This window comes from Hemiscyllium ocellatum, chromosome 2, assembly GCF_020745735.1.
Source record: "Hemiscyllium ocellatum isolate sHemOce1 chromosome 2, sHemOce1.pat.X.cur, whole genome shotgun sequence".
Classification (NCBI taxonomy): Eukaryota; Metazoa; Chordata; class Chondrichthyes; order Orectolobiformes; family Hemiscylliidae; genus Hemiscyllium; species Hemiscyllium ocellatum.
Window position 1 is genome coordinate 98,007,189 of NC_083402.1, and position 144,179 is coordinate 98,151,367.

The following is a 144,179-nucleotide window of genomic DNA, read 5'->3' on the forward strand; positions in this document are numbered from 1 at the left end:
ACAGATCGTCACCCAAAACTGGAATTGAACCCAGGTCCCCGACACTGTAAGGCAGCAGTGCTAACTACTGAACTCCATGCCATCCCAAGTTATACAAATGGAGTTTAAAAAAACTGCAGAAAGCTACAATAATAACGGGACTTGGGTTACTTACGTACAAAACTAGTACACAGCTGCAGCAGGTAGTCAGGAAGACTAATTGAATGCTGGACCTTATTTGAAAGGGATCATACAAGTAGGAAGTCTTATTGCTACCATACAGAGTGCTGGTCAGACCACACCTGGAACTGTGAGCAGTTTTGGTCCCCTTACCTAAAGAAACATATTATTTCATTGGATGCAGTTTACAGAACCATACAGTAAGAAGAGACCCTTTGGCCCATCAAGTTTACATCAACAAAACTATAGTATAACTGACTCTAACCCTATGTACCTGCACTACACTCATTGCCTTGAAAGTTATGATACAGCAAGTACTTATCCAAGTACCTTTTAAAGGTTGTGAGGTTTCCTGCCTCAACTACTCTCCCAGGCATTCCAGACTCCCGCTGATTGAGTGGAAAAGTTTTTCCTCAAGTCCCTTCTAAATCTTCTCCTTTTCACTTTAAAATTATGCCTCCTACGTATTGATCCTTTGACTGAGGGGAACAGCTGCTTTATGTTGATACTGTTCATACCTGTCATAACCTTATACACAACTATTAGGTCCAAAGAAAACATCACAAATTTATCCAGCCTCACATCATAGCTGAAATGCTCCATTCCAGGCATCATCATGGTGAATTTCCTTTGTATCTCATCCACTGCAATCACATCCTTTTATTAGTGGGGTGTCCAGCATTGTAGTTAAGAAAATTTCTGTTACAGCTCTGACATGACCTCCCTACTCTTATAATCTATGATTTGGCAAGTGTCATGTTTGTCTTCTTAACTACATTGTTAACATATCCAGTTACCTTCAAGGATCTGTGATCATTCCAAAATCTCTCTGCTCCTCTGAGCTTTGTAGTACTCTTGTAGTATTCATTGAGTACTCTTTTGTCTTGCTCCTTCTTCCAAAGCCTCACATTTATCAGGGTTCAATCCCATCTGCTGCTTATCTGCCGATTTGACCAATGCATTTATATCCCCTTGTCAATTCCTCCTCACTGTCAATTACCCACCCAAGTTTACTTATCATGCCCCCTACATTCTGATCTACACCATTTATGAACATCCCAAACAATAAGGTAGTGCATTGATCAAACAAACAGCCTTCTACCCCCACTGTTTGTCCTACGTCATGAAGCCAATTTTGGATTCTACTTGTCAGGTTACTCTAGATCCCATGAGCTTTTATCTTCTTCATCAGTTTCCATGTGATATCTTGTTGAAGGCCTTGCTGAACTAATACATGAAATCCATATAAACCGCCTTACCCTCACTCAAAAACTTGGTCACCACCTTAAAAATTACAATCATATTTTTTAGGCATGACCTCCCTTGAACAAAGCCATCTGACTATCCCTGATCAAACCTTGTTTCTCTAAATGAAGATTAATTTTCTCCTTCACTATTTTCCCTACCACTGACTTTTACTCAATGGTCTTCACAGATTGTTTACTGGGATGATCTCAGAATGGAAAAATTCTCATAACTTGTCTGGGGCTGCATGGTGCATTGCTTAGTGCTGCTGCCTCACAGTGCCAGGGACCCCAGGCTTGATTCTACTGTTGAATGACTGTCTGTGTGGAGTTTGCAAATTCTTCCCATGTCTGCGCGGGCTTCTTTTGGGTGTTGGAGTTTCTCCCACAGATGAAAGATGTACAGTTTAGTGGATTAGCCATGCTAAATTGCCCTATAGTGTCCAGGGAAGTATAGACTTGGTGAGTTAGCCATGGAAAATGCACGTTTCTCGGGGAGGAGGATGGATTTGGGTAGGATGCTCTTTGGAGGGTTGGACTCAACGAGCCAAATTGTTTGCAATTCCACATTGCAGGAATTCTATGTAGGGCTGAACAGTTTGAGACTCAATTCATTGGAATTTTTAAGAATAAGAGGTGATCGCAATTAAAAATATAGGATTCGGAAGGGGTTAGACAGAGTAAATGCTAAATGTTTCCTCTCATGGACAATCTAGGGCCAGAGGGCACAGATTCAGAATAAAGGGGTGTCAATTTCAGCCTGAGATGAAAATGAATTTCTACTGTCAGAGGAACTTCTTGCCACAGTGAGGTGAGATAAATAGATTCTTGATCAGCAGCGGAATCAAGGGTTATGGAGAAAACACAAAAAAGTGGATGTGTAGAATGCCAAATCAGCAATAATCCTAATTGACAGAATAGGCTCGAGGGGCCAACTCCTGTTCCTGTTTCTTGTGGTCTTATGATTCTAAATTCCATCTAGATTTACAAGTGCTGGAATTCCACATCAGTATCATAGATCATAGAATCATAGAATCCTTATAGTGTGGAAACAGGCTCTTTGACCCAACAAGTCCACATTGATCATCTGAAGAGTAACCCACCCAGACATTCCCCTACATTTACCCCTGACTAATGCATCACTGAACACTATGGGCAATTTAGCATGGCCAATCCACCTAACCTGCACATCTTTGGATTGTGGGAGAAAAGCCCACAACCTGGAGGAAGCCCACACAGACACAGGGAGAATGTACAAACTCCACTCAGATAATCGCCTGAGGCTGAAATTGAACCCGGGTCCCTGGTGCTGTGAGACAGCGGGCTAACCACTGAGCCAGCATGCCACCCTAAAGTAAATGTGATGGAAGGAGATCAACTGATATTTTTAAAAAGACAAACTTGACGTATCCAGTTCACTTACTCCAAAACTGACATTCAAAATCCTGACTGACCGATCCAAAACTGGAAAGTCAATGTAGTGTTAAATTGAATACAGACAAATGTTGATCAGTACCATCACTTTACCACTTTACTCACTCACTTTACCACTTACACTGGTGGCAACAGTGTGTATAATCTACAGATGCACTGTAGGAGCTTGGCAATGTTCACTGAAGGATACCTTCCAAACGTAGAACTTTTACCAAAAGGAAAAAACAAGAGCATGAGTTACATCGTAACACCTTCACATGCAAATTCTTCTCCAAGCCAAACACCATACTAACTGTTCCTTCAATTCAATGCTTAATCGCAGTTTAGTACATACACCAAAAGGCAGCTCAAAGATCTGATTGTGGCCTTAATTCACCTTTAATTCCTGCCAAGCCTCACTCATTACTTCCAATTTCTTTATAGATAAAAAAAAACTGCCTAAATCAGCATCTGGCAACATGATGGCTCAGTGGTTAGCTTTGCTGCCTCACAATGTGCAGAGTTTGAACATTCTTCCCGTGTCTTCATGGGTTTCCTCCGAACACTCTGGTTTCCTTCCTCAAACCAAAGATATGCAGGTTAAGTGGATTGGCCATGCTAAATTGCCCATAGTGTCCAGGAATCTGTAAATTAGATGGATTAGCCATGGGAAATGCAGGGTTACAGGGATAGGCTAGGGTGGTCAGTCTGTGTGGAATGCTCTTCTGTGAGCTATTGTGGACATGTTGGGCTGAATGGCCTGCTTCCACACGGTAGGGATTCTTTGACTGGTCATGCTGTAAAGTAGGGTGCGGAAAAGTTCAAGCAAGCAATTGTGATAGGGAATTCTCTAGTCAGGAGCACAGACAGTCATTTCTGCAGCCGAGCAAGACCCCTGATGCCGAGATCACAACCTTCTTGGAGCAGAGATTGTTACACACATTGGTATTAATGACATAGGTCTAAAAAGGGATATGGTCCTGCAGAGTGAACATATAAAGTTCAGCAGGGGGTTAAAAAGCCGGACAACAAGGATAGTAATGAGAATAGGAGGATGGGATAGATGAATGCATGGCTGGGAAGCTGGTGCAGGCAGGTGGGATTCAGATTTTTAGATCATCGGAACTAAATTATCCCAAGAGGAGTGGATTGCATCCGAACTGGAAAGGATCCAATATCCATTTGGGGAAATTTGCTAGCGTTACTCAGAAATGTTTAAACTAGTCTGGCAGTGAGGAGGGACCTGAAAGAGTAGTGAGACAAAACAGAAAGTTGAGACTGGCCCAGAAGTTAAAGAGAGCAAGTTAAATAGAACAAAGCAGACAAGCGCACAACAGGGAACAAGGGAAAATGTTTAATTAAACTGCATTTACGTCATTGGAATAGGCCTGACAGATAAAGCAAAGCATTGGGAAATTGAGGAGTAATAATGTCGGGAGATCACAGATCCCTGTAAGAATAATAGGATTGTAATAGTAGGGGATTTTAACTTTCCAACCATAGACTGGAACTGCCATTGTATGAATGGCTTGTTTGAGGAGGAATTTGCTAAGTGTGTTCAAGAAACTTTTCTCAATGAATATGAAAATAACCCTACTAGGGAAGGGGCAAAACCCACATCCATTTAGAAAATAAGGCAGGGTAGGTGACTGCAGGAGTATTTTGGGACCAGTGACCATAATTCTATCAGTTTTAAAATAGTTATGTGTCGGAGAAATTACCCAATTGAACAGAGACCACACAAGTGCGGATCATGTGATATTGACAACCTGTTTACTACAAGCAATATCATTGGAAGAGAAGTTGAGTCTGACACAGAATTGGCAGTCTGCACAGGTAACGAAAGGTTCTCTTCTTCCAGCAGTGGGCACAGGCAGTTTTATAGGGGTACTGTAATGTGGTGTGAATTACAGAGCAATCAAGAGTAAAACATAATCAGTAGGAGGACAATCAGCCATCCACTAGTAGCAATCACTTTGTGACTGAGTTAGGAGATTCCAATCCTCTGTGAGAGTAGATGCTAATGTCTCTCATCCTGGTATCAATGGGTTTCCATTGATGTTAGTCCATAAGCGAGGTATCTTTGTGCCTTTCAGTCTGAGCACCCTTTGTAGAGTTCCAGTATGTGGTTCCACTCCAACCTCAAATTCACCTGGACCATCTCAGACTCCTCCCTCCCTTTCCTAGACCTTTCCATTTCTATCTCGGGCGACCGAATCAACACGGACATCTACTATAAACCGACTGACTCCCACAGCTACCTAGACTACACCTCCTCCCACCCTGCCCCCTGTAAAAACTCCATCCCATATTCCCAATTCCTTCGTCTCCGCCGCATCTGCTCCCAGGAGGACCAGTTCCAATACCGTACAGCCCAGATGGCCTCCTTCTTCAAGGACTGCAGATTCCCCCCAGACGTGATCGTCGATGCCCTCCACCGCATCTCCTCCACTTCCCGCTCCTCCGCCCTTGAGCCCCGCCCCTCCAACTGCCACCAGGACAGAACCCCACTGGTTCTCACCTACCACCCCACCAACCTCCATATACAGCGTATCATCCGCCATCATTTCCGCCATCTCCAAACGGATCCCACCACCAGGGATATATTCCCCCCCGCCTCCCCGATCAGCGTTCCGAAAAGACCACTCCCTCCATGACTCCCTCATCAGGTCCACACCCCCCACCAACCCAACCTCCACTCCCAGCACCTTCCCCTGCAACCGCAAGAAATGCAAAACTTGGGCCCACACCTCCTCCCTTACTTCTCTCCAAGGCTCCAAGGGATCCTTCCATATCCGCCACAAATTCACCTGCACCTCCACACACATCTTCTATTCCATCCGCTGCACCCAATGTGGCCTCCTCTATATTGGGGAGACAGGCCGCCTACTTGCGGAACGTTTCAGAGAACACCTCTGAGACACCCGGACCAACCAACCCAACCACCCGTGGCTCAACACTTTAACTCCCGCTCCCACTCCACCAAGGACATGCAGGTCCTTGGACTCCTCCATCATCAGACCATAACAACATGACGGTTGGAGGAAGAGCGCCTCATCTTCCGCCTGGGAACCCTCCAACCACAAGGGATGAACTCAGATTTCTCCAGTTTCCTCATTTCCCCTCCCCCCACCTTGTCTCAGTCAAATCCCTCGAACTCAGCACCGCCTTCCTAAACTGCAATCTTCTTCCTGACCTCTCCGCCCCCACCCCACTCCGGCCTATGACCCTCACCTTGACCTCCTTCCACCTATCACATCTCCATCGCCCCTCCCCTAAGTGCCCCCTCCCTACCTTTTATCTTAGTCTGCTGGACACACTTTCCTCATTCCTGATGAAGGGCTTATGCCCAAAATGTCGAATTTCCCATTCCTTGGATGCTGCCTGACCTGCTGCGCTTTTCCAGCAACACATTTTCAGCAACAAAATTTGGACCCAACCAGGGCAACCACTACCTACAACAAATCTGAAGCCTCCAGCAACAGACCTCCCTCCCGATCCTCCACTCCATGCTTGCAGCCATGTGCCACTACCTACATTCTCTGCAATTAGACCTACCCCAGCTCAGGACAATACTCTCACAGACTTGCAAAGGACCTCTACTGTTCTTCATCCACAGAAGAATCCATACACTAAACAAACAGTTCTTTCTAGCCATAAAGACAGTAAGTACCAAAAACTTTCATGTACTTACCCCCACACTCCGGATTCCTCAACCGTTCCAGAATCTTCCATCGGTCTCCGAAATCACTTGGATGCCATTAACCATGCAGCCGCTACAGCGCCTGCAGCAGCAACCGCCACCGCGAACCATGACGTCACTTCCGCCCCCACCGACCTTGCAGCCTCCGCGATCACCGGCCAGACAACCGCCTCCACGATCGCCAGGAAGACCATCGCCGACAGATTCAAGGCCACCGCGGGATCCACGGCTGTCGGGAACACCGTTTCTGCCATCGCCACAGCCACTTCCGCCCCCAGTGACATATCACTAATCTGCACAACCACCACGCCGCATGCGTCTCTGCCCCCACCATGCCTAAATCTGCCCCCACGACCATCTCTGTCACCATGCCTAACCCCGCCCCCAGCCGATCTCTGCCCCGCCCGCAAGCCTAACCCTGCCCCCACGTCGATATCCATCCCCGCCCCCATGCCCAACCCCACCCCCACTCCCAGCTCCAGCCCCACACCAAGTCCTAGCTCCCAGCCCTGCCGTGTTTTCACCACCCCTCCAGACCTCCCCCTTTGTGAGGATGAAAGATCAGTCCTCAGCAGAGGCCTCACCTTCATCCCCCACGCTCTCGGATTAACGAGTTCAACACGCGGCAAGACATCGAACAATTTTTCCCCTGCCTTCGCCTCTGCGCCTACTCCTTCAACCAGGATTCTCACCCACCCTCTGACGACCCCTTCTTCCGCCTCCAACACACCCCATCTACCTGGAGAAACTGTGCTGGCCTCTTACCTGCCCTCGATCTCTTCATAGCCAACTGCCGCCGCGACATTAACCGCCTCAACCTCTCCACCCCTCTCACCCACTCCAACATCTCACCCTCGGAACGTGCAGCTCTCCACTCCCTCCGTTCCAACCCCAACCTCACTATCAAACCGGCAGGCAAGGGAGGTGTGGTAGTAGTTTGGCGCACCGACCTTTACACCACTGAGGCTAAACACCAACTCACGGACTCCTCCTCCTACTGCCTCTTTGACCATGACCCCACCTCCCACCACCAAACGATCATCTCCCAGACCATCCATAACCTCTTCACCTCAGGGGTCTCCCATCCACCGCCTCCAACCTCAAAGTGCCACAACCCCGCACCGCCCGTTTCTACCTCATGCCCAAAATCCACAAACCTGACTGCCCCGGCTGACCCATTGTCTCAGCCTGCTCCTGCCCCACAGAACTCATCTCTGCATTACTTGACACGGTCCTGTCCCCCTTAGTCCAATAACTCCCCACCTACGTTCGAGACACCACCCACGCCCTCCTCCTCCTCCATGATTTTCGCTTCCCCAGTCCCCAACGTCTTATCTTCACCATGGGCATCCAGTCCCTGTACACCTCCATCCCCCATCACGAAGGACTCAAAGCCCTCTGCTTTTTCCTTTCCCGCCATACCAACCAGTACCCTTCCACTGACACCCTCCTTCAACTGACTGAACTGGTCCTCACCCTGAACAACTTCTCTTTCCAATCCTCCCACTTCCTCCAAACTAAAGGAGTTGCTATGGGCACCCGCTGGACCCCAGCTATGCCTGCCTCTTCGTAGGATATGTGGAACAGTCCATCTTCCGCAGCTACACTGGCACCACCTCCCACTTTTTCCTCCACTACATCGATGACTGTATCGGCGCTGCCTCGTGCTCCCATGAGGAGGTTGAACAGTTCATCCACTTTACCAACACCTTCCACCCCGATCTCAAATTTACCTGGACCGTCTCAGACTCCTCCCTCCCCTTCCTGGACTTTTCCATTTCTATCTCGGGCGACCGAATCAACACGGACATTTATTACAAACTGACCGACTCCCACAGCTACCTAGACTACACCGCCTCCCATCCTGCCCCCTGTAAAAACACGATCCCCTACTCCCAATTCCTTCGTCTCCGCCACATCTGCTCCCAGGAGGACCAGTTCCAATACCGTACAACCCAAATGGCCTCCTTCTTCAAAGACCGCAATTTCCCCCCAGACGTGATCGACGATGCCCTCCACCGCATCTCCTCCACTTCCCGCTCCTCCGCCCTTGAGCCCCGTCCCTCCAATCGCCACCAGGACAGAACCCCACTAGTCCTCACCTACCACCCCACCCACCTCCACATACATCGTATCATCCGTTGTCATTTCTGCCACCTCCAAATGGACCCCACCACCAGAGATATATTTCCCTCCCCTCCCCTATCAGCGTTCCGAAAAGACCACTCCCTCCGTGACTCCCTCTTCAGGGTCCACACCCTCCACCAACCCAAACTCCACTCCCGGCACCTTCCCCTGCACCCGCAAGAAATGCAAAACTTGCACCCACACCTCCCCCCTTACTTCCCTCCAAGGCCCCAAGGGATCCTTCCATATCCACCACAAATTCACCTGCACCTCCACACACATCAGTTACTGTATCCGCTGCACCCGATGTGGCCTCCTCTATATTGGGGAGACAGGCCTCCTACTAGTGGAACATTTCAGGGAACACCTCTGGGACACCTGGACCAACCAACCCAATCACCCCGTGGCTCAACACTTCAACTCCCCCTACCACTCTGCCAAGGACATGCAGGTCCCTGGACTCCTCCATCGCCAGACTATAGCAACACGACGGCTGCAGGAAGAGCACCTCATCTTCCCCCTAGGAACCCTCCAACCACAAAGGATGAACCTAAATTTCTCCAGTTTCCTCATTTCCCCTCCCTCCACCTTGTTCAGTCTAATCCCTCAAACTCAGCACCACCTTCCTAACCTGCAATCTTCTTCCTGACCTCTCCGCCCCCACCCCCACTCCGGCCTATCACCCTCACCTTGACCTCCTTCCACCTATCACATTTCCAACGCCCCTCCCCAAGTCCCTCCTCCCTACCTTTTATCTTAGCCTGCTGGACACACTTTCCTCATTCCTGAAGAAGGCTCATGCCCGAAACGTCGACTCTCCTGCTCCTTGGATACTGCCTGACCTGCTGCGCTTTTCCAGCAACACATTTTCAGCTAAAGGGTTAAGGTGTCTAGTAAGGTTTTCCAAAATACTGCTGAAATGTTGGTCCTTGTCCATCGTGATACTCCACAATCTTTTCTGAATTTTGCTTACATGCAATTTTCCTTTTCCACTATATTAGTCTTCCATAATCCTGTCACATTGCAAATAGTTATTCAAAGGATTCAAAGTATATGATTGGAGGTGAGAAATAGGTGACTTGTTGCTATATATTACAGACTAGTTGAAATTGTAGGTGTTGAGCAACTGAGCAGTGTAGTGATAGATAAGGGAGTATTGATGAAAAAGCTGGCAGCGCACCAGATAGAGAAGCCGACAGGCCCACCTTGGGATACATTCCAATTGCTAAGAGGTGAGGGAGCAAATTGCAGAACAATTGACAAAATTTTCAAGGCATCTCTGAACACAAGACTAGTCCCAAGGAATGAGGATTGAAAATACGACAGCATATTTTAAGAAAGGGGCAAAGGATAATCTGCAAAACTACACGCCTGTCAGTGTGACATCAATAGTGGGAAAACTAATGGAAAGCATAATATGGAAGAAGGCAAGATAAAAACACTTAAAGAAAAATAAGTTAATACAATTGTTAACATGGCTTTGTCAAGGGCAGGTCAGGTCTGACAAATCTGATTTGAGTTTTTTGGCAAGGTGACAAAGGTAGTGGACGAGGATAACACTGTGGACTTTCAGAAAGCATTTGCTCGGTGTTACATGACAGATTGTTGAGTAAATTCGAAATGTTTGGGATTGATGGTCTTTGGCAACATAGATTAGAAGTTGGCTAAAAGTTAGGAAATAGAAATTATATATAAATAGGCACTAATTAGTTTGGAGACAAGTTGAAAGTTGTCCCAGGGATAAATTTTGGGACCTTTGCATTTTTTGATTTCTATAAACAAATTCAAGGATGGGTGTTGCAGTTAATACTAAACTCAGGAGAACAGTGAATTGTGAGGATGACAGTGAGCAACTTCGAAGGAACATTGACAAGATGACAAAGTTCTTGAATAGAAATGTGAAGTAATGCATTTTGATAGATGAAACACAGTGAGACAATACAGTTGCAATGGTACAAACGTGAGGGGAGTAAAAGAGCAGAGAGACCTCAAGGTTCACGTGCATTCTTCTCTGAACATGCTGAGGCAAGTTGAAACATTGTTAAGGTGGCTTCTTGGTTTATAAATAGAGGCATTCTGTAGAAAAAAAAGGAAGTGATGCGACAGTTCTACAAATCATGAGTCAGAGCATACTTGGAGTATTGTGATCATTTCTGGACATCTTACTGAAAGAAGGATGTTAAAGCCATGGAGAGAGTGCAAAAGAGATTTACTAGAATGATATCAGGAATGAGGGATACAAGAAAAGGTTAGAGAAATTTGGCATATTCTTCTTAGAGCAGAGAAGATTAAGTGGTGACCTTATGAGGTGTTCACAATTATGAACTATTTTGACAGTGTAAAGAAGGATATTTTGTTTCCACTAGTTGGTGTGTTAGTAACTAGGAGTCGCAATTTCAATATTGCCAGCAAGAGAACTCGATATCAGATCGGGAGAAACTTTCTCCCAGAAGGTTTCAGAATTTCAGAGGTTTCAGAATTTGGAGTGTCCTGCCAAGGAAAATGGTGAAGGCAGATTTCATAGGAGGTTTCACAAGAGGGCTGGATGTATTTTGGTGAAAGTGATGAATTTAAAGTGGCTTTGGTAGACTGCTCGGCACCTCTCCCCTAAAACCTCTCTTCAAAAAAACCAGGATAAGATAATTGTTTAAAGCCATAATATTGTCACACTTAGCAACTAAAAAACTGAACCATCAATATACAAAGATGGCTTAAGTTTAGAAAGTTTTAGTCTTACACTATGAGTACACAATACATATACATTACATTGATTCTAAGCATGCAAACGTTCACGACTACAGTTTATTTCAGTCCATTTATTCCTGCCATTGAAGGCTTTCTTCATCAAAGTCATGGCAAAGCGTTGGCTAAAACATTCTGTCATCCTGCCACCCGTATAATTTTCAAATTTAATAGTGGCAATAATAAGCTACATCAAAACAGTCTGGAATTTTTGTCCTTAAATGTCTTCAAAAACTGTTATGATCAGTGTATACAATTGTCTCAGGCTCATTCCTGTCAAGGTAAATGTCGAAATGTTGCAACACCAACCACAAACTCAAGGTTTCCTTCTTCTTGCAAGATTACAGCCTCATTCCTGATGAAGGGCTTATGCTTGAAACATCGATTCTCCTGCTCCTCGGATGCTGCCTGACCTGCTGTGCTTTCCAGTACCACACTCTCTACCCTTACAAGAGTACAACACTGACACCCACATCACTCACCTTGAACGGCTTTGTATAATTAGGCATTATATTTGGCACCACATCGTGGGCTGAAGGGCCCATTCCAGTGCTGTACAGTTCTATGTTCAATTAAGTGTGGCTAACATTGGGGCAATGGTTAATGCAGCTTTCAGGCTGTCAAGTGCCTTATGACAGTCCACTGCAATTTTCTACAATTCTTTAATAAGTCAGTCAATGGAGCAATCACACTGCTAAAATTTGGTACAAAACATCTGGTAAAATCACTCCAATCCCAGGAATTATAGTACCTCCTTGTCGGTAGTATGGGAAACTCACTAATAATCTTTGTTTTCACATCCTGTGGGAAAGTTGCTTGTCCTATATTCTCAATACAGTCTTCCAAATGTGGAATACAATATAGATCAGATATTTTGTAACTACACTGACTTTGAAAAGGTCCATACATAATCATTGGGTACAATCTAATTTTGGCACCATTATTTGGGCGAGCTCCATTTGCTGCAACTAACTTCAGTTATGTCATCTTTGAGCATGCATTCAATCTCTTGTTGAACCTGTGCCAGCTTTAGAGGGTTAGGTCTACAAGGATGTTGTTTAATTGGAATTTTATTTCCTATATCTACACCATGCATAATTATATTACAACATCTCAAGTTATTCTGAAATATCTCCCCATGTGATTATAATAACTCTTTCAGGTCATTTCGATTTTTCCTCTGGAAGGTTACTCAGTAATTTATCCCAATTTTTGTGAACTACCCTATTGTCCAATTTAACTTGGGAAATGTCCAATTCTGAATCATCTGAACTTGGTTCTTCACACTGTATTGCAACCAGTAATACCTTTTTTTGCTTTCCTTTCCAATCAAAATATCTTTGAGCACATTCACATGACACACTCTATGAGATTTCTTTCTATCTGGCATTCTTATCAAATAATTCACCTCACTCAATTTCCTTCAGATTTGATAAGGCCCATTAAATCTTACTTTTAAAGGTTTACCTACCACTGAAACGAACACTTTATCTCTGTCAGTAAAATTGTGAATTTTTAACTTGGTCTGTTTCCTGTTTCATCATGTACTGTGTTACTTATAAATGCTTTCTAGTCAACTCACTCACTCTATTTCATCTTTTCCTAACATTTGACACACAGTCCAACTGCATGGTTTCTGATAAAAGCAAATTATGACAAACGGTCAGTAAGACTCAAAATGTCAGCTCTTTTCTCTCCTTACAGATGCTGCCAGACCTGCTGAGATTTTCCAGCATTTTCTCTTTTGGTTATGTGGTTCTGACACACTAAATTCTCCTTAATTAATTTCAGGGGTCCTCTCACCTCATACCTAAAAGTGAATTTAAACAGACTTAATTTGCTAGATTCATTTGGTGCATCCCTAATTGCAAAAAAGTACAAATGGAATGCCTTTATGCCAATCCTCTAAATAGTCTTGACTATAAACCTGCTACATGATATTTAAAGTTTAATGCCACCGATCTAATGCTCCCTTTGACTCTGGGTGGTAAGCAGTGGATTTGAATCATTTTATTCCTAAGCTATCTAAAATTTTTGAATAGTCTTAGACATAGAACATAGAACATAGAACAGTACAGCACAGAACAGGCCCTTCAGCCCATGATGTTGTGCCGACCATTGATTCTCATGTATGCACCCTCAAATTTCTGTGACCATATGCATGTCCAATAGTCTCTTAAATGTCCCCAGTGACTTTGCTTCTGCAACTGCTGCTGGCAACGCATTCCATGCTCTCACAACTCTCTGTGTAAAGAACCCGCCTCTGACATCCCCTCTATACTTTCCTCCAACCAGCTTAAAACTATGATCCCTCGTGTTAGCCATTTCTGCCCTGGAAAATAGTCTCTGGCTTTCAACTCTATCTATGCCTCTCATTATCTTGTATACCTCAATTAGGTCCCCTCTTCCCCTCCTTTTCTCTAATGAAAAAAGTCCGAGCTCAGTCAACCTCTCTTCATAAGATAAGCCCTCCAGTCCAGGCAGCATCTTCTGAACCCTCTCCAAAGCATCCACATCTTTCCTATAATAGGGCAACCAGAACAGGAGAGCAGTATTCCAATGTTTTATAGAGCTGCAACAAAATCTCACGACTCTTAAACTCAATCCCCCTGTTAATGAAAGCCAAAACACCATATGCTTTCTTAACAACCCTGTCCACTTGGGTGGCCATTTTAAGGGATCTATGTACCTGCACACCAAGATCCTCTGTTCCTCCACACGGCCAAGAATCCTATCCTTAATCCTGTACTCAGCTTTCAAATTCGACCTTCCAAAATGCATCACCTTGCATTTATCCAGGTTCAACTCCACCTGCCATCTCTCAGCCCATGTCTGCATCCTGTCAATGTCCTGGTGCAGCCTACAACAGCCAACGACACTTCTAATCTTTGTGTCATCTGCAAACTTGCTGACTCATCCTTCAATCCCCTCATCCAAGTTGTTAATAAAAATTACAAATAGTAGAGATCCAAGGACAGAGCCCTGTGGAACACCACTCACCACTGACTTCCAGGTAGAATATTTTCCTTCTACTACCACAAGCTGTCTTCTGTTGGCCAGCCAATTCTGTATCCAGACAGCTAAGTTCCCCTGTATCCCATTCCTCCTGACCTTTTGAATTAGCCTACTATGGGGAACCTTATCAAATGCCTTGCTAAAGTCCATATACACCTCATCCACAGTTCGACCCTCATCAACTCTTCTAGTCACATCCTCAAAGAACTCGATAAGGTTTGTGAGGCATGACCTGCCCTTCACAAAACCGTGTTGACTGCATTTAATCAAGCCATATTGTTCAAAATGGTCATAAATCCTATACTTCAGAATCCTTTCTAACACCTTGCAGACGACAGACATGAGACTTACTGGTCTGTAATTGCCAGGGATTTCCCTATTTTCTTTCTTGAAGAGAGGAATTACATTTGCCTCTCTCCAGTCCTCAGGTATGACTCCAGTGGAGAGCGAGGATGCAAAGATCTTTGTAAGTGGCAAAGCAATTGTATTTCTCGTTTCCCAAAGCAGCCAAGGACAAACCTGGTCCAGGCCTAGTGACTTGTCAATCTTAATGTTTGACAAAATTTTCAGCACATCAGCTTCCTCTATCTCTATCCATTCCAGCATGCACACCTGCTTTTAAAAGGTTTCATTCACTACAGAGTTTGTTTCTTTCATAAAGACGGAAGCAAAAAAACTCATTTAGGGCTTCACTGACCTCTTCAGACTCCACACTCAAGGTCCTTATGCTATCCCTGATCGGCCCTACTCTTTCTTTGACCATCCTCTTATTCCTCACGTAAGTGTAAAATGCCTTTGTGTTCTCCCTAATCCGTTCTGCCAAGTCTTTCTGGCTCTCCTCAGATCATTTTTGAGCTCCTTCCTCACCTGCCTGTAATCCTCTTGAGCTGAGCTTGACCCTAGCTTTCTCCACCTTATGTAAGCTACCTTCTTCCTTTGATGTAAAATTTGGCTCTTGATCTAATTATATCTCTGTGGGTTGTCTATATCCTGTATAAATTTTGAGTAACTCTTCTACAATTCTTATGGCCATGATACTACGTAAAGGAATACCCTCTGGAAATCTAATAGACATGTCCATCATGGTCAACAAATACTTTTATTTTTATGTAGGGCTCCTTTGCAATAATTATGACCCTTGTAAAAATTTCCTCAAATATGGGAATAGGTATTAAGAGAGAGGCCCTTTCTGATACAGGTATTCAGCATGTGAAATGGATTACAAAGAATGGTACAGCACAGAAATAGGTCCTTTGGCCTATCAAGGATGTGGTGAGCACATGGTGCCTTTCTAAACTAAAAAGAGAGCAAGCATGCAGCCCTAGAGTGGTGCTGGAAAAGCACAACAGGTCAGGCAGCATCCAAAGAGCAGGAAAATCGATGTTTCCAGCAAAAGGAATGAATGAAGGCAGGGAGCCTCTGGGATGGAGAGATAATTGGAAGGGGAGTGGGGTTGGGGAGAAGGTAGCCAATTGTACAATAGGTGGATGGAGGTGGCAATGAAGATGATAGGTCAGAGAGGAGTGTGGAGCGGATAGGTGGGAAGGAAGATTGGCAAGTAGGACAGGTCATGAGGATGGCTGAGCTGACAGGTTGGAACTGGAGTAAGGTGGGGGGGTGAATGAGGAAACTGGTGAAGTCCACATTGATGCCCTGGTGTTGAAGTGTTCCGAGGCGGAAGATGAGGCATTCTTCCTCCTAGTGTCCGGTGGTGAGGGAGTGCCTGTGGAGGAGGCCCAGGACCTGCATGTCCTCGGCAGAGTGGGAGGGGGAGTTGAAATGTTGGGCCACGGGGTGGTGAGGTTGATTGGTGCAGGTACCCCGGAGATGTTCCCTAAAGCGCTCTGTGAGAAGGCATCCAGTCTCCCCAATGGATCAGGAGCAACAGGTCCAATAAATGACATTGATGAAAGTGCAGGTGAAACTTTGATAGATGCGGAAGGCTCCTTTGGGGCCTTGGATGGATGTGAGAGGGGAGGTGTGGGTGCAGGTTTTGCAATTCCTGCAGTGGCAGGGGAAGATGTCAGGAGGGGAGAGTGGGTTGTTGGAGGGGCATAGACCTGACCAGTAGTCACGGAGGGAATGGTCTTTGCGGAAAGCCAAAATGGGGGGGAGGGAAGTATATCCCTGGTGGTGGGGTCTGTTTGGAGGTGGCGGAAATGTCAGTGGATGATGCGGTTTATGCGAAGCTTGGTGGGGTGGAAGGTGACGACCAAGGGGTTCTGTCCTTGTTACGGTTGGAGGGGTGGGGTTTGAGGGGCGGAGATGCGGAAAATGGATGAGATGTGTAGGAGGGCATCTTCAACCACGTGGGAAGGGAAATTGCGGTCTTTAAAGAAGGAAGCCATCTGGTGTGTTCTGTGGTGGAACTGGTCCTCTTGGGAGCAGATATGGTGGAGGTGGAGGAATTGTGAATATGGGATAGCATTTTTGCAGGAGGTAGGGTGGGAAAAGGTCTAATCCAGGTAGCTGTGGGAGTTGGTGGGCTTGTAAAAAATGTCAGTGTCAAGTTGGTTGTCATTGATGGAGATGGAGAGGTCCAAGAAGAGGAGGTAGGTGTCAGAGGTGGTACGGGTGAATTTAAGGCCAGGGTGGAATGTAGTGCCGATGCAGTCATCAATGTAGCAGAGGAAGAGGTGGGAGTTGTGCCGGTGTAACTATGGAAGATGGACTGTTCTACATAGCCGACAAAGAGACAGGCATGGCTGGGGCCCATGCGGTTGCCCATGGATACCCCTTTCATCTGGAGGAAGTGGGAGGATTCAAAGGAAAAATTGTTAAGAGTGTGGACCAGTTCAGCCAAACAAATGAGAGTGTTGGTGGAAGGGTACTGTTGGGGACATTGGGAGAAGAAGAAACGGAGGACTTGGAGGCCCAGCCCAGGCGGATGGAGGTGTAGAGGGATTGGATGTCTATGGTGAAAATGAAGCGTTGGGGGCCAGGGAAACAGAAGTCTTGGAGAAGGTGGAGGGCATGAGTGGTGTCTTGAACGTATGTGGGGAGTTCCTGGACTAGGGGGATAGGACAGTATCGAGGTAGGTGAAGGTGAGTTCGGTGGAGCAGGAGACAATGGGATGGCCAGGTTGGTCAGGCTTGTGGATCTTGGGAAGGAGGTAGAACTGTGCGGTCCGGGATCGAGTGGGTCGTAGAAGGAGGTGTCTTCAAGTTGGCATCTGGCTTCAGCGGTGTAGAGGTCAGTGCGCCAATTTACCTCTGCACCTCCTTTATCCCATTGGTTTGATGGTGAGGTTGGGATTGCAGCAGAGGGAGTGTAGGGGTGCACATTGTGAGGGTGAGAGGTTGGATGGGGGGGGGGGGTTTAGAGATGATTAATGTCTTGGCGGTATTTGGAAATGAAAAAATTGAGGGCAGTCCAGCATGGGGTGTCCAGGTGGTTGCAATGTGATGGAGGTATGTGAAGGGATCCTCGGAAGGTGGGCGGGAATCTTGATTAAAAAAGTAAGCTCAGAGACGGAGGCGGCAGAAGAAGTGTTCAATGTCACAATGCGTATTAAATTCATTGATGCGTGGACAATGGGGAATAAAGGTAAGGCCTTTGCCAAGGACGGATCATACGGCCTCAGTGAGGGGGAGGTCTGAGGAGATGGTGAAAACTCGACAGGGCTGGGAGCTAGGACCTGGTGTAGGTGTGGAGCTGGGAATGGGGGCGGAACCTGTAACTGGAGTGGGCGTGGTGGGGCGAATGGGGGTGGAGTTATGAGCAGGGATGATGTTCCCCTCAGGGTCTGGGGGTGGGAATGGTGACAGTGGGATCTGTTGGGGGGGAGGGGAGGGTGTCAGCAGTATGTAGGTGAGTGGCATTGGGGGCAGAAGTGATGGCAAACACGGCAATGGGGGGGCGGAAGTCATTGAACACGTGATGTCAGCAATGACATGAGGGGCGAAGTGATGTCACGTGTGGAGCATGTGAAATCGTGAGAGGCGGAAGCGGCCATAATGGGGATGGAAGTGACATCATCGATTACCCTGGGGATGGTAGCTGTACCAGCCACATGGCTAATGGCGGCCCAATTGTTCCGGAGGCCGGGGAAACCTTCTGGAATGTTTGAGGAGTGCTGGTTATGGAGGTGGGTATATAAAAGTTTGTTGGACTTACATTTTTTTAATGTTTGAGATGGTGTTGAAATACTGTTTGTTGAAAACATGAATTTTTCTTAGGATATAGTACAGAAGGGGTCCTTTGCAATTCTGAAAGAGTGTAGCCCTCAGTTGAGGCATAGCTGACTGTAGAGAGGTTAGGTGCCGGCACATTGATGCAAGTGTGAAATGGACAATCCTGAAGTAAAACCGTTGCTGGTGGTTTTGAGTCTGTAGTCTGCACTGGTTGTCCTGTTTGGATCCAAACTGTGCTGGTTTGAATGTAGTCCAGAGACCATATGGGATCAGTTGGTTTCGGAGGCAAGCACTAAGGAAGTAGATGTGGCTGTTGTAGCGAGTCTGTTTCAGGACATGGTTGAAGAGCTTCAGGGCAGAGGAGATGACCTGGGGGTTGCACTGGGAGAGAGAGACTCACTGAGATTCATGTGGAGAGAGGAGGAGAACTTCTTCAAGATAGACATCCTTGCAAGAGGATTCGCAGTAAGGTTAAAATCAACTAGGCAAAAGTGAGAACTGCACATGCTAGAAATCAGAGTCTAGATTAGAGTGGTGCTGGAAAAGCACAGCAGGTCAGGCAGCATCCAAGGAGCAGTAAAATCGACGTTTCGGGCAAAAGCCACCAATTAACCCCACCACCCCAAGGCCCAACATTTCAACTCCCCCTCTAACTCTGCCGAGGACGTGCGGGTCCTGGACCTCCTCCACCACCACTCCCTCACCACACGACGCTTCGAGGAAGCACGCCTCATCTTCCACCTCAGAACACTTCAACCCCAGGGCTTCACCAGTTTCCTCATTTCCCCTCTCCCCAACTTACCCCAGTTCCAACCTGCTAGCTCAGCACCATCCTCATGACCTGTCCTACCTGCCAATCGTCCTTCCCACCTATCCGTTCCACCCTCCTCTCTAACCTTTATCCCCACCTCCATCCACCTCTTGGCTTCTCCCCAGCCCCACCCCCCTTCCATTTATCTCTCCATCCTTGAGGCTCCTGCCTTCATTCCTGATGAAGGGCTTTTGCTGGAAACGTCGATTTTCCTGCTCCTTGGATGCTGCCTGACCTGCTGTGCTTTTCCAGCACCATTCTAATCTACAACTTAGGGCTGCATTGCTTGCTCTCTTAGCACCAACCTACATGCTCACAGTATCCTTGCCTTGCCACTTAATGTAGCCATGCAACTGAACAGCTTGTCTGGCTCAGCAATTGTCAGTCTAGGGTTGAATATTTTGCTGTACAGCTGTGTATTACATCAACCTTACACCTGTTCAATGTGCCAGCAGCTTACATAGAAAACACATTACATGTACAGCATATAGGCAGCTAAATATCCATATCTTCAGGATGAAATTCTCACTGAAGCTCCATACAGGCAACTATCGATTGGGGTTCCAACACAGTAAGTCAAAGGCACCTTGCCATATATGTCCAGGGGACTGGCCACATCAGGCATCAGGTCAGAGGGATTTTCATCAGTGGCCTATGCCTCAGCAATCCAGGGTATTTTTCATGCTTTGGACACTTTGACCACTTTCTATGCAATCTCATCTTCGTGAGGCAAACAACACAATTTTATCCTCAAAGTAAAGATACAAAAGCAGCCATATGGCTGATTATTATCTGAAACATTGCTCTTTTGTGATAAAACCTCCAAATCATACATTAATTACTCTACTAATTGTGACGTTAAATCTTTGTCTCAATCCTTATGTAATTTACTATTGGCTACCAGACTAGGATCAGGTACTTCCCATGTACTTAAATTGGCCAGGCTGTGTGGTCAGCTCTGATGAACTTTATGAATGTTCGTCTTGTATATGATTGAGTTCTCAATGAGGCAATGTCTGCCAGGTGTCCCTTCTTATCCCTCCCTGCTGCATTTTCCCAGAATGTTCTCTGATTCTCAGCCAGTAAATAGTTCATGTTAATTTCATGGCCATCAATGAAATCCACAATGTCAAATAAAAGACATTGGGGCTACATTTGGCATCTATCTATTTCATCTTCATTTATAGAGTCATGGAGTTATGGAATACGGAAACTACCCCTTCAGTCTAACCAGTCTATGCTGACCATAATCACAAACTAAAGTAGATTAGATTAGACTTACAGTGTGGAAACAGGCCCTTCGGCCCAACAAGTCCACACCGACCCGCCGAAGCGCAACCCACCCATACCCCTACATTTACCCCTTACCTAACACTACGGGCAATTTAGCATGGCCAATTCACCTGACCCGCACATCTTTGGACTGTGGGAGGAAACCGGAGCACCCGGAGGAAACCCACGCAGACACGGGGAGAACGTGCAAACTCCACACAGTCAGTCGCCTGAGTCGGGAATTGAACCCGGGTCTACAGGCGCTGTGAGGCAGCAGTGCTAACCACTGTGCCACCGTGCCGCCCAGTCCCACCTACATGTGCTTAGTCATCTCACTCCAAACATTTGTTATTCATGTACCTACCTAAACATCTTTTACATGTTGTAGCTGTACCTGCACACACCACTTCCTCTGGACCTTCATTCCTTCATTCCACACATAAACTACTCTCTATGTAAAAGTATTGGCTTTCATATCTTTTTAAAATCTTTCTCCTCTCACCTTAAACATATGTCCCCTAGTTTTGAAATTCCCCACTCTAGGGAAAAGATGCCTGCCATTCACCTTATCTCTACCCCTCATTATTTTATAAACCTCAACAAGGTCACCTCTCAACCTCTTCCGCTCCAGTGAAAAATATCCCAGCCTATCCAACTTCTCCTTATAATTCAAACCCTCCATTCTGGCAACATTCCTGGTAAATCTCTTCCGAATCCTCTCCAGCTTAGTAATATCTTTCCTACAACAGGGCAACCAGAACTGAACACCAGAAGAGGCCTCTTGTGAAAAAACAATTTGCTTTATTATTAAAACTAAACCTGCAGCATTGTGCATTTCTGTTTCAGTTCTGAGTTTTGTAGAAGTTATATCGAACTCAGAATATCAACGCTGTTTGTCTCTCCACAGATGCTGCCAGACCTGCTGAATTTCTCCAGAACTTTCTGTTTCAGATTTTCATTAGATACCTTCTTTTTAGTTTTAAATACTTTATTTGTCCATTATGAGGAGAGCAGGATCGCTGCCCCATCCTCCTCACCCAATTAACATTACAGCCATTGGAACAGGAATACTAACCCTGATACAACAGCAGACACCAGTATTTTTAGGCTACCCAACTTCCATTTCCACTTAGGAAATTCAGCCTGAAGTGTTTTCTGTCGCAATTCCATAGTTTCATAACTGCTTGGCATGGTTTAGATTAGATTAAATTCCCTACAGTGTGGAAACAATAAGGGAAGAGTACTAAACTGGGTCAAGGCCAATTATATCAAAATTCAGCAGGAGCTGGGAAATGTAGATTGGGAGCGGCTATTTGAAAGCAAGTCCTCATTTGATATGTGGGAGGCTTTCAAGGGTAGGTTGAAGGTTGTGCAGGATAGGCACATTCCTTTGAAAACAAGGGATAGAAAAGGCAAGATTCGTGAACTGTGGATGACAGGAAAAATTGTGCAACTAGCCAAGAGGAAAAGGGAACTGTACATAAGGTCCAGGCAGCTCAGAACAGAACAGGCCTTGGAAAAACATTGGGAGAGTAGGACCAATCTTAAACGAGGAATTAAGCAGGCTAAAAAAAAAGTCATGAAATAACTTTAGCGAGTAGAATTAAAGAGAATCCCAAGGCTTTTATTCATATATAAGAAGCAGGAGAGTAATTAGAGAAAGGGTTGGTTCACTAAAAGATAAGGAAGGTTGTGTGTTGAACTTGAGAAAATGGGTGAGATGCTCAATGATTACTTTGCATCAGTGCTCACTGAGGAGAGGAACATGTTGAGATTAGAGATAGAAGTTTGTTTACTCTAGATCACGTTGACATAATGAGGGAAGATGTGTTGAGTAGTCGAAAGGATATTATAGTGAACAAATTCCCAGGACCGGATTGAATCTATCCCAGGTTGTTGAGGGAGGTGAGAGAGGAAATAGCTGGGGCCATGTCAGATATCTTTGTAGCATCTTTAAACACAGGTGAAATGTCGGAGGACTGGAGGGTTGCTCATTTTGTCCCCCTGTACAAGAAAGGTAGTAGGAATATTCCAGGTAACTACTGACCAGTGAACCTGACATCAGTAGTGGGAAAATTGCTGGAGAAGGCACTGGAGGATAAAACATATTTACATTTGGAAAAGAACGGGCTTATCAGTGATAGGCAACATGATTTTGTGGTGGGGAGATCATGCCTTACCAACTCATAATTCTTTGAGGAAGTGACCAAGTTGATAGATGAAGGAAGGGCTGTTGATATCATATACATGGACTTTAGTAAGGCATTTGATAAGGGTTCCCCATGGTAACCTAATGGAGAAAGTGAAGTCACATGGTGTGCAGGGTGTTCTAGCTAGGTGAATAAAGAACTTTGTTGAGCAACAGAAGACAAAGAGTAGTAGTTGAAGGGAGTTTCTCAAAATGGAGAAAGGTGACCAGTGGTGTTCCACAGGGATCAGTACTGGGGCCACTGTTGTTTGTGCTACATAAGTGATCTGGAAGAGGGCATTGTCGGTCTGATCAGTAAGTTTGCAGATGACAAAAAGATTGGTGGAGTAGCAGAAGGCATGGGGGACTGTCAAAGAGTACAGGTGAATATAGATAGACTGGAGAGTTGGGAAGAGAAGTGGCGGATAGAGTTCAATCCAGGCTAATGTGAGGGGATGCATTTTGAAAGGTTTAATTCTAGAGCGAACTATACTGTAAATGAAAGAGCCTTGGGAGAAGTTGATGAGCAGAGAAATCTGGGAGTTCAGGTCCATTGTACCCTGAAGGTGGCTGCACAGGTGGAAAGAGTGGTCAAGAAGGCATATGGTATGCTTGCATTCAGCGGACGGAGTATTGATTATAAGAGCTGGCAGGTCATGTTAAAATTGTACAAGACTTTGGTTCGGCTGCATTTAGAATACTGTGTGCAGTTCTGGTTGTCACATTAGCAAAAGGATGTGGACACTTTGGGGAGGATGCAGAGAAGTTTTATGAGGATGTTGCCTGGTATGGAAGGTGCTAGCTATGAAGAGAGGGTGAGTAGGTTAGGATTGTTATCATTAGAAAAAAAGGAGATTGAGGGGGGGACCTGATTGAGGTCTACAAAATGAGGAAAGGTTTAGACAGGGTGGATAGAGATGAGTTTTTTTCCCAGAGTGAGGGATTCAATAACGAGAGGTCATGCATTCAAGGTGAGAGGAGAAAGTTTCAGGGAGATACACGCGCAAAGTACTTTACATAGAGTGTGGCAGATGCCTGGAACGAGTTGCAAGCAGAGGTAGTAGAGGGAGGCATAGTAGATTTATTTAAGGTGCATCTGGACAGATGCCTGAATAGGAGGGGAGCAGAGGGATACAAATGCTTAGGAATTGGGCGATGGGTTTAGACAGTTGATTTGGATCAGCTCAGGATTGGAGGGCCAAAGGGCCTGTAAATTTTCTTGGTTCTTGACCCTCCATAGAGTAATCCAACCTGACCCTTTACCCTCTGACTAATGCACCTAACACTATGGGACACACACACAGAATGTGTCAACTCCAGTCACCTGATGCCGGAATTGAACCTGGGTCCTTGGTGCTGGGAGGCAGCAGTGCTAACCACTGTACCGCCCTAATGTATCAACTGAATCTCCCTGTGTACAAAGTGCCAAAAAAGATGTTTTGATGAGTAGTATGTTAAGCATTGCATGATGAGCTAACAGAGATCAGTCTTTGCAGACCACTTCCTTGGCACAGCAGCCAGGAGTAGCTGAAATGTGGGGACATAGTTATCAGGGATTAATAAATAAGGAGAAAGTGAGGACTGCAGATGCTGGAGACCAGAGTCGAAAAGTGTGGTACCGGAAAAGTGCAGCAGGCCAGGCAGCATCCGAGGGGCAGGAGAATCGATGTTTTGGGAATCTTCATGAAAGAGGCTGGTGTGCCGAGTGGGCTGAGATAAAAGGTTGGGGTTGTGGGGGGGGGCGCTGAGAATACGATAGGTGGAAGGAGGTTAAGGTGAGGGTGATAGGCCGGAGAGGGGGTGGGGGCGGAGAGGTCAGGATGAAGATTGCAGGTCAAGAGAGCAGTGCTGAATCCGGGGATTGGGACTGAGATAAGGTAGGGGAGGGGAAATGAGGAAGCTGGAGAAATCTACATTCATCCTGTATGGTTGGAGATGTCCTAGGTGGAAGATCAGGCGCTCTTCCTCCAGGCGTCATGTGGCCAGGGTCTGGGGATGGAGGAGGCCAAGGACCTGCATGTCCTTGGCGGAGTGGGAGGGGGAGTTAAAGTGTTCAACTACGGGGCGGTTAGGTTGGTTGGTGTGGGTGTCCCAGAGGTGTTCCCTGAAATGCTCTGTAAGTAGGCGGCCTGTCTCCCCAATGTAGAGGAGACCACATCGGGTGCAGCGGATACAGTAAATGATGTGTGTGGAGGTGCAGGTGAATTTGCGACGGATATGGAAGGATCCATTGGGGCCTTGGAGGAAGGTGAGGGGGGGGAGGTGTGGGCACAAGTTTTGCACTTCTTGCGGTTGCAGGGAAGGTGCCGGGAGTGGAGGTTGGGTTGGTCGGGGGTGTGGGCCTGATGAGGGAGTGGTCCCTCCGGAACATTGATAGGGGTGGGGAGGGAAATATATCCCTGGTGGTGGGGTCTGTTTGGAGGTGGCAAAATGACTGAGGATGATACAATGTATCCGGAGGTTGGTGGGGTGGAAGGTGAGGACCAGTGTGGTTCTGTCCTGGTGGCGATTGGAGGGGCGGGGTTCAAGGGTGGAGGTGCGGGAAGTGTAAGTGATGTGGTGGAAAGTGTCGTCGACCACGTTAGAGGAGAAATTGCGGTCTTTGAAGAAAGAGGCAATTTGGGCTGTTCGGTAGTGGAATTGATCCTCCTGGGAGCAGATGCGGCGGAGGCGAAGGAATTGGGAATATGGGATGGTGCTTTTACAGAGGTCAGGGTGGGATGAAGTGTAATCTAGGTACCTGTGGGAGTCAGTCAGTTTGTAGTAAATGTCTGTGTTGAAATGTTCGCCCGAGATAGAAATGGAGAGGTCTAGGAAGGAGAAGGAGGAGTCTGAGACACTCCAGGTAAATTTGAGGTTGGGGTGGAAGGTTTTAGTAAAGTGGATGAACTGTTCAACCTCCTCATGGGAGCACGAGGTAGCGCCAATACAATCTTCGATGTAGCGGAGGAAAACATGGGGGGTGTCACCAATGTAGCTGCGGAAGATGGACTGTTCCACATATCCGACGAAGAGGCAGGCATAGCTAGGCCCATGCGGGTGCCCATGGCTACTCCTTTGGTTTGGAGGAAATGGGAGGATTGGAAGGAGAAGTTGTTAAGAGTGAGGACCAGTTCAGCCAGTAGAAGGAGGATGTCAGTGGAAGGGTACTGGTTGGGTCGGCAGGAGAGGAAGAAGCGGAGGGCTTGGAGGCCTTCATAATGGCAGATGGAAGTGTATAGGGACTGGATGTCCATCATGAAGAAAAGGCGTTAGGGGCTGGGGAAGCGAAAATCATGAAGGAGGTGGAGGGCGTGGGTGGTGGCCTGATGTAGGTGGGGAGTTCTTGGACTAAGGGGGACAGGACAGTGTTGAGGTATGCAGAGATGAGTTTGGTGGGGCAGGAGCAGGCTGAGACAATGGGCCAGCCAAGGCAGTCGGGTTTGTGGATTTTGGGCAGGAGGTAGAAATGGGTGGTGCGGGGTTGTCGGACTATGAGGTTGGAGGCGGTGGATGGGAGAACCCCTGAGGTGCTGAAGTCATGGATGGTCTAGGAGATGATGGTTTGGTGGTGGGAGGTGGGGTTATGGTCAAGGGGGCAGTAGGAGAAGGTGTCCACGAGTTGGCATCTAGCTTCAGCAGTGTAAAGATCAGTGCGTCAAACTACCACTGCACCTCCCTTGTCTGCCAGTTTGAATAAATAAGGACACACAATGTGGAAAGCACAGTGCACAAGAAAATATTAAAAGAGAAAGACATATCAGTTGAAAGTATTTGAAAACTGTGTACCTAAAAGCATGGAGTATTCAGAATATAGTTGATGAGCTGAGGCACAAATAGAGGCAAATGGCTACAACTTGGGGAGAATGATTGAATTGTGGTTATGGGAAGATCATCACTGGGAGTTAAATGTCCAAGAGTATTCAATATTCTGAAAGGATGGAAAAGAAGCAATGGAAGCTTTGGTATTAAGGATGACATGATAGCTGTATTTAGTAATGATTTTGGCACTAGAGAGCAAAATGTTGAATCAGTCTGGATGGAATTCCAAAGCAAGGGAAGAAACCCCTTGGTAGGAGTAAGTTACAGGACCCCAAACAGTACTTCAATAGTAGGACATGGTAAAAAGTAGAAAATAAAGAGAACGTGTGACAAGGGCACCAAGGTAATTATAGGTGATTTGAATATGGAAGAAAATGAATACTGCAGATGCTAGAAATCAGAGTTGAAGAGTGTGGTGCCGGAAAAGCACAGCCATCAGGCAACAAACAAGGAGCAGGGGAATTGACATTTCGGGGATAAGCGCTTCATCAGGATTTGAATATGTATATTGACTGAAGTAATTGGTTGATCATGTGTATAAAAAGGAAAAGAGTAGCGAACGTAAATGTTGACCCTTTAGAGGATGAAAATGGCAAGGCAAGAATGGGAAACTCAGAAATGGCAGAGGCACTAAACCCATATTTTGTCTCGGTTTTCACAGTGGAAAATAATAATTTCTTCCCAAAAACTGCAGCTCCTAAAGATGACCTTGGTGAAATTACCATAACTAGGGACAGCATATTAAGTAAATATATAAAATTAAAGAAGTTAAGTCCTGATGGTAGCATCCAAGGGTATTAAAGGAGGTGGCAGCAGAGGTAATGGATACATTAGTTTAAATATTCCAAAATTCCCTGGATTCTGAAAAGATAGCAGTGGATTTGAAACATGCTATTATTCATTATTCAATAACATCATTATTCAAAAAAGAAGGTAGGCCAAAAATGGGAAACTCCAGAACAGCTTGTTTGATCTCTGTAGTGGGGAAATTGTTGGAGTCAATCATAAAAGAGGAGATATCTGAACACTTGGAAAATTAAGGCTTAATACACCAGCATGTTTTCAAAAGAGGCAAGTGGTGTTTGACAAGTTAGCTAGAGTTCTTTGAGGATATAACCAGCAAGGTGGTTAATGGGGATCCATTGCAAATTGTATATCTAAACTTCCAGAAGTCAGTTGATAACATGCCAATTTTTTTTAAAAAATGATTAAGAAGGTTAGATCCCAAGGGGTTAAAGGTAAAGTATTGTTTTGGATAAATGATTGGCTGATTGACAGAAAGCGGAGGGTCAGAATTCTTTGGGTGGCAAACTGTAATTAGTGAGGTGCCACAGAGTTCGGCTGTTTAACCTCAACTAGTTACAATGTATATAAATAATTTGCAGTAGGGACAAAGTGTAATGTTGCAACATTTGTGGATGAGTCTAAAATTGATAGGAAATGACGAGGAGAAAAAGAGCTTATAGATGGATTTTGATTGGCTAGGGAACTAGAAAAATTCCTCCAGTTTTTCTAGAAGAAACTGTCAGAATCTGGCAGTTTAATCTGGGTAAGTGCGAAGTTGTTCATTTTGGCTGCAAGATAAAAAGGGCAAATTATTATTTAAATGGGAAACAGTTTCAAAATATGTCAGTGCAAAAGGATCTGAGTGTCTTTGTACATGAATGGCAGAAAGTGGGTATGCAGAAGCAGTATATAAGAAAGACAAATGAAATCCTTACATTATTGCAGGACTGAATTACTCAAGTTAGAAAGTGTTGTTACAATTATGCAAGGTATTGGTGAGACCACACCTGGAGTACTGTGTCCAGTTTTGGTCTCCTTACATGAGGAAGGATCTGGTGGGCACTGGAGGCAGTTCAGAGGAGGTTCACCAAGTTGAGACAAGGAGTGGTTGCATAGCTAAGTCTTGTCCTTGCTAGTTGGAAGAATGAGAGGGGATCTGATTGATATCATTGGAAAATATCTAACGTGCTTAAGGTGATTGTTAACATGGATGTTGAATAGATGTTCCCCCTTGTGGGACAGTCTTGAACCTGAGATCACAGATATAGAGTGAGATGTAGATTCAAAACCGAGACAAAGAAAAACTGCTGAGGGTTGTGAATCTGTGGAACTCACTGCCCCAGAATGCAGTGGAGGCAGAATCAGTCAAATGATTCAAATAAAAAAATAGATGTTTCTGATGAAAAGCAGGATAAAGAGCTATGGGGAGTGGTGCTGAGACCGGGAAAAGATCAGCCATATCATTTTCTAGCCAGAGTGCACTTCCAAATATTAATGTAATACATGAGTGAATCTTTAATTTCAGATAATAAGATTTGCTCATCTTAAATGTTTGTTGGTGTGAATTGTGCTCTGAAAAAAAAAGAAACAACTTTGGAATGGTAATTCCCTCTACTAAAGTCTGAGAAAACTGATGTCACGGAGTTTGAAGATGATGAAATCTAAGAAAGAAGGTTGACCCTCCCTTTCTTCTGAAAAATAATATGACACACGGCCCTTATCTTGGTCCAGGAAGAAGAGGAGGGTTGTTGATGTAATTAAATCAATGAGCAGGGTGCACAATATGGAGTATTTATATATTCAATAAATATGTACATAATTTGTGTTGAACAATAGGCGTGTTAGCACATTCTGCTTGAAGTGGATGGATACTGTTTTGTTTCACAGCATGGTGGTTCAGTGATTAGCATTGCTGCTTCACAGCGCCAGGGCCTGGGTTTGATTCCAGCCTTGGGTGACTGTGGAGTTTGCACATTCTCCGTGTCTGCATGGGTTTCTTCCGAGTGTTCCGGTTTCCTCCCACAATCCAAAGATGTGTGGATCAGGTGAATTGACCATGCTAACTTGACCATAGTGCACTAGTCAGAGGGAAATGGGTGAGGCCGGGTTACCTTTGGAGGGTTGGTGTGGACTTGTTGGGCCAAATGTAGGAAATCTAACCTAAAATGGCAGACCTCCCAATTTGAATTTCTGAATTTTTCTGTGGACTTCCAGCATTGCAGTTCTACGAACCAAATGTTGATGTTGGGACTGATGATGAAACGGACTTCTCAGTATTGCAAAAAATCAAAACACCTCAGAAAGGTATCTACTAACAGATGGCAGCTAGGGCTGTTATCTTTCAACACATGGCAGATAACCTTGAGAATGGAATTGATAATATTTCCCCAACTGCTTTAAGGAATCACAATGAGATGCTACTGGTATTTATTAAGAGGAATTAGGACTTCATATCACATAACAAAAATGGTAGATGAAGCAATCACACATTAAGTACTTTCAAAGCAGTCACAAAAACACTTGGTTTTTCCTTAAATCTTAAATTCTCTATGTAGTGAGACAAATTTGTAGCATTACCCTGAAGCTGGAAAGGGTGAGCAGCAGAGTAGGTCCCTTCGGGACAGTTAAGGAAGAGATCAATAAATCCCTTTCCCCCAATGAAGTTAAAGAAACCGTCTGTAAAAATTGCAATGTATTCACAGTGTTCCCAAACAAGTTACAATGAGAGCATTCTGTACATTTGATTGATACCAGCACTGAAACAGGGAGTAATCCTAAAGTATTATAAGTTCAAAACTTTGAAATCTTATTTCATGAAAAGTTTAAAAAAGTGTTTGTTTTCAAACTTCTGTTGAAAAGATGCTGTGAAAGAAAGAATAATTTAGCTTGTTCTCAAAACATACCTTTTTGAACTTCGAATTTGGAATGAGAAATGTTTTTGCATACTTGTTTCTTTTTGAAGGTGATCTTGAAGGAAAGGTTTAGAAAATGGTTTAAGACATTGGAGATTTAGAATGTCAGCTTTAAGATTATCAAGATTTTCTTTTCAACAGGTTTTGAACTGAGTACATAAAAGTATGACATGATATCCATAGGCTGGGGCAGTTTTCTCTGGAGCATCGGAGGCTAAAGGGTGACCTTATAGAGGTTTATAAGATCATGAGGGGCATGGATAGGATAAATAGACAAGATCTTTTCCCTGGGAACCAGGAGTCCAGAACAAGTGTACATAGATTTAGGCTGAGAAGAGAAAGATATAAATGGGACCGAACGAGCAACGTTTTCACGCAAAGGGTGGTGCACGTATGGAACGAGCTGTCAGTGGAAGTAGTGGAGGCTGGTACAATGACAACATTTAAAATACATCTGGATGGGTATATGAATAGGAAGGGTTTAGAGGGATATGGGCCAAGTGCTGGCGAATGGGACTAGATTAATTTAGGATATCTGGGTTGGACCAAAAGGTCTGTTTCCGTGCTGCATATCACTATGACTCTATGTTAAAAGGCAGAGTTGTCTTGAAGGGCTGAATTGCCTACTCTTGCAACTAATTCTAATGTTCTATTGTTAATTACATAGTAAATTTAATATACAAAACATAATATTAAATACTTTTATCATTGCTATACTGCAGTGAAAATTGTGAAAAAAAAGTTACATACATTTAATACTATTTATTTCAAGGTTCTCAGTTCAGTTGTACAGAATATCCTTTATTTGAACATATATATTCAAAGGAATGTGTCTTGTTTTCATATATATCTGTTGGTGGGAAAGGGAGAAGTGATTGTTGTCAGTGGGAGGGTGTATTTGGAGGAGAAGCTGTTATGGAAGGGGAAGGTGCTACCTTTTCCCTTGATATTGGTAGTCCTTTCTTTTGAACATCTGTATGGCTCAGTCACGCATCATTAGGGAAATTCAGGTTTAAAAGTTTCTGAATTTAACCTTCAGATGACTTCTAGCTTGCCTATTTTAGGTCTTGCCATGGAGTTTCCATATTCATTTTTTAAGGAGTTTTGGAACATGTTAGTGTAATCAGAAATCATTTTCTGACTTGTTGAGACAAATGGCATGTTTCCATACTGTAGTGAATCTAATCTGATGAAGGGCTTATGCTCGAAACGTCGAATTCCCTATTCCTGAGATGCTGCCTGGCCTGCTGTGCTTTGACCAGCAACACATTTTCAGCTGTGATCTCCAGCATCTGCAGACCTCATTTTTTACTCTAATCTAAAAGAACCCCAGTCTGAGAAAAAAAAATCTTGCACTATGAGATTCTACTGGTATTTATTAGGAGGAGTTGGGACTTTATATCACATAACAAAAAATGGTAGATGAAGCAATTGCACATTAAGTATTTTCAAAGCTGTCACAAAATTAGTGGGCAGCACGGTGGCACAGTGGTTAGCACTGTTGCCTCACAGCGCCTGAGACCCGGGTTCAATTCCCGCCTCAGGCGACAGACGGTGTGGAGTTTGCACGTTCTCGTCTGCGTGGGTTTCCTCCGGGTGCTCCGGTTTCCTCCCACAGTCCAAAGATGTGCGGGTCAGGTGAATTGGCTATGCTAAATTGCCCGTAGTGTTAGGTAAGGGGTAAATGTAGGGGTAAGGGTGGGTTGCGCTTCGGCGGATCGGTGTGGACTTGTTGGGCCGAAGGGCCTGTTTCCACGCTGTAAGTAATCTAAAAAACACTTGGTTTTTCCTTAAATCTGCCTTTCAATGAATTGTAACCAGAAGGTTAGATAGGGTGGACAGGGAGAGCCTTCTTCCAAGTATGGGTACGACAAACACGAGGGGACACAACTTTAAAGTGAGGGGAGATAGATGTCAGAGGTAGTTTCTTTACTCAGAGAGTAGTAAGGGTATGGAATGCTTTGCCTGCAACGGTAATAGATTCGCCAAATTTAAGTCGTCATTGGACAGGCATATGGACATACATGGAATAGTGTAGGTGGGATGGGCTTCAGATTAGTATGACAGGGCAGTGCAACATCGAGGGCCGAAGGGCCTGTACTGCGCTGTAATGTTCTATGTTAATTTATGCCATTGTCTTTTGTTAATTCAGAAACAGTGGTGAGTAGAAAAATATTGTTTTGAATACAGACTTTTCATGTCAGGTTTCTATTTTGGAAATTTCTGTTTACTCCTTCCCATTTTTAGTTTAAAATCAACATCGATTTGATTGGTAAATACTTGCATAATGAATAAATATTCAACAATATTTACAGGAAGAAGGTCACACGGTCAGCAAATAATAGCACAGAAATACCCCTTCAGCTCATTATGCCTACACTCATCATCAATCACCTATCTACTCTAAACCGACTTCTCTGCACTTGCTCTGTAGCATTGAATGATTTAAAGTGCCCTAGTATACAAATACTTAAAGTACTTAAAATGTTGTGACAGTTCCCAGCTCTTCCAATGTTTCAGACAGTGAGCTTCAGAAACCCAAAACCCACTGTGTTAAAGAACCTTTCAAGTTTCACATATATCTTTTTTAACCACTAGCCCTTTTGCCTTGATCAATAGAAAAGTGAATCAACGTAGAGGTGGTTCACTAGGATGTTGCCGGAGATGGAGAAACTGAGCCATAAAGACAGACTAGATAGGCTTGGATAGTTTTCTATGGAGCAGAGAGGATTGAGTGGGGTCATGATCAAGATCTGTAAGATTATAAGGGGGATGGACATGGTGAATAGAGAGCAGTTGTTCCCCTTGGTTGAGGGGCCAATCAAGAGAAGGCATAGTTTTAGGGTAAGGGGCAGGAGATTCAGAGGGGATTTGGGAAAACAAAACACTCCTGAAACTAATATGCACTGTCCAGGAAGGTAGTGGAGGCTGGAAACCTTACAACCCTCAAAAGATATTTGGATGAGTACTTCAAATATTGTAAAGCACATTTTACTGGTAGTTATATTGGTGCAGATTTGATAGGCTGAAAGGCCTTTTCTGTGCTATATGAATCAGGTCCTTCTCGTTCCTTCCCAGGATCCAAGTACACATTTAGAACTCTTTTGTCTTGTGAGTCTTACCAAAATACATCATCTCATATTTATCAGGAAAAATAACTGATCAAACCAAGATACTTTTCTGAATAGATCATTACTGTATATTACAAACAGCATAGACACAGGCTTCCAGTTAAGAGTGCAGTGACAGCATTTGACATCAAGTCCACAATTGACCAAGTGTGGCACCAAGATCCACCTCCAATACTGCAATGAACATGAACTGGATCAGGGAAAATCTTTCTACCGGTTAGTCATACCTAGCACATTGAAAGATGTGTTTGAGCTCAGTCAGCTTAGCTCCAGGACAACTTTGTAAAAGTTCCTCAGGGTAGTGCACTAAGCTGAACCATCTTTAGGTGTTCCATCACTGGGGCAGCACAGTGACTCAAAGGTTAGCACTGTTGCCTCACAGCGCCAGGGATCTGGGTTCAATTCCCACCTCGGCAATTGTCTGTGTGGAGTTTGCACATTCTCCCTTGTCTATGTGGGTTTCTTCTGGGTGCTCTGGTTTCCTCCTACAGTTCAAAGATATGCAGGCCAGGTGAATTGGCCATGCTAAACTGCCCATAGTGTGAGGTGCATTAGTCAGGATCAGTGTAGCGTAGGGGACTGGGTCTGGATGGGATACCGTTTGGAGGGTTGGTGTGGACTTGTTAGGCTGAAGCGATGTTTCCATACTGTAGGGAATCTAATTTAATCAATGGCCAAGATAAAATGAAAAGTGGGAATACTTGTTGGTAATAATGTTCAGTACAATTTGTGGCTCCACAGATACTGAACTAGTCCATGTCCAAATACAAGACGACCTAGACAAGTGGCAAGGAAATTATCATTATATCAATTACAGATCAATGCAAGATATTTATTATGATTCTCTTTACAAATGCACTCACAAGCGCTCTATGTATACTATATCGCATTTCCATTCACTCATTCATACAATCGTGTTTTCATAGTACATTTTAGTCTTACAAGATCAACTAAATTAAACATCCATTCCAGCCGATTACTGTATCTTTCTGTCTTTCAATCTTTCAATTCTTATCAGCCTCATGCTGCAGAAGCGTTTCGACCTGCTTCAGTATCAGAGGTTACCACTGAATAAAAGCTAATACTTGTTAATACTCAGAACAATTATTCACGTGAAACTATGGAAAGATTATAATATTAATTTGCCATTAGAAATCATCTCTCGAGACCTGAATAGGTCGCAGAAATCAAAGAGTTTCCTCCCCTAGCTAATGAAGGCCTCTGGCCCAAAAAGTTGATTTTCCTGCTCCTCGGATGCTGCCTGACCTGCTATGCTTTTCTAGCATCACACCCTCAACTCTGATCTACAGCATCTACAGACCTCACTGTCCCTACAGTCTGCTTCTTTTTTTCTCTTTGAAATTTCCTTATACACTATTTCTATAACACTGCATTCCCTATTTCTAACTTTTATTTAGGACTACCATCTTGTGCTAACATAGAGGTTTATACTTTTTAAATACACCTTAAATAGGTCTGCTACTCCCTTTAAGAAACTTACTATCAAAACAGTGTTTCTGTGAAATTACACCAAGGAATGTGTAAGAACTGTTGAAACCAGCAATAGTTGAATATCCTCTATACTTTTATTTAGAACATGTATAATTTCTCAATTATTTACATCATGATAGCAACTAACATTGCTAACTTCAAAGATAAAAGGACTGACACCTCTTAATTATGCAAAATTAGAATGGACCGATATTCTAATCCCATCCCAGGAGAAACAGCAAGTGCTGAAACCATCTCATGCTTCCCCAGGACAGATGTTGCACAAGCCTGTGTACATTAGACATAACAACGTGACACCATGTTCCGAAAATTTTACTGTATGTAAGAAATGCTTATAAAAGAGGCTACTATAAAACTGTACTTTGGATTCCATTGCCATCCCAAACTGTGGATGCTCAATAAGGAGGCTATTTTAACAGTTACTAATCACGTTCAATATTGAACACGATCCTATATCAATATGAGAAAAACTAAACATTGTTCCTTAATATTCAATGAAATTATCATCACTGAATCCCCACTGTCAACATCTCATGGTTTACCATACTCCAGTTCAGTTCTGGTCAATCTATAGGAATACTGTGGTTACAAGAGCAGGTCAGAGGGTAGGAATCCTGCAGCCAATGATGCAGGACCTGATTTCCCAACCATGTTTACCATCTGCAAGCACATGTCAGAAGTGTATTGAAATGAATACTCCCCACTTGCCTGGATGAGGAGACCAGTTTATGGGCGGCTCGATGGTACAGTGGTTAGCACTGTTGCTTCACAGTGCCAGAGACCCGGGTTCAATTCCCGCCTCAGGCAACTGACTGTGTGGAGTTTGCATGTTCTCCCCGTGTCTGCGTGGGTTTCCTCCGGGTACTCCGGTTTCCTCCCACAGTCCAAAGATGTGCGGGTCAGGTGAATTGGTAAATTTCCAAATTGCCCGTAGTGTTAGGTAAGGGGTAAATGGGTGGGTGGTGGGTCAGTGTGGACTTGTTGGGCCGAAGGGCCTGTTTCCATACTGTAAGTAATCTAGTCAGGGACAGTCAGCATAGTTCTGTTAAGGGAAGATCATACCGTACAAGGTATTTGAGGAAGTTACGAGCGGAATCCATGAGGATAGTACAGTGGATGTTGTATATGTGGATTTTATTAAGACATTTGACAAGGTCCACTTGGCAGGTCAAAAAAGTAAAAGCCCATGAGATAAGAGTAATGTGTCGAATTGGATCAAAAGTTGGCTTTGAAACATGAAACAAAGGGAATTGGTTGATGGCTGCTCTTACAAATGAAACATTGCTTCAAGTGATGTTCTGTAGGGCTTGGTTTGGACTCTGCTTGTTTCATACATTAGTAATTTGAGAAATTTGCAAACAACACAACACAATTATCTTCCGTTATCATTTTTCCAAATATATGTTTGTGAAATTCATAATATTCATTATATTTTATGAAAACATGTATTTCAAAACAAATAAAGTCATGTAAGGTGAACTGAAACACAACTACAATCAAATGAATCATTTCCAGGTAAGAATGAGAGCACAGAACAAGGTAAATTGATCTTGTGCATTTTGTTTCTTGATATACAGCAGTGCCATCTGGTGTTGAAAATTAACAGTAACTGATAGTTGAATTTAGTTCCTAAGCAATGTGACTTTTAAATATTAGTACGTTCAATTGCCAAAAGGTGCTCTCTAAGCTATACCATGACAATTTCACTGACTGCCAAAAACAAAACTACATAATATGGGCTGTTTGCCCTTTTTTAGATTAGATTAGATTACTTACAGTGTGGAAACAGGCCCTTCGGCCCAACAAGTCCACACCGACCCGCTGAAGCGCAACCCACCCATACCCGTACATATACCCCTTACCTAACACTACGGGCAATTTAGCATGGCCAATTCACCTGACCCGCACATCTTTGGACTGTGGGAGGAAACCAGAGCACCCGGAGGAAACCCACGCAGGCACGGGGAGAACGTGCAAACTCCACACAGTCAGTCGCCTGAGGCGGGAATTGAACCCAGGTCCCTGGCGCTGTGAGGCAGCAGTGCTAACCACTGTGCCACCGTGCCGCCCAAACTTTTCTTCAAAGTTAACATGAATCATTGCTCTAAAATTGCACATTCAGGCAGCAGTATAATAAGGCACGTGCAAGGTAATATATATTTAATATCGCACCATTTTGGCTAACAAAAACAGAAATCATTGGAGAAACTCAGCAGGTTGGGCATCATCTGGAGAGAGAAAGCAAAGAGTCCCTTATAGTTCAAGTTATCTGCCACTTGTAAGCATCAAGAATGGATTAACAAAACTAACAAGAGGGTAAACTTCTCTTCTGCAAATTTACCTGAATGATAATTCATCATCATCTAAACATAATGTCAAATGAAAGGTTATAAGGGTGGTTCTATAGCAGATCAGAGCGATAGTCAAACATCTCCACATCATGAAAACAGACCCGCTTGTCCAACTCGTCCATACTGATGAAAAATCTGTAGTTAATCTAGTCCCATCTGACAGCAGTTGTGCCATATCTCTCTAATTCCTTCCCATTCATGTACCCATCCAAATCCATGGTGTCTCTGTGGTTAGCACTACTGTCTCACAGCACCAAAGACCCAGGTTTGATTCGAGCCTTGGGTGACTGTGTGGAGTTCACACATTTTCCTTGTGTTTGTGTGAGTTCCTCCAAGTGCTCCAGTTTCCCCCCCACTATCCAAAGATGTGCAGGTTAGGTGATTTGGCCATGCTAAATTCTCATAGTGTTCAGGGATATGTAGGTTAGGTGCCTTATTCATGGGAAATATAGGGTTATAAGGGAATGGTCCTGGGTGGGATACTGTTCGGAGGGTCCATGTGGATTTGTTGGGCCAACTGGCCTGTTTCCACACTGTAGAGATTCAATGGTAAATGGTATTAGACCTGCCTCCACCAATTCCTCTGGCAATTCAATCCATACAGGCAGCACCCTCTGTGTGAAAACGTTGCCCTTTAGATCCAATTTTTAAATATTTCCCCTCTCATATAAATTTATTCCCTCTAATATTGGACTTTCCTACAATTGGGAAAAAGACCTTTGGCTGTTCACCCTATGTCATTGATGAGGCAGATGAAGATAGTTGAGCGCGGAACACTATCCTGAGGAACTCCTGTTGCTGGAATGACTGACATCTAACAACTATAACCATCTTACTTGCAAGGTATGGCTCTAACCAACAGAATGTTTGTCCCCTGATACCCACAGAGTTTTGCTAGGGTGCCTTCATACCACATTCAGTTCAATGCAGCCTTGATATCAAGGGCTCACTTCTGGAATTCAACCCTTTTGTTCATGTTTCAACAAAGGCTGTTTTTTTTTAAACACGTCAGAATAACAGAAAAGCCAACAAAATTAAAGGCAGAGGAAAAATATTACTCAGCCACCTACAAATCAAGTATTTGACTCTCAATTCAGGTCTTCCTTGTTCTTCTGTAATGATATATCAACATATCAATTACTCGTTTAGTTTACTGTGATCACTTTTTGAAAAAGCTCAGCATTTGGATAAATTTACACTGTTCATTCCCTCAATAACCCATCAATCCAGTCATGTTTCAATATTGTTTATTTATATATTTCTGGCAGCATTTCAAGTTAGGCAAACATTGGAAACAATAGATAATCTCAAACAGATAAATGGAACCACATCTCAGAGATTTTGAGCTCTTGAAGGTAATCATGTGGCAAAAGCTCTGCAGAGGAAAAGATTAGTATCAGTTATTGGGGGAATGCCTACGACTGCTCAAGTGTAACACAATTATTTTGGACAGCATGATTATATGGATGTAAGTTTGCTCGCTGAGCTGGAAGGAAAACGAACCTTCCAGCTCAGCGAGCGAACTTACATCCAGAACCTCAACCTGAGCTACAAATCTTCTCAAAACTTGCTAGCATGATTATATCAATGGTTAAATCATGTATTTTAAGATAACACCTTCAAAAGCAAGTCTTTCGACGAAAGCATAATTTAACAAAGTCATACCTTATTTTTGAAGCTTCGACGTGTCAGTAAATTATCTTCAATTCTGTTATTAAGCCCATTTTTGAACCTATTTACACAACTTATCATGGGAATAAACAGTAACAGTATATTACGCTTGAACACCCTATTATTCTTACAGAAGAAAACATCTTCAAATTACTTTTAAAACATCGAAATAAATGACACCCTCTGAACTCTAATGAATGCAAATATTTTCAATTGGTTTGTAAGGCCATAACCTATTACTTCTAAAACTATACTTAGATTTTCACTGATTGAATTTCAGAAAGCCCTCAAGCAACATGGAGGTTATTTTAACTTGTTTACATTTGCCAGTTTGTGTCTTATTTTTCAACTGAATGCTGGAACAAAATTAGATATCCTCAGTTTGTATTGGGACACTCACTATTTCAAATGCTTAATGATGACTTGGAAATTTGCTTCATACATTCAACCTTGTTGTACATGATGCCAAAATTGGAGACAGCACAAATATTCAAGAAAATTGCAGATTCAGAAAGAAGTAGATCTTTCAAGTATTTGGGACAAATAATTGGCAGTTAAAAATATAATGACGACAGATGGAAAATAAGTAGCACCTGGGCAGGGAATTAAATGTGTAAAAGCTGTACTAAATGGAACAGTAATGATCTCAAGAGAAATTTAGGAGTTACGTAAAATAAATATATAAAAATATAGTCAGCACTGTTTTGCTGTGGTAAAAAACATACAAATAATCTATTTGTAGAGCAGAGCTTAAGTCAGTGAACTATTAAAGAACAAAGAAAATTTACAGCCCAGGAACAGGCCCTTCAGCCCTCCAAGCTTAAGCTGATCCACATTTACTGTCTAAACCTGTCGGTCAATTCCTAACCTATTGCTGCACAATGCAATGAATAGGTCCCATCTCAAGTCCGTTGTGCAATTCTTAGCAGCCAATAGACAGGATGTGCTGTACATCTCTATGACTCTATGTTGTTCAGGGAAGAAAGTAATTAGAACAATTCATGAAATCAGGAATTCATGCTATTTTAAAAGGTTGAAGAAGTTGGTTACAAGGCAGGGAGAGTTAAAGTATCAGCAAGATTACTAAAGAAAAAGATCATACCAATACGAATAACCATTGGTAACTTTTATGTAAGTAATCATGCATTGCAACATTTAATTCTTAGCAGAACAGCTTTAAGATATAAGCAACATACAGTTGAGAAACAAGAGAAAACTTCCCAATATAAGACAGACAAATGAATGGATAAAAAATTGAAAAGAAAAGCTACCAGAAAAGACCGATTTATTTTACAATAAGGTATTTGTATGAACATGGATTATAACTGCCACAATTTAAAAAAGTTGAAACTTCATTTAAACAAAAAAGTTGCTTTAGATTTGGTTAGTAAATCACCAGAACCATATGGTTAGATTAGCAAGGTACTTTATACACATGCTTGGATAAAAGCAGTTCCAATTGTGTAGTCCTATACAATTGTATAGGCACTCTATGAATAGTGCCTTCAGCTTCAAGCTGAAATCAGTCTCTAAAATAAAAATCAAATGTGAAGAGCTGATTTTGGAAGAAAAAATATATTATGATCAATGAACCTTCAAAGTCTTTCTGGATCAAAAAGGATGAGCTTCAGATTATCAATAATATTAAGCCAATCATTCTTGGAATCATAAACAGAAGGTGGACTCAACTCTCATCAGCATTCTTTAATAGCTTACACAAATACAAAGCTAAGGCTTACATACAGACAATTCCTCTTGTTAATACAAAAAACAGATATGAACCCAGCTCAATTTGCTATGAATATCAGTGTCATTGTGTAATTTTACATAAACATAAACACATAAACTTTCTGCACTAGATCTAACAGTCTGATAGAGGATGCAGCAGAGGGAATCAGAAAAAAAAGATTCTGTTACTTGTCATGATTTTATATTTGCCACTGCCACAGCAAACACAAGACCTACAGATCAAGAATAAACAGCAGTACATTAAAAATTATGTAGAGTAACTGAAGTCCTATATTTGGAATACATGTTGGAGGCAGGTTTAATTGTTGACTTCTAAAAAAAAACTAAATGATTATCCGAAGAGAAAACAAAATTGTAGCAGCAGAGGGAAAAGAAATATGTAAATGGGACTAACTGAGTTACTATTGAAGAGCCCGGGCAAGAAGAGTATGCCGAATGACCACCAAACCAATACTGTGATTTCACCTACTGATATTTTTCTTGCATCATGTCTGTTGTAGATTAATTGAAAGAGACCAATACTGATCTGTTGACAAGCTCGTATTCACCATATTTGCAATAGATGGTAGAAGACAAAGTAATTATGTTTTCTAATTATCTTTCTGCGTTTAATTTGTTAGGTAAGTTTTCTACAAGTGGGCTCCAGGACTACCACAACATCTACATGGGACAGCTCAGACCTTTTGAGTTAAAGGAAGCAAGAGCAAGGATTATTTCAGATGTCAGCATGTTAGTGGGATTATCATCCTTGACATCGATCAATCATCAGGTCCTGATGAAACGTATCACAGGCTATTAAAAGAAGCCAAGGAGGAAATAACAGAAAGTCTGACCATCATTTTACAATACTCACTTGATGTAACTTTGATGCTCGAGGTTTAGAGGACTGCTAGTGTTTTTTGTTTCAAAGGGGCAACAGAAAAACTGAATAATTACAGGCCAAACAATATAACTCAGGAATGGACACATTATTAGTTTCTGAGAGACAGAAAAAAGCATTACTTACAAAGGCATTACTTACTTATTAATTAGCATGAATTTGTTAAGAGGAAATTGTCTCTGACTAACTGGGTTATATTTTTGAGGACATAACAAGGAGGATTAATGAGGGTTGTGTAATGTTGGAATTACATGGACTTTGGAATGCTTGTGACAAAATTCTATTTACAGACAGACTGAAATGAACCCACAGGATCCAGGGGAATTTAGCAAGCTGGATATAAAACTGACTCAGTGATAGGAAACAAACGATGATTGTTTGGTAGATTTTGTAACAAGAAGGTTGTTTCAAAGGGGTTCTGCAGGGACCAATTCAAAGTCCTCTCCTTTTTATGGAATGGAGTAATAATTTGGACATAAATATACGAGCAGTGACTGAAATGTATGCAATAGAAAAATTGGCTGTGTGGTAGATAGCTTGAACATTGCAGTAATATATTAATAGACTGGTCAGGTAGGCAGATCACTGACAAATGCAATTCGATGTGGGCAAGTGTAATTTAATCCTTTCGGGGAAGTCAAACATGGCAAAGGATTACACAACCAATGCAAGAATATCAAGAGATGTTTCAGGCACAAAACATTCATCGGGACTGAGGCTGGGATTTCCTGATGAAGGGCTTTTGCCAAAACATTGATTTTCCTGTTTCTCTGATACTGCCTGACCTGCTGTGCTTTTCCAGCACCACATTCTTGACTCTGCTCTACAGTATCTGCAGTACTCACTTTTGCCACTTTGGAGTTAATGCCCACAGACTCCTCAAGGATCAAAGCAGTAAATATTGTACGATCACCTGCCACAATGCTAAAAGTAGAGAATCTGGTTTGCCAAAGAACCTGTGATCAACTTGCAGTTGTGTGACTTTAGATTTACATCCAAAATTGCCCTTGGACAACACAAATGCATTATACGTATGGAGCTGTAAAAAGGGCAGCCTTGAAATCAAATTATAAACGTGGGCAAATAGAGCAATCAATCTTCTTCTGGAATTCAGAGATTCAGTACTTGCTACGCAATTAATAAACAAATTATGGGGGCATCCTTACTACCAAGGTTGTTAAACAGATCTCTGATAAACAAAAAGTAACACAGCATACACACGTTGAGACTCCAAACAGAACTTCAAAAAACCTTTTCGATATGCTCCTGAAATTGAGTCACCCGATAAAACAAATATGCCCAAGGAAATGCCTTCGCATATAATGAGGGTTATTAAATGCCTGACCAGCATCTCAAAACACTGGATGACGGACTAAGAACGTATGAATGTGCAAGACAAGTCTCAAACTAGATGACTCATCATTCATCTAGTGAAGAGCATCATTGGCCTGATAATGACTGAACTTTTTGCTTCCAGATAGGTTAAAAAATATCTGGAGGTTAAGTATAGAGTAACTAGTCAGGTTAAAAGCACATCAGTAATGTGAAGAAAGATGGCCCAGAGAAACACATTTAGGATCACTTTATTTAAATAAAACAAATAGTTCATCACATAGATCATAGGTGGACCAGTCACATCATCTTGCCCTTACTTTTCAAAATTTTCAAATAAAACTATCCACACCTAACAATAAAATGAATGAAAGTAAGTTCATTAGATATACAGAACACACGGAAAACAGAAGGAGGAAATACTGCCTTGGCCATTCAATGGGATTGATGGAAATGGTTATGCAGGCCTGGCTGGTATACACCCAGAGGATGTCCTGTACATCCACCTTCTCATCATCTTTTTGTTAAAAATCTAGTATAATTCTGGATGCACTTAAAAGCAGATGAACTGCTCCTCTGTTGTCCTGTAATAGAAACAGAGAACTCATTATGCCATGAGATTCAAATCCCATCTGTCATTATTATCAGGCACTCGATGAGTGTTGTGATTCTACAATTTGGACATCCCTCCTGTGTTGCAGCAGAGACAACTCTGATGCCATTGAGAGATGGCAAAGCCTAAACGTCCTCAGAGAAAGAACACTTCACCTTGGGGGTAACGTAGTGGAGAGTCGCAAAATTATAACACCACAGACTCACCATGCATGGGTTTCTTCACTCCCACATGTAATAGTGGTAATAAATATATGGCATGGAGGGAATGAAAATTTGATAACTGGCTTCACTTCGCATGTATTCTCATTAGAGGGATCTGTGCAGAGGTATCTTGGAGTCCATGTACATAGATCCCTGAAAGTTGCCATCCAGGTGGATAGTGCTGTTAATAAGGCATACAGTGGCTTAGGTTTCATTCGTAGAGGGATTGAGTTCTGGAACCGCAATATCATGCTACAACTATACAAAACGCTGGTGCGGCCACACTTGGAATATTGTGTACAGTTCTGGCCCTCATATTTCGGGTAGGATGTGGAAGTATTGTAAAAGGGGCAAAGGAGATTTACCAGGATGTTTCCAGGTCTGGAAGGAAAGTCTTATGAGGAAAGGTTGAGAGACTCATTGGCAAGAAGGCTAAGAGGGGATTTGATAGAGACACACAAGATGATTGGAGGATTAGATAGGACAGGCAGTGAAAGTCTTTTTCCTAAGATGGTGACATTAGTGTGTAAGAGGGGGCATAACTACAAATTGAGGGTGATAGATTGAAGACAGATATCAGAGGCAGGTTCTTTATGCAGAGAGTGGTAAGGGCGTGGAATGCCCTACCTACTAATGTAGTCAACTCAGCTACACTAGGGAGATTTAACCAATCCTTAGATAAGCACATGGATGGTTTTGGGATAGTGTAGGGGGACGAGCTGAGAATAGTTCACAGGTCGGTGCAACATCGTAGGCCGAAGGGCCTGTTCTTCGCTGTATTGTTCTGTGTTCTAAACAAGATATATAATTCCTGTATTACCTGTCTGTAACATTAAGTCACCTCAATTGCTTAATAGTTTAATACTACACTTTAATCTATATTCAACCAGGTCAATCTTGACAATTAAATCCTGCCACATATGCGAGACATTAGGATTCTTTGCATATATCCAAATACTATCCATTTGTGAAAAGTTCTAAGATAAAACGTGATAAGATCTTGTATTTCTCACAGGTATTTGTGTCCAAATTCCAATGGACATCTTATATAGATAGAACAGAGGCTAATTGCCCAAGATGGTTTTCCAGGGAAATCTGTCAGCAGAATTAAAAAAGACCCAAATGTTTCAGTAACTGAATGCACAATTATTATTTGGATAACAATATACAAATGGGTAAGGTGAATTTAGAAGAAAGTAAAATTGAACATTTAGATGAAAAATAAAAGACTTGACCAGATGCTGTGAACCAAGTCACGTTGGATTTTTTTCTGGAAGCCAGAGGCAAATGATTCGAAGAAAAATAAGTGTAATGAACTTTTTAACATTAAAAGATACAAGTCATTCATCAAATAGATGTCCAGACTCATAAAAGCACACACACTGGAAATACTACGGATCTTCAGAGACAGGTAGAGTCCTAACCAATCCGATATGAACTGGAAATAACCTGCACAAGGCCTTACCACAGGATGTGTCTTTACCCGAAGACAGGTAATTTGATATACATATCTTAAATATATATGAAAAACAAGGTGTGGAGTTTGTCGGCAGTCATTGTATCTTTTAAAGCAATCCTTAAGTAATTCAACCAGAACAGGACTCGTGATTACATTAGCCAATAACATTAGCAGAAGATATGAGTTGATCCATAATAAAAACTGAAAGAACTGCAGATGCTGGATATCAGAACCAAAAATAGAAATGGCTGGAAAAGTTCAGCAGGTCTGGCAGCATCTATGGAGAGAAATCAAGAGTTAATGTCTCAGGTCCAGTAATCCTTTCTGAAACATTGACTCTGATTTCTTTCCATGGATTCTGCCAGGCCTGCTGAGCTTTTCCAGCCATTTCTGTTTTTGTGAGTGGACTTGTACTTGGTTGTTGGCAGTCCTGTCTTCTACTTCCCATCTGCTTGGTTAGTGAACAGAGGTTTTCACCTTGTTGATGAGCAATGTAAACTCTGAGAAAAGGCACTCACTTGAGTTTGTCAAAATAGTAAAGCAGGTCAACATGGTGTTTGAGAAGGCATGTGCATTACTTTTATAACTTTTGGCATAGAATATCAGAGCATGGAGATTATGTTGGAACTATATATCATTAGGTAGGTCAAAGCTTGAGTACTGTGTACAGTTTGGTCAACTTATTACAAAAAGGACATCATTACACTAGACAGTATGTAGGGGAATTTTATAGGAAATTGCATTTTCCTGTCCTGGCAACAATGAGGAAAGATTGGGTTTATTTTGGCCTGAGAATAGAAGGGGCTGAAAAGTGATTTGACTGCGGTGTTGGGACCCTGAATAGACCGGATGAGACATTTTTACTGTAGTAGCCAGTACCTTAGTCAGTGAGTAGTATGCATTTACTTTAAACGACTCGGAGATAAAGAAAAACATTTTCACCCAAAGAGTGGGAAGGATCTGGAACTCTCAACCTGAAAGGGTAATAGATGCAGAAACTCTCCACTCATCAGCATCTTAGCCTGCAGAGCTAAAAATCAAATGCCGCTAATTAGGTTGGATGGCTCATTTCTTGGTCGGCACAGACACTATGGACAAAGTGGCCTTCTTCTCTGCCATAAACTACAATTCTATTTTATATTCTTGTATAACTACCAAATTACTGTACAGTTGTAGTTGGAAATTGTTATGTAATGTAATATAGTAAAACAATCTTATACTACTCAAAGTATTTTGCATCATTCTAAATAATCTGATGAAAAGCTGTAAATTTGAAATGTTAACCATTTTTCTCTGCTTAGCCTCAAGTGCAACCATCATTTTGTTTTTAATCTACGTTGTTACATAGCTTTTCCACCATATAAAAAAAATTAGATCCAATATTACTAGAAGACTACTTTCATTACTATTGTTACTCCAAAATACAACCATAATTTGAATCCAATCAGAAATATTTCCTACATTATGTATCTTTCGTTGTGGGATGATGATTGACAGGCATGTTATCCAGAAGAATCTCTTTTCTGGGTCTAATAGCTGTGGAGAAAAAGAAAAAGACTAGTTATTTGGATCAGCATCTTAGAAGTATGGAAACTGATGACTACTGAGGTGTTAATTGCATTTCTGCAGATTTTTGTAAGGGAGGCGGAAAATTTTGTATTCCATAAGTAAAAGCTCATCTAATATGGAGGACAGTTAGGACAACCATCACTCAAATTCTGAATGGAATGATTTCTCATTTCTGTCTGCGTTCTATTTTTGCTGAATAAATAATTATGTTGTCAGAATAAATTATATTTACTTTTTTTTAGCTATGGGCCTTATAAAGGATTATTATGTCGAAACAAAAAACAGGAGAAGGCCATTCAACTTTCAAACCATCTGTGTCATTCAATATATGATCATGAATGAATACAATCATCGAATAAAATAGAATCCCGACAGCATGGAAACAGGCCATTCGGTCCCACAAGTCCACATCAACCATGCGAAGAGTAACCCACCCAGACCCATTCCCCTACATTTCCCCTGACTACTTCACCTAACCTACACATCCCTGAACACCATGGGCAATTTGGCATGGCCAATTTATCTAACCCACACATCTTTGGATTGTGGGAGGAAGTCGGAGCTCCCGGAAGAAACCCACAGAGACACAGGAAGAATGTGCAAACTCCACACAGACTGTCTTCTGAGGATGGGATTCAACCTGAGTATCTGGCACTATGAGGCAGCAGTGCTGACCACTCAGCCACTGTGCTGCTGATCATATAACTCCTGGTCCTACTTTCTCTCAAGACTCTTTGAGCCGTCTGCCTAAAGCCTTCTACTAAACGTTCAAAGTTTGGGCCTCAATTGCTATTGCTCAATTTCACATTTCTATGTAAGGAATGGTGAGATATCCCCAAATCAGGATGGTGAGTGGCCGGAGAGGATCTTGCAAATAGTGTTCCCATGAATCCATTGCTCTTGTCCTTGTAGTTAAAATGGTCAACCGTTTGGAAGGTGGTATCTAAGAAACTGTGGTCAATTTCTGCAGTATATCTTGCAAATGGTACACACTGATGCAACTGAGCATTAGTGGCACCAATCAAGTGGGCTGCTTTATCCTGGATAGTGTCAAGTTTCTTGAGTGCTGATGAAGCTGCATTCATCCAAGCACCCCTGATGTCTGTCCTGTAGATGGTGGACCAGATTTGGAGACTCAGGAGGTGATTTGTTCACTGCACGATTCCTAGCCTTTGTACTTATATGGTCAGTCCAGTTCAATTTCTGATTAATAGTTGTATTGGCAGTGCAGGATTCAGTGATGGCAAAGTCATTGATGATCAAGGGACAATGGTTAGACTGTCTCTTATTGGTGATGGTCATAGCCTGGCATTTGTGTGGCGTGAATATTACTTGCCACTTTTCATCCCAAGACTGGGCATTGTCCAGGTCTTGCTGCATTTAGACATGGACCGCTTTAGTATCTGAGAAGTCATGAAAGGCCTTGAAAATTGAATAATCATCAGCAAATATCCCCACTTCTAACCTTGTGATGGAGGAAAAGCTATTAAAGAAACTGAAGATGGTAGGGCCTGCGGAACTCCTGCTGAGATTCCTAGAACAAAGATGACTGTCCTCCAAGCAACGACAATCATCTTCCTACCTGCCAGTTACGATTCCAACTATCAAAAATTTGTCGATCTGATTGCTGTGAATTACTGACTGGAGAAAAAGGTTATAAAAAATGCCTGTAGAGTTATGACCATTAAAAATGACCATTGTACAAGAACTATATTCGTTTCAATGATACTTATTTTTGGTTTGGAATACAAGCACTCAACATTGACCAAGCTAACGCTAATACTTAAGATTAACTAACTCATTGCTAGGCAATCTTAGAATTCCTACAGTGTGGACACAGGCCCTTCAGCCTAAGTTGGGACGGCACAGTGATTCAGTGGTTAGCACTGCTGCCTCACAGCACCAGGGTTCGATTCCTATCTGTCTGTGTGGAGTTTGCACATTCTCCCTGTGTCTGCATGGGTTTCCCCCCACAATACAAAGATGTGCAGGTCAGGTGAATTGGCCATGCTAAATTACCCACAGTGTTAGGTGCATTAGTCAGGGGTAAATATAGGGTAGGGGAATGGGTTCACGTGGGTTTCTTTTTGGAGGGGCGGTGTCAATTTATTGGGCCGAAGGGCCTGTTTCCACACTGTAGAGAATCTAATCTAATTTAATCTAATCTAAACTCCACACCGACCTTCCCATTCTTGAATACCATGGGCAATTTAGCTTGGCCAATTCACCTAACCTGCACATCACTGGATTGAGTTGCTCTGGACACAGCTTTTATACATCGTAAACTACATACCATAGATACTAGAGATGGGATGCACTTTTGAGGCCTTATAAAGCCTCAGGTCACAATCAGCGTAATCTGAGCAATTTTGGGCCCATACCTCAGGAAGGATATATTGGCCCTGGAGCAGGTCCAGAGGAGGTTTACAATAATGATCCCAGGAATGAAAGTCTTAACATATGGGGAATGTTTGAGGACTATACTCGATGGAGTTTAGAAATATGGGGGGGGGGGGTGGAGGATTCTGACTGATTGAAATTTTCAGAATACAGAAAGACCTGGACAGAGTGGATGTTGGGAAGATGTTTCCATTGGCAGGAGAAACAAGAACCTAAGGGCACAGCCTTAGAGTAAAAGGGAAGACCTTTAAGAATGGATATAAGGAGAAACATCTTTAGCCAGAATGGTGAATCTGTGGAATGCATTGCCACAGATGGCTGTGGAGCCCAGGTCATCGAGTACATTTAAGACTGAGATAGATAGATTCTTGATTGCCAAGGGGATTTCCAGGACCTAGCTCTTCATTTCAATTGTACGTTCCCGGCCTCTCCTCTTTTTATTCCACTTTTATACAGATTTACGAAACGCGAACAGAAAAATGCATTTGGTGAGTCTGATGTGACTTAATCTTCTGGGACTCATATGGATGAACTTCAAGATTAATTCCCAGAGTTCAATACCCCATTCGCAAAGGAATTTGTCCTGCTCATTCTAAAACAAAGTTTGATCAATAAAGAATTGATGCATACACACAAAGCACAGGTTGTTCCACACACCAACTTTTTTTTTCTTTATTCATTCATGGAATGAGGGCATTGCTAGCCAAGCAGCATCTGTTGCCCACCCCAATTACCCAGAAGGCAGCCAACTGCCAACCACACTGCCACGGGTCCAGAGCCACATGTAGGCCAGACCACATAAGGATAGCAGCTTCCCTCCCCAAAAGACACCAGTGAACCAGATAGGATCCTCTGACAATGAATTCCCTTAATTTCAGATATCACTGTATAGACGCCAAGTGTATCCGGAATAAGGTGGATGAGTTTGCAGTATGGATAGGTACCTGGGACTTTGATATTGTGGCCATTTCTGAGACATGGGTAGAGCAAGGTCAGCACTGAATGTTGGAGGTTCCAGGGTTTAGAACTTTCATTAAGATAAAAGGGGAGAGGTGTGGTTTTGTTAGACAAGGATGGTATAAGGTGGCTAAAAACTTCTGATGAGGACTCATCTACTGAAGTCATATGGTGTGGACTGAGGTTAGAAACAGGAGAGGAGAGGTCACGCTGCCAGGAGTTTTGTATAGGCCTCTGCAAAGTTCCAAGGATGTGGAGGAGAGGATTGGCAAGAGTGAAAGGAACAGGGTGGTCATTATACCCCTATAATGACTCCCCACTTTAACTTCCCCAACATTGACTGGAAATGTGATAACTCTACTACGTTGGATGGATCACGTTTTGTCCAATGTGTGCAGGAGGGTTTCCTGACACAATATGTCGAAGAGTGGACAAGAAGGAAGGCCACACTGGATCTGATATTTGGTAATGAACCAGGCCAGATGTTTGATTTAGTTATAGGTGAGCACTCTAGAGAGAGTGACCATAATTTAGTTACGTTTAGTTTAGCGATGGAAAGGGATAGGTACATGCCACAGGGCAAGAGTTACAGATGGGAGAAGGGCAATTGTAATGTGATTATGCAAGACTTAAAAGGCATAGAATGGGGCAGCAAAATGCAGGGGATCGGACCATTGAAATGTAGCATTGGTTTAAGGAACAAATATTGTGTGTACTTGATAGGTATGTCCCTGTCAGCAGGCAGGAAGTGATAAAGTAAGGGAACTGTGGTTTACCAAAGAAATTGTATCTCTTGTTAAGTGGAAGAGAGAGGTTTTTGTAATGTTGAGGTGAGATGGTTCAGATGAGGCAATGGAGAGTTACAGAATAGCTCTCTTGAAAGACAGGAAGGATTTCAAGAGAGTTAAGAGGAGGAAGTAGAGGGCTCGAGTAAACTTTAGCAGGTAGAATAAAGGAGAACCCTAAAGCTTTCTATAGATATGTGAGGAATAAACGGATACTAGGGTAGGAACAGGGCCTGTCAAAGACAGAAGTGGGAAGTTACGTGTGGACCCTGTGAAGATTGGAGAGGGGCTAAACTAATATTTGTCATTTGTTTTCACTCGGGAAAAGGAGAATATTGTAGAGGAGAAGACTGAGATACAGGCTATTACATAGAACATAGAACATAGAAGGATACAGCGCAGTACAGGCCCTTCGGCCCTCGATGTTGCGCCGACCGAGTCCTACCTAACCTATACTAGCCCAATAACTTCCAAATGCCTATCCAATGCCCGCTTAAATGAACATAAAGAAGGAGAGTTCACCACTGATACGGGCAGGGCATTCCATGAACTCACAACCCGCTGTGTGAAGAATCTACCCCTAACATCTGTCCTATACCTACCACCCCTTAATTTAAAGCTATGTCCCCTAGTAACACCTGACTCCATTAGCGGTAAAAGGTTCTTAGTATCTACCCTATCTAAACCCCTAATCATCTTATACACTTCTATCAGATCTCCCCTAAACCTTCTCTTCTCCAATGAGAACAGCCCCAAGTGCCTCAGCCTTTCCTCATAAGATTTTCCTACCATTCCAGGCAACATCCTGGTAAACCTCCTCTGCACTCGTTCTAAAGCTTCCACATCCTTCCTATAGTATGGCGACCAAAACTGCACACAATACTCCAGATGAGGCCTCACCAGAGTCTTATACAACTGCAACATGACCTCAGGACTCCGGAACTCAATTCCTCTGCCAATAAAGCCCAGTACACCATATGCCTTCCTCACAGCACTATTTACCTGGGTGGCAACTTTCAGAGATCTGTGTACATAGACACCAAGATCCCTCTGCTCATCCACACTACTAAGTAGCCTACCATTAGCCCAGTAATCCATCATCTTGTTATTCTTACCAAAGTGAACGACTTCGCACTTAGCTACATTGAATTCCATTTGCCACATTTCCATCCAGCTCTGCAACTTATCTATATCCCGCTGTAACCTACCACTTCCTTCCTCACTATCCACAACTCCACCGACTTTTGTGTCATCCGCAAACTTGCTTACCCAGCTTTCAAGTCCTTCCTCTAGATCATTTATAAAGATAACAAAAAGCAATGGTCCCAAAACAGATCCTTGTGGTACACCGCTAGTAACTGCGCTCCAAGATGAACATAATCCATCAACTACTACCCTCTGTCTCCTTCCAGCCAGCCAATTCCTAATCCAAACCTCTAATGTATCCTCAATGCCATACCTCCGAAGTTTTAGCATTAGCCTACCATGGGGAACCTTATCGAACGCCTTACTAAAATCCATATACACAACATCTACTGCTTTACCCTCATCCACTTCCATAGTCACCTTCTCAAAGAACTCAATAAGGTTTGTGAGGCATGACCTGCCCTTCACAAAACCATGCTGGCTATCCCTGATCACGTTATTCCTACCCAGATGTTCATAAATCTTATCCCTTACCATTCTCTCTAAGACTTTGCCCACCACTGAAGTCAGACTCACTGGCCTATAGTTACTAGGGCTATCCCTACTCCCTTTCTTGAACAATGGGACCACATTCGCTATCCTCCAGTCCTCTGGTACTATTCCCGTTGACAATGACATATTAGACTTGAAAGGATTGAGGCTAGTACGGAGGAGGCGTTATCAATTCTAGAAGGAGTGAAAGTAGTTAAGTCCCCTGGGCTGGATGGGATTTTTCTGACAATTTTCTGGGAAGCAAGAGAGGAGATGGCCGAGCCTTTGGCCATGATCTTTGAGTTGTCATTGTCTACAGGTTTAGCACCAGAGAACTAGAGGATTGTAAATGTTGTGCCCTAGTTCAAGAGGAGCAGTAGAGAGGACCCAAGTAATTAAAGAGCAATGAACCTTACATCTGTTGTAGGAAACGTTTTGGAAAGGATTATGAGATAGGATTTATAATCATCTAGCAAGCAACAATTTGATTGGAAATAGTCAACATGGATTCGTCAAGGGAAGGTCGTATCTCACAAACCTCTGAGTTTTTTGAGAAGGTGACCAAGCTTGTGGATGAGCGTAGGGCAGTTGACGTGGTGTACATGGACTACAGTAAAGCCTTTGATAAGGTTCCACATGGTAGGCTGTTGGAGAAAATGCAGAGGCATGGGGTTGAAGGTGATTTAACAGTTTGGATTAGAAACTGACTTTCTGTAAGAAGTCAACGAGTGGTGGTTGATGGAAAATACTCAGCCTGGAGTCTGGTTACTAGTAGTGTGCCACAAAAATCTGTTTTGGGACCATTACTGTTTGTCATTTTTGTAAAACGACTTGGACGCAGGCATAGGTGAATGGATTAGTAAGTTTGCAGATGATACTAAAGTCGGTGGAGTGGTGGACTGTGTAGAAGAATGTTGCAGGTTGCAGGTAGACTTCAATAAACTGTAGAATTGGGCTGAAAGGTTGCAATGGAGTTCAACACAGATAAATGTGAGGTGATTCACTTTGGGAAGAATAACAGGAAGGCAGAATACTGGATCAATGGAAAGATTCTTGGTAGTGCGGAAGTGCATAGGGACCTTGGTGTCCATATACATGGATCCCTAAAAGTTGCCACCCAGGGTGATAGTGCTGTTAAGAAGGCATACTGTGTGTTAGAGGAATTGAGTTTTGGAGCTGTGATGTCATGCTACAACTGTACAAAATGCTAGTGCGGCTTCACTTGGAGTATTGTGTGCAGTTCTGGACGCCACATTACAGGAAGGATGTGGAAGCATTAGAAAAGGTGCAGAAGAGATTTACCAGGATGTTGCCTGGTCTGGAGTGAAGGTCTTATGAGGCAAGGCTGAGGGACATGGATCTGTTCTCATTGGAGAGAAGAAGGCTAAGAGGGGATTTAATAGAGACATACATGATGACCAGAGGATTAGATAGGATGGACAGTGAGAGTCTTTTTCCTAGGATGATGACACAAGCTTGTATGAGGGGTGATAGATTTAAGACAGATGTCAGAGGCAGGTTCTTTATTCAGTTAATGGTAAGGGCGTGGAATGCCCTGCCTGCCAATGTAGTTAACTCAGCCACATTAGGGGCATTTAAACAGCCCTTGGATAACCATATGGATGATGATGGGATAGTGTAGGGTGATGGGCTTAGATTAGTTCACAGGTCAGCACAACATAGAAGCCAAAGGGCCTGTTCTGTGCTGTATTGTTTTATGTTCTATATCCATTGAATTCAAACTCCACCACCCACCACCCGCCATGGTGGAACTCAAACCCGGATCCCTGGGACGCCACCGGATCTCTGGATCAACAGGGTAGCAATAATACTACTAGGCCATGCCCTCCCCTAATCTAAGAAGGAATATTTATTGTGCATCAATTACTTGCTTCAACTTACCCCATGAATAAATATTAAAAATCTAATTTGTTTGGGGCAGCATATCAACTCAGTGGTCAGCACTGCTGCCTCACAGCGCCAGGTACCCGGGTTCGATTCCAGCCTCGGGTGACTGTGTGTGTGGAGTTTGCACATTCTCCCCGTGTCTGCATGGGTTTCCTCCAGGTGCTCCGGTTTCCTCCCACAATGCAAAGATGTGCAGGTTAGGTGAAGTAGCCATGCTAAATTGCCCATAGCATTCAGGGACCCTAAATGTAGAATACTAAGATCCAACAGTCATATACTATTGTAGTAGCATGAGATTCAGAAGTAATTAGCAAAATCACATCAACTTCTTCTAGATGAAGAATGACTGTCTTATGTTTTGCAGTACTTAGATTTCCCTGGACTTCCAAGTACAATTTAGGCTTAGGGCTTGACTGCAAATCAAATGACTAAATTCCTAAAATGGACTGTAAGGCAATTATAATACCTCCCGATGCACAAAAACAGACCCTTGCTCTAAGGAAGGGTCACCAGACCCGAAACGTTAACTCTGATTTTTCTTCACAGATGCTGCCACTGACCTACTGAGTTTTTCCAGTAACTTCTGTTTTTGTTTTGATTTACAGCATAGACAGCCTTTTCGTTTTCAAATAAATATTGACATGTTGTTGTAGCACAGAGAGTAGGAATCCTGCAGTGACTAAATCACTATGGACTCTGCAAAGTCTATCTACCAATTACATGGCAGAAGTTTGGAGTCTGCTGGTATACTCCCCATATGCCTGGATGAGTGTAGCTCCAGCAAAACAAGGAAATTGAAACCATCCAGCTTGATTCACACCACATCCACACATGTTCACTTTTTTCGTCACTGATGCACAGTAACAATAGCGGCTCCTTAAACAGTACCTTCCAAACCCACAATCCTGACCACCTGGAAGGACAGAGGCAGCAGACCTTTGCAAGCATCCCTTGCAAGTTCCACTCCAAGCCTTTTATTATCTTGACTTGGAAATTATCTTAAATACCTTCAGGATTTTTGGTTCAAAATTATGGTGCTCCCACTCCACGACATGGTGTGCCTATCTAAACATGGATTGCAGCAATTCAGAAAGACAACTCATTTCCGCCTTAAAGGGCAATTACTATGGGTAATAAGTGCTAGCATAGCCAGTAAAGCCTACATCACCTGAATTAATTTTTAAAGCTGTGCAAATACGGATGGCGATAAAAAAAAGAAAAACACAAGGCCTGAACTGGAGAGCAGCAACATGGTTAGCACATGGTTAGTGATTAGCACTGCTGCCTCACAGCGCCAAGGACCTGGATTCAATTCCAGCCTCGGGCAAATGTCTGTGTGGAGTTCGCACATTCACCCTGTGCCTCCGTGTCAAGAGGTAACGCAGAAAAATCAGAGAAAAATCATAGAATACTTACAGAATGGAAAGCGACCATGCAGCCCCTCTTTAGAACATACCAGCCAGTGGTGGTCCCACACCTTATTCCTGTAACCCCACCTGTCATGACTAGTTCATCCCCTGGACACTATGGCGAATCCACCTAACCTGCACATCTTTGGACTACGGGAGGAAACTGGAATATCCGGAGGAAACCCAAGCAGACACAGGGAGAATTTGCAAAGTCCACACCAATTCTATTTCCCAGGGCAGAAATAATTAACACGAGAGGCCATAGTTTTAAGCTGGTTGGAGGAAAGTACAGGGGGGTTGTCAGAGGCGAGTTCTTAACACAGAGAGTTGAGAGAGCATGGAATGCGTTGCCAGCAGCAGTTGTGGAAGCGAGGTAATTGGGGACATTTAAGAGACTATTGGACATGCATATGGTCACAGAAATTTGAGGGTGCATACATGAGGATAGTGGTCGACACAACATCGTGGGCGGAAGGGCCTGTTCTGTGCTGTACTGTTCTATGTTCTAATTCCAGCCTGAGGCTGGAACTAAACTCAGGTCCTTATCCTGTGATGCAGCGGTGCTAATCACTAAGCCGATATCTTGAAAATTTTGTAGAATTTTGATAGAGTTCCCTTCTGCTTGTCATGAGGAACATAACTAGAACCCATAACGGCAGTCATCAAGAAATCATAAGAAATTTTGTTACTCTAAGTTGCGACATTTAAAAAATATTTGGACATGAATAGGAAACAAATTTGGGTGGGCGGCATGGTGGCACAGTGGTTAGCACTGCTGCCTCACAGCGCCTGTAGACCCGGGTTCAATTCCCGACTCAGGCGACTGACTGTGTGGAGTTTGCACGTTCTCCCCGTGTCTGCGTGGGTTTCCTCCGGGTGCTCCGGTTTCCTCCCACAGTCACAAAGATGTGCGGGTCAGGTGAATTGGCCAAGCTAAATTGCCCGTAGTGTTAGGTAAGGGGTAAATGTAGGGGTATGGGTGGGTTGCGCTTCGGCGGGTCGGTGTGGACTTGTTGGGCCGAAGGGCCTGTTTCCACACTGTAAGTCTAATCTAATCTAATCTAATTCAGAGGGATTTGGGTCAAATGCAGGTAAATGGAACTATTTTATTCTGGGAAACCTGGTTGGCATGAACGAGTTGGATCAAAGGGCCTATTTCCCTGTTGTATGACTTTATAATGCATATGCTTTCCTTTATTGGTTAGAGTGTTGCGACTTCACAGAACATTGGTTAGGCCACTGTTGGAATATTGCATGCACTTCTGGTCTCCTTCCTATTGGAAAGATGTTGTGAAACTTGAAAGGGTTCAGAAAAGATTTACAAGGATGTTGCCAGGTTTGGAAGATTTGAGCTATGTGGAAGTGATAAGTTGGAAATAGATATAGTGACCATATAGAAAATGGAGCTCAGAAATGTTAACTAAAATGGCCCCGGCATATTGGCTGTATTTCCCGGCATCCTAAGCGACAGGCTAAGCGAAACTAATTGCTAACATAGACCATATAGAAAATGGAGCTCAGAAATGTTAACTAAAATGGCCCCGGCATATTGGCTGTATTTCCCGGCAGCCTAAGCGACAGGCTAAGCGAAACTAATTGCTAACATAGCAATTTGTAAGAAGCCAGCCTAGCGGTAAACAATCCTCCCCACAGGTCCAAGGATGAGATAGCACATAGCACCAGATCAAAGGGCAACCATCAGAGGAATACTGGTGCCTCATTGTTTTAGAGCTGTACTAATGAATACATGTTTAGTTTAGAGCAATTTTTGATATCTGAATGTTACCTTGAAAAGCAGAGTAAGAATAATGAGGGCTATGTCAGACTTTAGAGATAGTGTTAAAAGCTTAACCAGATGGCTGTTGGTATCTGTGTGTGTTAGATTTAGAGCACCTTTGATGTGTAAGCTTCCAATTAAGTATGCTTTGATTAATACACTGTGCGATAGCTTAATGATATGGGACTCTGTATTGCGTGAGAAGTTATGTATAAATGTAACAACTTTCCCCATCGAGAGTGAGAGAATCCACTCTTTAGTACCCGACGTGGTCTAAGGTGGCTTTTCTCCCAAGCCTTGTTCGTATATTCGTATATTGACAGTCTTGAATAAAAACAGTGCTGTTGAAATGTGTTAATCAAGTGGTGGTTCTCTGTTCTTGGACAGGCGTTCACAAGAAGCCCAGGAGCTCAAGGCTGAGCTTCCACAGAGGCTTGTACAATTACAACATTTAAAAGGCATTTGATTGGGTATATGAAGAGGAAGGGTTTGGAGGGATATGGGTTGAGAGCTGACAGGTGGGACTAGGTTGGGTTGGGATATCTGGTCGGCATGGACAAGTTGGACCGAAGGGTCTGTTTCCCTGTACATCACTGAGTGATCTAAACAAATAGTATATCGGGTTTCCTCACTTAAAATTGGAATTGCACTGCTGAAAATCATGATGATAATGAAAAGACTAAGTGAAACATATTTCCCGATAAAAATCCATGTTAAAACCACAGTTAGATTATTCTGCAAGAGGAAATACTACCTCATTTGCATTAAATGGCTAAATTCCAACACTGATCAATAAAATACCTTAAAATAAATTTTAACAAGGAAAACGTAGCATTTAATATCTCCTGGAGATTCCTCAGGGTGAAACCAGAGAAACCCCTGCCTAGGATCTGCATGGATGATGGTGGTGGTTAGGCTAAAGATCACGTAAAGTACTGCAGTTAACAATAGTAATAAAACCCTCATGAATACTTCCTGTCCTAGTTAGCAAAGTAAGAGCGAAATGATGCAACAAGGATTTTGAGGATTGCAATGGCAGATTTACATGAGAAAATAAAATGGGAGAAAGCTAAATGGAACATCAGCTGGAAGCAAGTCGATGAACAGTGGGCAGAAATTTAAGACTGCAAGAAAAAAAATGAAGGAGATATTGGGGAAACTCAAAAAACAGTTACAACGCAACATTGCACCTAATCATCGGTGGATACGGAAGTTAAATTAACTTTTTAAAAAGAAGAGTAAGATGAATGAATACCTCCATTAGAGATAAAAACCGAAAAGACAGCAGATGCTGTAAATCAGAGACAAACAGAAATTGCTGGATAAGTTCAGCATCTCAGAGAGAAATCACAGTTAACATTTCGCGTTGAGTGACCCTTCTTCAATGCCAGCAATTTCTGTTTTTACCTTCTTGAGTTGCCATGTCACAATGATTCAAATAGTTGTTGATCCCAGTTTGCAAAATTCTAAGCTTCTATATAGTTATTCTTGGATTATTATCAAGTGTAGGACAGGATCAAATGTGAAACTGATTTAAATACTTCATACAAAAACGCAAACTTAAAAATCACACAACACCACGGGTAGCACGGTGGCACAGTGGTTAGCACTACTGCCTCACAGCGCCAGGGACCTGGGTTCAATTCCCGCCTCAGGCAACTGACTGTGTGGAGTTTGCACGTCCTCCCCGTGTCTGCGTGGGTTTCCTCCCACAGTCCAAAGATGTGCGGGTCAGGTGAATTGGCCATGCTAAATTGCCCGTAGTGTTAGGTAAGGGGTATATGTAGGGGTATGGGTGGATTGCGCTTCGGCGGGTCGGTGTGGACTTGTTGGGCCGAAGGGTCTGTTTCCACACTGTAAGTAATCTAAAAAAAAACCAGGTTATAGTCCAACAGGTTTAATTGGAAGCACAACCACCTGATGAAGGAGCCGCACTCCAAAGGTTTGTGTGCTTCCAATTAAACCTGTTAGACTATAACCTGGTGTTGTGTGATTTTTAATTTTGTACACCCCAGTCCAACACCAGCATCTCCAAATCATTACAAAAATACAATAATTGGAAATCTCCAAATTAATCTCAATTTCAGCATTGTTACAAAAAATGCAATTCTTGTTGTGGTTTACAACATATCCTTTTGATTAGGACTTTTGTACTTAAAGGACCTTACTTACATATTCTATCATGGTCTTTATGAAGCCCCTGTATTACAGTTTTTCGAAGAATAATTTCAACGTCTGTACCAAATTTAAGTAACTGCAAAGAAAATAAAACATTTAATATGGAGACAATTACTAAATAAATTCTTGATATACTTCATCAAACTAACAATATACTGGATTTAACAGAAACAGATTTCTGATCAATTATATAGAGAGAGAGTGAGTTATATTACTTAGGAAATCACTGGAATCTACTCAGTGCATACTTAAGTATTCTAACTCGGAACAACTCCATTCACCTACTTTCTCTACATTTGCTCATCTATTCTGACTCCGGATGAAACATGACTCCATTTTAAAGTTCTCATGCTTATTTTTAAAACTAAGCTACAGCCATATCCCTTGCTATTTCTGCAATCTCCTCTAGTCATACATCCCCCCTCCCACTCCACCAAGGACATTCAGGTCCTCGGCCTTCTTCATTGCTAAACCCTACCCACCCGATGCCTGGAGGAAGAACATCTTAGGCCCCTGCAACCACATGGGATTAATGAGGATTTCACCAGTTTCCTCATTTCCCCTCCCTCCACTTTATCCCAGTCCTTAGCCTCCAACTTGGAACCACCCCCCTTGACGCATCCATTTTCCTTCCCATCTATCCACTCCAGCCTCCTCTCCGTTCTATCAGATTCATCTCCTTATTGCATTCTCAGCAACCTTCCCTCAGCCCCACCCCCCTCCTATTTATCTCTCAGCTACTCCCCCCACCAGCTTCATTTGATGAAGAGCTTATGCCCAAAACATCTCATGCTCCTCAGATGTTGCCTGACCTGCTGTGCTTTTCCAGCATCACACTCTCAACTCTGATCTGCAGTCCCTACTTTCTTTTTGTCTTATATCCACCCAAGATCTCTACGTTCCTCTAACTCAGGCCTCTTGAATATTCTGCTTTTAGTTGCTCCACCACTGGTAGCTGTATCTTAAGCTGTGACATCTGAAGCTCTGAATTCCGTTTCTAAATATGTCCATTTCTCTAACCGTTTTTCAAATGCGCCTTAAAACCTAACACTTTAACCAAAAATTTTTTTCCAAACATTTAGAGTCAAACAGCACACAGAACAAAAGCTTCAGTCCAACTCAGCAAGCCAACTAAGTTTCCCAAACTAAACTAGTGTCATTTGTTTGCATTCTGCACATATCCCTCAACCTTTCCTATCCACGTACCTGCCCAAGTGCCTTTTAAATGCTGTATCTACCATTTCATTCCACTTACGAACCACCCTCTCTTAAAAGGTTGCCAATCAAATTCCTTTCAGAGCTTTGTTTTCGCACCTTTAAATTATGCCCTCTAGGTTTGAACTCTCCATCCCTAAGGAAAAGACATTTGTTATTCACCTTATCATGCTCCCCATGATGTTATAAACCTTTATAATGGTCTCCCCTCAACCTCCTATGCTCCAGAGAAAGATGTCCCATCCACTTCTTATAACTGAAACTCTCTGTTTCCAACAACATTCTGGTAAATCTTTTCTGAACCCTCTCCAATTTAATAATATCCTTCCTATAGCAGGGCAACCAGAACTGCACACAGTACACCAGAAAAGATCTCACCAACATCCTGTGTACAACCTCAATATCCCAGCTCCTATATTCAATGCTCTGAGCAATGAAGGCAAGCATGCTAAACATCTACTTAACCACCCTGTCGACGTGGGATGCTAAATTCAAAGACTCTCTTCTAAAACACTCCCCAGGGCCCCACTTAATTGTACAAGACCTGCCCTTGTTTGCTTTCTAAAATGCAAAAGGGAAGGCTAGAAAATGGGAAGCCTTCAAAAATGAGATAACAAGAGTCCAGAAACAATATATTCCTGTTAGGGTGAAAGGAAAAGCTGGTAAGCGTAGAGAATGCTGGATGACTAGAGACATTGACGTTTTGGTTAAGAAAAAGAAGGAAGCATATGTCAGGTATAGACAGGAGAGATCAAGTGAATCCTTAGAAGTATATAAAGGCAGTAGGAGTACACTTAAGAGGGAATATGGAGGGTAAAAAGAGGACATGAGATAGCTTTAGGGTTTTTATAAATACATTAAGGTCAAAAGGGTAACTCGGGAGAGAATAGGGCCTCTCAAACATCAGCAAGCCAGCCTATGTGTGGAGCTGCAGGAGATGGGAGAGGTACTAACTGAGTATTTTGCATCAGGTTTGCAGTGGAGAAGGATGTGGAAGATATAGAATATGGGGAAATAGATAGTGACATCTTGAAAAATGTCCATATTACAAGGTGGTGGTGCTAGATGTCTTGCAATGCATTAAAGTGGATCAATCCCCAGGACCTGATCGAGAACTAGAGGCATAGATTTAGGGTGAGAGAGGAAAGATATAAGAGAGACCTAAGGGGCAACTTTTTCACGCAGAGGGTGGTACATGTATGGAATGAGCTGGCAGAGGAAGTGGTAGAGGCTAGTTCAATTGCTACATTTAAAAGGTATCTGGATAGGTATATGAATAGGAAGGGTTTGGAGGGATATGGGCCGGGTGCTGGCAGGTGGGACTAGATTGGATTAGGATATCTGGTCGGTGTGGACAAGTTGGACCGAAGAGTCTGTTTCAGTGCTGTACATCTCTATGACTCTAAGTGTACCCGAGAACTCTGTGAGAAGCTAGGAAGTTGATTGCTGGGCACCTTGCTGAGATATTTGTGTCATCAATAGTTACAGGTGAAGTGCCAGAACTAGTATTTAATAATTACTAGTTATTAAATAGTTTGATAACTATTTAAGAAAGGTAGTAAGGAAAAGGCAGGGAACTATAGATTGGTGAGCCTGACATCGGTGTTGAACAAGTTGTTGGAGGAAATCCTAAGGACAGGATTTGCATGTATTTAGAAAGGCAAGGACTGATTAGGGATAGTCAGCATGGCTTTGTTCATGATAGATTATGTTTCACAAACTTGACTGACATTTTGAAGAAGTGACAAAGAGGATTTATATGGACAGAGCAGTAATGTGATCTGTATGGACTTCAGTAAGGCGTTCGACAAGGTTCCTCATGGGAGACTGGTTAACAAGTTTAAAGCTCATGGAATACATGGAGAACTGACCATTTGGATATAAAAGGCCTGTGACCGGTGGTGTACCACAAGGATCGGTGCTGGGTCCACTGCTTTTCATCATTTATATAAATGATTTGTATGTGAACATAGGAAGTATAGTCAGTAAGCTTGCAGATGACACCAAAATTGGAGATATAATGGACAGCAAAAACAGTTACCTTAGAGTAAAATGGGCTCTTAATCAGATGGTCAATGGGCTGAGGAGTGGCAGATGGAGTTTAATTTAGGTAAATGCAAGATGCTGAATTTTGGGAAAGCAAATCTTAGCAGGTCTTATACACTTAATGGTATGTTGCCGGGAGTGTTCCTGAACAGAAATCTTGGAGTGCAGGTTCATAGCTCCTTGAAAGAAGAGTCACACGTAGATAGAATAGTGAAGGCGGCATTTGGTATGCTTTCCTTTATTGGTCAGGGCATTGAGTATAGGAGTGAAGAGCTCATGTAGCGGCTATACAGGACATTGGTTAGGCTGCTTTTGGAATAGTGTGTGCAATTCTGGTCTCCTTCCTATTGGAAGGATGTTGTAAAACTTGAAAGGGTTCAGAAAATATTTGCAAGAATGTTGCCAGGGTTAGAGGATTTGAGCTAAAGGAAAAGATGGAATAGGATGGGGCTGTTTTCCTTGGAGCCTGACAGGAGACCATATAGAGGTTTATAAAATCATGAGGGGCATGAATAGGATAAATAGACAAGGCATTTTCCCTGGATTTGGGGAATCCAGAATTCGAAAGGATAGGTTCAGGGTTAGAGGGGAAAGACATAAAAGGGACTTGAGGGGTAACTTTTTCAAGCAAAGGTTGGTGTGTGTATGGCATGAGCTGCCAGAGGAAGTGGTGGAGGCTGGAACAATAACAGCATTTAAAAAACACCTGGATAGGTATATGAATAGGAAGGGTTTAAAAGGGGCATGGACCAAGTGCTGGCAAACTAGGTCAGGATATTTGGGTGGCGTAGACCAGTTGGTCTGTTTCCGTGCTGTATATCTCTATGACCCACATTTGTCCAAATTAAACTCTGTCTGCCACTCCTCAGCTCATTGGCCCAATTGATCAAGATTTCTTTGTAAATGTACATAACCTTCTTTACTGCCTAACTTACCATCAATCTTGGTGTCATCCACAAACTTAGTGACTATACTTCCTCAATTCTCATATTTTATTTATCGTGTTCTTGTGAAGTTTTATCACATTAGAAATGCAAGCTCTTGTTACGTAATTTTGTTGAGAGAAAGACGAGACTAGCAGTTTAACAGTCTGGCATTTAGATGTTTCAGGCAGTATAGGATTGTAGAAGTTGGGGAGTAGCTTTACTGGTTAGGTAGAATATCACATGTTCTGAGGGAAGAGCTCATCCAGCGAGGCCATATGGGTGGGGCTCAGGAATAGGAGAAGTGCAATCATTTTGATGTGATTGTACTACAGGTGTCCCAACAGCCAATGGGTGATAGAGGAACAGATATATGGACAGATTACAGGAAGAAATGTGAAAACAACAGGGTTGTATCCAGGATAGTTCTTTGAAACACTTGTATATACTCCAACTAGAGAAAGGGCCATACTAGACTTAGTATTGGGCATTCAGCTGGCCAGGTAATCGAATTTTCAGTGGGGGAGCATTTCGGGAATAGTGACCAAAATTAAGTAAATTTTAAGTTATTGATGGATAAGATTAGTCCTCAGGTGATAGCACTAAAGGCTAACCACCAAAGGTAGGCAGGAACAGGGGCAGTTATTGGAGGGTAAATCCACATCTGACATGTAGGAATCTTTTAAAGACCAGTTGATTAAAGTTCAGGACTATCACATTATTGTGAAAATGAGGATAAACATGGCAAAATTCAGGAACCTGAGATGATAAGAGAAATTGAGAGCTTAATCAACAAGAAAAAGGAGGCATACATAAGGTTTAGGAAACTGAAGACAGAACACAAACACAGTTGCAAAGAACTTAAGTAAGCAATTAAAAAGGCTAAAACGTAGGATGAAATACCTCTGGCAAATAGGATTGAGGATAATCCCAAACAAAAGTAGCAAGAGGATAGCTATAGAAAGAAGAGATCCACTCAATGACGGAGGAAGGGAGTGAGATCTTCAATGAATACTTTACAACAAAGGTGAAAGACATGGTGGATGGTGAGTTTCAGGAGGGACATGTTTACATTCTATGGCATGCTAATATTTAAAATACAGAAATTACTGGAAAAGCTCAGCAGGTCTGGCAGCATCCGCCAAGAGAAATCAGTTAACATTTCAGGCCCAGTGAGCATTCAGTTCTCAGGAAGGTCACTGGACCTGAAGTGTTAACTCCGATTCCTCTTCACAGATGTTGCCAGACCTTTGAGCATTTTCAGCAATTTCTGTTTTTGTTTCTAATCTACAGTTCTTTCAGTTTTTTAAATATTAAAAAAAGATGTTGGGGCATTTTGAAAAGCAGTAAGGTCGACACGTTCCCAGGACCAGAATGCTGAGGGACGGAGATGAGGAAATTGCTGGGGCCTTGCATGAAATCTTTGTATCCACTTTAATCACGGAAGAGACTGAATAAGAGCCAATGTTGTTCCTTTGTTTAAGGAGGACTGAAAGGATAATCTGGGACAATACCAGTGGTAAGGAAATTATTGGAAAAGTTTTTCAAGAACAGGATTTATTCACATTTGAAAAAACATTGATTTATTACCAATAGACAGCAGGACTTCAAGCAGGGATAACAAACTTGATTGAGTTTTTCGAGGAAGTGACAAAGGTAATTAATGAGGGCAGGACAGTAGACATGGAGTTTAACATACAAAAGAGCAATTTTTATTGGTGTAAATAATCACAACTGACATTGTGTTAACACTGTATCAACATCTTTTCACCAAGCCCTCTACATGCCCTCCCCGCAACCCCCCCCCCACCCAACCATAGCATAAATCCTGCTCTATCCACACTTCACTTCAACTCTAACAAAGTGTCATCTAGATTCAAAATGCTAGCTTGCTGTCTCTCCATGGATGCTGCCTGATTTCAGCATCTGCAGTAATTTGTTCCTGTCACTGTGTTAGTTTTGCTGCCAATACCAATGACAGAACTTGATCATAAATCTCCTTGGGCCTTATAAATCAAAACTTATGCACACATTCTAAATAAATATAAAGGTAACACAGTCACATTTCTCTGTAATTCAACACTGAGCTCATGATGAACACAATCTTTAATCAGGGAGGAGCAAGTGAGGACTGCAGATGTTGGAGATCAGAGCTGGAAAAGTGCAGCAGGTCAGGCAGCATCCAAGGAGCAGGAGAATCGAGGAGAATGGAGGCCTGATTCCTGAAGAAGGGCTCATGCCTGAAATGTCGATTCTCCTGCTCCTTGGATGCTGCCTGACCTGCTGCGCTTTTCCAGCAACACAATCTTTAATCAGCATAATATGAGATGTGTATACAGTCTTCTAAAGATTTCCATTAACAGACCTCAATTATTTTCTCTGGAGACGACTCAGTAAGATTGTTCCGGAATTCAGCATTAATATTCTGTCTTGCAGCTAAGCAGCAGGACACAAAGTTAGTTTCAATTCATTATTAAACATCAAACATGAATATGCCATAAACTCAAATCTCATGTGTAAAATAATAATTCAGGCTTGAGCAATTTTCCTAGGATCCTAAGAAACATCACAAGTTTTCTAACATGAAATGTTGTCTAAAGACATTCTAAATTACCAAACAATGAAACAACCACAGATCAGAAAAATGCAATTTAACAAATACGATTATGAACAAAATATAATGAAAATTCTTTTACTAGTGAAATAAAAATTGACCTTCCATTTCCTACGTGTATACAGTAATCAGCATATAATTTGGAATCCCTCACTTTTAACCTGATGCATATAATAAAACAATCAGTGTCAAAGGATGAAGACGTGCACAGTACAAGCCTTCTTGGCTTGACAGATTGATTCAAGTTATTCAAACTAGGCTTTCCTTCTGGTCGGCATGGATGAGTTGGACTGAAGGGTCTGTTTCCAGGCTGTGTGACTCTATGACTTGTGCTGGAGAAAAATCTACAGGTCTGATGCATCTATGGAGAGAGAAGCACTTAGTATTTTTTATCCAATGCTCTACAGATGAGTTTTGCTGAGTTTTCTTTTGGCATTTTATTTTTATTTGTCTTCGATTCATTTTAAATGGTTAACAATACATGCAGAATGACAATATACACATTCTTCAAGCTCTATACGCTGTTTACTAATGCACAGTTCAACCATTTAATGTGTAGTTTTTTGTTTCCTTTGATATAATTAAGTAAATTTTTAAGAATTGGAGGTCTGGCTAAGCTCTGAGTCCTTGATAATTTTAAACATCCTGAGTCTCTCCATTGCTTCTATTGTATTTTCAGTTGGGTTCCCAGGAGAGCCATGAGATTAATGATCGCTTAAATTCCGTCATAAATTATTGCCTGTAACTTGCATGCCAATCTTGTATTGCAAGAAGTCAAAGTCACAAAATTGCAACATCTGGAAGAATTTATTCTCAGTTACTTATCCAGCAACAATTTAAAGAATAAAATAAAATTAGTTTGAATGCAAGGATATAAAAAGCATAAAAATATAAAGAATTGTGGATATGGTATATCAGTGTTATGACATGGAGGTGAATGCCTCTGTTAACTAAACCAAACACCCAGAAAAATCTCATCTCGCAATCTGTTAAAATATGAGTGACAGAGAAGTCCTAAATTCCACTATTTAAAGAAAATAACATCAAATTACTTACTATCTCTAAACATGAACATTAAACAAAAGCTATTCACAAATCTAAGCCTCCCTTTCTCTTAACTGCTTATTATCTGGCTCTAACTCTAAAAATAATACGCTGCTCCAATAAGACACTTATTAAATTTACATTAACAATCTTAAAAATGGTCTCAGTCTTCTTCTGTGCCCTCACTCTTCCTGCTGCTGATCTCTCTGGGTCATCATCTTTCTTTTTAGTGAGTATGTTTCACATAAAAAGATACTTTTGATACAGTGTTTTCTAATTTCTTTGAGAGCAAGACGTTATATTGGCAGTTAGCTTTCCAGCAGTTTCTCTCATTGGCAGTTGCTCCCTGGCCAATTTTTAAAATGTCCGCATTCTTATACTCCCAACATTGGATCATCTCATTAGTTTGATGTTGACAAAACAGTAAATTCAAACTAGATTGGGTTTTAATATACTGGGGCACAATTTAAGTTGACTGATTAAATTCAAATTGTTCTCAAAACAGCAACCAAAACTCAGGTATCCATTTCACAGCCAAATGCTACATATTTTCAATTTTCCAGTACATTCTGGGACTGCTATCAAGTCGTATACACAGGTGCTTATAATTTTTTAGTTCAGAAGAGCATTCTCTCTCATATATAGTTACAGGGTACACCTTCAACTTTATAACAAAAATAGAAATTGCTGGAAAAGCTCAATAGGACTGGTAGCATCTGTGGGCAGAAATCAAAGTTCTTAGGAAGGGTCTCGCGACACAAAAAATTAACTCTGATGTGCTTTTCTAGCAATTTCTATTTTTGACATCAAAAGCATCATACAGGATGCTAATCTTCTCTTCCTGATTATTTTATTTGACATATTTCAATTTAAATTTTGTGTCATTGTATTAGATAACAGATTCAAGAATCAAAGTCTTGCACAGGAAAAGTGCCTAATTTTTCAATCTTTCAATAACCTGAATAACTTGAATCAATCTGTCAATCCTAGAAGGTATTGTGCATCTCTTTATTTCCTTGACACTTACTGTCAAGATTCTTTTATCATGTGCATAAGGTTAAAAGTGAGGGATTCTGAATTATATGCCAATTTTTATTACTGGGAAATGGAACACCAACTTTCATTGTGTTAATAAAGGAATTTTCATTGTATTTTGTACATAATTGTATTTGTTGAATTGCATTTTCCTAATTTGTGTTTGTTTCATTATGTTCGATAATGCAGAATGTCTTTAGACGATATTTCAAACTTGAGGTTCTTAATGAGTATTTTGCATTGGTATTCACTGAGGAGAAGAGCATAGATGATTAGATTAAGGAGGTATATGCTGATATTCTAGGCCATGTCAATGTTGAGGAGGAAGAGATATTGTGTGTCTTGAAAAACATTGAGGTAGATAATTGCCCCTGACCTGTTAGGATTTATCCCAGAATACTGAGGGAGGCAAGCACGAAAACCGCTAGGCCTTGACAGAGGTCTTGATACCCTCTTGAGTGATTGTGACATTCCAGAAGAGTGAAGAATAGCCAATGTTTTCTTTAAAGTAGAGCAATAGGGATAATACTGTAAATTATAACCCAGTGGTCCTGACAGCAGTTGCAGGAAAATTGATGGAGAAGATCTGAGAGACAGGATTTACTTAATTTGGAAATGAAATAACTTATTAGGGAGTGTTGGCATGGTTTTGTATCAATAGACAATAGGTGCAGGAGTAGGCCATTCTGCCCTTCGAGCCTGCACCACCATTCAATATGATCATGGCTGACCATCCTTAATCAGTATCCTGTTCCTGCCTTATCTCCATAACCCTCGATTCCATTGTCCCCGAGAGCTCTATCCAACTCTTTCTTAAATAAATCCAGAATCTGGGCTTCCACTGCCCTCTGGGGCAGAGCATTCCACACAGCCACCACTCTCTGGTTGAAGAAGTTTCTCCTCATCTCTGTCCTAAATGGTCTACTCCGTATTTTTAAGCTGTGTCTTCTGGTTAGGCACTCACCCATCAGCGTAAACGTTTCCTGCCGCCAGAGTGTCCAAACCTTTAATAATCTTATATGTCTCAATCAGATCCCCTCTCAGTTTTCTAAACTCAAGGGTATACAAGCCCAGTTGCTCCAGTCTTTCAGTGTAAGGTAATCCCGCCATTCCAGGAATTGACCTCACGAACCTACGCTGCACTCCCTCAATAGCCAGAATGTCTTTCCTCAATTTTGGAGACCAGAACTGCACACAGTACTCCAGGGGTCTCACCAGGGCCCTGTACAGCTGCAGAAGAACCTCTTTGCTTCTATGCTCAATTCCTCTTGTTATGAAGGCCAGCATGCTATTAGCCTTCTTCACTACCTGCTGTACCTGCATGCTTACCTTCATTGACTGGTGTACAAGAACACCCAGATCTCCTTGTACTGCCCCTTTACCTAAATTGATTCCATTTAGATAGTAATCTGCCTTTCTGTTCTTGCCACCAAAGTGGATAACCATACATTTATCCACATTAAACTGCATCTGCCATGCATCTGACCACTCACCTAACCTGTTCAGGTCACCCTGTAATCTCCTAACATCCTCATCACATTTCACCCTGCCACCCAGCTTAGTATCATCAGCAAATTTCCGAATACCATCTTCTGTATCATTAACATATATTGTAAAAAGCTGCGGTCCCAGCACTGATCCCTGCGGTACCCCACTGGTCACTGCCTGCCATTCCGAAATGGAGCCGTTTATCACTACTCTTTGTTTCCTATCAGCCAACCAACTTTCAATCCAAGTTAGTACTTTGCCCCCAATACCATGTGCCCTAATTTTGCTCACTAACCTCCTATGTGGGACTTTATCAAAAGCTTTCTGAAAGTCCAGGTACACTGGATCTCCCTTGTCCATCTTCAGAGTTACATCCTCAAAAAATTCCAGAAGATTAGTCAAGCATGATTTCTCCTTCATAAATCCACGTTGCCTCTGACCTATCCTGTTACTACTATCCAGATGTGCCGTAATTTCATCCTTTGTAATAGACTCCAGCATCTTTCCCACCACTCAGGTCAGACTAACTGGTCTATAATTTCTTGCTTTCTCTTGCCCACCTTTCTTAAAAAGTGGTACACCATTAGCCACCCTCCAATTCGCAGGAACTGATCCTGAATCTATCAAACTTTGAAAACTAATTACCAACGCATCTACAATTTCTCGAGCCACCTCCTTCATTACCCTGGAATGTAGACCATCAGGCCCCGGGAACTTATCAACTTTCAGACCTAACAGTCTCTCCAACACCAATTCTTGGCAAATATAAATTCCCTTAAGTTCAGGTCCTACAGCCACTGTTACCTCAGGGAGATTGCTTGTGTTTTCCCCAGTGAACACAGTTCTGAAGTACCAATTCAATTCTTCTGCCATTTCTTTGTTCCCCGTTATATATTCCCCTGTTTCTATCTTCTGATGGACTTTCGGCTCACTCTACCCGCTTATTTTCTTTCTGTGTAAGCCAAGTCCTGCGTGCTCTTTAAAATAAAGCAATAAGAAAAAACATTTAATCTTGCACTTTTAGTTTTATTCTAACAATAAGTGGATAAAGTATACAGAGCTCTGGGTCTAAACCTTTCTGTCCCTGACAAACTACTAAGTCAGTCAGTTCACAAAGAAAAAAAGACCTCTCTCTGTCCCTGCTCCAGTCTTTTATACTATACAAAACATCATACCATCACTCAAGTGAAATTGTCTTCTCATTGGCTGTTGCTCCGATTCCATTCCCCGCCTCCTCGCATTTCCGGCTGTCTGATCTCACGTGACCTTCCCTTTTTCGGAGACAAAGGACCACCATGCGGCCTCCTTTCGAGCGCGAAACGGCAGTCTCGCCCACTTCCGGGGCGCGAAACGGCCGATCACGTGACCTCCCGGAGCGCAAAACAGGGAGACCACATGACCGCGCCAGCGTCCCGGAGCATCACGTGATCATCCTCTGCGCGCGCATCAGAGGACCACGTGACCTCCGAGTGCCGAGGACACGCCCCCCAGGCCCGATAATTTAGTTTTCCAGGTAAGTTAAGTTTTTTTATATATATATATATATTTACACTTCAAGGGCCCAATTTTAGTCTTCACCATTTTTTTGCGTTTCACAAACCTAAAAAAACTTTTACTATCCTCCTTTATATTATTGGCCAGTTTACCTTCGTACCTCATTTTTTTCTCTGCGTATTTCCTTCTTAGTAATGTTTCTTAACTTCCCTCATCAGCCACGGCCACCCATGCCTCGTCCTAGGATCTTCTTCCTTTTTGGAATGAACTGATCCTGCAACTTCTGCATTACACACAGAAATATCCGCCATTGTTCCTCCACTGTCATCCCTGCTAAGGTATTGCACCATTGAAGTTTGACCAGCTCCTCAGTTCCCTTTATTCAACAGAAATATTGTCACTTCCGATTGTACCTCTCCCTCTCAAATTGCAGATTGAAGCTTATTGTATTATGGTCACTACTTCCCAATGGCTCCTTCACTTCGAGGTCCCTGACCAATTCTGATTCGTTGCACAATACCAGACCCAGGACTGCCTTCTCCCTGGTAGCTCCAGCACCAGCTATTCTAAGAATCCATCTCTGAGGCACTCCACAAAGTCTCTTTCTTGAGGTCCAATACCACCCTGATTTTCCCAGTCTACCAGTATGTTGAAGTCCCCCATAACAACTGTAGTAACATCTTTGTGACAGGCCAGTTTCAGCTCCTGTTTCAACTTACATCCAACATCCAGACTACTGTTTGGGGGCCTGTAGATAACTCCCAAGAGGGTCTTTTTACCCGTAGTATTTCTCAGCTCTATCCACACTGACTCTACATCCCCTGATTCTAGGTCCCCCCGCGCAAGGGACTGAATATCATTCCTTACCAACATGGCCACCCCACCCCCTCTGCCCGTCAGTCTGTCCTTATGATAGCACATGTAGCCTGAAATATTCATTTCCCAGGCCCTGTCTACTTTAAGCCACGTCTCAGTTATCGGACAGATCTTGTCTCACAAATCTGAGTTTTTTTGAGGAAGTTACGAAAATGATTGATGAGTGTAAAGGAGAGAATATTGTCCACATGGACCATACCAAAGCATCTGACAAAGTCCCTCATGTAGACTCGCCCTGAGGATTAAGTCAAATAAGATCCATGATGAGTTGGTACATTGGATACAAAATTTGCTTAACCATAGAGGACCCAGGGTATTTATGGAGGGATGTTTTTCTGGCTGGAGGTCTATGATCAATGGTGTTCCACAAGGATCAGTGCCGGGACCACTGTTGTTTACAGTAATTTAGATGAAAATTTTGGAGGCCTGATTAGTATGTTTGCTGCAGTTGTGGATGGTGAGCAAGGTTATCAAGGATTAGGTTAGATTAGATTACCTCCTGTGTGGAAACAGGCCCTTCAGCCCAATAAGTCCACACCAACCTTCCAAAGAGCAACCCACCCAGACCCATTCCCCTACAGTTATCCCTGCACCTAACACTGTAAAATTGCTAAATTGGCAATTTACCATGGCCAATTCACCTAGCCTGCAGATCTTTGGACCGTGGGAGGAAACCAGACCACCCAGAGAAAACCCACGCAGACATGGGGAGAATGTGTAATCTCAACACAGACCTCGCCCAAGGTGGGAATTGAACCCAGAACTCTGGCGCTGTGAGGCAGCAGTGCTAACCACTGAACCACCTTTTTTTTAATCTTTTCACAAGTTAGGTGGAGAAATGGCAGATGGAGTCTAATCTGATAAGTGTGAGGTGATACATTTTGGGAGGTCAAAATGCAAGATGGAAGTGTACTGTAAATTTTAGGACCATTAGGAGCACTGATGCACAAAGAGATCTTCAGGTGCAAGTCAATAGCAAGTTCGAACTAAAGTTTATAAGATGGTAAAACAGGAGTATGGTATGCCTGCTTTCATCAGTCAGGACATTGAGTATAAAAGTTGGCAAGTCATGTTACCACTGTACTAACTGCAGTTAGAGCATATTTGGAGTATTTTGTGGAGTTCTGATCTCTACACTACAGGAAGGATGCGGCGGCATAAATATTAAAAAAAGTTTTAAAAGTCTCCTTAAAAATATAACTATTTCAAATATCATACAAGGTAATTTTTTTTACAAACTTGAAAACTTCAACTTGAAAAACAGAACCTGTTCCTATCATTCAAAAACAAAATCAGTGTTTCATAATGTTTTGCAGACTTATCTAGTGTAAGCTGAACTCAGTTGGGAGTGCTCAAAGCAAGTACTCGATGACGTAAGGTGGTGACCTAGCTCTTCCATTTTGAAAAATACATATAATCTAGTTTGAAAATTTCTGTTTGCTTTTTTTCAACATTACCAGGTTGGATCTTCACATTCCATAACATGCTCCCTTCTTACTTAAACATGTGATAAAATTTGTTTTAAATTTGACATATTCATATAAGGTCATAAATGTATCACTACATCTGCATTAGTATATTAATTTCAAGAACAATATTCACATCAGCTCTATCTGTGATAACCTTGTTTATTTTTAAAACAGCTTACCTTCTAGGGCAGCATCATCACCTTTAAACACTTCTTTTCTTGTTCTATGTAAAGCCTTGAAAAGCTGCAATACCTTCCAAAGTGAAAAGATGATACTCAAACCAAATGTTTACATATCGAACATACAACATGTCAGCGCAGTACAGGATTTCGATGTTGTGCCAACCTATGGAATTAAACTTTAGCCCATCTAACCAACACGAATCTATTTCCATCCATATGTTTAGCCAATGTCCATTTAAATGCCCTTAAAGTTGGCAAGTCTACTACTATTGCAGGTAGGGTGTTCCACACCCCAACTACTCTCTGAGTAAAGAAACTACCTCTGACATCTGTCCTATATCTATCACCCCTCAATTTAAAGCTATGTTCCTTTATGCTGTACATCATCACAATCTGAGGAAAAAGGCTCACACTGTCCACCCTTTCCAACCCTCTGATTATCTTATACATCTCAATTAAGTCACCTCTCAAACTTCTCTCTAATGAAAACAGCTTCAAGCCCCTTATCCTTTCCTCATAAGGCCTACCAGCAATACCAGGCAACATCCTACTAAATCTCCTCTGAACCCTTTCCAATGATTCCACCTCCTTCCAAGAACGTGGTAACCAGAATTGTACGCAATACTCCAAATATGGCCACACCAGAGTTTTGTACAGCTGTAACATGACCTTGTAGCTCCAAAACTCAATCCATCTACCATTAAAAACTAACACACTGTATGCCTTCTTGTGGGCAGCACGGTGTCACAGTGGTTAGCACTGCTGCCTCACAGCGCCAGAGACCCAGGTTCAATTCCCGTGCCAGACAACTATCTGTGTGGAGTTTGCACATACTCCCCGTGTCAGTGTGGGTTTCCTCCGGGTGCTCCGGTTTCCTCCCACAGTCTAAAAATGTGCAGGTTAGGTGAATTGGCCATCCTAAATTGTACGCAGTGTAAGGTGAAGGGAAATGGGTCTGGGTGGTTTGCTGTTCGGAGGGTCGGTGTGGATTTGGTGGCCCGAAGGGCCTGTTTCCACACTATAAATAATCTAATCTAAACAACCCTATCAAGCTGGATGGCAACTTTCATGGACATTGAGATCTCTCTGCTCATCTACACTGGCAAGAATCCCCATTAGCTTAGTACTCTTTATTCCTGTTGCGTCTTCCAAAGTAAACCACCGTACATTTTTCCAAACAAAACTCCATTTGCCACCTCTCAGCTCCGCTCTGCAGCTTACCTATGTCTCTCTGTAATATCCTTCGTGACTATTCACAACTCCACCAATCTTAGTTCTTGGGGGAGTTTTTGCTACTGCTGTTGTGGAGGTTTTAAACTAAATGTGGCAGGGGGCTGGGAACCAGAAGAGAAAACAAGTAGGCAGCAAGATAGAGACTGGAGACTGTAAGAATTATGAAGGTAGCATTAATAAAGGGAAGAGTAGGCAGAGAGCAGATGAGTGCATAAAAACTGATGGCCTGAAATGCATCTACTTTAATGCAAGGAGTGTATCAGGCAGATGAACTTAGGGCTTGGATTGATGCTAGGGAGTATGACGTTATTGCAATCACAGACATGAAGGAAGTGCATGATGACTGGCAACTAAATGTTCCAGGATATAGATACTTCAGACAGGACCGGGCGGTGGGGGGGCAAGAGGGAGGGAGAGTAAAAGGAGGGGAGGTGGAGTTGCATTGCTGGTCAGGGATGATATCATGGCTGTGCTAAAGGACTCACTATGAAGGTCTTGGGTAGTGAGACATTATGGGTAGAGCTGAGAAATAAGGGTGCAGTTAGTGTTGGGGCTGTATTACAGGCCTCCCAACAGTGAGTGTGAGGTAGAAGAACAAATAGGTAAACAGATTATGGAAAGATGTAGAAGCAATAGGCTAGTCGTGAGGGGGAGATTTTAATTTTCCCAACATTGACTGGGATACACTTAGCATCAGAGGTCTGGATGGGGTAGAAATTGTAAGAAGCGTCCAGGAGAGTTTTCTAGAGCAGTATGTCAATAGTCCGATGAGGGAAGAGGCCATATTGGACCTGGTACTGGGACACGAGCCAAAACAGGTGGTAGACATTGCGACAGGGGATTTCTTTGGGAACAGTGACCACAATTCTGTAAGTTTTAGAATACTCGTAGATAAAGAGGAGAGTGGTCGTAAGGGAAGAGTACTAACCTGGGCCAAGGCCAATTATATCAGAATTAGGCAGGAGCTTGAAAATGTGGATTGGACACAGCTATTTGAAGGGCAGTCCACATTTGAGATGTGGGAGGCTTTCAAAGATAGGTTAAAGATAGTGCAGGATAGGCATGTCCCCTTGAAGGCAAAGGATAGGAAGGGCAAGATTCGTGAACCCTGGATGACAGGAGAAATTGCATGACTAGCCAAGAAGAAAAGGGAAGCGTACACAAGGTCTAGGCAGCTAAGAACAGAACAGGCCTTGGAGGAATATCAGAAGAGTAGGACAAGTCTTAAAGAAGGAATCAAGTGGGCTAAAAGGGGTCATGAAATAGCTTTAGCGTGCAGAATTAAGGAGAATCCCAAAGCATTTAATTCTAATATAAGAAGCAAGCGGGTAACTGAGAAAGGATTGGTCCAGTACAGGATAACGAAGGAAGGCTGTGTGTCGAACCTGAGAGAACAAGAGAGATTCTGAATGATTACTTTGCATCAGTATTCACTGAGGAGAGGAACATGATGAATGTTGAAATTAGAGATAGAAGTTGGATTAATCTGGATCACGTTGACATAAGTAGGGAAGATGTGTTGGGTAGGCTAGAGGTTATTAAGGTGGACAAATCCCCAGGATGGCACAGTGGTTAGCACTGCTGCCTCACAGCGCCAGAGACCCAGGTTCAGTTGCCACCTCAGGCGACTCTTTGTGTGGAGTTTGCACATTCTCCCCGTGTCTGCGTAGGTGTCCTCCAGGTGCTCCGGTTTCATCCCACAATCCAAAAATGTGCAGGTTAGGTGAATTAGCCATGCTAAATTGCCCGTAGTGTTAGGTGAAGGGGTAAATGTAGGGGAAATGGGTCTGAGTGGGTTGCGCTTCGGCGGGTCGGTGTGGACTTGTTGGGCTGAAGGGCCTGTTTCCACTCTGTAAGTAATCTAATCTAATCTAGGACCAGATGGGATCTATCCCAGGTTGCTGAGGGACGTGAGAGAGGAAATAGCTGGGGCCTTGACAGATATCTTTGCGGTATTCTTAAATACAGGTGAGGTGCAGGAGAACTGGAGGGCTGCTCATGTCGTCCCCCTGTACAAGAAGGGTAGTAGGGATATTCCGGGTAACTACAGACCAGTGAGCCTGATGTCAGTGGTGGGAAAGTTGCTGGAGAAGGTACTGACGGATAGGATCTATTTATATTTAGAAAAGAATGGGCTTATCAGTGATAGGCAACATGGTTTTATGCGGGGGAGATCATGCCTTACCAACTTAACAGAGTTCTTTGAGGAAGTGATCATGTTGATAGATGAAGGAAGGGCTGTTGATGTCATACATATGGACATTTAAGGCTTTTAATAAGGTTCCCCATGGTAGACTAATGGAGAAAGTGAAGTCACATGGTGCGCAGTGTATTCTAGTTAGGTGGATAAAGGACTGGTTGAGCAACAGGAGACAGAGAGTAGTAGTTGAAGGAAGTTTCTTAAAATGGAGAAAGGTGTCCAGTGGTGTTCCACAGGGGTCAGTGTTGGGGCCACTGTTGTTTGTAATATACATAAAAGATCTGGAAGAGGGCACTGTTGGTATGATCAGCAAGTTTGCAGATGACACGAAGATTGGTGGAGTAGCAAAAAGCATAAGGGACTGTCAGAGAATACAGGAAGATATAAACAGACTGGAGAAGTGGCAGATGGTTTTCAATGTAGACAAATGTGAGGTGATGCATTAAGGCAAGACTAATTCTAGAGCGAATTATACAATGAATGGAAGAGCCTTGGGAAAAGTTGATGGGCAGAGAGATCTGGGAGTGCATGTCCACTGTATCCTGAAGTTTTCTGTACAGGGTGGATAGTGTGGTCAAGAAGGCATATAGCATGCTTGCCTTCATTGGACGGGTATTGAGTATAAAAGTCATGTTAAAATTGTACAAGACATTGGTTCGGATGCATTTAGAATATTGTGTGCAATTCTGTCGTCACATTAACAAAAGGATGTGGATGCTTTGGAGAGGGTGCAGAGGAGGTTTACGAGGATGTTGCCCGGTATGGAAGGTGGTAGCTATGAAGAAAGGTTGAATAGGTTAGGTTTATTTTCATGAGAAAAAAGGAGATTGAAGTTTACAAAATCATGAAGGGTCTAGACAAGGTGGATAGAGACAAGTCTTTTCCCAGGGTGACGAATTCAATAACAAGAGGTCATACTTTCAAGGTGAAAGATGGAAAGTTTAAGGGGGATACACATGACAATTACTTCACACAGAAGGTGATGGGCAGTTGGAATGCGTTGCCAACAGAGGTGGTAGTGGCAGGCACAGTAGATTCATTTAAAATGTGACAGGACAGATGCATGAGTAGGAGGGGAGCAGAGGGATACAGGTGCTTAGGAATTGACTGGTTTAGACAGTACATTTGGATCGGCTCAGGCTTGGAAGACCGAAGGGCTTATCTTGGGCTGTAAATTTTCTTTGTTTTTGTTCTTTAGATTAGTAAATCTGCAAATTTACTAATTCATCCTTCTATGAGAGCATCCAGGTCATTTATAAAAAATGACAAACACTGGCCCCAAAACAGTTCCTTGTGATACATCACTTGTAACTGAACTCCAGGATGAGCATTTCCAGCAACCACCACCCTCTATCTTCTTGCAGCTAGCCCATTTCTGATCCACACCGCTAAATCACGCTCAATCCCATGCTCCATATCAAATGCCTTACTGAAATTCATATACACACTTACCCTTATCCACCTGTTTTGTCACCTTCTCAAAGAACTCAATAAGGTTTTTAAGTCACGACCTACCCTTCACGAAACCATACTGATTATCTCTAATCAACTTACTCCTTTCTAGATGATTATAAATCATATCTCTTATAACCAATTCCAACACTTTACCCACAACTGAAGTGAAGCTCACTGGTCTATAATTACCGGGGGTGTCTCTACTCCCCTTCTTGAACAGTCTCCTGGCATGATTCCTCTCGACAAGGACAACATAAAGATCAAAGCCAAAGGTTCTACAATCTCCTCCCTGGCTCCCAGAGGATCCTAGGATAAATCCCATCCAGCCCAGGGGATTTATCTATTTTCACACTTTCCAGAATTGCTAACTCCTTGTGAACCTCAATCCCGTCTAGTCTAGTGGCCTGTGTCTCACTATTCTCCTTGACACGTTGTCTTTTTTCAGTGTGAATACTGACGAAAAATATTCATTTAGTGCTTCTCCTATCTCCTTTGACTCCATGCACAACCTCCACTACTGTCCTTGATTGTCTCGAGTAAGATTAGGGCCATTCTTTTACTCTTGATATACCTATAGAAAGCTTTTTCTAGGGTTTTCATTGAGCCTACCAGCTGACGACTTTTCATGTCCCCTCCTGGCTCTTCCTTGCACTCTCTTTAGGAATTTCCTCACTAATTTGTAACTCTCAAGCGCTCTAATTGAACCTTCACGTCTCATCCTAAAATAAGCCTTCTTCTTCCTCATGACAAGAGATTCAATGTCTTCCATAAACTACCACTCCCTCACTCAACCACTTTCTCCCTGCTTGACAGGTATGTATGCAGTAGCTGTTCCTTGAGTAAGCTCCACATTTCTATTGTTCCCAATTCTCTGCAGTTTCCTTCCCCATCCTATGCATCCTAAATCTTACCTCATCGTATCATAATTGCCTTTCCCCCAGCTATAATTCTTGTCCTGCGGTATATACCAATCCCTTTCCATTGCTGAAGTAAACATAACTGAATTGTGGTTAATATCACCAAAGTGCTCACCTCCCATCAAATCTAACACATAGCCGGGTTGATTAATGAGTACCAAATCTAATGTGGTCCTGCCCCTTGCTGGCCTGTTTACATACTGTCAGGAAACACTCCTATAATGTTGGACAAAAACTGACCCATCTAAAGTACTCAAACTATAGCAATTGCAGTCAATATTTGGAAAGTTAAAATTACATAATGTACAATTTATTACCACAGCTTACAGAAACATTTAATATTTCAAAAGCTAACATCAAAGGAGTTATTTTACAACATAGTTAAAATCAGCATACAGTAAGTTTTTATCAAAGTTTATAAAATTCTGAAATAGCCCTTTAGGCCCAAAAGGTTCACACCGACTCTCAGAAGAGCATCTCACCTGGACTCACCCTCCTACTCTAATCCTGATACCCTAATGCAATGGCTAATCCACCTAACCTGCACATCCCTGGACACTATAGACAATTTAGCATTGCCAATCCACCTAACCTGCACATCCCTGGACACCATAGACAATTTAGCATTGCCAATCCACCTAACCTGAACATCTTTGGACACTATGGACAATTTAGCATAGCCAATCCACCTAAACTGCACATCTTTGGACAATGGGAGGAAACGGAGCATCCGGAGGAAACCCCCGAGAGAACATGCAAACTCCAAGCAGAGAGTCACTGGAGGCAGGAATTGTACCCACTGTATTCACTGGCGCTGTGAGGCAGCAGTGCTAACCACTGAGCCGCCCCTCAGATAATGGTATGGTTGTGTTACAGAGTCATTGAGTCATAGGGATGTACAGCAGAGACACAGACCCTTCAGCCCAATTCATACATGCCGCCCAGATGCCCTAACCTAATCTAGTCCCATTTGCTAGCACTTGGCCTGTATCTCTTTAAACCCTTCCTATTTGTATACCCATCCAGCTGCCTTTTAAATACTATAATTGCACCAGTCTCGACTACTTCCTCTGGCAGCACATTCCATACACACATGAAAAGGCTGCACTTAGGTCCCTTTTACATCTTTCCCCTCTCACCCTAAACCTACGCCCTCTAGTTCTGGACTCCCCTATCCTAGGGAAGGACTTTGTCTATTTATCCTATCCATGCTCCTCATGATTTTTAAATTTCTATAAGGTCAACCCTCAGCCTCTGACACTCTAAGGAAAATAGCCACAGCTTATTCATCCTCTCACTATAGCTCAAATCCCATAACTCTGGCAACATTCTTGTAAATCCTTTCTGAACCCTTTCAAGTTTCACGCTATCCTTCGGATAGGAAGGAGACCAGAACTGCACACAATATTTCAAAAGTGGCCTAACCAAAGTTCTGCACAGCCACAGCATGACCTCTCAACCCCTATACTCAATGATCTGACCAATAAAGGAAAGCATACCGAATGCCCTCTTCACTACCCCATCTACCTGTGACTCTACTTTCAAGGAGCTATGAACCTGCACTCCAAGATCTTTTTGTTCAGCAACACTCTCCAAGACCTTATCACTAAGTATGTAAGCCCTGCTCTGATTTGCTATTCCAAAATGCAGCACCTCGAATGTATCTAAATTAAGCTCCAACTGCCACTCCAAATGCCCATTGGCCCATCTGATCAAGATCTTGTTGTACTCTGAGGTCACCTTCTTCGCTGTCCACTCCACCTCCAATTTTGGTGTCATCTGCAAACTTACTAACTATACCTCCTATATTCACATCCAAATCATTTACATAAATGTCAAAAAGTGGTGGACTCAGCATCAATCCTTATGGTACACTAAGGCCTCTAGTCTGAAAAGCAATCCTCCTCCACTACCCTCTGTCTTCTACCTTTGAGCCAGTTCTGTGTCCAAATAGCTAGTTCTCCTCGTAATCCATGAGATCTAACTTTGCTAACTACTCTACTATGAGGAACTTTCTCAAACGCCTTACTGAAAAGATAGAACACCTACTTGCAGAGCACATCAGAGAACATCTCCGGAACACCAGCACCAAACAACCCCAACGACCCGTAGCCGAACCATTCAATTCCACCTCCCGCTCCGCCAAGGACATATCGGGCCTGGGCTTCTCCATTGCCACACCCTCACCACTTGATGCCGAGAGTAAGAACGCCTCATCTTCCACTTTGGGACCCTCCAACCACACAGCATCAACATGTACTTCACCAGTTTCCTCATCTCCCCTCCCCCCACCAGTTCCAACTTGACACAGCCCTCATGACTTGTCCTACCTGTCCATCTTACTTGCAACCTATCCGCTCCACCCTCCTCTCTGACCTATCACCAGTACCCCCATTTCCATCCAAATATCGCACTCTCAGCTACCATCCCCACCCCATTTATCTCTCTACCCCTTGGGTCGCAAGCCTCATTTCTGATGAAGGGCTCATCGATTCTTCTGCTCCTCTGATGCTGCCTGAACTGCTGTGCTTTTCCACCACCACATTCTTGACTCCATATAGATCATGTCTACCGCTCTGCCATCATCAATCCTCGTTACTCCTTCAAAAAACTCAGTCAAGTTCATGAGTCATGACAAAGCCATGCTGACTATCCCTAATCAGTCCTTGTCTTTCCAAATACATGTACATCTAGTCCCTCAGGATTCCCTCCAACAACTTGCCCACCACCGATGTCAGGCTCACCTGTCTATAGTTCCCCGGCCTTTCCTTACCGCCTTTCTTAAGAAGTTGCACCGCGTTAGCCAACCTCCAGTCATCCGGCACCTCACCTGACTATCCATGATACAAATATTTCAGCAAAGTGCCCAGCAATCACCTCCCTAGTTTCCCAGAGAGTTCTAGAGTACACTTGATCAGGTTCTGGGGATTTATCCACTTTAATGCATTTCAAGACATCCAGCACCTCCTCCTCTGTAATAGGGACATTTTTCAAGATGTCGTCATCCAATTCTATACCTCCCGTGTCCTTCTGCACAATGAACATTGTTGCAAAATACTCGTTTAGTATCTCCCCTATTCCGCAGCTACACAATACTGATCTTTGAGAGACTCTACTCTCTCGCTCATTACCCTTCTGTCCTGAACGTATTTATAAAACCCTCTGGATTATCCTTAACTGTATTTGCTAAAGTAATTTGAAAAGTCCTGGGGAAAATTGATGTACAGAAAGACCTGGGTGTTGTTGTCCATTGTTCCTGAAGGTAGCAACACAGGTCTATAGAGTGGTGAAAAAGGCATACGGCATGATTTCCATCATTTTGTATTGAGTACAAGAGCTGGCAGGTCATGTTACAGTTGTTTCAGACTTTGGTTTGGCCACATTTGGAGTACTATGTACAGTTCTCGTTGCCACATTACCAAAAGGATGTGGATGCTTTGGTGAGGTTCAGCAGAATGTTGTTTGGTATGGAAGGTGCTAGCTATGAAGACAGGTTGAGTAGATTAGAATTATTTTAATTGCAAAGGAGGTTGAGAGGGGACCTGATCGAGGCCGACAAAATCACGACAGGTGTGGATCGAAAGAAACTTTTTCCCCAGAGTGAAGGTCTCAATTACAAGAGGTCATGTGTTCCAAGTGAGACGGGAAAAGTTTAGAGGAGATATGCAAAGAAAGTTTTTTTTTGTAGATATTTTTATTGAAATTTAACATTTTTGCAAATTTACAAAAATAAACAAAACTCTCAAATACAAACATTGATGTACAATTAAATCATATATACAATAGTCATAATTTAACAAAGAAAAAAGAAAGAAAGAAAACAAAAAAAGAAAAAAAAGAAACGAAAAAAGAAAGAAAAAAAAACTCAACTTTCTACTAATCTAACCTATAACTAACCAGAGTGTATACCTAAGTCTCTTACATGCTCGGAATGTATAAACATCAAATATAATAAAACCCGAATTCGCGCAGGATTCCTCTCCCAAGGGGCCCCGGAGCAGCCCGGTCTGAAATCTTCACTAAATAAAAGCCCTTGTTAGGATAGCCGAAATATCTGCATTTATATAATTCAAAAAGGGCTGCCATATTTTATAAAATAATTCAGTCTTTCGGTGCACCATATTTGTGAGGAAGTCAAGGGGGATATATTCCATAATTAATCTGTGCCAATTTGAAAGTCCAGGGGGGCCCTCAGCCACCCAGTTCACCAAAATATTTTTCCTTGCACAGAAAGAGAGAATAGAAAATAGTCTCTTCCCATGCATATCTAGAGATGAGAGGTTCGAAAAGCCCAAAAGGAGAGATACAGGGTCCACCCTAATTTCCGTTCCTAAAATTTCTGTCAGGGTATTTGCCACTTTAGTCCAGTATCTGCGGATTTTCTGACAAGTCCACAGACAATGTACAAGAGTACCCACCTCTATTTTGCATTTAGGACACATTGGAGATGCTCCTGCCTTAAATTTTGCCAGTCGAGCCGGAGCTATATGGGCCCTATGAAGTATCTTTAGTTGGATAGCCTGAGTTCTGTTACAGATAGCAATTCTTCTAGCATTTTCCCAAATGTCATTCCACATATCCTCAGAGATTTCTAGCCCCAAGTCCTGCTCCCATGTTTTAAGCAGGTCATCCATGTCTCCTGAGACTCCATCATGTAGCAAATGGTATATAGTACTAACGGAGGATGCCCCCGCTGGTCGTAAGACATTACGTTCTCTGTCTGATTTATAAAGACTATCTATTAATGTAGTCTTCCTCTGTATATAATCTCGAACTTGGAAGTATCGAAAGAGATCCCCATTAGGTATTCCGAATTTCAGACGCAGCTGCTCAAAGGACATCAGGATCCCATCTTTAAATAGGTCCCCTAAGCATGAGATGCCCCTGGATCTCCAGAGTTTAAAGGTGGCATCTGTAATCCCCGGTTGGAATCCCCATGCGCCTACTATTGGTGCATGGGGGGATGTTTTATGTGAGTTACCCTCATTTTGCCGCATTATATTCCAGGCCTTAATTGTGTTTAATATTATGGGATTTTTACAGTGGTCTGTAATGATTTTCCTCTTATCTGAAAATAAAAGGTCAATAAGTGGGTATTTTACTTGGGAGGCTTCGATATCCAGCCAAATTGATTGTGGATCAGATGAAACCCAATCAGCTATGTAACTTAGTAGGGAGCTTAACTGATATTTCCTATAGTGTGGGAAGTCCAGTCCTCCCCTTGCCTGTGGAAGCTGTAGCTTCTTCAGCTTAATAAGGGGCCGTCTATGGTTCCAAATAAAGGAGCCCAACAGCCATATAATTTACGTAGGGCTAGCCTTGGCTGCATTAGCGGGAGCATTCTCATAGGATATAAGAGACGGGGCAGAACATTCATTTTAATTAATGCTATTCTCCCTAGCCAGGAAATCGGAAGGTCTCTCCATCGCTGGAGGTCCTGCCTTATCCTTTCCATTAATTGTACAAAATTAGCCCTATACAGCTGATCAAATACTGGCGTGATAAAAATACCTAAATATAAGAAGCCCTCCAGGGACCAACGGAAGGGAAAAGGGGATCCGTCCATTAAGTGGGGTATCATAGCCAGACCACCCATTGGCATGGCTTCCGATTTTGAAAAATTAATTTTATAGCCTGAGAATGCACTAAATGTATTAATAACTTGAATTAGACGAGGCACTGACATTAAAGGATTACTGAGGAATAAGAGAACGTCATCTGCATAGAGGGTAATTTTGTGTTTACCTGTACCAATCCTCGGGGCCATTATATTAGGATCAGTCCGGATGGCTTCTGCTAATGGTTCGATTATCAGTGTAAACAACAATGGTGAGAGAGGACATCCTTGACGGCAGCCCCTACCCACACTGAAGCCATCCGATCTTAACCCATTAGTAATAACAGCTGCTTTGGGGTCATTATACAATGTTGAAACCCATTTGGTAAACACCTGTCCAACGCCAAACCTTTCCAATGTGTAAAATAAATATGACCATTCAACCCTATCAAATGCCTTTTCCGCATCCAATGAAATTACTACTCCTGGTATCTTTCCCTGATGACAGGCTTGGATCATATTCAAGACCCTTCTGATATTATTGGATGATCTGCGGCCCTTAATAAATCCCGTCTGGTCCTCCTTTATAATATATGGCAGTACCCTTTCTAGTCTTAGTGCTAACATTTTTGAGAGAATTTTAAAGTCTACATTTAGTAAGGATATTGGTCTGTAAGATGCACAATCTTCTGGGTCTTTTCCTTTTTTGAGGATAAGAGAAATATTTGCTTCTTTCAGCGTGGGCAGGAGACAGACCTGACTATGCGCAAAATTATACATATCCATAAGTGGGTCAACCAATATTCCTGTAAATTCTTTATAGAATTCAGCTTGAAAACCATCCGGGCCCGGTGCTTTTCCGCTCTGAAGTTGCCTAATTGCCTCAAGTATTTCTTGGACTGTTAAAGGGGTATTTAGGGCCGACACCTGTTCCGGAGTCAGGCCCGGGAAGGTCAAATTTTTAAAAAATGACTGCATCCTCCTAATCCTATCTTCACAATCCTGCGATCTATATAGTTGAGAATAAAATTCTTTAAAGGTCGCATTGATCTTTTTATGATCATGAGTCAGGGTACCTGTACTTTCCTTGATGGTCGGAATAGTTTGAGGGGCTTTCTTTTTCTTTGCAAGAAATGCTAAGTATCTACCCGGTTTGTCGCCATATTCATATAATCTTTGTTTCGCAAATAATATTTCCCTTTTAGCCGTTTGAGTAAGCACGGTGTTTAAAGCTGTCCTAAGAGCTGTAATCCTCTGCAATTTTGTGATAGAAGGTCTGTCAGCGTATGCTGTTTCGGCTGCTTTTAGGCGAGCTTCGAGCAGACGCTGTTGCTCTCCCTTCATTTTCCTCTGGGTCGCTGAATAGGAGATGATCAAACCTCGTGCATAAGCTTTGATGGTCTCCCACATCATTGACGGATTGCTAGCCGTACCAGTATTAATTTCTAAAAAAGTTTTAAGTTCTTGGGAGAAGTACTTTAAAAATTTGCTATCTTTTATCAGGAAGGGGTCCATACGCCAATGCCGAGCAGATGTCCCATTGTTCTTTACCTTAGTTTCCATGTATACAGCGGCATGGTCAGAGATTGCTATAGTACCTATTTTACAGGTTGCTATAGAGTTTAGAAAAATCGATGGGGCAAAAAACATATCAATTCTTGTGTGACATTTATGTGGATTAGAGTAGAAAGAAAAATCTCTACCCTGTGGATGGAGACATCTCCATACATCTACCAATCCTAATTCTTTATTCAGGTCCGCCAGTTGTCTAGATCTGGGAGATACTCCAGCGGCACTCTTGGGAATCCTGTCTATTTCCGGATCCATAATACAATTAAAGTCTCCCCCTATAATTGTATGACGGGCACCAAAGGCCATCAGTTTTGAAAAAGCTTCCGTTATGAATTTAAAGGGGTGTGCCGGGGGGCAGTATACATTTAAGATCCCATATTCCTCTCCATTTATGAGGGCTTTAATCAAAATATATCGTCCAGATTCGTCTTTTATCTGATTTAGAATTTTCAAAGGGAAGTTCTTCCGGACAAGGATAACGACTCCCCTGCTTTTTGAATTAAAAGAGGAAAAAAAGGCCTGATCAAATCCGCCCTGTCGTAATTTTAAGTGTTCTTTATCCGACAGGTGTGTCTCCTGTAGGAGAGCTATATCAACTCTCTCCTTCTTAAGATTTGATAATATTTTCTTCCTTTTAACTGGCGAATTACTCCCCCTGACATTCCAGGTGCACCACTTAACCGACTGTACAGCCATAATCATCTGGACAGATCCGAGACCCCTCGGGAGGGGAAACCCTATCTAGAACATCCCGAGCATGGAGCATACAAGATTTACAAAAGTAAAGATTCTCTGATACACTCAAAACAATATAACAAAAAACTCTTTCTAAGTATAAAAAATATAAAACATTCCGAATTGGAGATTTTCTCCCTTGTTCCCAGGGAGCGTCACTTCCTCTCCCACAGTCCATCTTACCCTCTTCCAACCAGTGCCCCACCCTTGACCCAGGTGTTCCTCAATAAAATGAGGAGAATTCAAATATAATATAAAGCTAGAGTTAACAGTGAACACCCCACCCCCACCCACACCCACACCCACATCTAAATATATTTGGGAATATTAATACCATATATAACTATAAGATTACAATCTCAACACGTAATACTTAAATATAATACCACAAAATAACAGGGGAAAGAAAAACAACCCCGCTCCTAAAAACAGAAGTAAAATAGAATAAGGTAACCACCTCCCCCCATCAACATTAACCAAACGCCCCAACATATATATATACATACACACATAGGGGGAAAGATAAGAAAAGATGAAGGGATGTAAACCAAAATAATGGGAAAGGCAGACCAGCGTCCACAATCTCTTACAGCTTATTTAAGAGAGTCCAAGAATTCCTTAGCCTTCTCCGGTGATCCGAAGTTATATATGGATCCTTTGTGGCTAAGGCGTAGCGTCGCTGGATATCGTAAGGAGTACTGGATATTTAAGTCCCTTAAACGCTTCTTCGCCTCATCGAATGCCTTCCTCTTTCGGACCAAAGCTGGGGAGAAGTCCTGGAACAGCATGATCCTGGATCCTTTGTGGGTCATAGCTTGGGGATCTTTTCCCAGATTTCTTGAGGCTTCCAGGAGCATCTGCCTCTCCCTATAGCTCTGCAGCTGGAACAGGACCGGGCGTGGGCGCTGGGTTGAGCCGGGCCCATGTACTGTGACCCGGTAGGCCCATTCTACCCTTACCTGGCCTGATCCAGCCTGCAGATTTAAAAGTTGTGGCAGCCAATGCTCTAAGAATGCTGTCAGCTGGCCTCCCTCTTCCTGCTCGGGAAGGCCCAACAACCGAATATTTTTTCTATGACATCGATTTTCGAGGTCATCAATGTGGTTTTCTAGGTTCTGGACTCGATTCTCGAGAAAACGGATGTGGTCGGCTGTTGATTTTATCCCAGTCTCTGAGGCTGCGGCCTTCGACTCCACCTCTCTGACTCGGCACTCCAATTCCTGAATGTCTCTGCCCTGCTTCTGCAGCTCGGCTGATAGTGCTTCTCTGCTCTGCCGAGACTCATCGATAAAAGCATCAATCTTCGCCTCCCACCTGGCAAACATCTCCTCAAAGCTCATCTTCATTGGTAAATCTCCTGAAGCAGCTGAAGACACCTTTGTTGCAGCTGAAGAGGGAGAGGGTGGGGGAGGGGTCCCTGCTTTCTTAGAGCTGCCTGTTCCCTTCCCTTTACTCATTTTCCAGCTAGTATTAGGCTATTTAAATGTACTAATAGGTAACTATTTAAGGTTAACAACTATTATAAATGGTTTAGTGAGTGTGGTGGGGGTGGATAGCCCACTTTTCCCAAGTTTTGGGTAGAGCACTGTGGACTCAGTCTTGCTGGGTCGCCGCCATCTTGGATCCCCCCAAAGAAAGTTTTTAACGCAGAGAGTGGTGGGTGCCTGGAATGCATTGCCAGTGGAGGTGGTAGGAGTGTTACACGAATGGTCTGGGAGCAAATGGATAGAGAAAATAGGTGACAGGTTTAGATAGGATCGGTGCAGGCTTGAAGGATCAAGGGCCTGTTCCTGTGCTGTAAGGATCTTTGTTCTATCTCATGTCCCCTTTTTGTCCTCGTGATTTCCCTCCCAAGTATACTCCTACTGTGTTATACTCTAAGGATTCACTCGACCTCGCCTTCTCTACCTGATATATGCTTCCTTTTTTTTCTTAACCAAAACCTCATTTCTCTCGTCATCCAGCATTCCCTATACCAACCAGCCTTTCCTTTCACCCTAACTGTCTCTGGACTTTCGTTATCTCATTTTTGAAAGCTTTCCATTTTCCAGCTGTCTCTTTACCTGCAAACATCTGTCCGCAATCAGCTTTTGAATATTTTGCCGAATACCATCAAAATTAGTCTTCCTCCAATTCAGAATTTCAACTTTCAGATCTATTCTACCTTTTTCTATTACTATTTTAAAGCCCCAAACTGCTTCCCCCACTGACCATTCAGTCACCTGCCCTGCCTTATTTCCCAACAGTAGGTCAAGTTTTAACTTCTCTAGTAGGTACATCTGCGTACTGAATCTGAAAATTTTCTTGTACACACTTTAGATAGAGTAGACAGTCAGAAACTTTTCCCCCGGGTACAACAGAGTATTACAAGGGGACATAAATTTAAGGTGAAGGGTGGAAGGTATAGGGGAGATGTCAGGGGTGGGTTCTTTACCCAGAGAGTGGTGGGGGCATGGAATGCACTGCCCGTGGCAGTGGGAGAGTCAGAATCATTGGCGACCTTTAAGCGGCAATTGGATAGGTACATGGATGGGTGCTTAATCTAGGATAGATGTTCGGCACAACATCGTGGGCCGAAGGACCTGTTCTGTGCTGTATTGTTCTATGTTCCTCTCCATATAAACATTTAGACTGGCAGTCCCAGTCTATGTTTGGAAAATTAAAATCTCCAACCATAATCACCCTGTTAGTCTTACAGATAACTGAAATTTCCTTACAAATGTGTTTCTCCATTTCCCGCTGACTATTATTGGGTCTATAATACAATCCCAGCAAGGTGATCATCCCTTTCTTTCTCAATTCCACCCAAATAACTTCCCTGGATGTCTATCCAGAAATATCCTAAGTACAGCAGGAATGCTATACCTTATCAAAAACGCCATTTCCCCCTTCCCTCTTGCCCATCATCCCCGCCCAGCCCCCAGCCATCCTTCCAATAGCATTTGTATCCTGTAACATTAAACTGCCAATCCTGTGCATCCCTGTTTCTGTAATTGCTATGATATTCCAGTCCCGTGTTCCTAAGCGTGCCCTGAGTTCATCTGCCTCCCCTATTAGGCCTCTAGCATTTAAAGTAAACGCAGTTTAATTTATCAGTTCGCTGCTTTGTTCCTGCTTGCCCCAACTATTTGACTTGCTCCCTTTCCCAACTGTACCAATGTTGTTGAAGATAATAACTAAGTGAAATTGGGTCTCATTGGAACTCATTAAAACTGTAGTTAGGTTCTTTTAAGACCTTAGCTTTTTAATAAAAAAAATCTTAGAACGTTATACCCTCCAAGTTTAAATATTTACTTCGCTAAATTCCATTGGTAAACGTCAGCTTTAGATCGAAGGAGCAAATATGAGTTCGTAACTGTGGACAATGAAAGAAAAAGCCATAATCTAAGTCTGCAGGATCGATGAGTGGCAGGAAAAGCAATCACGTACAGATATCAGGAAGGAAACGAGCCACCAATCAAGCCACACTGGAAATTATGTTAATTATGACCTCGCGATGCTGAAAGGCCCAGGAAACAAATGATAAAGCGAAATAATGTTAGAATAGTTTTAAATGATGTCTTAATACGATGCAGTTTTAAATATGCATTTAGACAATTTCCAAGTGACTCAGCATTAACGTTGCTAATAGGTACAAGACTATTTCAATTTCACCCTTGTGGCCAATATAAAATAAGCTTCCAATGGTTCCTGGGCAGTCTGCTGTACACGTTGGTAATTAACACAAGTTACGAGCTAATTTATTCACTTTTAAATTTAAAGTAAGTAGTAGATTTATAAGTGTTCTTTGACCAGACAGCGATCTTCAACCGCCAATATAATTTAGGACTGCTGCCTGGGCATGGCTGGGAGAGACGTTACCAGAACATCAGTCTAACGTCAGTGGAAAACAAAACTAATGCATGCGACATTCACTGTGAAGCAAACCACAAGACTAAACTAAAAAACATGGAGAAACCTCGAACACATGCACCCTCTCTTTCTCAGCATTTGTAGCGATAGGTCAAACCTTGGCGCAGTTTCAATAACGGTAACTTGCTGGAGCGGTTTCTCACTACATCACGTGCAAATGATCCAGCGAGTCAGTACTGATACACATTCCCGTCTCTGCCGCAGTCCCAAGAATCCCTTAACCCGAGAACCCAGGTTCACCTTGCTACGCGCGGCCATGCCACTTGTCACGCCAATGTATCCGTATAGGTGCTGCTCAAGGACAAACTATCGTACAATCTTGTCGAAATCGCAATTTTGAAAATGTGTTGCTGGTTAAAGCACAGCAGGTTACGCAGCATCCAAGGAACAGGGAATTCGCCGTTTCGGGCCTGAGCCCTTCATCAGGAATGAAGGGCTCATTCCTGATGAAGGGCTCTGGCCCGAAACGTCGAATTTCCTGTTCCTTGGATACTGCCTAACCTGCTGTGCTTTAACCAGCAACACATTTTCAGCTCTGATCAAATTCTGATCTTCAGCTCTGATTCAGGTCAGCATCTGCAGACCTCAATTTTTACTCGAAATCGCAATTTTGCCAAGTTATTAGTCAGACCCTGTAACAAGCCATAATCCATAAATATTGCATTTGTAAGAGAGTCCAAGTGTTTGGAACACCTGGAAAATGAAATTATATATTTCAAATGATTATTCTAAGTTTGTTAATATTTTTCTAAAACGTCTCAAAAACATAATGTTAATATTACAGAGGAGGTGGTGCTGGATGTCTTGAAACCCATGAAAGTGAATAAATCCCCAGGACCTGATCAGGTGTACCCTAGAACTCTATGAGAAGCTAGGGAATCAATTGCTGGGCACCTTGTATCATCGATAGTCACAGGTGTGGTACTGGAAGACTGGAGGATGGCTAACACATATTTAAGAAAGATGGTAAGGAAAAGCCAGGGAACTATAGACTGGTGAGCCTGACATCAGTGGTGGGCAAGTTGTTGGAGGGAATCCTGAGGGATTTACATGTATTTGGAAAGGCAAGGACTGATTAGGGATACAGTCAAGTGATGTTGGAAAAGCACGGCAGGTCAGATTTACATGTATTCGGAAAAGCAAGGACTGATTAGGGATACAGTCAAGTGGTGTTGGAAAAGCACGGCAGGTCAGGCAGCATCTGAGGAGGAGGAAAATCAATGTTTCGGACAAAAGCCCTTCATCAGGAATAAAGATAGTCAGCCATGGCTTTGTGCATAGGAAATCATGTCTCATGAACTGGATTCAGTTTTTTGAAAAAGTAACAAAGACGATTGATGTAGGCAGAGTAATAGACGTGATCGATATGGACTTCAGTAATGCATTCAACAAGGTTCCTCAAGGTAGACTGGATAGCAAGGTTAGATCTCATGAAATACATGGAGAACTAGCCATTTGGATACAGAACTGGCTCAAAGGTAGAAGGTAGAGGGTGGTGGTGGAGGGTTGCTTTTCAGATTGGGGGCCTGTGACCAGCTGTGTGCCATAAGGATTACTGCCAGGTCCACTATTTTTCATCACTTATATGGATGATTTAGATGTGAACATAGGAGGTGTAGTTAGTAAGTTTGTAGGTGACACCAAAATTGGAGGTGCAGTGGACAGCAAAGAAGGTTGCTTCAGAATACAATAGGATCTTGATCAGATGGGCCAATGGGTTGAGGAGTGGCAGATGGAGTTTAATTTAGGTAAATGTGAGGTGCTGCATTCTGGAAAAGCAAATCAGAGCAGGACTTACAAATGATAATATCCTGGGGAGTGTAGCTGAACAAAGAGACCTTCGAGTGCAGGTTCATAGTTCCTTGACAGTAGAGCTGCAGGTAGATAGTATAGTGAAGAAGGCATTTGGTATGCTTTCCTTTATTGGTCAGAGTATTGAGTATAGAAGTTGGGAGGTCATGTTGCAGCTGTATAGGACATTGGTTAGGCGACGTTTGGAATATTGCATGCAATTCTGGTCTCTTTTCTATCAGAAGGATGTTATAGAACTTGAAAGTGTTCAGAAAATGATGTTGCCAGGTTTGGAGGATTTGAGCTATAGTGAGAGGCAGAATTATAATGTGTGGCTGTTTTTGCTGGAGTGTCAGAGACTGAGGTTTATAAAATCATGAGGGGCATGGACAAGATAAATAGACACGGTCTTTTCCCTGAGATGGGGGATTCCTGAACCAGAGGGTAAAGGTTCAGGGTGAGAGGAGAAAGATATACAGTAAAAGGGAACAAAGCAGCAACTTTTTTACATAGAGGGTGGTGTGTGTATGGAATGAGCTGCCAGAGGAAGTGATGGAGGCTGGGACAATTATAACATTGAAAAGGCATCTGAATGGATTTAGAGAGTTACGGGCCAAGTGCTGGCAAATGGGACGAGATTAGGTCTGGATATCTGGTCGTCATGGAACTGTTGAACCAAAGTGTCTGTTTCCATGCTGTACATCTCTATGACTCCTGAAGTAGGAATATGGCATCATTCAACTCTTTTAGAACAACATGCTTGTCAGTTAGACCATGGCTGCTCTACATCTAAAACATTCATCCACATGGTTCCATAATTCTTTTCACCCTTACCTAAGTAGCGATCTATCAATGCCAGTTCTAAAATTTTCAGTTGACACAACTATCTGGTCTGTGAGATGTGGTTTCTGGCATCACCCTGAATGCCTTAATTTTAATTTTAAGATTGTGTGTCCTTGTGCTGGATTCCTCTAAAGAGAAGTGTTTCTATGTTCTTCAACAAATCCCTGAAATAACAATATAATCCATAAGCTTCTAGACTCAAGAGGATGCTTAGTCTATGAAACATTTTGTTTTAGAGCAGTATGTCAATAGTCTGATTAGGAACGGGCCATATTTGACCTGGTACTGAGAAACAAGCCAGGATAGGTGGGAGAAGTTGCGGTGGGGGATTTCTTTGGGAACAGTGACCACAATTCTGTAAGTTTTAGAATACTCGTATATAAAGAGGAGAGTGGTCCTAAGGGAAGAGTATTAAACTGGGCCAAGGCCAATTATATCAGAATTAGGCAGGAGCTTGGAAATGTGGATTGGACAAAGCTATTTGAAGGGCAGTCCACATTTGAGATGTGGGAGGCTTTCAAAGATAGGTTGAAGATAGTGCAGGATAGGCATATCCCATTGAAGGCAAAGGATAGGAAGGGCAAGATTCGTGAACCATGGATGACAGGAGAAATTGTACGACTAGCCAAGAGGAGAGAGGAAGCATACATAAGGTCTAGGCAGCTAAGGACAGAACAGGACCTGAAAGAATATCAGAAGAGTGGGACAACTCTTAAACGAGGAATCAAGCGGGCTAAAAGGAGTCATGAAATAGCTTTTGCGAGCACTGTTGGTATGATCAGCAAATTTGCAGATGACACGAAGATTGGTGGAGTAGCAGGAAGCATAAGGGACTGTCAGAGAATACAGGAGGATACAGACAGACCAGAGAGTTGGGCAGAAAAGTGGCAGATGGTATTCAATCCAGACAAATGTGAGTTGATGCATTTAGGCAAGACTAATTCTAGAACGAATTATACAATGAACAGAAGAGCCTTGGGAAAAGTTGATGGGTAGAGAGATCTGGGAGTGTAGGTCCTTTGTACACTGAAGGTTGCTGCACATGTGGATAAAACAGTCAAGAAGGCAAATAGTATGCTTGCCTTCATTGGGCGTGGTATTGAGTATAAGAGCTGGCAAATCATGTTAACATTGTACAAGGCATTGGTTCGGCCACATTTAGAATACTGTGTACAGTTCTGGTCGCCACATTACCAAAAGGATGTGGATGCTTTGGACAGGGTGCAGAGAAGGTTTATGAGGATGTTGCCTGGTATGGAAGGTGTTAGCTACGAAGAAAGGTTGAGTAGGTTAGGTTTATTTTCACTAGAAAAATGGAAATTGAGGGGAGACCTGATTGAGGTTTATAAAATCACGAAGGGTATAAACAGGGTGGATAGAGACAAGCTTTTTTCCCAGGGTGAAGGATTCAATAATGAGAGGTTACACTTTCAAGATGAGAGGTGGAAGGTTTAAGGGGGATATACGTGTCAATTACTTCACACAGAGGGTAGTGGGCGTTTGGAACGGTTTGCCAGCAGAGGTGGTACAGGCAGGCACGGTAGATGCATTTAAGATGCGCCTGGATAAATGCATGAGTAAGTAGGGAGTAGAGGGATACAGATGCTTAGGAATTGACCGACAGGTACATAGAACATAGAACATAGAAAGATACAGCGCAGTACAGGCCCTTCGGCCCTCGATGTTGCGCCGACCGAATCCTACCTAACCTACACTAGCCCAATAACTTCCAAATGCCTATCCAATGCCCGCTTAAATGACCATAAAGAAGGAGAGTTCACCACTGCTACTGGCAGGGCATTCCATGAACTCACAACCCGCTGTGTAAAGAATCTACCCCTAACATCTGTCCTATACCTACCACCCCTTAATTTAAAGCTGTGTCCCCTAGTAACACCTGACTCCATTAGCGGTAAAAGGTTCTCAGTGTCGACCCTATCTAAACCCCTAATCATCTTATACACCTCTATCAAATCTCCCCTAAACCTTCTCTTCTCCAATGAGAACAGCCCCAAGTGCCTCAGCCTTTCCTCATAAGATTTTCCTACCATTCCAGGCAACATCCTGGTAAACCTCCTCTGCACTCGTTCCAATGCCTCCACATCCTTCCTATAGTATGGCGACCAAAACTGCACACAATACTCCAGATGAGGCCGCACCAGAGTCTTATACAGTTGCAACATGACCTCAGGACTCCGGAACTCAATTCCTCTACCAATAAAGCCCAGTACACCATATGCCTTCCTCACAGCACTATTTACCTGGGTGGCAACTTTCAGAGATCTGTGTACATGGACACCAAGATCCCTCTGCTCATCCACACTACCAAGTAGCCTACCATTAGCCCAGTAATCCATCATCTTGTTACTCCTACCAAAGTGAATGACTTCACACTTAGCTACATTGAATTCCATTTGCCACCTTTCTGCCCAGCTCTGCAACTTATCTATATCCCGCTGTAACCTACCACTTCCTTCCTCACTATCCACAACTCCACCGACTTTTGTGTCATCCGCAAACTTGCTTACCCAGCTTTCAAGCCCTTCCTCTAGATCATTTATAAAGATAACAAAAAGCAATGGTCCCAAAACAGATCCTTGTGGTACACCGCTAGTAACTGCACTCCAAGATGAACTTAGTCCATCAACTACTACCCTCTGTCTCCTTCCAGCCAGCCAATTCCTAATCCAAACCTCTAATGTATCCTCAATGCCATACCTCCGTAGTTTTAGCATTAGCCTACCATGGGGAACCTTATCGAACGCCTTACTAAAATCCATATACACAACATCTACTGCTTTACCCTCGTCCACTTCCTTAGTCACCTTCTCAAAGAACTCAATAAGGTTTGTGAGGCACGACCTGCCCTTCACAAAACCATGCTGGCTATCCTTGATCACGTTATTCCTATCCAGACGTTCATAAATCTTATCCCTTACCATTCTCTCTAAGACTTTGCCCACCACTGAAGTCAGACTCACTGGCCTATAGTTACTAGGGCTATCCCTACTCCCTTTCTTGAACAAGGGGACCACATTCGCTATCCTCCAGTCCTCTGGTACTATTCCCGTTGACAATGACGACATAAAAATCCAGGCCAATGGCTCTGCTATCTCCTCCCTAGCTTCCCAGAGGATCCTAGGGTAAATGCCATCAGGCCCAGGAGACTTCATCCTCTCCAATATTCCCAGAACCTCTTCCCTGCATATTTCCAGGCCATCCATTCTAATCATTTGTGACTCCATATTCACGTCAGCAACAGTGTCCTGTTCCTGAGTGAATACTGATGAAAAGTATTGATTTAGTGTCTCTCCAATCTCCTCCGCCTCCACACACAACTTCCCACTACTATCCTTGACTGGACCGATACCTACCCTAGTCATTCTTTTATTCCTGACATACCTATAGAAAGCCTTTGGGTTTTCCCTAATCCTACCAGCTAAAGACTTTTCATGTCCCCTTCTCGCTTCTCTTAGCTCTCTCTTTAGATTCTTCCTGGCTACCTTATAACTCTCTATCGCCCCAACTGAACCTTCACGCCTCATCTTTACATATGCCGCCTTCTTCCCTTTTACAAGGGATTCCAATTCCTTACTAAACCACGGCTGCCTCACAAGGCCCTTTACACCATGCCTGACTGGTACATACTTATCGAGGACACGTAGTAGCTGCTCCTGGAACAATCCCCACATCTCATTAGTATTCTTTTCTTGAAGCCTGTTTTTCCAATCCACACATCCTAAGTCATGCCTCACTGCATCATAATTTCCCTGCCCCCAGCTATAACTCTTGCCCTGCGGCGCACACTTATCCCTCTCCATCACTAAAGTAAAAGTCACCGAGTTGTGGTCACTGTCCCCGAAGTGCTCACCTACCTCCAAGTCTAACACCTGGCCTGGTTCATTACCTAGAACCAAATCCAGTATAGCCTCACCTCTTGTTGGCCTGTCTACATATTGTGTCAGGAAACCCTCCTGCACACATTGGACAAACACCGACCCATCTAATGAACTCGAGCTATAGCTCTCCCAGTCAATATCTGGGAAGTTAAAGTCCCCCATAACAACCACCCTGCTACCTTCACTCTTTTCCTGAATCATCCTCGCAATATTATCCTCTACTTCTCTAGGACTATTAGGAGGCCTGTAGAAAACACCTAACAGGGTGACCTCACCTTTCCTATTTCTAACCTCAGCCCAAACTACCTCAGATGGCAAGTCCTCTTCCATCGTCCATTCCACTGCTGTAATACTATCTTTGACAAGTAATGCCACACCTCCCCCTTTTTTACCCCCATGTCGGATCCTACTAAAACATTTAAACCCTGGAACCTGCAACAGGCATTCCTGTCCCTGTTCTACCCACGTCTCTGTAATGGCCTACACTCAAGCCTGTACCCTAAAGCTACAGTCCAGGTTCCCATGCCCCGGCGGAGTTAGTTTAAACCCTCCCAAAGAGCACTAGCAAACCTCCCCCCAAGGATACTGGTGTCCCTCAGGTTCAGGTGTAGACCATCCTTTTTATAGAGGTCCCACCTCTAGGTTTAGAGGTTTAGATAGTACATCTGGATCGGCTCAGGCTTGGAGGGCCAAAGGGCCTGTTCCTGGGCTGCAAATTTTCTTTGTTTTTAATACTTCAACCACGGTATTATTCTGGTTAGGGGATCGGTTTAGCTCAGTTGGCTGGACAATTGGTCTGCCCAGCAGTGTGAGGCCAACAGCGTGAGTTAAATTCCCATCACTGGTTTGAGGTGACATGAAGTATTCTCCTTCTCAAGTTCTTCCCTCGCCTGAGGCCTGGTGACCCTCAGGTTAATTCAGCACCAGTCGCTTCTCTCTCTGAGAGAATAGCTCCTATGGACTGGTAAGTCTATGACGACGCAGCAACGCTTCTCGAGTATTGAGTATAGAAGTTGGGAGGTCATATTGCAGCTGTATAGTGCAACCTACTCGAATGCCCAAAACTGCGCCGTACTAGATTTATAGACTTGCCGCTGACTGTTCTCTCCTCCAGGTGTTATGAATAAGTGTCCGATAAGGTCAGCAGTAACACGACACCAGATTATAGTCCAACATGACTTATAACCTGGTGTTGTGTGATTTAGGACTTTGACTAGCCCAGTCCAATACCGGCACCTCTATGTCATGTCTGATATTAAAAAAAACTAGGCCTTAATCCTCACCGAGCCAAGTTTGTAGGGTTGAAAATGTGTTGCTGGTCAAAGCACAGCAGGCCAGGCAGCATCTCAGGAATAGAGAATTCGACGTTTCGAGCATAAGCCCTTCATCAGGAATGAGAGAGAGTAGCCAAGCAGGCTAAGATAAAAGGTAGGGAGGAGGGACTTGGGGGAGGGGCGATGGAGGTGGGATAGGTGGAAGGAGGTCAAGGTGAGGGTGATAGGCCGGAGTGGGGTGGGGGCGGAGAGGTCAGGAAGAAGATTGCAGGTTAGGAGGGCGGTGCTGAGTTGAGGGAACCGACTGAGACAAGGTGGGGGGAGGGGAAATGAGGAAACTGGAGAAATCTGAATTCATACCTTGTGGTTGGAGGGTTCCCAGGCGGAAGATGAGGCGCTCCTCCTCCAGCCATCGTGTTGTTATGTTCTGCCGGTGGAGGAGTCCAAGGACCTGCATGTCCTCGGTGGAGTGGGAGGGAGAGTTAAAGTGTTGAGCCACGGGGTGGTTGGGTTGGTTGGTCCGGGTGTCCCTGAGGTGTTCTCTGAAGCGTTCCGCAAGTAAGCGGCCTGTCTCACCAATATAGAGGAGGCCACATCGGGTGCAGCGGATGCAATAGATGATGTGTGTGGAGGTACAGGTGAACTTACTTGCGCCCACACCTCCACACTCACTTCCCTCCAAGGCCCCAAGGGATCCTTCCATATCCGCCACAAGTTCACCTGTACCTCCACATAACAACACGACGGCTGGAGGAGGAGCGCCTCATCTTCCGCCTGGGTACCCTCCAACCACAAGGTATGAATTCAGATTTCTCCAGTTTCCTCATTTCCCCTCCCCCCACCTTGTCTCAGTCGGTTCCCTCAACTCAGCACCGCCCTCCTAACCTGCAATCTTCTTCCTGACCTCTCCGCCCCCACCCCACTCTGGCCTATCACCCTCACCTTGACCTTTTTCCACCTATCCCACCTCCATCGCCCCTCCCCCAAGTCCCTCCTCCCTACCTTTTATCTTAGCCTGCTTGGCTGCTCTCTCTCATTCCTGATGAAGGGCTTATGCTCGAAACGTCGAATTCTCTATTCCTGAGATGCTGCCTGGCCTGCTGTGCTTTGACCAGCAACACATTTTCAGCTGTGATCTCCAGCATCTGCAGACCTCATTTTTTACTCCAAGTTTGTAGGGTTACTAGTTAACAGCCTCCTGGAGCTTTTCCAGGCTAAATGCCCTGTGAAGACAAAGCACCGCGCCATACCCATAAACTTACCGGTTACTGTGTACCCACGTCCTGGCGCTCTGAATGAGAGTCCCATAAAGACATTGCGCAAGGTTTATCAGGATGCCGGTGACTGTGTCCCTGCCTGCCTCCTGGTACTGAGTACCGTGTAAAGACACGACCCAGATCTGCACAGTGCCAGATCCTACTGATTACTCTGTCCTCGCCTCCCGGTTGCTGTCGCTCCGAAATAAGATTCATGTCAAGAGCCAGAATTTATCTTGGTTTCTATGGACTCCTGCTTCACAAACAAAATCATCAAGCAACGAATTAATGCTGCTGAGTTAAGTATGTCGCAACTCTGCACTTATAAAAATAACTAAATTTCAATTGTAGCCGAAAGCAAGTCAAGTGACAAAATATTGCTTAACACAAAATTTGCTAGAATTCAGTTGCATTCACATTGAAAAATCTTTGGAAATTCATCTCTGGTTCGCTTCCTCTGCATCGCATCGTGTGCTCCATTAAAAGGAAGATGTGGAGGTGCCGATGTTGGATTGGAGTGGATAAAGTTAAAAATTACACAAAACCAGATTGTAGTCCAACAGATTTATTTTGAAAGTACAATCTTTTGAAGGGTTGCTGCTTCGTCAGGTAGTGAGGGGAGAAGAATCATAGGACATAATTCTGTGTCCAATGATCCTGCTCCACTCGCTACCTGAGGAACGCGCAGTGCTTGGAAAGTTTGTACTTATAAATAATTTGGAGGTAGCGGTGTTGGACTGGGGTGTACAAAGTTAAAAATCACACACAACACCAGGTTATACTTCAACAGGTTCAATTAGAAGCACTAGCTTTCCAAGCGCTACTCCTTCATCAGGTGGGTGTGGAGTGCACCATTGTAAGACACAGAAATTATCGCAAAAGTTTACAGTGTGATGTAACTGAAAATATAAAAAATACTTTGATTGTTAGTTAAGTCTCTCACCTGCTAGAATTATCATGTTAGTTTCACTTCTTTCATATGTAAATCTCAAAACTTTTTTAAAAAGTTACATTCTCAAGTGAACTTTAACAATTGGTGTCAGCCCAGATAATGAATTGAAAGTGTTAGCACCTGTGTGCTGCTGTTTGTGCCATAATGTTTAGACAGATTCTAATCTAAATAGTGAATTAACAGAATCTTACATGGATTCATGCAGTTTTTGAGCAAAGTACAATGTAACTCTGCAAGTACAAATTCACTCCTCAAATGTTAGGGTGTGTGTGTCAGGGGGTGGGCATGGGGAGTTGTGAGTGTCTGTGAGAGAGTGTAGATGTGCATGTGCGAGTGTGAAGGGATCCAAGTCTGTGGGAGGGTGCATATGTGAGTTTGGAAGTGTCTATGTCTGTGTGTGTATAGGAGTGTTTGTGTGTATATAGAAGTGTCTGTGTGTGTATACTGCAACGGGGTCACCTGCAAGGTCCTGATTGAGGCTGTCCTATGAGTACCGAACTTAGCTATCAGCTTCTGCTCAGCCAATTTTCGCTGCTGCATGTCCCAAAGTCCGCCTTGGAGGATGGTCACCCGAAGGTCCAAGGTCGAATGTCCCAGACTGCTGAAGTGTTCTCTAACTGGGAGGGAACACTCCTGTCAGTTGATTGTTGTGTAGTGTCCATTCATTCGTTGCCATAGCCACTGCTTGGTTTCACCAATGTACCATGCCTCTCGGCATCCTTGCCTGCAGCGTGTGAGATAGACGCATGAGTATCTGCCACTTACACAGTGAGTGGGAGGTGTCCCCACACGTAATGGTGGTATCCACATCCACTCTCTGACATGCCTTGCAGCGTCAACTAGGGTTGTATGGAGCTGTCCTGAAAGCCGGACAGTTTGCTACAAACAATGATCTGTTTGAGGTTGGTGGATGTTTAAAGGTAAGCAGTAAAGGTGTGGTAAAGTTCTTGGTGACGTGCTAATCTCATTGATAATGTGTTGCAGGCCGTGAAGAATGTGGCATAGTTTTCCACACACAGACACACCCACACTCTCACATGCACCCTCTCACAGACTTAGACCCTTTTACACTCACACACACACATACACACTTTCTCACAGACACAACACCCACCCCCCACCACACACACACACACACACACACACACACTTATACGTTTGAGGAGTGAATTTTAGTTGCAGAGTTACATTGTATTTTGCTCAAAAACTGCATGAATCTATGTCAGAATCTGTTAATTCATTTTTTAGATTTGAATCAGTCTAAACATTATAGTCTAGATTAGAGTGGTGCTGGAAAAGCACAGCAGTTCAGGCAGCATCCGAGGAGCAGTAAAATTGACGTTTTGGGCAAAAGCCCTTCCTCAGGAATGATAAAGCCTACTGCTATATCTCCCACAATCCCATTCCTCCGCATTTTGTACAATAGGCTAAACATTATAGCACAGATAGCAGCACACAGGGCGCTAACACCTTCAGTTCATTATCTGGGCTGACACCAATTGTTAAAGTTCACTTGAGAATGTAACTTTTTAAAAACATTTTGCAATTTACATATGAAAGAAGTGAAACTAACATGGTCATTCTAACAGGTGAGAGACTTAACAAACGATCAAGGTATTTTTTAATGTATAATATCAGTCACATCACACTGTAATCTTTTGCGATAATTTCTGTGTCTTACAATGGTGCACTCCACAACCACCTGATGAAGGAGCAGCGCTCGGAAAGCTAGTGCTTCCAATTAATCCCGTTGGACTATAACCTGGTGTTGTGTGGATGTTTAACTTCTAAATAAACCCGTTGGACTATAACCTGGTGCTGTGTGATTTTAAATTTTAAAGGAAAGAACCTATGTTTGTTACAGTGCATGCACACCATTTAGATATGGTCAATTTGAAATGGATGATGATAAATTCATCCTAAATTGCCCATCATGTCTAGGGATGTGCAGAATAGTTGAATTAGCTATGGGAAATGCAGGATTATATGCCTGAGTGGGATGCTCTTTGGAAGTTTGTTGTGGTCTTGAGGAACAAATGGCCTGCTTCCACACTGTAGGCATTCTATGATTCTATCCAGGTGAAGACTTAGATTGCTTAAGGATCAGAGTGAATGACCAGGGGATTGATAAATGGAGATATATGACTGTGCTTAGAATTAGAATGATAGTTGTGCTCACAGAGTAACCAAATCCTCATCAAAACCGACCTTGGGAAAGTGTGTAGTGCTGAATTACCATGATAACATTGGGGTTTGAAGGATTACATGGGACTGCCAGATGGTACCATTACAAGCGGTATGGGCTGCACCTGTACAGCACTGAAACGAATATCGTCAGTGTGATTAGAGAGGGTTTAAATTAAAATGGCAGATGGCTAGGAACCAATTGCCAAATTTCCTTGGATCCCATGCACTCTGACTTTGGCAATTAGTTCCCTATGCAGGACTTTATCGAATGCCTTGCTGAGGTCCAAGAAAACTGTGTCAAGAGCATTGCCCTCGTCTGCACACCTGGTCAGTTCTTTGAAAAATGTAATCAATTTTGTCAGAAATGACCACCCCATAATAAAACTATGCTGACTGTTCTTCATTAATCTGTCTCTCCAAATGCAGACTGATTCAGACCCTCAGAATTTCTTCCAATAGTTTCCCCACTACTGTGCTTAGCCCTGGAGTTTCCTTAATGATCCCTTGCTGAGTTTTTGAATAAAGGTACCACACTGCCTATCTTTCAGTCCTCCATTGTCTTTCCATCAGGTGCAGCCCGTACAGTTTGTATTGGTACCATCTTCTTCAGAACTAGTCCCCATGTTCTATGAATCTGAAATCCTTCCCTTTGCAACATCTCTCCAGCCCTGTACTCATCTGATTAATCCTGCTACTTCTACTGACGCCTCGTACCTTAAAGGTTTACTTTATAATTTGCATTCTAACTTCCTATAAAGCTGCTTGTGGATCTCATTCTCTTTTATTACCTATGTCTAGCAGTTCTGCGACATTATTGACTCTAGCATGCAGGAGGTAACATCTCATCCTGAAATCTCATTTGCAACCACAGAAATGGTTCCTCGGCTACTTACCACCACACTCGTGGTTCCTCGGCTGTTCCAGAATCTTCTATCGGCCTGTCGGACGCTATTACACATGTGGCCGCTACAGCGCCCGCGGCACCCAACGGCTGCTGCCGACCGTGACGTCACTTCCGCCCCCACGACCTCGGAGCCTCCGCGATCACCGCCCAGACGGCCGCCCCGGCGATCACCGCACAGACAACCGCTTCCACGATCGCCGACGGACTCGCGACCCCCGCGGCTGCCGGGAATGACTGCGATTCTTCCATCGCCACAGCCATTTCCGCCCCTTCGGTTGCCGTCACCGCAGCCACTTCCGCCCCCACTGACATCACTAACCTGCAGGACCACAACGCCTCAGGTTTCTCCGCCCCCACGCCGTCTTACGTCACTACACGTAACCCCGCCCTCACGCAAACCTTCATCACGACGCATAACCCCGCCCCCACGCCGACTTTTGCCACCACACATAACCCCGCCCCACGCTTATTTCCATCTCGACGCATGACCCCGCCCCCATGCTTGACCCCGCCCCCACACCGAGCAACGTCACCACGTCTAACTCCGCCCCTACATCGATCTCTGTCCCCGCCCCTAACCCCGCCCCCACTCCCAGCTCCAGTCCCACACCAGGTCCTAGCTCCCAGCCCTGCCGTGTTTTCACCATCCCTCCAGACCTCCCCCTCTCTGAGGATGAAAGATCAGTCCTCAGCAGAGGCCTCACCTTCATTCCACTACGCCCTCGAATCAATGAGTTCAACACACGGCGAGATATTGAACAATTCTTCCGCCGCCTTCGCCTCCGTGCCTACTTTCACAACCAAGACTCCTGCCCACCCTCTGACGACCCCTTCTCCCGCCTCCAACACACCCCATCCACCTGGACACCCCATGCTGGCCTCTTACCCGCCCTCGATCTATTTATAGCCAACTGCCGCCGCGACATTAACCGACTCAACCTGTCCACCCCTCTCACCCACTCCAACCTCTCACCCTCAGAATGTGCAGCCCTCCACTGCCTCTGCTCCAATCCCAACCTCACCATCAAACCGGCAGACAAGGGAGGCGCGGTAGTAGTTTGGCGCACCGACCTCTATACCGCTGAGGCCAAATGCCAACTCGCGGACACCTCCTCTTATCGCCCCCTCAACCACGACCCCACCTCCCACCACCAAACCATCATCTCCTAGACCATCCATAACCTCATCACCTCAGGGGATCTCCCATCCACCGCCTCCAACCTCTTAGTCCCACAACCCCGCACCGCCCGTTTCTACCTCCTGCCCAAAATCCACAAACCTGAATGCCCCGGCCGACCCATTGTCTCAGCCTGCTCCTGCCCTGGGAGGGACTGGATGTCCATTGTGAAAATAAGGCGTTGGGGACTGGGGAAGCGAAAATCCTGGAGGAGGTGGAGGGTGTGGGTGGTGTCCCGGACGTAGGTGGGGAGTTCTTGGACTAAAGGGACAGAACCGTGTCAAGGTATGTGGAGATGAGTTCGGTGCACCTCCATCCCCCATCACGAAGGACTCAAAGCCCTCCGCTTCTTCCTTTCCTGCCGCACCAACCAGTACCCTTCCACTGACACCCTCCTTCAACTGACTGAACTGGTCCTCACCCTGAATAACTTCTCTTTTTAATCCTCCCACTTCCTCCAAACTAAATGAGTTGCCATGGGCACCCGCATGGGCCCCAGCTATGCCTGTCTCTTTGTAGGATATGTGGAACAGTCCATCTTCCGCAACTACACTAGCACCACCCTCCACCTTTTCATCCGTTACATCGATGACTGTATCGGTGCTGCCTCGTGCTCCCACGAGGAAGTTGAACAGTTCATCAACTTTACTAACACCTTCCATCCCGACCTCAAATTCACCTGGACTGTCTCAGACTCCTCCCTCCCCTTCCTAGACCTTTCCATTTCTATCTCAGGCGGCCGACTCAACACAGACATCTACTATAAACAGACTGACTCCCACAGCTATCTGGACTACACCTCCTCCCACCCTGCCCCCTGTAAAAACTCCATCCCATATTCCCAATTCCTTCATCTCCGCCGCATCTGCTCCCAGGAGGACCAATTCCAACACCGCACAGCCCAGATGGCCTCCTTCTTCAAGGACCGCAGATTCCCCCCAAACGTGATCGACGATGCCCTCCACTGCATCTCCTCCACTTCCCGTTCCTCCGCCCTTGAGCCCCGCCCCTCCAACCGCCACCAAGACAGAACCCCACTGGTTCTCACCTACCACCCCACCAACCTCCGTATACAGCGTATCATCCGCCGTCATTTCCGCCACCTCCAAACGGACCCCACCACCAGGGATATATTTCCCTCCCCTCCCCTATCAGCGTTCCGCAAAGACCACTCCCTTCGTGACTCCCTCGTCAGGTCCACACCCCCCACCAACCCAACCTCCACTCCCGGCACCTTCCCCTACAACCGCAGGAAATGTAAAACCTGCGCCCACACCTCCTCCCTCACTTCCCTCCAAGGCCCCAAGGGATCCTTCCATATCCGCCACAAGTTCACCTGTACCTCCACACACATCATTTATTGCATCCGCTGCACCCGATGTGGCTTCCTCTATATTGGGGAGACGGGCCGCTTACTTGCAGAACGCTTCAGAGAACACCTCAGGGACGCCCGGACCAACCAACCCAACCACCTCGTGGCTCAACACTTTAACTCTCCCTCCCACTCCACCGAGGACGTGCAGGTCCTTGGACTCCTCCACCGGCAAAATATAACAACACGACGGTTGGAGGAAGAACGCCTCATCTTCTGCCTGGGAACCCTCCAACCACAAGGGATGAACTCGGATTTCTCCAGTTTCCTCATTTCCCCTCCCCCCACCTTGTCTCAGTCGGTTCCCTCAACTCAGCACCGCCCTCCCAACCTGCAATCTTCTTCCTAACCTCTCCGCCCCACCCCACTCCGGCCTATCACCCTCACCTTGACCTTCTTCCACCTATCACATCTCCATCGCCCCTCCCCCAAGTCCCTCCTCCCTACCTTTTATCTTAGCCTGCCTGGCACTCTCTCCTCATTCCTGATGAAGGGCTTATGCCCAAAACGTCGAATTTCCTATTCCTTGGATGCTGCCTGACCTGCTGTGCTTTGACCAGCAACACATTTTCAACTGTGATCTCCAGCATCTGCAGACCTCATTTTTTACCTGCAGCCACAGAAATGCCTATTTCCCTTTCAATTGACCATCTCACCATTTACAATGGCATTCCCACATTGCAGCTAATGTGCCTGTTGCTTCTTTCCTCTAGAAGAAAGTGAGGACTGCAGATGCTGGAGATCAGAGCTGAAAATGTGTTGCTGGAAAAGCGCAGCAGGTCAGGCAGCATCCAATGAGCAGGAGAATAGATGTTTCGGCATGAGCCCTTCTACAGGCTCATGCCCGAAACGTCGATTCTCCTGCTCCTTGGATGCTGCCTGACCTGCTGCGCTTTTCCAGCAACACATTTTCAGCTATGCTTCTTTCCTCTGACAGGACAACCTCCACATTATACTCTAACAATAAACTTGTTCTAAATGTAAATGAGAGATGCCTGTATTGAGAAATTTTACTAGGTGTTAGGCAAAATGTAAAGCAGATATTTGTTTGGAGAAATTGTATGCAAAATTATTCTCTTATCACTGAGGTGAATGCATTTATGATGATTTATGACAGTTATTCACTTATTTTGGTAACTCTCAGTTGTCATCAATAATTCTGCAAAGGAACGTTGTCTTAGAAATTATGATCATTTATAAGTTTTGTTCAGAAGCAGTTTGTTTATTATTGCATCTACCTCTCGAAAACAATTGGCCCAATTAGATTCTAATTCTGTGATGGTGAGTGTGTCTGGTGGTGGGTCTGCTGCCCCAAACTAGAATTCAGAACTTGCCAATTAATGAATTAATGAATTCTGTTGTGGTTCTGTTCGCCGAGCTGGGAGTTTTTCTTGCAAACGTTTCGTCCCCTTTCTAGGTGACATCTTCAGTGCTTGGGAGCCTCCTGTGAAGCACTTCTGTGCTGATTCCTCCGGCATTAATACTGGTTTGAATCTGCCGCTTCCGGTTGTCAGTAGCTGTCCGCTGCAGTGGCCGGTATATAGGGTCTATGTCAATGTATCTGTTGATCGAATTCGTGGATGAGTGCCATGCTTCTAGGAATTCCCTGGCTGTTCTCTGTTTGGCCTGACCTCTAATGGTGGTGTTGTCCCAATCGAATTCATGTTGTTTGTCATCTGAGTGTATGGCTACTAGGGATAGCTGGTCGTGTCGTTTCGTGGCCAGTTGGTGTTCATGGATGCGGGTTGTTAGCTGTCTTCCTGTTTGTCCTATGTAGTGTTTTGTGCAGTCCTTGCATGGGATTTTGTAAACCACGTTGGTTTTGCTCATGCTGGGAATCGGGTCCTTTGTCCTGGTGAGTTGTTCTCTGAGAGTGCTCTGAGAACAGCCACTCTCAGAGAACAACTCACCAGGACAAAGGACCCGATTCCCAGCATGAGCAAAACCAACGTGGTTTACAAAATCCCATGCAAGGACTGCACAAAACACTACATAGGACAAACAGGAAGACAGCTAACAACCCGCATCCATGAACACCAACTGGCCACGAAACGACACGACCAGCTATCCCTAGTAGCCATACACTCAGATGACAAACAACATGAATTCGATTGGGACAACACCATCATTATAGGCCAGGCCAAACAGAGAACAGCCAGGGAATTCCTAGAAGCATGGCACTCATCCACGAATTCGATCAACAGATACATTGACATAGACCCTATATACCGGCCACTGCAGCGGACAGCTACTGACAACCGGAAGCGGCAGATTCAAACCAGTATAAATGCCAGAGGAATCAGCACAGAAGCGCTTCACAGGAGGCTCCCAAGCACTGAAGATGTCACCTAGAAAGGGGACGAAACGTTTGCAAGAAAAACTCCCAGCTCGGTGAACAGAACCACAACAACGAGCACCCGAGCTACAAATCTTCTCACAAACTATGATTAATGAATTCTAGTTTGGGGCAGCAGACCCACCACCCGAAACACTATTCTGGGAGTGTCTCCCACCCATCATCCTCCTCTAAACCCCCCAAAAAAGGTTCTGTGCACCAGATTGGTAAAGTGGCAAGTGTTTTGTGTTTCATTTCAGCTGTATATTTGGGAATTTCGAATAGTGAGAATGGAGATTAGGGCAGTTGAATGTTCCTCCTGCAGTGTGCGGGAGGTAAGGGTCACCACTAGTGGGAAGTGCAACCAACTCCAGCTCCTTGAGAACCGTGTTAGGGGAGCTGGAGCTGGATGAACTGCAGATCATTCAGGAGGCAGAGGAGGTTATTGAGAGGAGTTACAGGGAGGTAGTTACTCCACAGCCAAATAAAGAAGGTAGATGGGTTGCCATCAGGGTTAGGAAAGGGAACTGGCAGATAGTACAGGGATTTCCTGTGGCCATTCCCCTCAACAAGTATACCGTTTTGGATACTGTTGGGGGGATGACTTTCTTGGGGTAAGCAATGGGGCACAGGTCTCTGGCGCAGAGTTTGTCCCTGTTGCTCAGAGGGGAAGGATGAAGAAGGGAAGGATGAAGAGGAGCAGAGCTTTAGTCATTGGGGACTACATAGTTAGGAGGACAGATAGGAGGTTTTGTGGGAACGAGAGAGTCTCATGATTGGTGTGTTGCCTCCCAGTTGCCAGGGCTCGTGATGTCTCTGATCGTGTTTTTGGCATTCTTGAGGGGAGGGGGAGCAGCCCCGAATCGTGATCCACATAGGCACCAATGACATAGACATGAAAAAAGGTGGGGATCTAAGGCAAAAATTCAGGGAGCTTAGAGCTAGAATAAACAAAATTGTTACCTTTGGTTTGTTGCCCATGCCACATGCTAGTGAAGCGAGGAACAGGGAGAGAGCGGAGTTGAACATGTAGCTTCAGGGACGGTTTTGGATTCTTGGATAATTGGAGCTCTTTCTGGGGAAGATGGGACCTCTACAAACAGGATGGTGTTCGCCTGAACCAGAGAGATACCAATATCCTGTGTGGGGAAATTTGCTAATGCTCTTGGGGGGTTTAAACTAATGCAGCAGGGGAATGGGAACCTGAATTGTAGTTCCAGTGTACAGGATGTTGAGGGTACTGAGGTCAGGGATAGGTTTACAAGGTTGCGAGAGGGCACCAGCAATCGAGATATTGGTTTGAAATGCCCTACTTCAATGCCAGGAGCATCCAGAACAAAGTGGGTGAACTTGTAGCATGGGTTGGGAGGTGGATGAGGTATCGACCTAAATTCTAACAAAGGTCAGTTACCCCAGTGATAACCTATATCAATCTACATTCTTAACATAGTGCAATAAAAATCTGTTACATCCATAATAATACCTCTCAATCTACAACCTAACACAATGTAAAAAAGGTTCGTTAGACCAGTAAGAAACCCTATCGATCTACAGCCTTAACACAGGGTAATAAAGCTCTGTTACAACAATATAAACCACTATTATTCTACACTCTGACGCAGGGAAATAAAGTTCTGTTGCAACAGCGATAAACCCTATCAACCTACAAGCAGATGCTGGAGATCAGAGTTGAGAGTGTGATGCTGGAAAAGCACAGCAGGTCAAGTAGCATCCAAGGAGCAGAAAAATCGATGTTTCGGACAAAATTCCTTTATCAGAAATATGCAATCCTGATGAAAGGCTTTTGCCCGAAACATCGATTCTCCTGCTCCTCGGATGCTGCCTGACCTTCTGTGCTTTTCCAGCACCACAATCTCAACCCTATCAATCTACACCCCAACACAGGGCAATAAAGCTCTGTTACACCGGAAATAAATGCTACTAGTCTGCGCTCTAACACAGTGTAATAAAGCTCTGCTGCATCAGGTAACGAATCCAATTAATTGACATAATAACAACACGAAATAAAGCTCTGCTAGACTGATACTAATCACCATCAATCAACACTCTAACTCAATGTAATAAAACTCTGAAACCAACACCATAAAGCCTATCAATCCACACTCTAACACAATGTAATAAGGATTTGCTACACCAGTAATAAACCACATCAATCTACACTCTAAAAATATCTAATAAAGCTCTGTCATGCCAGTAATAATCCCTTATCAATCTACAGTCAAAACGTGCGGTGCTGGAAAAGCGCAGAGGTCAGGCAATATCTGAGGAATAGGAGAGTCAACGTTTTGGGCATAAGCCCTTCATCAAGTATGTGCAGTCCTCGTTTTCTCCTATCAATCTACACTCTAACACAGTGTAATAATGATTTGGAGATGTCGGTGTTGGACTGGGGAGTAAAAAGTTAAACATCACACAACACTAGGTTATAGTCCAACAATTGGAAGCACACAACCATGCTCCACATCCTCCACAACCACCTGATGAAGGAGCAGCACTCCAAAAGCTAGTGCTTTCAAATAAACCCACTGGAGTATAACCTGGTGTCGTGTGATTTTTAACTTCGTAAAGTGTAATAAAGCTCTGTTACATCAATTTTAAACCATATCAATCCACACTCGAACAAAATGTAATAAAGCTCTGTTAGATCTGTAATAAACCCTATAAATCTCCACCCTAACACAGGTCAACAAAGCTCTGTTACACCAGTAGTAAACCCTATCTATCTATATTTTAACAGATGGTAATAAACAGATGGTTACACCGTATAAAACCTGTATATACCCTGTAAAACAACATAATAAAGCTCTGCTACACCAGTAATAAACTGTATAATTCTTTTCTTTAACACAATGTAATAGAGCTCAGTAAAACTAGTAAGAATCCCTATCAATCTTTACTCTGAAACATCTAATAAAGCTCTGTTACACCAGAAATATTCGTAGAGCAGTGTAATAAACTCTGTTACACCAGTCATCAAACTGAACACAATGTGATACAGCTCCATTACATCAGCAAAAATACCACTGAATTTACATTCTAACACAGTTTCATAAAACTCTGTTATACCAATAATCAACTCTATCAATCTACACTCTAACACAGTGTAAGAAGGCTGTGTTACAGCAGTAATAAATAAAACCAGTAATGCACCTTATGAAGCTCTGTTGCACCAGTTATAAACCTTATCAATCAACACTTTTGCACAGTGTAATAAAGCTCTGTGACACCAGTAATTATCCCTATCAATGTACACTCTAACACAGGCTCATAAAGCTCTCCTACACCAATAATAAATGCTATCAATCCACACTGTAACACAGAGTAATAAAAGCTCTGCTTTGTCAGTAGTAATCTCCCTGAATCTTTATTCTGAAACATATTCTTCAGCTCTGTTACATCAGTCAGCACCTTATCAATCTACACCCTGCCAAAGGATAATAAAGCTCCCTGACACTAATGATAAACACTGTCAACACACTCTAAGACAGTATATTAAAGTTATTTTACATATAGTAATAAGCCCTATCAATCTGCACTCTAACACAATGTAATAAAACTCTCTTACATCAGCAATGAACCCCAAACATCTACAAGCTAACTAAGTGTAATAAAGCTGTGCTAGACAGTAATAATCATCATCAATTCACACTCTAAGACATATGATAAACCTCTGTTATACCAATAATAAGTACTATTTATTTATAAATACAATGTTTTGCTGCAGCTCTACAAGACTCTGGTGAAACTACACTTGAAATATTGTGTCCAGTTCTGGTTGCCCTATGATAGGAAAGATACGGAGGCTTTAGAGAGGGTGCAAAGAAGGTTTACCAGGATGCTGCCTGAACTGAAGGGCTTGTCTTACCAAGAGAGGTTGACTAAGCGTGGACTTTTCTCGCTGGAGAGAAGGAGGAAGAGAGGTGACTTGATCGAGGTATATGAGGCAATAAGAGGCATAGATAGAGTCATTAGCCAGAGACTTTTCCCCAGGGCAGGATTGACTGATATGAGGGTTCATAGTTTTAAGATATTAGGAGGAAGGAGACATCAGAGGTAGTTTCTTTACGCAGAGAGTGGAAGCAGAGTCATTAAGGACATTTAAGTGACTGCTGGATATGCACATGGACAGCAGTGAATTGAGTGGTGCGTAAGTTAGAGTATTTTATATTAGATTAGGAATAATCCTCAGCATAACATCGTGAGCTGAAGGGTCTATTCTTTTCTATATTCTATGTTCTATCAATCTGCCTCTAAAACAGTGAAATAAAGCTCTGTTGCACCAATACTAAAACCTTTCAATTTACACTCTAACACAGTGTGAAAAGCTCTGTTATACCAGTAATAATCAGTATCAATCCACACTCTCAGAGAGTATAATACAATTCTGTTACACCAGTAATAATCTGAATCAATCTATACTCTAATACAACGCAATAAATCTGTGTCACTAGAAATATTCCTTATCAATCAAAACTCAAACAGATTATAATAAACTTCTATTACACCAGTAATTTACCTCATTAATCTGCACTGTAACACAGTATAATAAAGCTCTACTACACCAATGATAAACCCTATCAATCTACACTATAACACAATGTAATAAAGCTCTGCTACACCAGCAACACAGTCTATCAATCTGCACCCTAACATAAGACTCTGTTTCCTAACATAAGACTCTGTTCCATCAGTAATCAGTAATAGAAAAGATACAGAGGCTTTAGAGAGGGTGCAAATCAGGTTTACCAGGATGCTGCCTGGACTGAAGAGCTTGTCTTACTAAGAGAGGTTGACTAAGCGTGGACTTTCTCGCTGGAGAGAAGGAGATAACTGGGGATAACTGAGACGTGGCTTCAAGTGGATAAGGCCTGGGAAATGAATATTCAAGGCTACACATGCTTTTGTATAAAGACAGACTGACGGGCAGAGGGGTGGAGTGGCCATGTTGGTAAGGGATGATATTCAGTCCCTTGCGTGGGGGGACCTACAATCAGGAATGTAGAGTCAGTGTGGATAGAGCTGAGAAATACTAAGGGTAAAAATACCCTCTTGGGAGTTATCTACAGGCCCCCAAACAGTAGTCTGGATGTCGGATGTAAGTCGAATCAGGAGCTGAAATTGGCCTGTCGCAAAGAGGTCACTACAGTTGTTATGGGGGATTTCAACATGCAGATAAACTGGGAGAATCAGAATGGTATTGGACCTCAAGAAAGAGACTTTGTGGAGTGCCTCAGAGATGGATTCTTAGAACAGCTGGTGCTGGAGCCTACCAGGGAGAAGGCAATTCTGGATCTGGTATTGTGCAACGAACCAGAATTGATCAGGGACCTCGAAGTGAAGGAGCCATTGGGAAGTAGTGACCATAATACGATAAGCTTCAATCTGCAATTTGAGAGGGAGAGAGTACAATGAGAAGTGACAATATTTCTGTTGAATAAAGGGAACTATGGAGCTATGAGGGAGGAGCTGGCCAAACTTCAATGGTGCAATACCTTAGCAGGGATGACAGTGGAGGAACAATGGCGAATATTTCTGTGTATAATGCAGAAGATGCAGGATCAGTCCATTTCAAAAAGGAAGAAAGGTCCTTGGAGGAGGCATGGAATGCCATGGCTGACGAGAGAAGTTAAGAAACATATAAAGTTAAAAGAGAAAAAAATATAACAGAGCAAAGATAAGTGGGAAAACGGAGGACTGGGAAGCTTTTAAAGAACAACAGAGGATTACGAAGAAGGAAATACACAGAGAAAAAGTGAGGTACGAAGGTAAATTGGTCAATAGTATAAAGGAGGATAGTAAAAGCTTTTTTAGGTATGTGAAAGGCAAAAAAAAATGGTGAAGACTAAAATTGGGCCCTTGAAGACAGAAACAGGGAATATATACGGGGAACAAAGAGATGGCGGAGAATTGAATTGGTACTTCAGAACTGTGTTCACTGGGGAAAACACAAGCAATCTCCCTGAGGTAACAGTGGCTGAAGGACCTGAACTTAAGGGAATTTATATTTGCCAGGAATTGGTGTTGGAGAGACTGTTAGGTCTGAAAGTTGATAAGTCCCTGGGGCCTGATGGTCTTACATCCCAGGGTAATGAAGGAGGTGGCTCAAGAAATTGTGAATGTGTTGGCGACTATTTTCTAGAGTTCAATAGATTCGAGATCAGTTCCTGCAGATTGGAGGGTGGCTAATGTTGACCACTTTTTAAGAAAGGTGGGCGAGAGAAAGCAGGAAATTATGGACCAGTTAGTCTGACCTCAGTGGTGGGAAAAATGCTGGAGTCTATTATAAAGGATGAAATTATGACACATCTGGATAGTAGTAACGGATAGATCAGAGTCAGCATGGATTTATGAAGGGGAAATCATGCTTGACTACTCTTCTGGAATTTTTTGAGGATGTATCTCTGAAGATGGACAAGGGAGATCCAGTAGATGTGATGTACCTGGACTTTCAGAAAGCTTTTGATAAAGTCCCACATAGAGGTGTGTGAACAAAATTAGGGCGCATGGTATTAGGGACAAAGTACTAACTTGGATTGAAAGTTGGTTGGCTGATAGGAAACAAAGAGTAGTGATAAGTGGCTCCATTTCGGAATGGCAGGCAGTGACCAGTGGGGTACCGCAGGGATCAGTGCTGGGACCGCAGCTTTTTACAATATATGTTAATGATATAGAAGATGGTATTAGTAATAACATTAGCAAATTTGCTGATGATACCAAGCTGGGTGGCAGGGTGAAATGTGAGGAGGATGTTAGGAGATTACAGGGTGACCTGGACAGGTTAGGTGAGTGGTCAGATGCATGGCAGATGCAGTTTAATGTGGATAAATGTATGGTTATCCACTTTGGTGGCAAGAACAGAAAGGCAGATTACTACCTAAATGGAATCAATTTAGGTAAAGGGGCAGTACAAAGAGATCTGGGTGTTCTTGTACGCCAGTCAATGAAGGTAAGCAGGTAGTGAAGAAGGCTAATAGCATGCTGGCCTTCATAACAAGAGGGATTGAGTATAGAAGCAAAGAGGTTCTTCTGCAGCTGTACAGAGCCCTAGTGAGACCAAATCTGAAGTACTGTGTGCAGTTCTGGTCTCCAAATTTGAGGAAAGACATTCTGGCTATTGAGGGAGTGCAGCATATGAGGTCAATTCCTGGAATGGCGGGACTACCTTACACTGAAAGACTGGAGCGTCTGGGCTTGTATACCTTTGAGTTTAGAAGACTGACAGGGGATCTGATTGAGACATATAAGATTATTAAAGGATTGGACACTCTGGAGGCAGGAAACATGTTTCCGCTGATGGGTGAGTGCCAAACTAGAGGACACAGCTTAAAAGTACGGGCTAGACCATTTAGGACAGAGATGAGGAGGAACTTCTTCACCCAGAGAGTGGTGGCTGTGTGGAATGCTCTGCCCCAGAGGGCAGTGGAGGCCCAGTCTCTGGATTCATTTAAGAAAGAGTTGGATAGAGCTCTCAAGGATAGCGGAATCAAGGGTTATGCAGATAAGGCAGGAACAAGATACTGGTTAAGGATGATCAGCCATGATCATATTGAATGGTGGTGCAGGCTCGAAGGGCAGATTGGCCTCCTCCTACACCTATTGTCTATTGTCTAGACACTAACAAAGTGTAATATCTGCTATACCGATAATCATCCCCATCAATCTGCACTCTTAAGACAGTGTAATAAAAGTTCTGTTACACAACTAATAAACTCTACCAATCTACACTCTAACACAATGTAATAAAGCTCTATTACATCAGTTAAAACCCAAACAATCTACATTGTAACTACGGGGTAATCCAGCTCTCTGACACCAATAATAAACCCTATCAATCTATACTGTAACATAGTGTAATAAATCTCTGATACACCAGTAATGAACCCTGTCAATCAATAGCTGACAATGTGTTGCTGGTTAAAGCGCAGCAGGTCCGGCAGCATCCAAGGAACAGGAAATTCGACGTTTCGGGCACAAGCCCTTCATCAGGAATACCCTAACACTGTATCAAAAATCAGCTTTATCTTTCTTCACTCTTCCAGAGCTCTCTACAGCTTTGTTACATTAGTAATAACCTGTATCAATTGTGAAAGAAGTTCTGAGATTTCCAGATTAATCAATCAAAATCTGCATCCTATTCTCAGTGACTGGAGACTTAACAGCAATCTAAGCTTGTTCAATACATCATGTCAGTTGTATGACATTTTGATCTTTTACTATAAATTCTGTGTCCTATGATCCTGCCTCACCAATTACCTGATGAAGCAGCAGCGTTCCAAAAGCTTGTACTTTCAAATAACCTGTTGGGCTATAATCTGATGTTGTGTGATCTTTAACTTTATCCCCCTCCACCCCCCTACCCCCCCCCCCCCACCCCCACCACCCCAGTCCAACACCAGCACCTCCACATCACAGTGTAATTAAGCTCTTCTATACAACTAAAAACCTAAAACAATCTAAGTGTTAACAAAGTGTAATATCGAGAAACAAAACCCATCAATCTACACTCTAAGAGTACAATAAAGCTGTGACATACCACGAATAATGCCTATCAATTTCCACTCTAACACAGTATCATAAAGCTCTCTTACACTAGTAATAAACTCTTATCAGTCTACACCGGAACACTGGGCAAAAAGCTCTGTTACACTGGAAATAAATGCTACCAGTCTACACTCCAACACAGTGTAATAAAACTCTCTTACACAACTAATAAACCCTATCAATCTACACTCTAAAAATGACTAATAATGTTCTGTTACACCAGTAATAATCCCAAACAATCTGCATGAGAGCATAATAAGGCTCTATCACACCTGTAATAAACCACATCAATCTACACTATAATGCAGGGTAATAAACCCCTCCACCACCAATAGTAAATCCTATCAATCCACACTGTTACACATTGTAGTAACGCACTTTCACACCAGTAATAAATCCCATCAATTTGCACACTTACATTGCGGCAGAAAGCTCTGTTACCCCAGTAGTAAACCCTATCAATCTGCACTGTAGAACAGTGTAAAAAACCTCTGGAGTAAAGCCTACCAATCTGGAATCTAACACAGAGTAATAAAGAATCCTTGGAAGACATGTCCTTGAAGGTGGAGTTGCAGATAAAATAGTGACAAAAACATTTGATATGCTTGCCTTTATTGGTCAGAACATTGAGTGTAGGAGTTGGGATGTCATGTTGTGACTGTACAAGACACTGGTGAGGACAAATTTGGAATATTGTATGCAGTTCTGGTTTTCCTCCTGTAGGAAGGATGTTGTGAAATTTGAAAGGGTTCAGAAAAGATTGACAAGAATGTTGCCAGGGTTGGCGGGTTTGACTATAGTGACGAGTTGAATAAGCTGGAGCTGTTTTCCCTGGAGCATCGGAGGCTGAGGGGTGACCTTATTAAAGTTTATAAAATCATGAGGGACATGAATAGGGTAAACAGAAAAGGTCTTTTTCCTGAGGTGGGAGAATCCAGAACTACCTTTAGGTTTAGGTTGAGAGGGGAAAGATTTAAAAGGGACCTAAGGGGCAACTTTTTCAAGTAGAGGGTGGCCTGTTTATGGACTGAGCTACCAGAGGCCTGGGTAGTTAGGTGGAGGCTGGGACAATTACAACATTAAAAAGGCATCTGAATGGGTACATGAATTGGAAGGGTCTAGAGGGATATGGGTAAAATGGTGCCAAACAGGACGAGATTAATTTAGGATATCTGGTCAGCATGGACGAGTTGGGCCGAAGGGTCTGTGCTGTGCATCTCTGTGACTCCAAATAAACCCTATCATAGTGTGAGAAATCTCTGCTGCATGATAATAACCAATCTACACTCTAACCCAGTATAATAAAGCTCTGTTACACCAATAATAAACTCTATCAACCTACATTCTAATGCAGTGTAATTATGCTCTTTTACACTAGTAATAAACCCTCTCAATCTTCGCTGATACAGTGTGATAATGCTCTGTTACACAAGCAGTAAATTCTATAAATCTGAACCCTAAGCAGATGCAATAAACCTCTATTACACCACTGAAAAACTCTGCCAGTATGAAACCTAATGCAGACTAATAAAGTACTGTTGCAAAAGTGAAACAAAGCCCTATCATCATATACTCTAACACGGGGCAATAAAGCTCTGTTACACCAGTGACAATCTCTATCAATCTGCGCTCCAAAACATTTAATACTTCTCTGCTACATCAGTAATACATCTTATCAATCTAAACTGAAAAGATCTGGTGCACCATAATAAACCTTATCAATCTACATTCTACAAGAGTGCAGAAGATTTGAATGGAGCTGTTTTTGTAAGGTGTGTTCAGGAGGGTTTCCTAACTCAGTATGTTGACAGGCCAACGAGGGGAGAGGCCATTCTAGACTTGGTGCTCGGAAACGAGCCAGGGGCAGGTATCAGATCTTGTGGTGGGATAACATTTTGTTGATAGTGACCACAACTGCCTCACATTCTACATAGCTATGGAGAAGGAGAGGATTAGGCAAATTGGGAGGATATTTAATTGGAGAAGAGGAAACTATGATGTGATTAGACATGAGTTAGGAAGCATGGATTGGGAGCAATTGTTCCATGGTAAAGGCACTATAGACATGTGGAGACTGTTTAAGGAACAGTTGTTGCAAGTGATGAATAAATATGTCCCTCTGAGACAGGCAAGAAGTGCTAAGATAAAGGAACCTTGGATGACAAGAGTGGTGGACTTCTCGTCAAAAGGAAAAAGGTAGCTTATATAAGGTGGAGGAAGCCAGGGTCAAGCTCAGGTCTAGAGAATTACAGGCAGGCGAGGAGGGAGCTCAAAAATGGTCTGAGGAGAGCCAGGAGGGGGCATGAGAAAGGCTAGGCAGAACGGATTAGGGAGAACACAAAGGCATTTTACACTTATGTGAGGAATACAAGAATAGTCAAAGAAAGAGTAGGGCCGATCAGGGATAGCATAGGGAATTTGTGTATGGAGTCTGAGGAGGTCAGGGAAGCCCTAAATGAGTTTTTTGCTTCTGTCTTTACGAAAAAACGAACTTTGTAGTGAATGAAACTTTTGAAGAGCAGGTGTGCATGCTGGAATGGATAGAGATAGAAGAAGCTGATGTGCTGAACATCTTGTCAAACATTAAGATTTGTCCTCGGCTGCTTTGGGAAAGATCTTTGCATCCTCACTCTCCACTGGAGTCATGCCTGAGGGAAATGTAATTCCTCTCTTCAAGAAGGAAATAGGGAAGTCCCCGGCAATTACAGACCAGTAATTGTCGTCTGCAAGGTGTAAGAAAGGATTCTGAGGGATAAGATTTATGACCTGGAAGGGCATGGCTTGATTAAATGCAGTCAACACGGCTTTGTGAGGGGCAGGTCATGCCTCACAAACCTTATCGGATTCTTTAAGGATGTGACTAGAAAAGTTGATGAGGGTCGAGCTGTGGATGTGGGGTATATGGACTTCAGCAAGGCATTTGATAAGGTTCCCCATCGTAGGCTCGTTCAGAAGGTCAGGAGGAATGGGATACAGGGGAACTTAGCTGTCTGGATACAGAATTGGCTGATTAACAGAAGACAGCAAGTGGTAGTAGAAGGAAAATATTCTGCCTGGAAGTCTGTGGTGAGTGGTGTTCCACAGGGCTGTGTTCTTGGGCCTCTACTGTTTGTAATTTTTATTAGTGACTTGGATGAGGGGATTGAAAGATGGGTCAGCAAGTTTGCAGATGACACAAAGGTTGGAGGTGTCGTTGACAGTATAGAGGGCTGTTGTAGGCTGCACCAGGACATTGACAGGATGCAGAGATGGGCTGAGAGGTGGCAGATGGAGTTCAACCTGGATAAATGACGAGGTGATACATTTGGAAGCTGAGTACAGGATTAAGGATAGGATTCTTGGCAGTGGAGGAACAGAAGGATCCTGGTGTACAGGTACATAGATCCCTTAAAATGGCCACCCAAGTGAACAGGGTTGTTAAGAAAGCATATGGTGTTTTGGCTTTCATTAACAGGGGGATTGAGTTTCAGAGTCATGAGATCTTGTTGCAGCTCTGTAAAACTTTGGTTAGCCTGTACTTGGAATACTGCGTTCAGTTCTGGTCGCCTATTATAGGAAAGATGTGGATGCTTTGGAGAGGGTTCAGAGGAGGTTTACCAGGATGCTGCCTGGACTGGAGGGCTTATCTTATGAAGAGAGGTTGACTGAGCTCGGACTTTTCTCATTGGAGAAAAGGAGGAGGAGAGGGGACCTATTTGAGATATACAAGATAATGAGAGGCATAGATAGAGTCGATAGCCAGAGACTATTTCCCAGGGCAGAAATGTCTAACATGAGGGGTCATAGTTTTAAGCTGGTTGGAGGAAAGTATAGAGGGGGTGTCAGAGGTGGGCTCTTTACACAGAGAGTTGTGAGAGCATGGAATGCGTTGCCAGCAGCAGTTGTGAAAGCAAGATCATTGGGGACATTTAAGAGACTACTGGACATGCATATGGTCACAGAAATTTGAGGGTGCATACATGAGGATCAGTGGTCGGCACAACATCGTGGGCTGAAGGACCTGTTCTGTGCTGTACTGTTCTATGTTCTCTATGTTCTACTCTAATCAAGTGTAATGAACTTCTGTTTCACCAGTAATAAACTCTCTCAATCTACACTCTAACAGAGTGTAATAAAAGCTCTGTTAGACCAATAACAATCCTTATCAGTTGACACTCTACTGCAGTGTAATAAAGCTCCATTACACCAGTAATAAATGCAATCAATCTATTTTCTATCACAGTGTCATAAAGCTCTGTTAGACCAGTAATAAACCCTATCAATCTACACTGTAAAACTGTGTAATAAAACTCTGTTACACCACTAATAAACCATGCCAATCCGCAGTCTAACAGAAGGTAATAAAGTTTTATTACCCCACTAATAAACCTGATCAATCTATGCTCTGGTACATTGCAATAAAGTGTTGTTATACCAGTGACAAAACCCTATCAATCTACACCCTAACACCGGGCAATAAAGCTGAAAATGTGTTACTGGAAAAGTGCAGCAGGTCAGGCAGCATCCAAGGAGCAGAAGTTGGCAGCATCCAAGGAGCAGGAGCTCCGGGCAATAAAGCATTGTTACACCAGAATTAAACCCAATCATTCTATGCAATAACACATTGGGATGAAACTCACATTGGTTAGAAACCAGTAATAATCCCCATAAATCTGCATTCTAAAATGTCCAATAATGCTCAAAGTTTGGGAGAAGATTTGTAGCTCGGGTGCTTGTTGTTGTGGTTCTGTTCGCCGAGCTGGGAGTTTTTGTTGCAAACGTTTCGTCCCCTTTCTAGGTGACATCCTCAGTGCTTGGGATCCTCCTGTGAAGTGCTTATGTCATGTTTCCTTCGGCATTTATAGTGGCTTGTCTCTGCCGTTTCCAGTTGTCAGTTGCTGTCCGCTGCAGTGGCTGGTATATTGGGTCCAGGTCAATGTGTTTGTTGATAGAATCAGTGGATGAGTGCCATGCCTCTAGGAATTCCCTGGCTGTTCTCTGTTTGGCTTGCGCTATAATAGTAGTGTTATCCCAGTCGAATTCATGTTGTTTGTCGTCTGTGTGTGTGGCTACTAAGGATAACTGGTCGTGTCGTTTCATGGCTAGTTGGTGTTCGTGGATGCGGGTTGTTAGCTGTCTTCCTGTTTGTCCTATGTAGTGTTTTGTGCAGTCCTTGCATGGGATTTTGTACACTACGTTGGTTTGGCTCATGCTGGGTATCGGGTCCTTTGTCCTGGTGAGTTGTTGTCTACTACCACTCTCAGACAACAACTGGTCTGGGACACCCGGACCAACCAACCCAACCACCCCATGGCTCAACACTTTAACTCCCCCTCCCACTCCACCAAGGACATGCAGGTCCTTGGACTCCTCCATCGCCAGACCATAACAACACGACGGTTGGAGGAAGACGCCTCATCTTCCGCCAGGGAATCCTCCAACAACAAGGGATGAACTCAGATTTCTCCAGTTTCCTCATTTCCCCTTCCCCCACCTTGTCTCAGTCGAATCCCTCGAACTCAGCACCGCCTTCCTAACCTGCAATCTTCTTCCTGACCTCTCCGCCCCCACCCCACTCCGGCCTATCACCCTCACTTTGACCTCCTTCCACCTATCACATCTCCATCGCCCCTCCCCCAAGTCCCTCCTCCCTACCTTTTATCTTAGCCTGCTGGACACACTTTCCTCATTCCTGAAGAAGGGCTTATGCCCGAAACATTGAATCTCCTGTTCCTTGGATGCTGCCTGACCTGCTGCACTTTTCCAGCAACACATTTTCAGCGCCAATAATATACCCTAACAATTTACAATAATCTAACACAATGTAATAAAGCTCTATTACACCAGTAATAAACTCTATCAATCTCTGCCCTAACACTGTGTCATTAACCAACCCTAACTATCTGCACTCTACCAGAGTGTAATACAGCTCTGTTACATCAGTAATTAACGCTGTCACTCCACACTGTAACACAGTCAAACAGTGTAGCGAAAATCACAGAATGTCAGGCAGCATCTGAGGAACAGGAGAATTGACGTTTCAGGCAAAAGCCTTTCATCAGGAATGTTACACCAGTCATATACTTTATTGATCTATACTCTAACACAGCGTGATAAGGCTCTGTTATATCCGTAATAGTCACTATCAATCCACACTCGAAAACAGTGTAATACTGCTCTGTTATATCAGTAATAATCCCAATCAATCTACATAATACAGTATAATGAAGCTCTCTTACACCAGTAATAAATCCTGTTAACCTGCACTCTAACACAGTGTAATAAAGCTCTGATACACTAATAATAATCACTAGCAATCCACACTTCAACACAGTGTAATTCAGCTGTGTTACCCTAGTAATAAAGCCTATCAATCTTCTCTCTACTCAGTGTAATACAGCTGTGTTACATCAGTTAAAACCGTATCAATTTACACTGTAACCCTGGATAATGAAGTACTCCGACACCAAAGATAGACGCAAAAATCTACACATTAACACATTGTAATACACAAAGGATCACAGAGTCACATAGCACAGAAACAGACTCTTTGGTCGAACAAGTCCATGCCAAACATAATTGCAAACTAAACTAGACTCACTTGCCTGCTCCTGGCTCGTATCCCTCCAACTATTCATGTAGTTAGCGAAATGTCTTTGAAAAGTTATAATTAGGAAGTTTATTCTACTCTATTCGTGAACCACCGTCTGTGTCAAAAAACTTTCCTCTGAAGCCAGATTTAAATATCTCTCTTCTCAACTTAAAAATCTAATCTTGAAAACCCCATCCTTGGGAAAAAAAACTACCACTAACTGTATATCTCTTGTTGGGACGGACCCTCGGGGGTCCCGTTGCCACGTGTCCTTGGAAGGAGAGACCACACCGGCTTCTTTAGTTTGGAGCGGAACACCATTTATTTACAGAATCAAAACTGGCAAACTATACAATGAATTCTACAGCATGCAATTCTGTCTTCTCCTTCGGACCAGGCTCAATTATACTTCGCGCCACCAGGAGTTCCCGGTCAGTTCTCCCTCGTTCGTCCCCCTCATTGGTCAGTACACCTGAGAGCGAGGGGGTCTGCGCCTCTATTGGCCGCATCGAGGTGCCTGTCCAGCTCCCGCTGTGCCGGACAATGGTACAGCATCCTGGGGTCGGCAGTTCCGACCCTGCAATCAATAGTCCATTGTTCAGAGTATCGATCTCATTACTATGTGTCTGACAGGCTAGGCGTTTTCCGTAAAGAGTCAATGGTTTTCCGCAAGCGAATTAACAATCATTATTATTTATCATGGGTTTCGATGGGAATCCGTTCTAGTAGGTACATTAACAGATGCTTTAACAATCATGTACTCCGATAGCGCAATTCACACCGTTCGACAGTTACCGGTTCCTTTATTAGTCATGAGTTCTCAATGGGGCAGTCTGATACTGGCTGACATGATCTAATCAGCGAGGAATGTTACTTCAGACAGGTAGCCCTGCAGTTGCTAGGTTCTCGCCCATGGCTGTGATTAACTGTTTGGGGACTGGAACTGGTAATGTCTGCTGTAGCAATAGTGCTACCCTCCCTCGCCCCACTCTAGGCAATCTGATGGTGTATTCTCCCCAACATTCCCTCCCTTGGCCTCTTTTAGAGGCCACACACCCCCCCATCGCGACGCCCGCGTAACAAGGTACATACAGAGAATTTAAACAAAAGCATTTAAATCTAAACTAAGGTGTCGCTCCGGGAGGGTTCTTCTGCAAAAGGAACAAAAGGACAAAGTAATCAGTTATGGTAAAACGACAGAGAGAGGTCGGGAAAATGGTGAGGGTATGAAGGTATCACGGATTAGTATAATAATGGGCGGAAGAGTTCTAGAGGGGAGAAAGAAAATCAATGGGGGCTCAGGTCTGCAGTCCATGGAACGCCGACACGTGAATTTGTTAGGTAAACGAAACGGGACACTAGCAGCTGTGTTGTTCTCAGCAGTAACCAAAATGTAGCGAACAGGTGTACTGTGGCCCGGGAATGGTGCAGAGGAGAATATGTCATAAAACCATCATGAGTCACCGACATTGATGCGAGCGTTGAGTACGACTCGAACGTAGGGCCCCACAGTTTGACTGTGCCTGCTTTAGGTAGCCTCTCATCCGAGGAGGCCCACCCGTCCTTGGCTAACCAGTCATCAATCCTTACAGCGAAGGGTGGTGGCCAGTGGCTGTTCCTCGTCGTCGTTAGGCGAATCCGTTGATAGAGGCCGTGCGCTATGATGGTTAGGCGAGTCGCTGGGGCACACAGTGTTCCCTTATGCTGGCATGTAGCGGACAGTGCTAGTGTGCACGTTGCCAATGATGGAAGGGGTACCTGGACAGCAGACTGACCCACCCCAGGGTTAGTACGGGGTAGGAGGAGTAGGAGTAGACACATACAGATGGAACCCTGCTATCTGATCGGAACAGAGGAGCATGAAAGATAGTCGCAACTGTGTGTACTGTAGTCAAGGCAAGAGCATTGCTCCCAAGGTAGTACAACAACAGTCCCCCCTTGGCGTTAGAGAGAGCGACCAACCGGCAGAGGTTAGCAGGATGCAAAAAAGTGTTGAAAACGCCAAGGTTAAGCCGAGCCGAGGAGTGCACACAGATGCAATCGTGAGTGCGTGAAGTAACTTCCCCCCCCCCCCAACAGCAGCGTAAACGGTGGACGTAGGAAGGGTCAGTGGGGTATGGCTGCAGGGCAACGCGGTGGCTGCTACGATCGGGGCCCCACCAGATGCCAGACTCACACCGGGGGTAGAATGGGGAACATGCAGGGTCACAGCGGAAAATCGTAGACTGTATTGTGCGGCATCTGCGGTGGTGCGGCCAGTGGTGTACGGGGATCTAGGGGAACGTGGTCCTGGGGGGACGTAGCGGGCAGCCGGTGTAGCACCACTGCCTGGTAGGCGGGTGTGGGAGTGCTCGTTCCCGAGAGGGTACGATCAATAGTGCGTGACACAAGCGCCTTGAGACACGGAATGCAGCAACAGGCACAAGTGACAACAATAGCTACAGAGATGCACAACCCCATGGTGACTTGCCCTAGCAGGGACCCCCATCCGCCGAATGTGGCGTTAAGCCAGTTGAGAACTGGATTTGAGACTCCCGATTGATGCTTCAATTGTGAAACTAGGGCTCGGAGTTTGACGAGGGTGGTAGTGAGTTTGCCATCCGGGCCTGTGTTGTTAGCTATAGCTGTACAGCATGTGGCCCCAAAGAGTGCACAAACACCTCCCTTTTCGGCTAGCAACATGTCCAAAGCCATTCTGTTTTGCAAGGTCATGAGGGAAGACTGTGCAAGCTGTTCATGGATGGCATCGACTGCGTCCCGGGTCAGATTTGTGAGCCTCTGCATATTATAGTGGAGGAGGTTGATTCTGTTAATGTTCTTATTAACCGTGATTGGAAAAATGGCAGAGAAGAGGGGAAAACTTTCGAACCCCGCAGCGATCTCATTCACCAATTTGAATTCATCGGGGATGTTCCTTGCCTGACCAATGGCATCAATCCAGACCCCATCAGAATTTGTCAGATCCAACAGTGGGTCAGTCGCGCGTTTGTGCCGAACCGGAGAGGCGGGCTGTGGCGGAGGGTCAAGGAAGGTATAATCCCCCGGGGCCCGTGGGGAGATGAAGAGTGGAATATTAAGGGTTATCAGAACACAACACCCTTCCCAATTTAGGGGCAACCAATTGTACAGAATCTTCCCTCCGCAGTACCACCACAAATCTGCGCGGCTCACCGTCAATGCTGCCGCTTGGTTCCCTGTGAGTACCCAGGTTCTGCTACAGGTGGCACGGTCAACTGTGCCGACTGGGTATCCCTGGGCGAGCAGTCGGGGGTTGATGAAGCAAGTGTAGTTCAGTAGGGGATGTAGAACAAAGTTAGGAGGGGTAACATTCGCCGGTGCCATTGGGAAGTACTGTTCCCACGACCTGCACTCTGACGCAGGTATTGTGTTGGACATGAGGTCGAGCGCGCAGGCGATGTGGCCGTCCTCAAATGGGGTCCTACTTCATTATCAATCTGGGCCTCCCCCCCCGCGCATACCCAGCAGTGGTCGTGGCCTGCCTGCTGCAAAAACTGGATGACCCGGTCTAGCCAGGTGTTTGTCTCTATGTATCCCGCGGCGAGAGCAATCTGCTGCCGGGGATCAATCAGCTTATTGAGGGTACGTGAATCAAACCCCGCAACCGTGCCTGGTACAGGCTGTGGGGGATGGGCGTCCCGATGGAAGGACGGTAGAATGCGGTTCTGTGAGGTGTCAGGCGTAACAAAATTTATCCTGATAACCCCCTCCGGATCTGTGCCTGTAACCGCAACCCCGAGTGCCAGATAGAGGACCATAGTACGGCCGGCAGGCAGTCGGTCGGGAAGGTGCCCCTGTGCCCAACAGGTGTCAGCTGACCACCCTGCCATGATCATGGGATTATAGAGGCCAGGCTTGATTCAGAGGAGTAAAGGGTTCTTACGAGCTAGTGGGACAGAGACTTGCCCCCTCCGCAGGGAGAGTTTTTTACTAAAGTCCAGGTATTCTGGGCGTTTCGGGGCGGTGGTGTGAGACTGCCCCCACCAAACATCATCCCAGGAGGCACACATGCGGCGTGTATGGATATCTTTAGGGTATCCGTAGCATTTGTGCAAGATGCGGGGAGAGCATGAGCAGGGGCACATGTAGACACTGTAAGCAGCCCATCCCGCTTCTGAGTCAGTCCCCCCACAGTTTATTACGTCGCAAAGATCGAATTGGAAGGTCATATCCCGCATGGGGTCTGTGTCAATGACCACAGTTGCCCCACATGGATCCCTTGGACCCTGCACAGACAGTCTTACCACCATGCAGAAACCCAGGCACCTCAGGAGTGTGTTATTTCCCGTCATTGTCGTGCTCCTTGTCGGGCGCGACCTCTACAATCGGAGTCAGCGTAGCGTTAGGTTTGTCAGACCTGGCGCAATGAGAGAAATGGTGCCAGTTATTGTCCCCCTCCCGTCTCACCCTGAGGGCGTTGGCGGCGATCCCCATGACTGGATAGGGGCCATGCCAGTGCTTCTCGTCCCAGGTAGTATGACCCATCTGTCGGAGGTAAACCGTGTCTCCCTCCTTAAGGGGTTGGGGACCCTCGGGGGTGTCCTGTCGGGCGGCCTCGATCTGCTTGGATATCAACCGGACCATTTCACCCAAGACCTGCATGTATTGGGTCATGTCCTGATTCATAGCATCCCAATTTGTCTCCCAATGTGGCGATGATCGGGGGCCGGGCATAGAACGGCCCGTCAGGATTTCGTGGGGGGATAGGAAAGTGTCGCCGCTCCTCTCCTGTCTCATAGAGAGCAATGCTAAGGGGAGTGCCTGCACCCATGTCAGAGCCGTACCAGCCATGACCTTGGCGATTTTCTCTTTAAGAGTGCGATTGGCCCTTTCCAACAACCCTTGGCTTTCAGGGTGGTAGACACTGCCATAGTGGTGGACTATCCCCAGAGTGGACTCCACCCGAGAAAGATGTTCGTTTTTGAAATGTGTGCCATTGTCCGTGCAAATCTTGAGGGGTACACCGTAACGAGGGATCAGGTCCCTTGTGAGCCATTTTACGACCACGTCAGCGTCTTCCCTCTTGGTAGGGGTCGCCTCTATCCATCGGGAGAACCTGTCCACAACCACCAGCATGTACCTATATTTGTCTGGGGTTCTCCATTTAACCCCCATGACAGTAAAGTCCATGCAGATCTCTTGCCATGGCCCTGTTGGGGTTGGGAATTTTAGCATCGGGTGGGGGAGAACTTTCCTGGTGTTGTACTTGTTGCACACCCTGCATTCAGCTCTTAGATTCTCTATGTGCTCCCGGAGTCGGGGTGCCCACCAGTGTCTTTGGATGGTCTTAACGACTTGGGCCACCCCCACGTGTGTTGGTCCATGTGTCTCTGCGAAAAGGACGGGCAGGAGTGCCCGTGGGGCCACTACCTCTCCCCTCGGGGATCGCCAAAGGGGCCGTTTAGACCCATCTATCTCTAAATACTGTCAGACTGCGCCTTTGTTCTCCCATTCCCTAACCTCGGCGCTGGTCGCCCGCTCCTGCATTTCACAGAGGTGTCTCAGGGCATCGACCCTAGCCACCTCCCTGGGGAGTCACTGGACCGCTCACCCGTGCCCGGTTGCGGTTGCGTGTTTCGTCCTGACCTGAGGGTGACCATCTGCACTGCAAGCTTGGCTGCCCTATCAGCTGCATTGTTTCCCAGTGCTTCCCTGGTACGTAAGATAGAGTGTCCCTGCACTTTCACTACTGCTACTTCCGCTGGGCGATGGACCGCGCGGAGTAACCTCCGCAGACTCTGGTCATGCTTTACTGGCCGACCAGTGGTCGTTTTAAAATCGCGCCTGATCCACGCTGTGCCCTCTATGTGGACCGCGGCACATGCATAGTTGGAATCGGTGTAGATGTTAACGCGGTGTCCCTCACTAAGTTCTAATGCTCTAGTTAGGGCTGTGATCTCCGCTAACTGTGCAGACGCAGGCTGTGGGATTTCCCCAGATTCTACAGTGTCGTAGGCACCCCCTGTGTCCCTGACCACGGCATACGAAGCTTGTACGCCATCTATTTCCCGACGGCTACTGCCATCGGTGTAGAGGTCCCAGTCTGCGTCTGCTAGAGGCTCTGTGTGCAAGCCGCTGCGTATCCTTCGTTCCTCGGCTACTCTGGCTACACAGTCGTGAGGTACCAAGGACCCCCCATTCACTCCCACCATCATATTTCTAGTACAGCCCCTTCCGGGTTTAAAGGTAATGTGGGGTGCTAAGAGGGCATCCTCAATCTTGACCTGCCAGCCAGCTGAGAAGCTGAACAAGTTGTAGGCTAGGAAAGCACCTATGCTGTGATCAGTGTTAATGGTCAATGGATGGCAGAGTACCAAGTGGGCGGTATTGGTGACTGCTTTCGTTACAGCTGCCACAAACCTGGCGCAGCCTGGCTGTCCTTGCTCGATTGGCTCCAACCTGCAGCTGTAATACCCTAATACCCTTCTACAGCACCGGTCCTTTTGGTATAGGACAGCATTCACTATCCCCTCGGTCTCAGCGACATCTAAGTGGAAGTCTTTTTGATAGTCGGGGTGCGCTAGAGTGGCTGCAGCTGCCAAGGCTTGCTTCACTTCTCTGAATGATTTCTCCCTCTCCCTATTCCACCGTAATTGACTTTTGAGCCTCTTAGCTCCAACCTCTGTGATCATTTCCCTGAGTGGAGAAGTTATAGTCACGAAATCTGGGACGTAAGTCCGGGAGTAGCCACAAAGGCCCAGGAAGGCCATCATGTCTTGTACAGTGGTAGGGGTGCCATAGGAGAGGATCGCCTCCCTATGCGCCATTGAAAGGGTGGTGCCCCCTTTCCCAATTAACCGCCCCATGAAGGATACTGACTTACGGGCTATTTGGCATTTCTCGCGTTTGACTTTAAAACCTGCCACAACGAGGGTATGCAGCAAGGTGCGGACTGCATCTAGATTCTGGGTGTCTGTCTCACTGGCCACTAGTAAGTCATCCACGTACTGGATAATGGTGGTGCAGTTAGGAAGCGACATTTGTTGAAGTATGGGGGTTAGAGCTGCACTGAACAGGCCCGGGGAGTCTTTGTAACCTTGCGGGAGGCGATTGTATGTATATTGCTCCCCATCAAAGGTGAAGGCAAACCACTCCTGACAGTCTGGGTGGAGCGGGAGGCAAAAGAAAGCGTTGGCCAGGTCTATAACTGAGGAAAACCGGTAGGCGGGTGTGAACGCCTGTAGCGCAACATAGGGGTCTGGGACTTTTAAGTTTAGAGTTTCAGTGGCCTCATTTATTTTGCAGAGGTCATGGACCATACGCCAGCCTTTGCCTTTTCCCTTAGAGACGGGGAGGATTGGGGTGTTCCAGCCTCCCTCCTTGATCTTCCTGAGAACCCCCACCTCTAGCAGCCCCTTGATTGTTGGGCGAATCCCTTCTCTCTGTTCAGCGGTGAGGGGGTATTGTGTTATCCAAATGCAGTGTTGCAGAGATGGCTTTAGTTGTAGATGAACTGCCCCTTTCAACCGACCAGTGTCCTGTGGGTGCACCGTCCAGAGGGCGGGGTCCGTATCCTGCAGCAGTTGTGCCTCTTTCCAGTGGTCGGTGTTGTCTAACAGGAGGGACCTGTCTACAGCTATCTTTTCATAAATGCCTTCCTCTGACATATCAACAGGTCGCCTCTGAAACCGTCCGTCAAGGGACACTTCATCGGGGCCTTCCCCTATCTTTTGGTACTCACATTGTAGTGAGGCAAGGACCATAGGTCCCAGGTTGCGGGCTTCGGACGTGGGTGCTACTGCGAGTGTGATATGCGGGGCGGCCCGCTCTCCTAGCTGATACCATTCCGCCTGGTCCGGATGCAAACGGACCGCAGCGGCAATTCCCTCATTGCCGGCAATGAGATATGTGACGTTAACCATGTCCCTTCTATCCTTCAGGTGGGCATTGAAACGATCGTCATACTCAGGTCATAATGGGTGACATAATTTAACGTAACGTGGTAGGGGTCTTTGGGGGGGTGGTAAGTCTGGGAGGCTGGGATGGACGGGAGCCAGTCCTCAAATTCTGCAATTATGCCTTTGCCCTGCGAAGCGTAGAGCAGGCGAATCCAATATATGTCTACAGATGTGGAACGCGAGTCCTCTGATGTGGGGGTGAGCAAAAATTGTCCCACTCCCCCCAGGTCCGGGGAGTGGTCCCCAGGCCAGAGGAGTCGCAACCCCCCGGTTGAACAGTGGATGTAGACCCCTAACTTAGTGAGAGCATCTCGCGCCAGCAGGTTCACTGGGCATTTTGGGGCTAGGAGTAGGGGCAGGGTGATCTTTTGTCCCCCTATGGTTATTGTGGCTGGCACCGTATAAGGCTGTCGCTCAATCGTCCCCGAGAATCCCACAGTCTCCTGCACCCTGCCTGACAGGGTCAGGCCCTTCGGCAATTTATTAATCGTGGACGCAGATGCCCCTGTGTCAACTAGAAATTGGAAGGTCTCCCCACACACCAATACTCGAATCATAGGGGGCATATTGGGAGGTGTTGGTTCGGAGGCCAGGGGACTGCAAGATTCTCGTGGGCACCGTCAGTAGTCTTCCCCGTACCACTGGGTGTAGCCGTACCCCGCGTCGTGTCTTGCCAATACGCCCTGTGCTACCCCTTGCATCCTTCTGTCTCTGGTCTGAACCCAGCCCCCCCTTCTACCTGTGTCCCTGAGTCCGTCATCATGGTCACGTCTGTCTCTTTCTCCAGAAGGACGTGCCGGGTATCGAGTCATACTGTGGTTCCCCCCACGCGTACGACCCTCTCGGGCAAAATGTCCAGGTTTGTTACAGGACCAGCACCTCACCCTATGATCGCAGTCATTGGAGTGATGGTCAGTTTCTTTACATATCCAGCAACGATCATGCTGCTGGCCCCCCCGGGATCTCCTAGGTGCGCCTGGAGGTAGCTGCGCTTGCCTATTGTGGGGTAACATATCATAGGCCCCTAAATCTGCCTTGTCAGGGGTGGTATGTGGCAGGGCCCTTTGTGAACTAGGTCGCTGAGAGCTGTACATCTGGGTGGCGGGCGAGACGAGGTCTCGCGCCGCGGTCTTTGCCCCCACCTGCTCTAAAATCTTCCCAAATTGTTCTATGAGCTGCACCGTCGTCTTGGAGGCTTGCCCCTCGGCTTTCATTTTTTCAGACGTACGGTGTCTTGTCAGGAAATGATGGACTTGTTTCCTCCATAAGTCGTCTTTCATTGAGTCCACCCCTACCAGGTCCCGCAATTTGCTTTGCACTGGGGCAGGGAGTCCCTCGGTGACACCCTTCCGAAAGTGCGCTGTGGCCAACGGAGAGCTATCTGGCCTTTCACCCGTCCCAGTCTCCCACAGGTCCCAGGCCCTTGTTTGGTATTCATGCACGTCCTCATCGTCCTTTAGCCTGAGGGTCCCGAGCGCATCGAGGGAGAAAGTAGTGGGGAAGCTGTCCCGCAGGGACCGCCATATTATGTTTCGGAAAAGGTCAAAAGAGGCAGTCTCGTCTGACCTAGCGCACCTGGCTAATCTCTCTGCCCTTATCAGCGCCTCCGCGGCACGGATGCGCACCATGATGGTTCTGAAATCGGCTAGAGCCAGTTTCTCGTGACAGGTTTCCCTTTCGAAAGTGGCTATCCAAGCAGACGCTCCGTTAGTAATCGGGGGAAGCCTTCTGACCAAGGCGTCCAGGTCTGTTCGTGACCAAGGGACGTACTTCTCTACCCCCACACTAGTGGCGAGGAGGGGCGCCTGGAGGAGTGGGGCAGTGTCAGCGGTTGTTGGCAATGGGCTACAGTGTGCGCGTGGGAGTGAGGTGTAAGACCCTTCATCGAAATCCCCCAGGATCTCACCCTCGTCCTCCGAGGAGGTAGTGTCGGGTGGGGAGGTGAGCTTAGTTCCCCCCTCCACAAGTTTGCCCTGGAGGTGGGCTCATGTGACAATTAAAGTGTCGTCCTCTGCAGTGAGGGGGGGACCCCCCTGTTGGGGTTTGTGAACCCTATGGGGCAGCAGTTCGGGCCTGATGGAGTGATTTTTCATGATGGTCAGTTCGTCATGTCTTCCTAAAGAAGGAAATTGGGACGCCGGGGGGCCACCGTGACCTAGGGCAGGAGTGTACCCGTCCCCCTGGACTTTCACTGGCTGGACTTCCCACTTTTGTGGCAAGGTATCTGCCTGGCCAAGGTCACACAGGTCAGCACCTGGTTGTGCTATCCCTGGTCCGGCCGCAACCATTCTGGTGAGGGCGTTTAATTTCTGTCCATGGCTGTTGAGTACGCTCTCTAACCGTTCCGTCATGCGGTCGGCGGCCGGGTCCTCGTATGTGAAATTCCCTTCTAATACCTTGACGACAGGGGCTTGTAGAGTCGGCCCCCCGTAACATGGCGAAAATGGTGCTGCTGGTGCGGCGCTCACTGCAGGCAGGGTCATAGGGGGTACTTCGGGACCAGGTGTCCCTGACTGTGGACTGGTGTAGGGGGGCGGCCGGCTTCCCTTGTGGCTGTCGTTTTGGATCGGCTCCGAAATAGGGAGTGTATAGTGGGAAGGGGGGTAGAGGGGAGTCTGGTTGAGAACCCATTCGGGTTCGTATTCTGGGAGGGGATCCTGTTCACCTGTAACTGGTGTGTCAGCAGGCGGGGTTGGCAAATGGGTTTGGAACCTTACTAAGAGCTCCCGTAGGTAAACGGTTTCGTCTTCTATTTTAGTGGACGGCTTGGACAGATTGAAAACCCCTTTCTTTGCCGCGTCCTTTCTTTCTTTTAGACAGGTCTGAATGTTGGTCCGGAATTTTTCAAAATCCCCGGCTGCAAAGTAGGGTTGGTCATCCTGAGGGAACCAGTCCTTGCTCCACCACAGCTTGAGACTGCTGTCCAGGTTGCGGAGTTTTCTCTGAGCCTCTTTGGCAGTGTTATTTTCCCTAAACTGAGCCCTAATCTCCTCTAAAATCTTCCCAGTAAGTGGTGGTGATTCTGGTGCCTTTGGGACTGGGGTGTACTCGGTGGTAGATGCATCAGGCGGGATGGTGATAGTTGCAGTTAGATTATGCAGGTCTCGGGTGGAGGTGTCCGAGACGGCTGTGCCAGTGGGGGAGGCGAACTGGCCGTCTTGCCAGTGCGGGGTAAGGGTCACCAGCAGTTTGGTTTTCCACCCTAGGGAGTTGTCGGTGCTCGGGGGCGCCAAGCCAATAGGGGGTTTCCCTAGCGCAATTGTTTGACGGACCGAATATTGTGGTGACCCATGGAGACCGTTTAGTATTGTGACATTAATGCGGTATTTGTGAACGTCTCCTTCAGTCTTGTTGGTATAAGTTCCTTTTGACCTGGTGCTTGGTTAAACACCTGGTCTAGGCTTGCTTTCTGTACGGCTACACTGTCCAACAGCAATTGACCATGCAGAGTTACGTCTGTACCCACCCTGAGGTGCCACCAGGGCACTCCGGGACGTGCCGTCCTGAGGTGAGTTAGTTTTGGTGGTCCAAAATTCAAGTCCCCCATGCCGGATCTCCCCTGGTGGGTGCCGCTGTAAAAACAGAGCGTCTTTCAAAGCCTGACCTTTGCGTGGCAGATCTCTGCTCTTAACAACCGGTCTAAGGCAGACGTCTGTGCGGACAAACCCTGTCCAGAAGATGAGATCTGACCTCTGTCACCCCGGGGTTTGGTAGATGCTAGCAGCAAGTGTGTATAGCAAGATTCGTCGGTCTTAAGTGCTTTGTAACGTGGATCCAAGCAGTCAAGTACGGTCAGCGCTGCAATAGCTAATCTCAGGGACGCGCTCAGCTTCGAAAGCCACGCGAATCTAAGCAACGGGGGCGCGCTCAGCTCCAAAAGCCACGCGAAATCAAGCAACAGGGGCGCGCTCAGCTCCGAAAGCCACGCGAAATCAAACAACAGGGGCGCGCTCAGCTCCGAAAGCAACGCGAAATCGAACCGGTACTAGTTAAAAGGTTAGTGGTAGCTTACCAGTCAGGATTCTGCGATGCTGCTGCCAAACTGATCAGTTTTTTGGGTTGGTGAGGGTCAATGAGCAGACAAAGACTAACTAAGAAAAATATTTATCTGCTGGAAGTCTTAGATTTAACAGGCGCTTCCTCACCTTTAGAAAGTTTCGGCCGAAGGTTTGTCTGCCCCTTGATCCGCCAACGTAGCCAACTTGCCGTTGTCTCTTCCCTTCCCGCGTCAGGCTCACCAGATGTTGGGACGGACCCTCGGGGGTCCCGTCGCCACGTGTCCTTGGAAGGAGAGACCACACCGGCTTCTTTAGTTTGGAGCAGAACACCGTTTATTTACAGAATCAAAACTGGCAAACTATACAATGAATTCTACAGCATGCAATTCGTTGGAGAAGGCGTTCTGTCTTCTCCTTCGGACCAGGCTCAATTATACTTCGCGCCGCCAGGAGTTCCCGGTCAGTTCTCCCTCGTTCGTCCCCCTCATTGGTCAGTACACCTGAGAGCGAGGGGGTCTGCGCCTCTATTGGCCGCATCGAGGTGCCTGTCCAGCTCCCGCTGTGCCGGACAATGGTACAGCCATCCTGGGGTCGGCAGTTCCGACCCTGTAATCAATAGTACATTGTTCAGAGTATCGATCTCATTACTATGTGTCTGACAGGCTAGGCGTTTTCCGTAACAGAGTCAATGGTTTTCCGCAAGCGAATTAACAATCATTATTATTTATCATGGGTTTCGATGGGAATCCGTTCTAGTAGGTACATTAACAGATGCTTTAACAATCATGTACTCCGATAGCGCAATTCACACCGTTCGACAGTTACCGGTTCCTTTATTAGTCATGAGTTCTCAATGGGGCAGTCTGATACTGGCTGACATGATCTAATCAGCGAGGAATGTTACTTCAGACAGGTAGCCCTGCAGTTGCTAGGTTCTCCCCCATGGCTGTGATTAACTGTTTGGGGACTGGAACTGGTAATGTCTGCTGTAGCAATAGTGCTACCCTCCCTCGCCCCACTCTAGGCAATCTGATGGTGTATTCTCCCCAACACTCTCATTATTTTATAAGCTTCTATCAGGTCACCTCTCAAATTCCTACCTTCCAGTGAAAAATGTCGCAACTTATCTAGCCTTTCTTCATAACTCAAACCTTCCATACCTGGCCACACCCTGTTACATCTCTTCCAAGTGCAACAAGGAATTCTACTCCAGGACATCCCAGATGGCTTCCTAATTCAAAGACCATAATTTGCCCTCTTATGTCCCATAGCTCATCTCCTCCATTCCCACACATCTGCCCTTTAACCTCACCCCTCTAACCGCAACATGAATACAACCCGCCTCGTCCTCACCCTCCACCACACAAATCTTCGGATACAGCGCATTATCCTCCAGCACCTACAAACAGATTCCACCACCAAAAATATAATTCCCTCGCAACCCCTAGCTACATTCTGCAGAGACCATTCCCTCCATCCTCATGAGATCCACTCCCACACCAACCCACCCTCCACACCTGGCACCTTCCCTTGCTGCTTCAAGAGGTGTAAAACACCTCCCACTCCACCTCCATCCAAGCCCAAAAGGATTTTTTCACATCCAGCAGAGATTTTTCTGCACATCCAAACATCTCATCTAATGTGTCTGTTGCTCTTAATGTGGTCTCTTCTACATCAGGGAGACAAGACACCAACTTGCAGAACATTTTATTGAACACTCCTGAGACACATGTATCAAACAACCTGCCCTGTGGCCAACAACTTCAACTACCCCTCCCACTCCACCAAGGAAATTCAAGTCCTGGGCCTCCTCCACTACCAAATCCAAGCCACCCAATGACTGGAGGAAGAATGCCTCATCTTCAAACACAAGACACCAACATTGCCTTTACTAATTTCCAAATCTCCCCTCCCTCCCCCACATCCCAGAACTAATCTTCTAACTCGGCACTGCCCTCTTCACCTCTCCTATCAGTCCAGCTACTTTCTGACCTATCTGCTCAACCCTTCCCAATGATCTATCACAATCACCCCCACTTGCATCTACCTATTGTCTTCCCAGCTATTTTCTCCCCACCCACACCTTCCTATTTATCTTTCAGCCCATCCCCCGCACATTCCTGATGAAGGCCTTATGCCTTATTCCAGCTCCTCGGATGCTGCCTGATCTGTTGTGCTTTTCTAACACCACACATTTCAAATCTGATCTCCAGCATCTGCAGTCCTCACTTTCTCCTGAACCCTCTTCAGTTTGATAATACCCTTTCTTTAACTGGACGACCAGAACTGGACACAATATTCCAGAAGAAGCTTGATGAATTCAAACAGCTTTAAGACGGCACGATGGCTCAGTGGTTAGCACTGCTGTCTCACAGTACAAGGGACTTGGGATCGATTCCAGCCTCGGCGACTGTCTGTGTGGAGTTTGCACATTCTCCCTGTGTCTGTATGGGTTTCCTAGAGTTCTCCGATTTCCTCCCATCTGCAGGTGATTTCCGCAAATTCCAGGAGAAGCAATCACTATTTCATATGTTGTTGCATTGTTTTGGAACTTTGGGAAAAAAAAGTCAAAACAACAGCAGTTTTAAAAGTGAGAAAAACAGACAAAGGAAGGTGAGATCATTGCAGGAGAGGGAGAGAACCTGCACAGATACTGCCTTTGCTGTTTGAATTCATGTATTGTTGGACATCGGAGTGCATCTGGGAAAATTAACAAATAGTGAAAGTCACAACTGATCTTGGAGGAACTTTTGGGCGAAGTTCACAGCACAGAATCAGATAAGTTCATCGTTGTTTTAAGTGTGACCCACAGAGAATCTGCAGTAGTGAGTAGAGTGAGTTCTTTCTTGATTATATGTTTTTGGAGATATATCTCTTGATTAAACTTAAAATATAAGCCATAACTATTAATTTTATGTGGGTCAGTGTTTGAAGAGGAATAAGATGGTGTTAATTTCTGGGTCTGTAGATTGCGAAGGAGCAAAAATGGCCTTTAATAGAATGAGATGTACTTCTTGTCAGATGTGTGAGTTTAAGGGTTACTGTGGATTATATCTGCCATAAATGCAGTTGGCTGCGAATCTTATCAGATCAAATGAATCGGTTGGAGAGACAATTAGAAGCAATGAGGAATTTGCAACAGCAACAGTATGTGATGGATGGCAGTTACAGGAAGGGGGGAAAGTCTCAGATACAGTCACATAGATGGATTAACTCCAGAAAAGGTAAGAGAGGTATGCAGCTAGTGCAGGAGTCTTTTATGGATATATCCATTTCAAACAGGTATGCTGTTTTGGAAAATGTAGGGTGTGATGGATTCTCAGGGGAACATAGCACGAATAGCCAAGTCTCTGGTGTTAAAACTGGCTCTAATGCAACGAGGGGTATGTCGGATTGCAAGAGATCAATTGTGTAAGGGGGTACAGACAGATGTTTCTGTGGCCAGCAGAGAAAAAGCAGAATGGTGTGTTGCTTCCCTGATGCCAGGATCAAAGATGTCTCAGAGAGGGTGCAGAATGTTCTCACGGGGGAGAGCGACCAGCAAGAAGTCATTGTCCACATTGGAAGCAACGACACAGGAAGGGAAAAGGTTGAGATTCTGAAGGGAGATGACAGAGAGTTAGACAGAAATTTAAAAAGGAGATCCTCAAGACTAGTAATATCTGGATTATTCCAGGTGCTACGAGCTAGTGAGGGCAGGAATAGGAGGATAGAACAGATGAATGCTTGGCTGAGGTGCTGGTGTATGGGAGAAGGATTCACATTTTTGGATCTTTGGAATCTCTTTTGGGGTAGAAGTGACCTGTACAAGAAGGACAGATTGCACCTAAATTGGAAGGGGACAAATATACTGGCAGGGAAATTAGCCAGAGCTGCTCAGTAGAATTTATATCAGTAAGGTGGGGGGGGGTCGGACCCAGGGAGATAGTGAGGAAAGAGATCAATCTGAGACTAGCACAGTTGAAAACAAAGCAGAGAACAAAGTTGGACTAATAAATTAAACTGCATTTATTTCAATGCAAGGGGCTTAACAGGGAAGGCAAATGAACTCAGGGCATGGTTAGGAACATGGGACTGGGATATCATAGCAATTACAGAAACATGGCTCAGGAATGGGCAGGACTTAATGTTCCAGGATACAAATGCAACAGGAAGGATAGAAAGGAAGGCAAGAGAGGAGGGATAAGGGATAGCATTACAGCTATGCTGAGGGAGCTGTGCTGAGGGAGGATACTCCTGGAAATACATCCAGGGAAGTTATTTGGGTGGAACTGAGAAACAAGAAAGGGATGATCATCTTATTGGGATTGTATAATAGACCCCCTAATAGTCAGAGGGAAATTGACAAACAAACTTGGGAGGAGGTCTCAGCTATCTGTAAGAATATTAGGGTGGTTACGGTAGGAGATTTTAACTTTCCAAATATAGACTGGGACTGTCATTGTGTTAAGGATTTAGATGGAGAAGAATTTGTTAAATGTGCACAAGGCAATTTTCTGATTCAGTATGTGGATGTACTTACTAGAGAAGATGCAAAGCTTGACCTACTCTTGGGAAATAAGGCAGGGCAGGTGACTGAGGTATCAGTGGGGGAGCACTTTGAGGCCAGCGACCATAATTATGGATATAATTAAAGTAATGATGGAAAAGGATAGACTAGATCTAAAAGTTGAAGTTCTAAATTGGAGAAAGGCCAATTTTGACGGTATTAGGCAAGAATGCTCGAAAGTTGATTGGGGGCAAACGTTTGCAGGTAAAGGGACGGCTGGAAATGAGATAATGAGGCTCCAGAGAAAGTATATTCCTGTTAGGGTGAAAGGAAAGGCTTCGAGTAAAAAGTGAGGTCTGCAGATGCTGGAGATCAGAGCTGAAAATGTGTTGCTGGTTAAAGCACAGCAGGTCAGGCAGCATTCACGGAACAGGAAATTCGACGTTTCGGGCCAGAGCCCTGATGAAGGGCTCTGGCCCGAAACGTCGAATTTCCTGTTCCTTGGATGCTGCCTGACCTGCTGTGCTTTAACCAGCAACACATTTTCAGCTCTGAAAGAAAAGGCTGGTAGGTATGGGGAATGCTGGATGACTAAAGAAATTGAGGGTTTGGTTAAGAAAAAGAAGGAAGCATATATCAGGTATAGACAGGATAAATCGAGTGAATCCTTAGAAGAGTATAAAGGAAGTAGGAGTATACTTAAGAGGGAAACCAGGAGGGCAAAAAGGGGACATAAGATAGCTTTGGCAAATAGAATTAAGGAGAATCCAAAGAGTTTTTACAAATACATTAAGAACAAAAGGGTAACTGTGGAGAGAATAGGGCCCCTCAAAGATCAGCAAGGCAGTCTTTGAGTGAAGTTGCAGAAAATGGGGGAGATACTAAATGAGTATTTTGCATAATTATTAACTGTGGAAAAGGATATGGAAGTTATAGACTGTAGGGAAATAGATGGTGACACCTTGCAAAATGTCTATATTACAGAGGAGGAGGTGCTGGATGTCTTGAAACAGGTAAAGGTGGATAAATCCCCAGGATCAGATCAGGTGTAACCTCGGACTCTGTGGGAAGCTAGAGAAGTGATTGCTGGGCCTCTTGCTATGATATTTGTATCATCGCTAATCACAGGTGAGGTGTCAGAAGACTGGAGGTTGGCTAACGTGGTGCCACTATTTAAGAAGGGTGGTACGGACAAGCGAGTGAGCCTGACATCGGTGGTGGGCATGTTGTTGGAGGGAATCCTGAGGGACAGGATGTACATGTATTTGGAAAGGCAAGGACTGATTAGGGATAGTCAACATGGCTTTGTGCATGAGAAATCATGCCTCACAAACTTGATAGAGTTTTTTGAGGAAGTAACAAAGAAGCTTGATGAGGGCAGAGTGGTAGATGTGATCTATTTGAACTTCAGTAAGGCATTTGACAAGACTGATTGGCAAGGTTAGATCTCACGGAATACAGGGAGAACTAGCCATTTGGATACAGAACTGGCTCCAAGGTAGAAAACAGAGGTTGGTGGTGGAGAATTGTTTTTCAGACTGGAGGCCTGTGACCAGTGGAGTGTCACAAGGATCAGTGCTGGGTCCTCTACATTTTGTCATTTACATAAATGATTTGGATGTGAGCATAAAAGGTACAGTTAGTAAGTTTGCAGATGACACCAAAATTGGAGGTGTAGTGGACAGCGAAGAGGGTTACCTCAGATTACAACAGGATCTTGACCAGATGGGCCAATGGGCTGAGAAGTGGCAGATGGAGTTTATTTCAGATAAATGCGAGGTGCTGCATTTTAGGGAAAGCAAATCTTAGCAGGACTTATACACTTAATGGTTAAGGTCCTAGGGACAGTTGTTGAACAAAGAGACCTTGGAATACAGATTCATAGCTCCTTGAAAGTGGAGTCACAGGTAGATAGGATAGTGAAGAAGGCATTTGGTGTGCTTTCTTTTATTGGTCAGAGTATTGAGTACAGGAGTTGGGAGGTCATATTGCAGCTGTACAGGACATTGGTTAGGCCACTGTCAGAATATTGTGTGCAATTCTTGTCTCCTTCCTTTCAGAAAGATGTTGTGAAACTTGAAAGGGTTCAGAAAAGATTTACAAGGATGTTGTCAGGGTTGGTGACGAGGGGTGACCATATCGACTTTACAAAATTATGAAGGGCATGGATAGGATTAGATTAGATTACTTACAGTGTGGAAACAGGCCCTTCGGCCCAACAAGTCCACACCGACCTGCCGAAGCACAATCCACCCGTACCCCTACATATACCCCTTACCTAACATTACAGGCAATTTAGCATGGCCAATTCACCTGACCCACACATCTTTGGACTGTGGGAGGAAACCAGAGCACCCGGAGGAAACCCACGCAGACACGGGGAGAACGTGCAAACTCCACACAGTCAGTTGCCTGAGGCGGGAATTGAACCCAGATCCCTGGTGCTGTGAGGCAGCAGTGCTAACCACTGTGCCACCGTGCCGCCCATGATCCTGGCTTTCTATATCTTTCCCCTCTCACCTGAAACCCATGCTCTCTCATTCTGGACTCCCCGACCCCAGGGAAAAGTCTCATTCAAGTAGTGGTTCATCTGACCCCTTTGCTGTCTATCACCTCAGTCCAGCTGTAACAGATTGGTCTCAGTAAGACTGGGGGTTGGGGACCCTAGATGATGAGAAAAGAAAACGATAAGATAGGATCCTGTAAGTAGAGTTGGGAACTCTGATTAAAGAGAAAGGAAATTAAAGAGACAAGAAAAGATAAGATAGGTTTGAGGATCCTACCGAAGTTGGGAGCTTCCATTAGCATATTGGGAATC

General features: G+C 44.2%; 1 protein-coding gene across 1 annotated transcript; it reads right to left on the minus strand.

The window, feature by feature from the left end:
* Positions 1–43,168: 43,168 nt before the first annotated feature.
* lyrm7 (LYR motif containing 7) lies at positions 43,169–92,196 on the minus strand. Its single transcript, XM_060838764.1, has 6 exons — positions 92,076–92,196; positions 74,252–74,324; positions 66,418–66,488; positions 59,863–59,944; positions 46,670–46,744; positions 43,169–43,517 (listed from the first exon to the last, which is right to left on the minus strand). The coding sequence occupies exons 1-5, from the start codon at positions 92,091–92,093 to the stop codon at positions 46,671–46,673; spliced, it is 318 nt and encodes a 105-aa protein (XP_060694747.1). The 5' UTR covers positions 92,094–92,196; the 3' UTR covers positions 43,169–43,517; position 46,670.
* Between the last annotated feature and the right edge of the window lie 51,983 nt (positions 92,197–144,179).

Coding starts and splice junctions, on each gene's coding strand:
- lyrm7 (XM_060838764.1), bottom strand. Junction 66,489..74,251: donor TGATGATGCTGCCCTAGAAG/GTAAGCTGTTTT, acceptor CCTGCTGCTTAG/CTGCAAGACAGAATATTAAT. Junction 46,745..59,862: donor TAAAGACCATGATAGAATAT/GTAAGTAAGGTC, acceptor TTTTCTCCACAG/CTATTAGACCCAGAAAAGAG.